The 108,016-nt window shown below is 34.8% G+C and overlaps 3 protein-coding genes across 6 annotated transcripts; 1 reads left to right on the forward strand and 2 right to left on the reverse strand.

Moving 5' to 3' along the window:
- Positions 1 to 16,743: 16,743 nt before the first annotated feature.
- LOC138702884 (uncharacterized) lies at positions 16,744 to 51,335 on the reverse strand. Of its 2 annotated transcripts, none has more exons than XM_069830258.1 (15): positions 51,214 to 51,335; positions 47,790 to 47,942; positions 43,470 to 43,609; positions 40,955 to 41,099; positions 40,087 to 40,155; positions 39,168 to 39,335; positions 37,033 to 37,088; positions 35,344 to 35,407; positions 32,317 to 32,801; positions 31,295 to 31,621; positions 27,372 to 27,913; positions 25,678 to 25,818; positions 22,724 to 23,778; positions 19,454 to 19,541; positions 16,744 to 17,156 (listed from the first exon to the last, which is right to left on the reverse strand). In XM_069830258.1, exons 2-15 carry the CDS (start codon positions 47,920 to 47,922, stop codon positions 17,141 to 17,143), a joined length of 3,429 nt encoding a protein of 1,142 aa, XP_069686359.1. In that variant the 5' UTR covers positions 47,923 to 47,942; positions 51,214 to 51,335; the 3' UTR covers positions 16,744 to 17,140. The 2 variants fall into 2 exon arrangements, with proteins under 2 accessions (XP_069686359.1, XP_069686360.1); XM_069830259.1 differs by lacking the exon at positions 51,214 to 51,335 and adding an exon at positions 50,995 to 51,132.
- A 104-nt stretch (positions 51,336 to 51,439) lies between these two features.
- Positions 51,440 to 70,993, forward strand: RPA1 (replication protein A 70). Of its 2 annotated transcripts, none has more exons than XM_069830262.1 (13): positions 51,440 to 52,038; positions 52,125 to 52,172; positions 53,443 to 53,645; positions 54,190 to 54,341; positions 55,843 to 55,954; positions 56,502 to 56,664; positions 62,418 to 62,622; positions 64,541 to 64,653; positions 64,775 to 65,018; positions 66,931 to 67,088; positions 67,177 to 67,260; positions 69,633 to 69,824; positions 70,830 to 70,993. In XM_069830262.1, exons 1-13 carry the CDS (start codon positions 52,006 to 52,008, stop codon positions 70,944 to 70,946), a joined length of 1,824 nt encoding a protein of 607 aa, XP_069686363.1. In that variant the 5' UTR covers positions 51,440 to 52,005; the 3' UTR covers positions 70,947 to 70,993. The 2 variants fall into 2 exon arrangements, with proteins under 2 accessions (XP_069686363.1, XP_069686364.1); XM_069830263.1 differs by having other exon boundaries at positions 51,882 to 52,038; positions 55,849 to 55,954.
- A 504-nt stretch (positions 70,994 to 71,497) lies between these two features.
- On the reverse strand, positions 71,498 to 107,284 carry LOC138702885 (CLK4-associating serine/arginine rich protein). Of its 2 annotated transcripts, none has more exons than XM_069830261.1 (17): positions 106,908 to 107,284; positions 104,808 to 104,905; positions 101,362 to 101,540; positions 96,981 to 97,214; positions 95,134 to 95,309; positions 93,594 to 93,667; positions 91,120 to 91,353; positions 87,906 to 88,046; positions 86,310 to 86,399; positions 84,714 to 84,839; positions 83,356 to 83,475; positions 82,670 to 82,712; positions 78,052 to 78,118; positions 77,800 to 77,905; positions 75,411 to 75,578; positions 74,255 to 74,377; positions 71,498 to 71,664 (listed from the first exon to the last, which is right to left on the reverse strand). In XM_069830261.1, the coding sequence occupies exons 1-17, from the start codon at positions 107,004 to 107,006 to the stop codon at positions 71,646 to 71,648; spliced, it is 2,097 nt and encodes a 698-aa protein (XP_069686362.1). In that variant the 5' UTR covers positions 107,007 to 107,284; the 3' UTR covers positions 71,498 to 71,645. The 2 variants fall into 2 exon arrangements, 1 of the variants encoding a protein (XP_069686362.1); XR_011332916.1 differs by having other exon boundaries at positions 71,538 to 71,664; positions 82,666 to 82,712.
- Between the last annotated feature and the right edge of the window lie 732 nt (positions 107,285 to 108,016).

Here is a 108,016-nt window from a genome sequence, read left to right on the forward strand (position 1 = left end):
TTCACCCCAACTTATTTTTACTATTTCAGAGGATACATGAAATGAGGAGGATGTGGAGATTGTTGATAGAAGGAGAGAGGGAGACGGGAGTGCCCAAAGAAAAACCCTTCTCTGAAACGTCTGCTTTGACAACAACTCATTCCTTTATAGTTTTCTGCTCACGAGCAGATCCTTCCCTGCAAATTGAGCATTCTACAATCTTCCATCTTTTCCGCCTTCCTATTCGTGTCCACATAAGAACCATACACCCAGATATGATCTCATAATTTCATAAAATATTCCACATTTTTATATTCCCCACTAAGCTCACAAGTTCCAATAACATTTGAACAATCAAAACACAATTCAGAGAATTTGGGTAGCTGAGATATAACCATATTCGACAAGCGTCGAGAAATGGAACAATTCGGTACGAAGAGATTAACAAAGATCTGGCCATCCGAATAGCTCAGACGTAAGGAACGGATCTCTTGATTCACGGCTGCGGTCACGCGTGTGTTCAATACCCGTTCTAGGTGATTAAATGCTTGGGATTTATCCGAGGGCATACCCAAAATTAAGGTGAATGTCAGGTAACCAATGGCAAATACTTTGTCTCATCTCGACATCAATTCCATCAAAGATACGTAACTAAGCAGATGATGCATCGTCATTAAATCACCAACTAAAAAAATTCAGATATGACGCGCAGACATTTCCAAAACCATAGGTACCCATATTTTTGGTTACTAGTAGCTATGCACTTTATAACTTTATAAGAAGAGGAAAATAGTGGAAGATTATAGCAGACTGTTATCCAGTGTAGTCTTGGAGGTTCATTCAGGAGTTAGGGCCTACTATCATACGCTTTACTTCTGGTTACCAGTACCTGTATATTATATATGAAAATACTGAAAGATCATAGCAGACTGTTATCCAGTGTAGTCTTGGAGGTTCATTCAGGAGTTAGGGCCTACTATCATACGCTTTACTTCTGGTTACCAGTACCTGTATCTTATATACGAAAATACTGCAAGATTATAGCAGACTGTTATTCAGTGTAGTCTTGGAGGTTCATTCAGGAGTTAGGGTCTACTATCATACGCTTTACTTCTGGTTACCAGTACCTGTATCTTATATATGAAAATACTGAAACATTACAGCAGACTGTTACCCATTGTAGTCTTGCAGGTTCATTCAGGAGTTAGGGTCTACTATCATACGCTTTACTTTTGGTTACTAGTAACTGTATTTTATACCGTCAAAAGACTAGGAAAAATACTGCAAGATTAAAACAGACTGTTTTTCACTCTAATTTTGGGGATTTCATATAGGAGCTATGATCTACAAAATACTTAAAGATTATAGTAGAATGTTTTTCAGGGAGTTTCAGTCGGGAGTTTGGCCTACTATCATACGCTTTATTTCTGGTTATCTGTACTTGTATTTTATATGGTCAAGACACTAGGAAATACACAGCAAGATTACCATAGAAGTATAAAAAATTATGGTTTATTTAACGACGCTCGCAAATGCCGAGGTTATATCAGCGTAGCTGGTGTGCCGGAATTTTGTCCCGCAGCAGTTCCTTTACATGCCACTAAATCTAGTGACATAAGCCTGTCGCATTTAAGCACACTTAAATGCCATCGACTTGGGCCGGGATCGAACCCGCGACTTCGGGCACAGAAGGCCAGCGTTATACCAACTGCGCCACTCAGAGCGATCATAGAAGTATATAACTGTAAATAATACGCACATATAATGTTATTAATACCTTTTTCTTCCCTTTAATGAAAAAGGGGGTCCAAAGTTTTGCACGGCAGCCTGAGGCTTATTGTGCTTGCCACTCTCTCCTGTTTTGTGGATGATGCTTGTCGCAGAATGGTCGTGCTCTTGTATGAATACTACAGTGAACTTAACCCAGTCTATGGTAATGGTCAGAAGCGATACCTATTATCCGATGGAAGAGAGGCAAGTGGTTTCAGGTTAACTGTGTTCGAGAGTCCCTCTACTGTGTACAATATAAAGCGGCGTGGGTCGTGGCCCGTTTAACTACTATGCCTTAATTGTTCACTATTTGTTTGCTTCAAATTTAGGAGGCAAAATTTGGGAACTATTACACTGGAATATGAAGTGTTAATTCAACACAACTTAATAAAAGATTAAAACAATTTATACTAAAATACAATACTAGTAGGAGTACATTTCAAAACATGAAACACTTATGCACCAGAAAATCAAGAGACCGTATTTGCTCGATTATAACGTGCTAACCACCGAATGTCAAAATACCCCAATTCTCTGAGTTGGAGGAGGAAAACGCTGAACTGTGCACAATGTCATCTTTGAGAAATGAAAGGTAAAATGCATAAAGTTTCCTTTGGAAAATAGATGGTAATTTTGAAAAATGTAGATGATAATTTCGTAAAAATAGATGCTAAAAATTCAGGTCCCTAGTTATTAATTTCTAAATGTGATGTAAAGATATTTGGAACGAAAAACCTATGACAACTTAATGATGAGATGAAACTGTTTTGGGACGAAATATTTTGGACGAAAGTGACTGGTATGAACCGTCTGGGATGAAAAGTCGTGCAATTATTTTCTATTTAGTTCTGAAATCCAATTTTGGTGGCGGTTGTATCTTATTTTAAAATTTTTAGTAAATAGTAACATCTATGTGCTGCAAGACGATGTTGTTCCACTTGGGGTAAGTTCTGTGTTATATAACAAGCCACTGAATATAACACGCACTTCCATTTTGAAGGTAGCGATTTCACCAAAACAGGTGCGTCTTATAATCGAGTAAATACAGTAATTATAAAAGACATGTAGCAATTATAGCATCTCTACACACGCTATAAAATTGATAATTGCATAGTCAAATGTTCCAGTTACGATCCATACCATTTCACATACTATGTCTACGTCACAACAATCTTAAGGTTCATTTGGCAAGATTTAATCATTCAGACGCAGCCCAGATTATGAAAAATCACTTAATTTCTGTACTATTATTTCATTTCCAAACGTTTCTTCTGAACAACTGGAAGCATTCCACTTCAATATAATCACAATTACGCACACAGTTGAAAAAGTATACATTATTTTTGGTAAAGAAATTAAAAACAAGACCAATATAGGAACAATTCATGGTAGTATGTCACAGTTTAACAAGTTTCTCATTAGACAACTTTGTCTCTCAAATGTTTCTGCATAATATCACTGCGATGAAAATAGTATTCACAGAAACCACTTTCTTAACACACACATGCACATCTCGTAATGTCTCCCGAACTTTTCTTCCAAATTCGTTACCATTAGGTTGACTGAGGATAGAGGAAATAATACAGAAATAAATAATGTTGCATACACTTCTGAACAAATAAATGCATAAATTACATCTATGTCTAAGTTCTTCTGAAACAAAGCATGAGATTTGGCACTTGTAATGACGTTTTATAACTTAAAACTGATGTTAATGTTTCTTATACCTAACAATTTATTGAAAATACATGTATCAAATCTGACACCATTTCACTGAATGGATGTGCGAGGAAATCTGGAAAATATTCAGTCATTCTGAACACCTCAGGAACCAATTGTGCAACCTTCATGTAACTTGGTAGCCAATTAGAAAAGATATCACTGCGCATGAGTGAATACTCATTCAGCAGTGAGGCACTGTTAAGTGAGTCTGTGTTATATCGATGGCTAAGAAGTGATACCTCATATCTGTAAATTTGCAGCTGCATCAACGACTATTTTAAAAATTAATTTTTCTCAAATTATACAAAAGTTTTATATATGTTTGTGCTTTGCAAGATCTTCTACTAGAGGACAAAATATTAGTCAACTGTCCAATTTTGTGAACATAATAATAATAATAATAATAATAATAATAATAATAATAATAATAATAACAATAACGCAGTTAATCTAAATCATTTTTGTAGATGAGGTACAGTCAGCTCTGGATATAGTGAACCTAAATTGTTGGTCCCGATCCACATACATTAAAAAGTACTTCAATATTTCCGTTTATAGTGAATCCTCACTTTGGTCATAGTGAACCTAACACTATAACTTTTCCAAGAAAATGTAATTTTAAAATCGTAAAAATTGTAATTTAGGAAACCCTTTCTCCTATAAACTTCAAAGAATATGTTCAGAACAAAATCTCAAACCTTCTACCCCTTAAGTGCATTGAATGATAAAAGGTTCATTCAGCTTCCTGGACAGCTTGAAACATGTTAAAGAGAATGGTGTATACAGTAAGGGAGAAAGGAAGGATTAGTTCTGACTCCTTTAAAAGAGATTATTAGAAGAATAGGAACGGACAGTGTTTTCTTTTCTTTTGTAAAAGGGAGCAGAGTGATGACCAAAGGGTAAATACAAGAAGGATTACAGTATAATGGTCCCCAACCCTTCCTCCCACATCTCTGTAAAAGTGAACCCTGGGAAATTCCAAGGCCGAGTACACAGCATACCTCTAGTGGGAAGAGGTGTGAAATCGGTAGTGCCTATTACCTATATGCCCAGATTAGATTCAAGTTTCGAACTGTGAACATCAGGATGTCAAAGTGTAAAGTGTTTAAGTTGGAAGATACAGCGAACATTAGTACTGATATTGAACGTGGTCTGACCCAAACTGACATTAATACTGTGTGTATAGCAAAGTTAGTAGTATAAAAACAGACACTTCAGTTTTAGTGAACCTTGGATATAGTGAACGAAATATGCAGGTCCGCAGAGGTTCACTATAACCGGAGTTGAATGTATTACTTCTTAGCCATCAATATGTGACCACATTCATAAGATTAGCAGACGTTCTGTTTACAGTTATTTTGTCAACAATTCATTTTGTCTGATTGTGAAATTCGTCATCAAGATACATTTGACAACTGAGAAGGTTAATCAGCAAATCTGGATCAGCTTTTACCAGTACCTTCCAACTTGGAATTTGTCTGCAGAAATTGATTAAGGTTTTTGGGGATGATTCAATGATTTAAATACAGATAAGACTGTGGTATTGATGCTTCAAACATGGCCTGACTCACACTCGAAAATGTTGTGGGATGTAATCAACGAAAATCGACGATTAACAGTGCGAGAATTAGAAGATTCGGGAATTCAACAGTCCGTTGTTTCGGAGACTTTGACATAGAATAGTCTTTGTTCACACTGCCTAAAGTGAGCCAAATTCATTCAGTGTGTCACGAAATATGATGAGCTTAGACACTCCTACTGTAAGAGTACTAATAGAGATATCCAAATAAACTAAATTGCACTTTAAGAGTGTAGGGAGAAACAGAAAAACATTTCTGATATGCACAGTCTGAGCAATGACTCATCACTATAGGAATGGTGGGAGTAGCAACAGTGTAAGGGAGAAAATATATCACGTGCAAGTAAATGGCCATAACTCAGAAATGACACATCATGCAGCGTTCATTTTGATGTCATTCAATTCAGAATTACAAGTTACACTAGAATAATACCGAATTCTAAAGTTTAGAGAAGTTTAAACGAAAATAATTTTGAAATAGCTGTACTCGAGAGCTAGTATCAGTAGAATGTCGAAGCATATGATCTTAGATCTATCTTAGCCAATGTAAAGCTTGTAAAAACGAATACTGTAGTCTCATTCCATTACCAGCAAACCCCTCAGACATATTCTTCATGGAAACATTATGGCTATGTCAACATACAAAGCCCTTGATGTTTTCCTTACAGAATCTTTTCATGAAATGTCATCACTCCACCATCATCATGTTCTTCACGTGTTAAACTGTAATGGATCCATTACGGTCTCATGCCAGCACTTTTGTGGTCATAACAAATTTCTCCTTTCTCTTGGTACATACGCAAGAATTTGTCCAGGCCATCTAGTATGATCCATCCTTTCGACATGTTTCTTTCATGGAAGTCTACATTGAATAAAATGAACTACAGGATCTAATTTTAGTTCTTTCAGTATGTCTTCATTTTTACGGTTCATGAAACGTGTGGTGGCAAAATTCTGTCTGTGGCTCCTTTACTACAGCAAGTCTCATGCAGAGTTCTATTTTGGGGGGAGTGGGGGAGGGGGCAAAACATCACATCATCCAAGTCTGTCAGTCGTCATTACAGTCTAGACTTGGCTCCATACGAATTCAGACTTTTCACAAAGCTAAAAATCTCTGCTGAAGAAAGGAGATAGACTGTAGAAGAGATTAAGACAATCCTAAAAGAGGTTCCTACAGCATGTTTTGAAACTGGAAGGCATGCTGGATTAAGTGTGTATGAGGTTCCAAAGGGAGTGTTTGAGTAGTCTGAAGGGACCTAAGGCACAATTGTTCTAAGAAGACTTCTTTTTAAAAATATTCAATGGCTGCATACTTTCCAGATATCTCAAATGTTATGTTCCATATCACAATTGGAAAATTCAACACGCTTCATTTCAAAAGTAAATAATTATTGTTATTATTACTCAAGCATAGAAAGAAATGCACATCAGAAAACAAAAATACAATGACTCGACATTATCTGTACACAAAGCTGATAAATATTTTATTAAATAAATGTTACCTAATACATTTAAAATATCATGTTATAATGTATGTGGAGAACATAAATACACGAATGTAGACGAATCTTGTATTGAAACTTGATAAGAAATCACAAAATAAAAACAGCTATGAGGGTCAGTCAAATGAAAACGAGAAATAAATCTTTTCTCTGCAGAGGAATTTTATTTCTCAAAATAATCTCCACCAGTGTTCAGGCACTTATCCCACCTGCTCTCCAGATTTTTGATACCTTGTTCATGAAAGTTTTTTGGCTGCTGGTGGCACCACTGCTCCACTGCCTCAATCACGTCAACGTCCATCGCAAATTGGCGCCCTCCCAGGTCACTTTTGAGCTTGCTGAAAATCTGGAAGTCGCAAGGTGACAAGTCCGGGCTGTAAGCGGGATGTTCGAGCACCTCTCAGCGCAGATCCCTAATGGTGTCCATGGTGTGTCGAGCTGCGTGTAGTCGCGCATTGTTGTGTAACAAAATGACACCTTCACGCAAAGGTCTAGGTCGCTTGTTTTTGATTCACAACGCAATTCAGTACGGAGGATTTCGGAGGTGACATATGTTTCTCCCTCCATGAAGTGGCAGAGTAATGGACCCTCTGAGTCAAAGAACAACATGAGCATCACCTTGTCTTCAGTTGTGAAATTTTTTAACTTTTTTGGGTGTAATGTGTCGTGCTTCCACTGCATGCTGTGTCGCTTGCTCTGCAGTTCATAGTGCTTGCACCATGTTTCATCCACTGTCACAATACGTTCCAAGAAAGCCTCCACCTCCTGTTCATAACGCATAAGATGTTGCAAACTCAGTCCCATTCAGTGCTGTTTCTGCTCACCTGTGAGATATTTTGGCACACACTTTGTGCATACTTTAAGTTACTTCAATCGGTCGTGGATTATTGAGTATGTAGATCCAAGACTGGTATTCAGGTTCTGAGCCACTTCGTCCACTGTACACCTCCAATCTGCCTACATGCAATTGTTCATGTACACTTTCTTCATACGGCAATGAATTTAAATTGGTGAAATGCCTTCGGAGGCTAGAAACTGCACCACACTACACTGCAAGAACTTGGATGCTCCCAGTATTGTGAACGTCATCTTCATCTTGCTGCTGCGCATCACTCCCTGCACACGCAGATTGGCCAACCTCAGACAATACAGCTCTCAATCTTTCCCCCATGGTGGCACGTAACCTAATTGTTGGCAGCCGATTTCTCATTTTCATTTGACTGACCCTTGTATAATGGTCACATGCCAGTTCACTATTACTTACAATTGGAAAGCATTTTGCAGAAAGGTACCAACACACATATACCTAAACTGAGAAGAATGCTATTTAAAGTTAAATTTTAATTAAATTAAATTAAAGTTTTAAATTCACTAGTAAATATAACTACATACTTATTGCTTTAACCAAAAACATACTATATGAAGTATCTTTGTTCAAAATATGGATTCTTCAAATTATTTAATTATTGAGACATTGAATTTGTATGTGGGTTGGTTCCTTTCTGCAGAATGTGGTCCAACTGAGGCGTTCTTTGGAACAAGAACTTAACTGCAAAATTTTCAATCTGAGATACAGAGCATCAAACACTTTAGATCTGGTATAAAAGCACTGCGCAGAACAATGTTCAAGTATTTATAGAAGGTGCTCTGCTTGTTGAAGTGAAATAATATTTTGTCTGGAGAGAGATGTGTTATTAGGATTCAATATACGCTGAAAACGGAAAAATGATGTAATGTACGTATGTTAAGTTGTTATTCCAAGGGAATGCCTCAATTTTAAGGCATTTTCACAAAACTCATTAACTACAACTTTTTAATTTTGAGGTTATTATGCATTCTTATGTTTTCGGGCCATCAAACTCAAATGGAGCTATCAAAACTAAATTATCCTTGCTAATTACAGCAGTGAACTCAAAGATATATGTTTTTTTTTATACAACATTTTGTATCTATAGAATATGGCGAGTTTTAGCATAACTTGTTATTTACAGCAGTATGAAGGAAAAATAATAGGTACTGAGTGAATATTTTTTCCTTGTTAGCCAGACTGTTAAGTTTTGGCATATTTTCGTTTTCTTCACATTTTGAATTATTGACGAAGCATTTACTTCAATATGCTATGGACTACTATTCATTAATTATTAACACAGTATTAAATAATTTACTAGAAAAAGTATGAGTGATTATGTAGCATCAGTGCAAGAGGTCTCAAGAGAACGTAAGAGGTGTAAAGATGAGATTTAAGTATGTAACATAAAATCGGATAAAAAAAATTAAAATGTGAACTCTAAATAGGAATAATAAAACTATTCTTTGTCTATTAGTATTGGATATATTCCACCAAAAATTTCCAGATATGCTGATTCTGGTAATTTACCTACTGTTAGTTGGCCTTGAGAAGGAAGGAGAAGGTAAATATAATCAACCAATCAATCAATTAGGCATTATAGAGCATGTTGGTGCCATGCTGATTTCACAAACTGCCTCCAATCTGTTCTGCCTGTGACCAGATCTTCCCAATTGTCAACCCTCAACTCCAGGCATTCTTTCGCGATTTCATCCCTCCATCTACTTCTTGGTTTTCTTGGAGGTCTTTTTCTATTGAAAATATTTGAATATACCTTCTTCACACTTCTGCCCTCACCCATGCGCACCACATCTCCTGTCTACTGTAGTCTTTGACAAACTAACAGAAATGTTAAAAGAACTTTTTTGTATCTCCATATCCTTCCCCAGAACTTGTGAAAAAAATCTGGAACCGGTATCCTTAAGCTATATGGAATTTGTGATGAACAAAGATGGTGTTAGGTCTTCGCAGTGTACTCTCACTTTCTCCATTGGTAAACACTCCCAAGGGGACTATTTTGAACATGATGGCAGTCAAATTTAAAAAAGGCTAAGCCTGTAATTTTTCTTAGCCTTAGTGTCAGAATTTCCCGATACTGCCTTGTACAGTGTGATCATTTCTGCTTTCTGCTGGATTGTTTTGCCTATGGGCAAGCGCACCGGTTGTTAGTCGGTTAGCCGGGTCTCGGTGATTAGTGGGAGAGTAAAACAATAAAGCAAACCAATCATACAACAATACACAAACAAATTTAAGACGCTTAAATTATCAAATGAGGTGTTGAAACTGCCCACCTTTACTCTCCACACATTTTTCGCATCTCTTTAGAAAATTATACATCACATTTTCCAGAATTCACTCACAAAATGTGCGCCTATTATGGGTTCACCAGGCTGAAGAGCATGTGTCACAGTTAATTTACATGGCTTGCAGTGCAATGATTTAGTAGCCTTTTGCACAGACCCGTATGAAAGTCCCACTTGTTGTGCAAGACAATGAAGAGATTTTCTAGGAGAATTTTCTGAATGATTATGAATGTCATGTAATCTTTCTTTGGTTAGAACCCTACACTGCTTTTTTGGTTTCTTAGGCTAGACACTTCCAGTTTCCTGAAATTTATGATGGAGATTATGGATTGTTTTACGATCTGGAGCATCTAAACCGACTTTGAACTCCACAAGCTGTGTTAACACATATGAATCGTAAATAAAGACACATTGTGCCGTTGTGAACTCGCGAGACATAATACACTTTATGTATACTGTCGAATTAAGGGGTTAGGTACAGCTTACAGCAGTAAAATTTTGGATATATTCTACATTTTTTTTCCTCCATTACTGTATCTTGTACAATAATGAAAATTAGTACTGTACGTGTAAAATACTGTCCTTCTGCTATATAAAAAAAAAATTTTTTTTACAGTGATTAAGCATTTTCCACATAACTCAAAAACTATCCAACATTCTGAGATGAAATTTTTTGTGTGTATTTATGCATGTCATATCTACAATATGATGCAAGATCACTTCCCTACCTTTGATAGATTGTCTGATAAAAAAGAATTCATTTTAAAAAATGGTCAAATATTAGTATTTTCTTGTGACACAAAATAAAAAAAAATATATAAAAAAAAATATTATTTATTAAGGAATGTAGTTGAAAGAGCATGATATTGTAAACATGAGTTTCAGCAATAAACTAAAAGAGAGAGAACATGAAAAAGTTAACAAGTTTATGAGTTATGAGGGAAACGCTTCATCACTGCACAGTAAACTGCCACCATTTTGAATTATAAAATAAATAAATATATATATATATATATATATATATATATATATATATATATATATATTTTTTTAAATCGTAAAAATATTTTTTTCATATAGCAGAAGGATTGTTTTACACATACCAATTTTCATTATTATACAAGATACAGTAATAGAGAAAAAAATGTTGAATATTTCCAAAACTTTTACTGCAGTAAGCTGTATCTAACCCTTTAAGAAATGAACAACACAACACACACCCTGGAACAGCTGCGATAAGACTGCGAAATTCAGCAAGGTCAACAAGTAAGCAAGCAGGCTTGCTGCTCCTTCAATGCGCAGCAAACGAGTGGGGGCTCGCTTATAGGAAAAACCAGGCACTGTGCGGGAAAACATAACTGATCACACTGTATAAAGAAGTTAATAGATGTTTTACATGCTCAACGACTGTGCAGATTACAATGACATTGGTGTAGACTAACAAGAAGCTCCGTACTAGCTCATGATGAACTTCGGTGTTTGGATTAGTTCTGAGAGAGAAAAAAATATCTATATGAATTTATGAATTATTTTTGGAAAGTCTATGTTCTGAATTATTGTAATCGTAATGTGTGTGTTACAATTAATTACATTTAACCTCACAAAAGGCAGTTAGCCTCTAACAGCAATGAGTATCTAAACGTTTTCCTGACATCGCTACTGCTACTAATTGTTTGCAAAGATGAGCCACCATGGGCTGTAATAAGGATAACATATAACGTGGTTGGCAGTTGGTTTCTACATTCTGACACTTATCTATGATGTCATTCGCTTACAGGATTTCCAATATTTTTCAGACATATCTGATCCATTTAATGCTGGGCAGATCTGAATATGATCTGCATTCATGTAGCAGTTGTTATCTTGACACAGCATGCGGTGTCAATAGTCTAAAAGGTTCAGTCTATGAGATCAGCTCCGAAGCAGTCATGGCTGTGATGGATGATTTTCTGGGATGGACTGGGACAGTCTGTGGAGAATTCCGACCATCTCTTTCCTGTTGATTTACATCTAACAAGAGTAAGAAGATAAAAAAAAGCCTTTTGTGAAAATTAATTTCATTGATTCTTTTACTATTATTGTACTATTCCAATTTAACATCTCAATTTACGATATTTTTAAGAGAACTGTTCCATCACGATATATGGGGTTATTAAAAAGAAGTCTCCCTGAAAAAGAAAAGTTTTTGTAGATAACGAGTTTTGTGAAAATCCACTTCAATTATTCATTCCAAAATTCCAAGCCTACAAAACTTTATTAAAGCAAATCTGTGTATTTCAACAAAATAAAACAAAGTTACACTGTTTCATTACAGGGAGAGGTTGGTAAAATTTGGTTTCTTTTCCTAGTTGTTGCACACTTCCTTTTTGGTATGTAGAAATATCATTGCTGCAACAACTTAAATTCGAGATTAGTTCTGAAAAAAAAAAAAGAGGGCGGCATCTCGAATTTTGGAGAAAAAGAAAACAGTACTTACAACAATGCATATATCGTAGCCATTTTTAAATACAACTTCAACATTTTTATGACATTTTATTCTTCAAAGCCAGTTCTTTAAAATGCCTGTAGCACAATCATTCTAATATTGGTTCTCAGAATTTTAAGATACACAATTACATTTTAAGAATAAAATTTAGAGGTACTTTCATAGAAATATTAAGGCATATTTTTCAAATGCGTCAAAATAACAAATTTCTATTACAGAGAAAAGTTTTCTAAAAGCCTAAAGAATATGTGTACCAAATATCATGCATGTATGCACTAATAGTTACGAAGATATGTAACTTCTTGTATGAAATAAAGCAACATTTAAAATTACGGAAAATTTCAATCAAGATTAGTTTCACTTAAAAATCTGTACACCAGAGCTTTAAAAATGGTGTCACAGAAAAAGTCATAAATGCCATTAAATTGTATGTAATGTATTTTTCACATATCAAAGTATATTACAAAAAATTCAAAATTCACCATATTTAACCATTCTCTTCCCTTAATATAGAAATATCATAAAAACGTCCAAAATGTCAATACTTTTATGTATCCTTTTATCTATCACAATAATGTTTATATATTACAAGTAGCCCTCATTTCAGGACGGTTAAATAAAAATAATGACATTTTCATGACAAGGTCAAAATTACACTAAAAATATACTGAAAATTAAAAGAAAAATAAAGAACAGTAACTGTAAATATCAGAGATAATAAAAGGAACAGTAACTTCAGACAAGACATTCCTACGCACCATCTGAACCAATCAGGGACTAGATATCAGAGAGAAATAAGCAGTTTATACACTACAATATTAATTTATGAGTTGAAATTACAAATGGTTGAAAAATCAATAAGTGTTGTCATGCAGAGAAAAAAAAAAAATAATGAAATCAAGTTCATTTAAAAATGAAGAACATATTAAAGAAAAATTATATATTTATAGAAAATTAAACTTAAGTTGTGTCATACTGCCTTCCATTTAAATTATTTCTACTTATAAATGCTGATTTTCAATTTATAACATTCGTTTCATGGCTTCAAATAAAACCGTTTTAAGCCAGTTTTCAAAAGGGCCTGAAGTGTTACTCATTGTGGTCCTTTTGACTTATAACATAATTGGTACTTCATTTATACCACTTTTGTATTTAGTGGAAGTTCCTTCAAAAAAGAAACTTGTCATACACCAAGGGTTATATACAGAGTGAAACCTAAGTATTGTCATTAATTTCAGGGGGTTATTCTTTGAGATATTTCAAACAAAAAAGTTTAATACAATTTCGTTTGTTTCTGCTTTCTTTTCGAGATAAAAATTGTTTTATATGAAATATTCTATACAATGTTAAGTCATTGAATTAATTCTCAATATACTCATTTTAAGACAGCAGTGAGTGTGTGCGATACTAAATGAATGAAAGAATTTTAATTTTGTGCTTTAAATGTGCAGAAATTTGATATGAACAAATGTAACATTTTTAAATTCCTTTGCAGAACGAAAGGTTTCATTTGTTCAGATCAAATTTCTGCACATTTAAAGGATAAAACGAAAATTCTTTCAATAATTTATTATCATAATACACTGCTCTTTTAAATTGACTGAGCATAATGGGAATTAAATCAATGGTTTTCCAAAAACATGCAATGAAAATATCATTATCATCATCATCCAAACAAGTATAAGGCCCAAGGCCCGTTACGGTCTCAGTAAGTCAAACTCATATATAAAACAATTTTTGTCTCGAAAAGGATGCCAAATCGAGCAAAACTGTATTAAACTTTTTGTTTGAAATATCTCAAAGAATAACTCCTTGAAATTAACGACATTATTTACGGTTCACCCTGTACACATATGTTACTTTCATTTAATCTAACCATTCAATCATAAACAAATTATGAACAATGCTCATACCTATCCCAGGAAACAGGCAATAAAGAAAGGACCTTGGCTCTCCATACGGCCATCTTCATTTCGGCAGTGGACAGCATGTAATATTAAAACTGCTTAGAGCACACTTAACCACCAAATGGCTGACACAAGCACTAATTTAAAAGAAATTCTCTAGCATAATGGTGGAATGTGTAAAAGAAGAGTTTCATAATACTTCCCAGAATTTAAACAAAATAAAAATTATTTTTCAAAATCAATACAAAAGAACTTGTACACATTTACCATGAGTATAAGAAAGAATAATAATAGAAGAACCAGTTGTCTCACTTTTTTTAAATAAATACAAATATTTAATAAAAAGCTGTTGTCACATTAAATTAGAATACTTCATTTTTCTATGAAATTACAGTCATTTGTTACTAACAGCACATTCATAGCATTATTTCAACTTTTGTAAATACAGTATTTAATACATGCATGCCACCATCTTGTTGGCAGTGTGACAGCTCATTCAAAGCCACAAAAGACCATCACCTCGTTTGATGAGCTGAGATTTATTATATCAAAATATCTTAGCAAGGCATCTCAATCTGTAAGTATATATTTTAGACATCGCTTCTGATAAATTCTGCATTAAAGATCTTGCGTACTTATTTTTTATAAAATTTTTTACAGCACACTGCACATTTATCTGCAAACTAGACATTAAATCCAAGTGAAAGTAATTTAAATATAAGTCAAATAGGTTAAGAAAATGTTGCTTTTCTATTACCTGTTCCCTAATTATAGTTTACTTGATACAATGGGAAGCATGAGTCATTAACAGGTAAAATAAAATGTGTCTACAGTAAACTTATAGAAATTTTTTTTTTAAATAATATACAGGATTTTGTCAGTTTACAAGAAAAACACATTAAGTCAAAAATATTACTTCTGAGAAAATAAAGTCCTCCAGAAAACAAACGAGTAAGAGAAATTCTTTCTACTCTTAAAATGCTACAAGGGCTTCGTAAAGAGGTAGTTTTTCAATGGTTACCCTCACACTGTGGAATAGTAGGTAATGAGAAGGCCGACTTCTTGTCCAAAAAAGGAACAAACATCAGACAAACTCAAAATAATACAATCTCCTTTCATGCCTCAAAAGTCTGGATTAAACACATAATCCAGTCTTTTGTAAACAGGAGTTCCTGAAGAAAAGTATAGGCAAACCTTGGAACATTCTGCTAGACAGTAACAACATCCTAGATTTACCACGAAAGCATGGATGTCGCTGTATTTCGCTTAACCACCGGACATGATTGTCTCGTCTCTCATCTACATCGGATTAATGTCTACCAGTATCCACAGCACACCCTCTGTAGAAATCAAAACCCCATCATGGACACAGAACATTTGCTACAATGCTGAGCAATAAAGAAAATAGATGCTGATTTACCATCGCAGCTCACCAAATACTATTGGGACGCCCACAGGAGAATGGAAGAAATCCAAGATCCTTAGCATTGGTCAACAACAAACAACACTTCTGAGAAAAAAGCGTATATAATATACGTAATTAATGTGTATAAACTTAGAATTTAAAAATGAAATACACATCAAGAGAAACAAGTTATTAAAAATAATATTTTGAGGAATCAATTTTGTTAGAATAAAAACGCCATTTTCTCAGAAGTAATATTTTTGACTTGATGTGTTTTGCTTGAAAACAGGCGATTTCGTTTTCAACAATATTTCAATTTTTAAATATCTTAAAACATTTACAAGAAGTAGCTGAAAAGCTTTGTGTTTGAGATCATAACTGTTCAAAGAAAGGACATAAATTATTCTGCACATGCTTTCTGCTACATGCATGTACAAGATGATGTTAAATATGGATGTTTGTAGTACTAATATTAACATATCAGTATGCTTAACTAAGTAAGCCATCACTGAATTTCTTACAGCTGAAAACTTGTCATTTATATTCTTCAGAATTAAAAAAATGTTTCCAGTAATGAAAGTGGATAATGACACACTGTAAATTGTTAGAAAAAATTAGAAACTCAGATCTCAGCATATTGAATATGAAAACCACATCTCATTCAGAAAGACATATAATGAAAAGCGTTTAAATTCATAAATAACTAATAAGCTAAGATTATATGTTAGTCATGTTTAGAGCCAATGTCACCAAACTGTGCTTCATCATAACAATATGACGACACTTACTCACTCTGATGAAGAATTAAATTTTATGTTCTCCCACACTTTCCTTACAATCTAGATCTCGTACCATCTGATTTTCCCATTTCCTTACACGAAAGTGTGACATTAAAGAAGAAGTTTTGATTTCAACAACAAAGTCAAGGTAGCTGTGAAGATTTGGCAATAAAACACAAATCTCTCCAAAGACAGAATGCTGAGTTCTTAAGTATATGTTGACAGAAATGTATTTAAAAGTGGTTAAGAACATATTAAAATATCAACCCATGCTTTGAAATGTAATTTTCTAACATATCTTTCTTTCTCCGTTGTCCATTCTCAACATAGTTAAGATTTCGTGTGAAAACCTGTCAGCAATTCCTCTTGTTAACATGTTTTGTTGCACTGTGGAATTTTGTTTATAATAAAAAACAACTCTAAGCAAATATTGTGTCAATTGTGATACCGTAATAACTGCTTACCACCAAACATTTTTTTATTCACAGACAATAATATGTAAAAAATAAATAGAGAAATATTGTAGAAATAACTATTCTCGTCCAAAGACACCTTACAAAATCATTGAACTTGAATAAAAATATACCTGAAGCATTGTTATAAAACAAAGAATTCTGTTCTTGCAGCTTTTGCTCACACAAGCTCGAGAATTATCAAGCTATGACTCACGACAACATAAATAAAAGTTTTCCCAGAACGATATAATGAATTCTTATATGATTGATTCATAAAATAAACAGATATAAGTAAAATTCGTGATATATATAATTACAAATACACATTGTCTGCTCTACATTTCTTCAATCAGCAGTTCCCAGATTCCTAACAGTACGCAAATTTCTTGTCATACGACTGTTGACGTTCATCGACGCATTTTTCTGGAACAAAATTATGCATTATCTTTCTGACATGTAACTTTTTAAAACTACAGTAGAACCCTGCTAGTCCGAACTAACTGAGACTGTTTGGATTATCGAAATTTCGGATTAAGTGGGAGGATGAAGCGCACTCTACTATACATCAAGCAGTACAGCAAAAGCACACCAACTGATTTTTTTTTTGTTTTTTTTTTTTTTGTCTATTTAAGACGCTGCATCAACTACTAGTTTATTTAGCGTCAATGGCATTGGTACTAATGAGATGGTATTTGGCGAGATGAGGCCGAGGATTCGCCATAGATTACCTACTATTTGCCTTATAGTTGAGGAAAACCTGGGGAAAAACCCAACAGGTAATCAACCCAAGCGGGAATCGAACCCATGCCCGAGCGAAACTCTGGATCGGCAAGCAAACACCTCAGCCGACTGAGCTACACCGGTGGCTCCAAATGATGTTATGAAGCAGGGTGGAACACTGTCTTTTGTCAGAAGAAGCTGACAGGTTATTATAATGGTACATATAAAAACAAGGATTAAATATTTCACTAGTGATAAAGTGAGTTGTACTGTACATTGCACATTTTGAATTTCTAAATACTTCAGCACTGAAATGATTGAGCTTCAGTTCCGGTCCTCTTTATTTTTCATGTTCAGATTATCCTGAATTTCGTATTAACAGGGTTCTACTATATATTGTTTAAATTTTAAAGACACTGTATCAACTACTAGGTTATTTAGCGTCAGTGGAATTGGTGATAGGGTGATGCTATTTGGCGAGAAAGCTGAGGACTTATCACGTGAATATCTGACATTTGCCTTACAGTTGAGGAAAATGCTGGATAAAAATTCAACCAGTTATTTGACTCAAGCAGGAATCAAACACATGCCAAAGTGCATGTCTGCAAATCTCTTTGTAATTCACCCAACATAACTTCAACTCTGTAAATTTTTTAAATAAAAGTTTTGAATATTGTTAAAAAATTTACTTTGCTGCCCCTCAATATCAAGAATACTAATGATGGGAATGAGAGAGAAGTTAGTTGAGACTGACAGGTTAAGGGCAATGAAGGCAGAGTACATCTACAAAGTGCCCCACAAAAAAAAAACAAGAAAATTTAAAGTTATCTGTATAAAACGTATTTTATACGTTTGTTTGTTTGTTTGTTTTTTTTATGTTTGACTGTGTAATTATCCTTTTTTCATTCCAAGATGGGTCAGTTAACAAATTTCCAACGCGAGGTGACTGTCCTCTTCAAAAAGAACATCCAACATGGGGATTAATAAGTGAAAGTCTCAGGAATCTTCTATGCCACATCAGTAAATTTAAAAATGCAGTTATATTGTCAGACTCCAAAGCAGCTATTCCATCAATAGTCTCTAAACACACACCTTCATCTCAAACACCAGAAATAACTAAAATACTCTCTCAATTAATATCACTCAATAAAAGAAGTGTATTCCAATGGATACCATCCCATTGTGGAATCCTGGGAAACGAGAATGCGGATGCTTTAGCAAAGAAGGGCAGCACTGCTACTTACAGACCTGTTACTAAATCTACGTATTCCTCTGTGAAAAGATTTATTAAATCTACATACTTAGACTTCAACAAACAAAATTTGATAACACAATCCCAAGGGAAAAAATGGAACTCTCTGCATCAAAATCCACAGTTAATTCCCGATTTACCACGAAAATCGTCTGTAGCTGCATTTAGATTGGCAACAGGCCATGATTGTTTAGCCAAACACCTGCATAGAATTGGAATATATCAGTCCCCTAACTGTCCATTGTGCAACTCAAACCAAGAAATGGATTCGGAACACCTCAAAATCTGTGCTTCAGCGGCTGGTCATGATAATATCTTTGAAAAATATTGGAGTGCAAGAGGTCAAATGACTTTGTCAAACGCATGGCATTAGAAAACAACAACAACAACATGGGGATTAACGAAATGCAAAGACATTTTGCCAGAGTTCTTTACTTCAATAAGTAAAAATCAATTTTCCGATGTTGTGGCTGTACTTAAAAATGGAGCATCACCTACTCCAAAGGTTTGTAAGTGTGGATCTGGCACGACCAAACAAATTCTTACACGTATTAAATGAGCTGCGTTGGAACAATATTCCACTTGAAACTATCCAGAATGCCACTGCAAGTTGGTTACACCATCTACGTCGTTGTGTAACAGCCCAAGGGAAATGTTTTGAACATTTGAATTGAATATGGCAAACAAATTTCCTGGTTTTTTGTGGGGCACCCTGTATTATCAAATAAACAAAATGTCGTTAACTTACTTCCTGAGGGATGCCTCTTTGTAAGACACTGTGGCATTTCTCCTTGATTGGCGCAGTGGTTTGTTTTCAACAATGCTGTCACGTAATTCTGTAATATGGGCATACAAATATATACTGCATATAAATTTATTTTTAGCAACTGCATATAAATTTATTTTTAGCAAACTATTTGGTCACATAAAGTATATAATACACATAAATTTTCTTCTAGGGAACTATTTAGTCACATAAAAATATATGCCTATAAATTTATTTTTAACGAACTATTTAGTCACATAAAAATATATGCCTATAAATTTATTTTCAACGAACTATTTAGTCACATAAAAATATATAATGCATATAAATTTATTTTAGCAAACTATTTAGTCACATAAAAATACATAATGTATATAAATTTATTTTAGCTAACTATTTAGTCACATAAAAATATATAATGTATATAAATTTATTTTAGCTAACTATTTAGTCACATGAAAATATGCAATACATATAAATTTATTTTTAGAGAATTATTTAGTCACATAAAAATATATAATGCACATAAATTTCTTTTTAGCGAACTATTTGGTCACATAAAACATATAAATTTATTTTCAGCAAACTATTCAGTCTCATAAAAATACATAATGCATATAAATTTACTTTTAGTGAACTATTTAGTCGCATAAAAATATATAATGCATATAAATTTACTTTTAGCAAACTATTTAGTCACATAAAAATATATAATGCATTTAAATTTACTTTTATCAAACTATTTAGTTGCATAAAAATATATAATGCATATAGTGGCGATACTGAATTTCTTAGGCATGCAGAAGTTGTAGATATTTCACATGGAAAAAATGTTTCATATTCATTTCTTGAATATTTTATTTAAAGATTCCCAAATTTGGTTAATTTATTTTATTGGGTTATTTTATGACGCTGTATCAACATCTAGGTTATTTAGCATCTGAATGATATGAAGGTGATAATGCCGGTGAAATGAGTCCGGGGTCCAACACCGAAAGTTACCCAGCATTTGCTCATATTGGGTTGAGGGAAAACCCCGGAAAAAACCTGAACCAGGGAACTTGCCCTGACCGGGATTCGAACCCAGGCCACCTGGTTTTGCAGCCAGACGCGCTGACCATTACTCCACAGGTGTGGACAATGTGGTTAATGAAAGTGAACATAACAGACTTGAAGTGGAATTTGCAGCATGCTTTGGCATGATACCTTTCCTCAATACATTATAAATGGATCTAGAATAGATGCAAACAGGGCCAAAATTGCATATTTCAGAAATGATAGCAATTATTACAAAACAAAAGTTGTGTTTGTGGTACGGAGAGTGCCTCACAATGACTCTCCTACAGAAAGAGTCTTCAGTGTTTGAGAAAAAATTAAACAGAATTTAGGCCTACATTAAGCACATCAACACTGGAATCACTTCTGATCCATAAGATCAAGATGACATCACAAGGAGAAGTTTGCTTCACGAAGAAATATGAAATTTGCAGAATGACAAATAAAATCTCAACATACATTGGCATAATTATAATATGAGAAGAAACATATTATTTCATTTTACAGAATTCAAAAGTTCAACAGCTGCTGGCATGAAACATGGCTTGAACTATGACTTAAAAATATACAAGAAATTAATTTCTCAGTACCCTGTTTTAGCTAACATAAGTATTGTGGGGCCATTCTGGAATGTTCTCGTTGCATCAGGGAGTTGTGCACGCATCTAGTAAGAAGGAGGTTCGGGGAAACACGAACCCCTGACGCTAGCCGCGGTATGGAGCAACAGGAGAGAAAAGCTACTGTGACTGGGTGGAAGTAAAGAAGCATCTGGAAGCGGATTGTTGTGGAGGTCCAGAAGCTTCGCGATGCATAACATTCTAGATGTTCGTGGTAAATTAATAACACCGTGAGTTGCCGACGAAAGTCAGTCAATCTCGAGTCTTCAAGTCTACAAGTGAGTCTTCAAGAGAGCAAGGAAGCCAGCCTTCAAGAGCAGTGACGTGCAGTGAACCGCATCTGGGAGATCGGGGTCGACGTGCAGTGAACCGCATCTGGGAGATCGGGGTCGACGTGCAGTGAACCACATCTGGGAGATCGGAGCCGACGTGCAGTGAACCACATCTGGGAGATCGGGGTCGACGTGCAGTGAACCGCATCTGGGAGATCGGGGCGACGTGCAATGAACCGCATCTGGGAGATCGGGGTCGACGTGCAGTGAACCGCATCTGGGAGATCGGGGTCGACGTGCAGTGAACCGCATCTGGGAGATCGGGGCGACGTACAGTGAACCGCATCTGGGAGATCATAGTCGACATGCAGTGAACCACATCTGGGAGACCTGGGTTCGACGTGCAGTGAACTGCATCTGGGAGACCGGGGTTCGACGTGCAGTGAACTTGAAAAGTGAGCTAGAAGAACTAGCCAAGGCAAATGAACTGTGAACTGAGAAATTACAGTTTTGTTCTGCACATAGTGCATTGTGAACATTAATTGAAATTAGGAGTACACTGTTGTTCTTTTCAATAATACACGTCGTGTATTGTCATTGTCGTCGTGTGGAGTGCAATAACGACTATTGTGTTGCTGTGCTAAGTGGAATACTCATTGCTGTTGGGTGAATTATTAAAAATAAAGTCACATTGTTATCGGGTGTGTGGTGGTTAAAGTAGAATAAAAGTTACAGTATAATTAAATTTAAACCAAAAATTAAAGAAATTATTTAAATAATTTAACATAGGGTTAGATAATTAACTGCTAAATATTAGTCTTATATACTTGTGAATATTGGTTATAAACATTTTCAGTTGTGATTGTTCTTTATCATACAGGCTCTTGTTTTTGTAATCTGTGCTATTTTATCGCTTAAATTAATTGTTTATTTTGTCTTCTTCTTTCTGCTTATCTACAGTGCAGGTTTGAACTCCTGACCACAAGCGTTTGCTCATGTGATTACCTTAGAGATCAAGTTTATCAAGATCGACCATGAACAAATAACAATCAGAAGACAAACATCAACATCGAAATCAATGGCACTGATCGGGATGTATTGCAGTGAACTACCAGAAACATGAAGCAACAGGTACAGATGTGTCTACAATTAGTAATTATCAACACCTGCTGTGAAGGTAGCAATTCTTCCAGAAATACTTTACACTTAGAAAGTAGCTGCATGTTCTTAACTTACATCAAACAGAAAAAAAACCATCCATTTTATATGAATCACTTTGCACTTTTAACTGTAGTTAGTATACATACCTGCAATTTTCTCAATATTGCTCAAGCTAATTACCAGCTGAGGTCCAGCACTTATTGTTTCACACAAACTTTGACGTTTTCTATTAGATATATTCAGTTGTTTCGCCTTATTTTGAGAAGTCCTTTTAGAGATTCCTCGACTCACATGACTGGAAGAAGTTCTCATCCTCTTTGATATACTTTGAGAATTGCTATGAACCTCAAATTGGGAGGAACTTCTTACACTATCAGGAATACTTAATGATTTCCTTTGAACCTCAGGCTGGGGTGAAGTTCTATTGCTCTCTGAAATATTTTGAGAACTTCTCTGAATTTCAGGCTGGGGAGAAGCTTTTCTGCTCTCTGAAATATTTTGAGAACTTCTTTGAACTCCAGGCTGGGGAGAAGCTTTTCTGCTCTCTGAAATATTTTGAGAACTTCTCTGAACTTCTGGCTGCTGTTGTTTCTTCTTCCCTTGAAATGTCCCTTTAGAGATTCCTCGACGTGCACGTTTGGCAGAAGTTCTTCTCCTCTTTGATATACTTCGAGAATTCTTGTGAACCTCAAATTGGGAGGAACTTCTTACACTCTCTAGAATACTTTGAACCTCAGGCTGGGGAGAGGACCTTCTGCAATTCGAAATATTTTGGGAATTCCTCTGAACTTCAGGCTGGGGTGAAATTCTATTGTTCTCTGAAATATTTTGAGAATTTCTTTGAACTTCAGGCTGGGGAGAGGCTTTTCTACTCTCTGAAATATTTTGAGAACTTCTCTGAGTCTCAGGCAGGGGAGAAACTCTTCTGCTCTCTGAAATATTTTGAGAACTTCTTTGAACCTCAGGCTCGGGGGAAGATCTTCTGCTCTCTGAAATATGCATGGAATTCCTTTGAACTTCAGGCTGAGGTGAAGCTGTTCTGCTCTGCGGTTCATTTTGGGAATTCTCCAACACTTCACGCTGCGGCGAATTCGTTCTGTTCTGTGAAATACTCTGAGACTCCTCTTGATCTATAATATGGGGTGTAGTGCACCTGCTCTGTGATGGAGTTCGAGAATTTGTTCCAACTTCAGTAGCCCTCCTGCACAAGATAAAAATAATATTAATAACAATTGATATAATTTGTTCATTTTTTTTAATTATACGAAATCTACAAAGAAATCTTTAAGGAAAATGCGGATTAAAAAATAAAGAGATTTGATGTCGTCTCAAACTCTGATTGTGACTACAAATTACAGATAGTTAATTATTTCTGCAGATGATCAGATCTCAGTACCAAACTACGAAGACGGTGGTCAAAACATAGCTTACAAACTACATTTGATTGTTGCAAAATTTAATGACAGTATCTAATTGCACCAAAATAACTGTCATTTCCCTGCAAGCAATCTAATTAAGATCCACTGCATTTGCAGCTGAAAATGCTAACATTTGAACCACATTAGAGATCGAAATTAATCACTCATATATAACATTATTTGCAATGGAGTATAATGAGTTCCATTGAGCATTCCTACTACCACTGTTGCCTGCATCTGCCAACTCCTCACAGTGCTTTGCAAGATTAAAAACAATAAGGCATCACTCATGAGTCAACTAAGCCAGAAGATAAGATAATAGAGTAGAGTAGCCAGTTCCTTTTCCCCTCCATTGCATACATCACAAACCAGTAACATATTACACTAATCAGACTAAGATGTACACAAATCATTTGTTCTTCCTCTGACACATATCGTCAAGTGAGATGTACTGCCTGATAATAGATGTACATATCAGTCAGAACCTCAATCAGAGGTATATAATATTAATAATATAAGTTTTCAAAATTGGATATCTCTTTTTTAAGGCTAACCACTAAAGACTCTGATTCGAATATTCCCTGAGTTCGTCTCCCCTTATCTGCGTGGCTGGTGAATCCCCTAATCCTTAGCTTATTTCATCACTCCTGACTGCTGTTTATGTTATCCTTCAAGTATCAGCTTTTTTTTTTTTGTATATGTGCCAGGAGACAGGGAATAAGGGAAAGAAAGAGAGAGAGATCACCACACGAAAGCTGCATGGTTGATGAATCCCCAGCCCTCGAAATTAGCTGTCAACCTGCAGTCTGTCCTTGACACGCATCAATAAAGGCACACAGTGACTCAGCTAAAAAAAAAGTGCAGTTCATTATGTTGTCTTTTGCAATGGTTACATATTCAGCGTATGAACGTGTACACATTTTGAAAATGTACATATGGAAAAAGAAATGATGTGGCAAATTAAGAGAAAACTTTAGAAGTAAATTTCCTGTAGTTCCGTGTAGAAAAACAATACTAAATTTAGAGAATAGGTTTAATGAAACAGGTTTTCTGAATGATGTGAATTATGTATCACACAAGACAGGCAACACTTTCAGCAGTTACTGTGTGGAGGGTGAGTACCAAATGTTATTAATATATATAGGACGTAAATTTTAATCTGGTGAAGCATAGTGTATTCACAGGTGAAAGAAGGACAGTAGTGGGGGGACCTGCTCTAGTCAACTGACAGAAACACTGGGAACATTCGCTGGGACTTCTTGTGGTTGAAAAATTCGAAACTCTTAGTCAAAATAAGCAATATCACACTACACTGAATGACAAGAATATTTGATGGTTGATAGTAGCAGCATCTTATTACAAAACATGCCTGTATAGTTCTCAGAAAGTTGAGTTTTGTAAAAATCTTTAATTTTTTTTACAATTTATTTTCTAAATGAAGGAAATTCATAATTAATAAGAGGATAATTTATAAACTCTTCATACATTTCATTACCTAAAAAGTAATTTTAATAGACATATTTAGGTGAAACTCTTTGGAACCAAGTTTCCATTATCAATTTTGTTAGAGTACCACAATTCTTGCTAGTGGGAAAATAAAAACTTATCAACTGACAATCAACCAAGAAAATGAATATAATTCTGTTTAATGTTACTCATAATCTCAACTGTCACAAACGTACCTTCTGGTTCTTGTCATCTTTTCAGGAATTCCATTCGAGGACTCAGTTTTCATACTTAATTTGCTGCTGCCACGTTTCTTTCCTCTTTTGGTTACTTTTTGATTCTCTTGGGATATACTCTCAGACTCCTGTTGCAGAGAGCTATGCAAACAAAAATTAAGTCTGTGTATTCAATTAAAAAATGTCTATCACAGTGAATAAAATGAAAACAACAGTCTACCATCGTGACAATACAGAAATGATTTTGAACATTTCTTAGTTTAGCAATGAATGGAAGCAAATGCTGAAACGAGAAATAGGAAACGAATTTATGTTGAAATTGAATAATTAACAGTCTGTTTACAATTATGAGAATTTCTCATAAAACATTAAAAGAAGAACCTAATATACATACACACAAACACAGACAATCTAGACAATGTCGGAAATTCTCTCCGATTCTGATATTGTTCCTTTACATTTTAGAGGGTCTGGCATTTGGTTCTGACGAATTTCTTGTAAAGTATTGAATTGAAAGAAAAATTTGATCTTGTACAAGCAGCTTAAGATTGGATGCTTTACCCCATTGTTGTCACTCATGGGGGATTATTACAGGACAAACACAACACAAAGACATGCATCAATCCTTAAAAAGGCAAATAAATTGTCTATTTCATGCCAGAAACTGAATCTTTGTCACCATATTTTTGGCTGCCTAAAGGCCCGCACCCGCTTAGCGGAATCAAATCAAATAAAAATGAAATGTCTGCAGCTGCTCACATCTAGTGGAATTGAACCGAATTGAAATGTGTACAGATTAAAATGGATCACATAATGGCTTTAGCACAGTTATGTTAAGACACGGAAAGAGAAGAAATAAACATCCAAAACAAGGAAAGGAAATACTGAATACATGGAAAATTTTCACTTTATATTCTGAGAGGTGAAGCAAAATTTCGTTCTTTAGCACTGCTTTGGACTTTAATTTTTACCTGAAGTTTCCATTAATTTACTTATTTCGCTTCAGGCATGATTACGGGAATAATTATTACAGTAGTGCTTTTGTGTTTTGTCATACAATAAGGGATAATTCTGAACCAAGTTTATTAAATTTTTTTCGTTCATATTGTTGAATTGTAATTTTCTGTATACATACTATTTCAGCATTAACTTTCAATAAAGACATTATGCTACTAAAAATGGATATGGATCATTTGTTTTTTCACGAAGGCTTCACGAGAACATACGATCATATCCAAAACAGCAGCGTAATAAATATTCTAGCTCATAAATTCTATTCGATTTGACGCACTGCTTCTGCTATCTTCCATTTAAATACATTGTGAAGAGAAATACTGTTCAACTCCAATAAGTGAGAGCAGGCCTTAAGACACCACAGATAGTATTTTTCTTTTTTATTTTAGTAGGTTATTTTACGATGCTGTATCAACATCTAGGTTATTTAGCGTCTGAATGAAATGAAGGTGATAATGTCGGTGAAATGATCCGGGGTCCAGCACCGAAAGTTACCCAGTACTTGCTCGTATTGGGTTGAGGGAAAACCCCAGAAAAAAACCTCAACCAGGTAACTTGCCCCGACCGGGATTCGAACCCGGGCCACCTGGTTTCGCGGCAGACGCGCTGACCGTTACTCCACAGGTGTGGACCAGATGGTATTAAATTATTAATTTATTTATTGAGCTATGCACTCTTACCTGTCAACTGGTTTTTCTGCAATTACATTTTTATTTGGCGGATTTTTCTTTCTGACCGTAATTTTCGCAATTCTTGAATCTTTGCTATCAAGCTTGCTTCTCCTTCTTCTCACTCCCTGACTCCGCTTTTTACTAGATGGTTTCCATTCACTATCAGTTTCTTCTGAGCTACTTGATGAAATGCAAAGAGCTGTATCATTAAAAAATCTCGCTGAAGAAGCACTATTCCTTTTAAGTGAACCATTAACTGTAGCTTTAGAGTTACAAACACTAGGCACATCTGGAGCGCGAACTACACATCCTGTCTTGCTTTTCTCAATGGCATCAGCTGCAGCCTTTATATTTTTCAAGGCAGTTAGAGGTAAGCATTCAGTGAATTCCATATCTACGACATTTGCTTCATCAATTACTTCTACGTCTGAAACTCCTCCACTGCAGTTTTCTGTTGCTGGCAGTTTTGACGTGTCTGATGAATTTTGCTTCTGTGTTGCACTATTGTAAGTGCTGGAACTTTTACGATTTAACTGATCTGAAGTTCTTTCCTGAAAAAAATACAAACTTTGTAAAGTGGATTGACATAAGAGAGACACAAAATTTTGTTTGTTCAATTTTCAAAAACTTTTAGAAAGAAGATATTCAAGACACCCCCTTCAAATTCAATGTAATGATTTAGACACTGGACTACTGAGAGACTAGATATATGATTGCGTTTCATAAAGTGTAGTATGTTTCCACGTATTCTTTATATTTGGATATTATAGCGATATTTACCTTATTAGCTTTCTTTTATCTTTTGTTACATCATTTTTCCTTATATCACCTATCATATGAGTACTCGCATTACTTATTATTATAATTTATTTATTTATTTTTTTGTGTGTATCTAAAATAGTGTTTATCATAATTATGCTCTATGGTCACTATATTATTATTATTATTTTCATTCACAGTTTTTAGCCCAAGGGCAGGTCTTTCACAGCAAATTCTTCATTCTCCAATCTATTTCTCATTATTATTATTATTATTATTATTATTAAGAAACCTCATCAGATTTTGAATCACTGTTGGGCAGTTTTCAGTACCTTGACACCCAAGAGTTACTACAAAATAATAGAACCTTTCAATGTTGTATAAAATAAAAATTATCTGATATCAACATGCATTTTGCACTGTTAGGTTGAGGAACTATAGAAGTATCGGTAAGACACACTGTTGGTACTATTGCACTGATTGTTGCATTGCTGCAAGCATAATAGTTAAGATGGCTGTGATATCGATATACATTTTGAGCTGTTAGATTGAGGAACTGTTGATGAGGGGAGGGGGGGGGGGGAACTTCATCTTCTAATCATTGACAGCTGCAGAAATGAGATATTTACGAAGAACTGTAGGCTACAGTCTTTTATATCACAAGAGGAACACTGACATTGCAGACAAATTAGAAATAACACCCATTGTACAATATTTACAATACAGATAAGATTGGCTTCAACATGTGCAAAGACTGGAGCATACCAGACTATCTAGACAGATGCTTCACTACACACCACAAGGGAAAAGACTTATTGGAAGACCTCACAAGAGACGGTTGAAGACTGTAACAGGCGACTAGGCCTACTACTTGAAAGGACAATGATAAGCACGAAAATTAAGATATATGGATCGTATGCGGAAAATAAGAGGAAGGCAGAAAATAGGGGAGACTGGAGAATGCTGAATTGCAGTGAAATATCTGCCCTTGGGTAGAAAACTATGAATGAAGAGGCAAAACACTTCCACAGTGCTGGATTGTCGTGCAACAGACAACAAATGTGTTCTCGCATGATGTCCACTAAGGAACATCAGTCATATTTACAAGCCCTAGTCCAATAGTTAAAATATCTGCATTGCAAGAGGAAGAACATTTTTTCCCTAGTGAAGTTGCCAGATAAGAATAGAGATGAAACAGCCCCCCTCATTCTCCTAATACTTCTCCAAGGAATGACGCATATCTTGGAGAAGGTAAGTTTGTATGGTACAGCCCATCCCAACGAAAAACCAAAGAAACACCTTCTCACAATATTATTCGAGGTCAACCTGGTATTAACCACATCCGCTAAAGGCTTCCGTAGCGCAGCTGCTCCTATAGACATCTGTAATCTGTTTCTGGTTAATTGAAAAAATAAATTATCTTGAATTAAATATTTTTAATTATATTTATTGTAAAATATGTGTTTAATGATAAAAATATATAATCTTAAATTAAATGTGTATAAATTACTCATGGCTAAAGAAAACATTTTAAGCAGAGACAACCCTCTAACCTTCGAACCAATTAACATTCAACTACATTTAGAAGAACCAGTTACAAAATCTGAAACTTCCAAACCTGTACTAAAAGTGCTAGCATTAGAAGCCGTGAACAATAGATACCCACCAGAAGAATGGTTACATATCTACACAGATGGGTCTACTATCGATAACAACTCAGGATCAGGAATTATGTGTGCGTTATTCTCATTTTATCAACCAGCAGGATATCATACAACAATTTTGATGCGGAAATAATGGCTATTCATATCTCACTCCAACACCTACTATACAGAATAGATAAATTTCAAAATGCTGTCATTCTCTCTGATTCTAAAGCAGCATTATATGCAATAAATTCATATAAAATGATGTCAATCCAAATTAAAGAATGTCATAAAATGATCCAACAACTTCAAAAACTACAGAAAAGAATTCAATTGCAATGGATACCTGCACATTACGGAATTGCTGGAAATGAAACTGCTGACTTTCTTGCCAAAAAAGGATCCAATTTAATTCAGAATACAAATACAAGCCTACCTTTTACATCCATCAAAAGACTAATTAAAAATAAATATAAAATCAAGCAAAACCAAGCACTATGTACCAAAGCCAAAGATAAAAAATGGAGCATTTTAATAAAAAAAAACAGAAATTATTCCAGAAATCCCACGTAAATCTGCAGTAGCAAAATTCAGACTGCTTACAGAACACGATTATTTGGCCAAACACTTGAATAAAATAGGAATTTACACAAATCCAAATTGCCCTCTATGCAACAAAGAAGAAGAAATGACTGAAGATCATCTACAAACCTGTGAAGTTCTACGATGAAAGAGTAATGGAACGGAGAAAAATTCTCTCCGGCGCCGGGATTTGAACCCGGGTTTTCAGCTCTACGTGCTGATGCTTTATCCACTAAGCCACACCGGATACAACTCCGACGCCGGTTAGAATCGTCTCAGAGAATTTTTCTCCGTTCCATTACTCTTTCATCGTATGATGACGCAGAATATCTGCATGGAAATATCATATGTACTTCGGTACATTAAAATAATATCTGTGAAGTTCTACCTGATGGATCCACTACAGAGAAATATTGGAGAGCAAGAACGCTAATGGCTTCATTGCCAAAGCCCGGCATTAGATAATAATAATAATAATAATAACAACAACAACAACATTAATTACTCATGGGAACGATAATGAAATATGCCCATTTCCAAGACCGATCTTTCTGTAAGTGTGATTTTAGTGTATTTTTTGGGTTAAGATTTAAATTTTTAAGAAATTTTTCAATGATTTTTTTTTCTGTTAAAAATAGGTTAAAGACTGCATTACAGTTTCTTGATATTACTAAGAAAAGGGCCATGCAAAATTTCACACATTTATACAGTTTTATAGATACCTTAAAATGTATTTCACAGATATAACGCTAAAAGTTCATATTAAATTACTATATGAAAAATTAAAGATCAATTTTTTTTACCCTTGAAGGTATATGCATGAGAAAACATTTTAGTGCACAACTTGGTCAATTTTATAGATATCTGAAGTTTATTTTACACGAATAAAGCAAAGAGTTCATAATAAATAAAGCTATAAGATCTCACTGTTACTGTCTGTATTACCTTTTTGTTCAATTGAGAAGGTTTTGGTTTGCTTCTTCTTCTGCTCCCAGACTCATAGCGCCAACTAGGTCCTTCCAGAGGGTCTTCATTCTGAATTCTGTACAAGAAATCATCTCTGGGTGATGAAAGACTCAAATTCAAACTGGATATTGATGAAACAGTACTGTAATCCATAACTCCAATTTCAGCTGCCAAATTTATATGGGTCTGGTCCTCCACTGGAGGACTGGATGCATTATATTCAATTCCTTGGTTCGCACTCTTATTACCGCAGTCCTTCAACTCAGGATGGGCACTTGCACCAGTCTTTACTTTCCCTTCCTCCAGCTACAACACAGAAATACGTCAATGTTACTAGTGATCACAAATACAGAGTTTGGGCTGTTAAATTAATCAATATTCTAAAATCTAAACGATTATAATTGAAGAAATTAATCTGGAAAATAGCTACTGAAAACGATTTTGTACACTGACAAATATGTAATAATATCAAGAACTAGACACTAACAATAAAGAAATACTTTTAAGGGAAGAGGGTACTGAAAATTTGAAATTCCTCGTTTTTTTACTGAAACTTACAATTTTTTGTGTGCTGAAAAACCGTATGTATAAAATCTAAAATTGGGTATTAGGTTTACAAAAAAAAAAAAAGCAAAAGGGGGTCTAAATTTGTCAATTAGCCCCACATTTGTAACTATTTACAAAAATTGATATAACTTAGTTTTTTTAATATTTGAGACGTTCTTTTGCCATTACATTCACAAGGATATACTGTACACTCCCAGATAATGAATATGAAGAAAACGCAGTAGTTCAGAAGAAATCACTGTATGACAGATAGAAAGTCAGGCAGACAATAAAACAATAAAAAATCAGAGATGCTGAAACTTGTTTTTCAAGGAGAAGTCTCAAATCCGATTCTTTATAGTTTCACAATTTATACTTCTGGTACTGAAGATGTAAAGAAAGAAGACCAGCATTATTAATGGTTGAAATCATTCACACCTCACATTCAAACTTACCTCTTCAAGACTTCCAAGTGTTCCATTGTGGAGGTAACTGCCAACATCCTTCAAAGTAACAACTGGCAACAACCATTTTTCACCATTCAACTGGTTCTTCCTGAGCTCTCCTGAGGTTGGGGTTCTAGCACGCAAAGATGGAGGATACTTCTTCACACCAGTGCTACCGGATCGCCGAGTGAATGCAGATGATGATGAACGAAATGGTGAAGTATTTACATTTGAAGGTTTCTTTGTTTGAGTTGACTGTCTACTAACAACATGTGACATATTTTGTACAGTGTCTGTAGTGCATGCAGTTTCAACAGGCAGTGAAGGCACAGGTGTTTGAGGAGCAGTAACATTTTGGTCTGCTGTACTTAAGCTATCATTTACTAATACTGAATCGTTTCTTTGTACAGTCCCTTCTGAAGAACTGTTACTTCTACTCAATAAGTTGTTTGAAATTCTATCCAAGGACAGACGTTCCAATGGTACTTCAGCCACTGAAACAGGAATTATAAGATAAATTCTACTTCTCTCCATCAACACTGACAATATATCGTCGTTGTTCCTGCAATAATTCGTATGTGCAAAATATAAAATTTTTCAGTAGCAAGAAAAAACACATTTATTCATCCTATGGCAGCAGTACATAGGAGACTGTGAATTCTTACATTTTTCGAAACAAAGAAATATAATTACATATAGGAGATTTTATTATTTGATGTGTCACTATTTAAGTTATTTAATAGAGCAAAAATCTGAAAATCGATAAATATGTCACATAGGAGTTATTGTAGGAACGACGACGATATTTATCAATACAAGAGGTCCATCTGGGAAGTATCGAGCCATTTAATAATTAAAGGTGAACACTGGCAATATGTCTATCAATGTAGGAGGTCTCTCTGGGAAGTGTCCAGTCATTTAATAATTTAGAAATGTAACAATTAGGGCAATGACAACTTCAGTCCCCTTAAAAGTAATCCCATTGGGACCTCATTCACTTATTCCAGCATCTCTTACACTTTCGAAAAGAGTGTGCAAAGACCATTTTGGAATTTTCTTCAATTGCGTCATTGCATTTTTCTTAATTGCTTCCCTCTCAAGAATGTATTATCAACCAAGTATAAGACAGGCTGCTGTTTATTCCCGGTGATCTTGAACATTTATATGGATGATATATTAATATATTTGAAAAAGAAAACACATTCTGGTATCAATAATAATAATAATAATAATAATAATAATAATAATAATAATAATAATAATAATACAAGCGTCAATACCCTGTTCTTTGCTCATGATATGCTCATTATACAAGAAAGAGAAGATTTCCTCCACAAAAAGTATGTTTCAGCTTCAAAAATTAGTGACAGTTATGGATTCAAAAGTTCTATGTCTAAAACTTAAGTCACAGATTTGATAGGAAAATGTCAAATATGGTGAAAAATTATATTAGATGATAGAACAATTTTAGAATAAGTTTCTGATTGTAGTTATTTAGGTTATTGTATTACATAGAAACATGATGAAGACTTAAAAAAAATAAAATAACAAAATTCTATAAAGTTATGGCACTCCCAGTATTGCTATACAAGACTGAAACTTGGACATTACGAAAAGGAGATTGGAATAAAATCTAGACAGCAGAGGTGAAATTTCTGAGAACCATTAAGGTAGGTTGATCAGACATCCCGTTTTTAACAGGATTGTCCCTTTTTTTCAGCCTCTTGTCCCCTGTCCCAAGAAAAGTATGCTTGGGACGCCAAATGTTCCATTTTTTAAAAATGGCGTCCCATTTCCCTAAATTATTTTAAAATATTTATTTTTATTTTATTTTATTCAATAATTACGTAAAACATTGACTAATTCTATACTGTTTCCATGTCATCATAATGAATTCAATTCGAGAATCGATACCTCAGAGCTTAGATCGATAATCAAAAGGTTTTGATAATTCTACCACCAGGCGGTAATGAAATTATCCTCTGCTTTCGCATTGTTTGCTTCTTTCTATTTGTAAGTTGTTGTCGATTGTAAAAGGTTTTTTTTTTTTTTTTTGTAAGCTTAAGTGTTGTGTTCGTGATATTTGTATGAGGTTACCGAGTTTCATTTCATTTCCATATATTCTACAGTAAAGTTATTCACTAAAAGTCACATTGAACATGTCAAATATTATAATTACAGTAATACAGCATACATAAAACTAGATACGAGTTTAATGTGTTAAGACCACATGTTGGTAACAATGTATTGGCTAAGATGCCGAAGCAAAAGTGTAGTTTTACAGATGCATATAAAAATTGTCAACAATGACTTAAGCCAAGTAGCCATTCTACTCTATTACGTACTTGTATCATTATTATAGTCTAGTTATTGTAAACAGTGTAGTATTTATTACTTTAAAATAAATAAAACTGGATCTTATTGCTCACTATTATATAAACACAAGTAATAATGAAAGTTTAGATAAAATGTTGATTCATGTCAACTTTAAAAAGTGTCCCGTTTTTTTATTTTCAAAATCTGGTCATTCTACATTAAGGGAAGTTTTAAATTAGGTAAAATTAGAAATGCCCCATTACATTCTGTACTGAATGAAAGAAAATTTCAAATGACAGGGTGTATGTGAGCACACTGAAAACACTTACCCCAACACCAATCATTCCAACATCTTGAATGTGTTGGGATTTTAACCAGGTAACCAGCTGATTCATTAGCCAATTATTGGTAAACAGTGCATGACCAGCCTCTTGGTCTAGTGGCTAGCAAATGCTTTCTCCTAACCAAAAGGTTCTGGGTTCGATTCCCGACTCTGCCAAGAGTTTTTTCCTTGGTCAGGAATTGTTCCTTATAACTATGGCCTGGGTGTTTGTGTTATCCTTACGTTTAAGTTACATTTAAGTGTTAGGAGGGGACTGGTGCATCGTATCGTAAATATCCCCTTAAAGCTTCACAAGGGAATTAGATCCATCCAAACAGTGTAACCAAGATTCAATGCATACTGCAATTAACCTACAGAAGAAATTATATTTTTATTACCACGAAGAAGCATATTCTGATGCAGAGTAGATGTTCTTCTATGTACAGGAAGCTCCACAATGTCCTGAAAAAAGAGGGAAAAAATGACTTGGTACAATGCGCACAGTAACTGATACAGTTTCACCACAGTATAGAGACCATATAGTAAAGACACCTAAGCCATTTCGTGGGAACAAATTCTGAGTGCGCATATCACGAAACCGGGTGTATTATCTGGAACCTCCACCAGATGGATCTCCATCTACGACAGGCTGCATAATTTAATATTAACTGAAAACATTCATTACTCATCTTTTAACAATTTTAAAGACATGAGGCAAAGAAATGGCAATATAACCATAATAATAATTACTTCCGTATGCAATCATCATGAAAATATTCACTAACTGACACTAACGTTCAAGTCACTGTTTGAGGCTCATGCTGGTAAAATCGATCCAAGTACAACATAATACATCATGGCGTCTGTTGCGGTGAAGTGCGAACATGAATGTCAACAATGGATATAAGTATTTTGACTTCCTAGCGACATAATACTAATGACAGATAATATACATACAAGATTATGCTTATTGCTGACCAATAAAATAAATAAATAAATATTTTACTAATATTTTGATAGTGGTTTGATACTAGCGACATAGTTGGATTCATTGAGAACCAGACCTTACTGAGCTCGAATTTAGTACCAACAACATCAAAGGTGCCGGCAAGAGTTGTCCCTACTGATTCTTCTTATAATGTGGTTTCACTTCAATTATCTGTTCTAATGGAAGCCACACAGTGAATGGTTAATAAAAAAAAAAGGATTAATACATATTATCGATTTTAATAGACTTGAATCTCTCTGGTGCCATTTAAGATTCTTTAAAAAAGTCTATTACCTATTACATATTTTCTTACAACTAACTTTCTTTGTTATGTACACTTGTAAGTGTATTAATTACCAATATACAGACTGAACAATAAGTAATGTCATTCATTTCAGGGTGTTATTCTTTTGATATTTCAAACAAAAAAGTTCACTATAAGTTTGCTCGTTTTTGCTTCCTTTCGAGATAAAAATTGTTTTATAAGAAACATTTCATAGCTGTTTTGGGAAAGTCAATGACTGAATCCTCAGTATGTTCAGTCAATTTAAGAGAGTAGCATATTATGATAATAAATTACTGAAAGAATTTTAGTATTACCCTTTAAGTGTGCAGAAATTTAATCCAAACAAATGTAGCATTGTAAAATTCCTTTGCAGAACGAAAAGTTACTTATTTGCCTGTTGATCTGTGCTCAGGCTCAGATTAGATGCCACCTTTGGCTGATTATCTGGTTGGGTTTTTTACTAATATTTTCCCAACCATAGTAAGGAAAATGTCACACAATTTATGGCGAATCCTCAGCCTCACTTCATCACGCCAAAAAATTGCATAACATTCGACTTGTTCCACATGTTAATCTTTAATGCTAATGTAAGATCTATGCAACACAAGAAATGAAACGAAACGAAACGAAAACATCTCAAAAAGATGAAGAATGAAGAGAAACAGAAAGAATGGTAATAAGGAAAACAAGAACAAAAGTTAAGAAGCAGGAAGACTGAGAGAAAACATCCGACACAATCTTTTGCAAGTAACAAAAATTAAAAAGGTTCTGATCATAAAGCTGGTATCTTCATGTAAATATTGAATAACATACCTCGTCTGATGAGCTTTCTGGTATAGTTGTAAGGTCCATTTCTTCAACTACCTCATCTAAAAACAAAATTGTATTATAAAATTTTATTCATAGAAAATTAAAAAACACACTCTTTACAGTCAAATTAGGAGAATAACACTTTCTCAAAATTGTCTGTCTTTCTCTAACTTAAGAGTAAGTGTAAAAAAAAAAAAAAAACAGAAATACATTTTGTCGTGAAGTAAGTAATATCTGAAATGTTTATTACTGAATTATCTACTACAGGTAGCATCAGGGGTTAAAAAAAAAAAATATATATATATATATATATAACGCACGCACGCAAAAAAAAAAAAACTTTTCCTGCAAATGCATCCCCCCTATCAGTCGGCTAATATTATGACGCCAAATAACCTTGTAATTGATACCACGTCGTTAAATAGCCAAGTAAAAAAAAAAAAGATTGTAACAATGGCTAAGGTACATTACAGTACTGTACAGCTCATGCATTTTGTCAAGACACTCGTGATGTGCAGTACGGGAACAACATTTCTGTGGCGGGGGTAGGAATAGAAGAGAAGGTCGGGCATGCGTCTACAGAGTTCAAGGCAAATACAAACGCATTCCCCTATAATTCGTAAGTAGACTCATCCGATCTCGTGCGCAGCTCTGTAAAAAGAGTGGGGGAGTGTCTGGACGTAATGCATGCGCTGTATTTCCAATATGTACTTAGGGACGAAATTCATAAATTAGCAAAAAGTGATAACTTAAACAAATGTTGCAGTTTCTGTGTTTATGGGATTTCATAAAAGTGAAATACGGGACTGTCCCAAAACATTCGGGATGGGTGGTCTTCCCAGGGGCGGAACACAATGTAATGGCATCTGCCCCCTCCCTCCAACACCCTAGAATACTTGACCTGAGTTACAGTAACTCTTTCTTTTTAAAACTGTATGCTAACAGTAAAACCAAACAAACAAATAGTTTAGTTTCAGCCTTTGATTGTTGTGCTGCAGTGAAGCTATGCAAGTGTGTAAAATAAACAAAGACTAAAACATTAAAAATAAACTTTCAATTACTGAACGCTATGACAAATAACCGAAAAATTATTCAACGCCATACAGTAGTACAGTTACAAATTTTACAGCCCCTTTTGTGCAAGCTGTTAAGAAACGGAGACAGTATCCTGAGAGTGACAAAGGAAAATATAAATGGAATTGTGGTGGAAAAGACAATCAGATGGAGTCAGCTTTCGAACTATGGTTTAACAATGTTCGTGAACAAGATCTTGTGTTGATGGCTCCTTCATGTGACAACACACAAACTTGCTAAGCATACGAGAAAAGACGATTTTGTAGCAATTATATGTACAAAGTAATATATGGTGAGCAGAAAGAGGATGCGGACTTCTCTGTGGCAGAAAGATAGAAGAGTGACGAAAATTATTTCAGAATTCCCTCGTGTTTACAGTGCAAACTAGATTGAACTATATTATCATGCTTTGACTGAGTAGATTTATCTTTTCAAGACAGAAAGTTGTAAACTGCAAAATGTAGTGGGGAAAAAAAAAAAAAAAAAAAAAAAAAAAAAAAAAAAAAAAAAAGGGCAACACAACAATAGATGATTTTTGAAGCACTGATAGCACAATGCTGTCTTGCAGTTTTATATTGAAAATAGGAAACTGTTTTCGGTCATTGTTATCAATCAGTTAATGTTATCAGAACAGCAGCATTCAAAAGTGATCATAATAAGTAACATGCACTATATTTTTCTAATCTCCTATCGGCGTCCTATAAATACACAGAATAATAAAATTTGATATTTGACTTCCAACGTGAATCCCACTACATTGGTGGATTAGTGAAAGAGTCCTTGTATTTTCATGAAATCTATGATTTATTTTTTTACAAGCCTATTCCACAGCAGTTATTCATTACTAAATTATAACTCCAAACAGTCTACAGTTTGATAATTTCTCAATGCAACATTTTCTCCTATAGTAATATTCATGTGTTCCATTATTGAATAATCCCCTAACTCCAATTCACAGCCTGATAATCAATACTTTATGTTCTGAAGTAATATTTGTGCCTTTATTAATAACTAATCCCTCTAGTTCCACACAATCCAGAGAAGAATATCGTTATATAAATTACCTTCATTCAAATTTTCCAATGCTGGTTGTCTTTGCTGCACTGGCGAATTCTGTGGAACATTTTGTAACTTCAGACGCTGAAGTGTTATGGTAGGTTTCACAATTGGATGCCCACTAACCATTGGATTTACGTGATTTATCAACTGTATTTTAGAGGAGAGTTGTGGTACTGTTGTCATGTTACATGAAAAAAAAGAAGCAGAAAAATATGGATACATTATTTACAGCAGTACGCAGTTTTTCTTCAAACAGTGCATATCGACAGTGAAACAGAGTATGTTAGCGTAAATTAGTTGGAAAAAAAAAAAAAAAAAGACAGACATTTATTCCCATCAGCGGAAGAAGATTACTTCATCCTGTGTGATAGGCTGTCACACATTAGGAAGATATAGTTCTTCGACTTTCCTTGAAATGCAGGATGGTTAGATCTGTAGAACAGAAATACTTTGCCACTTCACTTTGTGACCAGCCTTGAAACCGTATTGGGCTATTCTCGATTTGTGAATGTGGCAATATTTTATACTGTACTTACATTTGGGTGACCAGACATCCCATTAAAAAATAAGACTATCCCTTTTTCAGCCTCTGGTCTGGTGTCCTGAGTAATTTATGAATGGGATGCTATATGTCCCATCTTTTAAAATGTCGCCTCTTTTTCCCCTTCGAAATGGGCAAGTTCAAGTGTTAAATTAAAAGGTATCGTCTCTGCGCATTGTTTGCAAGATTCAAGTGACAAGTTATGATACTGGTGGTGATGGTGATGGTGATGGTGATGGTGGTGGTGGTGGTGGTGGTGGTGGTGGTGGTGGTGGTGATGAAGGCAGCAGCGGCAGTGGTGGTGGTGGTGATCATCGTATTCGTGATTATGGTGGTGGCGGCAGTAGTAAAAATTTGTCTCAAACTACATTTAAATAATTTACCATTGCTTGATCCATTCAGTCTTCTTATGGCCATCGTTGGCACACTATGTCTGTAACAAGATGCTATGCCTGAAACAAAGACAATACTGTATAAGTATATAATATATTCTTCCAAATGGAAGAAAAGCTTCTCAAATTGCAATATCCACTGAAAAACTATCCTTTTGTTAAGCTTCATCAGACAGTGTATAATTTTCCAACAATAAGTTATTTATTTTTTTATTATTATTATTATTATTATTATTATTATTATTATTATTTATTTTTTTTTTTTTTTACTTTTAGGTGACAGATTGGTTGATGTAACAGAAATAGCTGTTCTGGTATCACTAAATATAGCAATCTGTTGAATAGATGGTTTCAACTTCTCCATCGAATTTGTAGCTCCATAACCTAAAGATTTATAAAATGATAAAAGTGCACATGTAGCACCACCACCTGTTTCATTTTGGTTGAACAGTAGGAATCCATCAGTGAAAATATGCAGCCATAATTTCTCAGGGAATCTATTATCAATAGTTTCCAATGCTAGTAATTTCAGGACATCCCAACAGAAATGTCGACCAAGGCCAACCTAACTTTTCACTGGAGTTTCACTGCGCTCATATTTCAAAGACAATCTGCTCACTCAGTATATGATCAACTATCACCAAGTAGATAAAGTAACATTTTGAAAATGGATCTCTTTCGTATGAAGAAATATCAATGTAGTGACTTCTGGGAACAGCAGCAGTTGAATGCTGGTATTCAATATGTTAACTAAAGTAAGTATTACTTTGAAAAGAAGTGATCCAGGAGCATTACTCCATAAAGAAGTGTCACACATTTAAACTTAATTCTTTAAATACCAAATATTGAGGAATTTTACCTGAAGTATTTGCAGCTCCAGGACCATCAATTGACATTGCCAGTTCCTCTTCACATACTGCCCGTAATTCTGCTATAGAATCAACAAGCTTCATTGTCTGATTTTCTAGCACACGAGATAACACGTGAAGTCTTGCAAGTGTTTCCTGTCATAAAATTACATATCTGAATTATAACTCATGCTCTTACAATAAAAAAAAAAATCAATTTAAAAATTATCTACACATAATAATCTTCATGCCAATTGATCCTTTTAATCTCTATTAAATCTAAAAACATCTTACATTACCCTAACTAGTCATTAATACAACACGAAAACAAAACTCCTAACATTTTATTTATAACCTAGAGCAATCAAAATTTTATAACTTAGTAAGAGAAATTCTTTCTGCTCTTAAAATGCTACAAGGGTTTCGTAAAGAGGTAGTTTTTCAATGGTTACCCTCACACTGTGGAATAGTAGGTAATGAGAAGGCGGACTTCTTGGCCAAAAAAGGAACAAACATCAAATAAACTCAAAATAATACAATCTCCTTTCATGTCTCAAAAGTCAGAATCAAACACACAGTCCAGTCCTTTTGTAAACAGGAATTCCTGAAAAAAGCGGAGACAAACCTTGGAACATTCTGCTGTCACTATATTTCGCTTAATCACCAGACATGATTGTCTCACCTCTCATCTACATCGGATTAATATCTACCAGCATCCACAGTGCACCCTCTGTAGAAATCAGAACTCCACCATGGATAAACAACATTTGCTACAATGCCGAGCAATAAAGAAAATAGATGCTGATTTACCACTGCAGCTCACCAAATACTATTGGGAAGCCCACAGGAGAATGGAAGAAATCCAAGATCCTTAACACTGGTCAACAACAACAATAACAACAGATTTTTCTTCCCAGTTCACCAAAAGAATTGTAAATAGAAATTTACTTTTTTCATTGGAAATGTATGACAACACAATTCAAGTGCTTCTGTGTTTCTTTTGGAAAAAAAAGGCATGAGTGCAAAATCAGCAGCTGAAAGATATAAGTGGAAAGTGAAGGTGCGGTCAGTAGTAGGACGGCATCAAAGTAATTCAATGACAGAGATCTAGGGTTTGAAGATAAACTCCCTCAGGAAGACCACCTTGATCTTGGTGTTTCTAAGGCCACAGTCTGTTGCCACTGCCACCAATTTGGGACTGTGTCTAAACAGCAATGGTTAGATCCGTGCAAGCACAGTTAGAGGGGTAAACTTTTGATATATTACGATGTACCGAAGTACATGTGATATTTCCGTGCAGAAATAATATATATGCGAAAATAATCACTTTGTGATTTAAGACAGCGCTTATTTTGTTGGATCCCGGTCAGTTAGTCACTCATAACGAGTGCACCTCTGCACATGTATGGACATTGTGCCATTGTGTGGAGTGCATGAGGGTAGGCCACTAGAGGGAACCCATGAGGTAGTACTTAAACTGATAGGATTCAATCCGACATCAGGATGAGAATCCAGTGTGGCTTAGTGGATAGAGCGTCAGCAAGTAGAACTGAAAACCCGGGTTCAAATCCCAGTGCCGGAGAGAATTTTTTTCTGTGTTCCACTCATCTTTCATCATAAACTTTTGAGACAATCTAATAGGAACGAACGACAGCTACTGTTAAATTTAGTTCGTTTAATAACTTTCCAAGATTTTTTTTTTTTTTTCATTCTGTTTTCATACTTCTTAAATTCATGATTTCTGTACAAGGGACAGTATCTTGGATGTTTGAATCTTATTGTTAATGCTCTGTTTAAAAATTAGTATTGATATATATAGTCCCGTCGCTCTAATTTCCGGCAGCCAATCACGTTGCAGGTCGGCTACATTTAAACGTGTGCGTCTTGTGATTCGCTGATTCATTTCTTGAGGCTTTATAAATACTTAATATAATCGCCCGCCATTTTAGCTCTTTCGTTGGCGTCCACAGAAAGCACACGAAGACATTATTTGCCGCACAATTATTTGCTGAATTACATTGCGTTTGATTTATTATCATAGGAGCTACGACATGATAATGTTTAATGGTGTGGCAAATAGATTCCTCGTATGGTAGCTCGGCAACGTAAGAACAAAAATGGCTAACGATACTATCTACCTAGACTTTATAGAGCCTTCACTTTCTAAGACGTAAGCAAAGAGGAGGAGTCACGCCGGGAATAACAGCGTCGGGACTATAAGAGAGGTGCAATAACATAATAAAGAAACTTTATTTTCATTCAAACTTGTATGTTGTTGTTGTTTTCTAATGCCAGGCGTTTGACAATAAAGTCATTTGACTTCTTGCACTCCAATATTTTTCAAAGATATTGTCATGGTCAGCCACTGAAGCACAGATTTTGAGGCGTTCCGAATCCATTTCTTGGTTTAGTTTGAGCCCAGCCCAATAAAAATACTTTTACTGGAATGACCATAAGACTTTTTTAATTTAATAATGAACAATAAATTACGTTTTCAAATAAAAACACTTCTTTTTTTTTACTTACCCCACGACGTCTCCATGATAATTCTAAATTAGCACATCTAACAGCATTCTCTGTTGTAAGTTGCATCAATCTTCGCACATCCTTCTTCAGTTTGACATTGTCTCTTGCCAGACGAGAGTTGTTTACCCTCCATTTTGAAGCTGTTTATAATAAACAAATTCATATGTAAAGTTTCAAAAATTAAAATAAAGCAAAGCTAATACAGTGCGACCATTTCCTTGAAGTCCTGCCAACAGCTCCTCTGTAGCCTGGCAGCACTGTAGTTCCAGCAAACATAGAATGCAACATCAACGCTTGCCACCAGTGCACTGTGGGTTGGAATGCCACTTGGAGAGATTACCTGGTTGGGATTTTTCGAAACTTCCTCACCCCAACTCAGCGTGTTTGTAGCTTGGCCGGACCGTTTCGCGGCAGCCTTGGACTGGGTGAAGATTGGTGCACCTGCCGCCAGAGTAGCACTGTAGCTACCGCTGACGCGCCAGTCAGTCGAGTTGGATCTGTCGTGAAGGAAAGACGTCTGTGTGCGTGTTGTGAGTAAAATTGTGTTGTCTCGTGGTGATAAAGTGTCTATTAATAATGGTTGAGTACACTTTAGAACAACATATTTTTCTCTATGATGCGTATGGAAAATACTCTTCTGCAAGAAGGTTTTTATTTTTTATTTTAGTAGGTTATTTTACGACGCTTTATCAACATCTTAGGTTATTTAGCATCTAAATGAGATGAAAGTGATAATGCCGGTGAAATGAGTCCGGGGTCCAACACTGAAAGTTACCCAGCATTTGCTCATATTGGGTTGAGGGAAAACCCTGGAAAAAACGTCAACCAGGTAACTTGCCCTGACCGGGAATCGAACCCGGGCCACCTGGTTTCGCGGCCAGACGTGCTAACCATTACTCCACAGGTGTGGACTGCAAGAAGGTGTTGAAGAGAATTTGAACATCAGTTTCCAGGGGTTCGAATTCCTAGCAGGTCAACTATTCATGACCTTGTCAATAAAGCCAGACGTACAGGATCTTTTTTGAATAAGAAACGTGTTCAATAAGCCCATGTACCGACAGAAGAGAAGCTTGATGAAGTAGGGCCCGGTTAGAGCACTCACCCCGCAAATCACTGCAACGTTTAGCACAAGAGATTAACATTTCCAAGACGTCAGCTTTTGTGGCAACAAAACTTCTGAAACTTAAGCCGTACAGAGTAACTGTAGTTCAAGCTTTACAACCATAAGATCCTGTAAGACGGGTTATTTATTACAATTGGTTTGTGCAGTCCGTTCATAATGGCGACATGGACCCACTTTTAACGGTCTTCACTGATGAAGTGTGGTTTCATATTCATGATCACGTTTCTACTCAGAACAATAGATACTGGACTACCGAAAATCACCATATTATTCATGAAGTTCCTCACCACGCTGCAAAGGTTGGGGTTTGGTGTGCAGTGAGTGCAAGTAGAATTATCGGTCCCATATTTTCGACACAACAGTTGATTCGCAAGTTTATGTACCTTCAATTTTAAATAATTTTTTTCCGCATTTAACAAGAAATGAACGATTGAGTGGCTGGTTTCAGTAGGACTCAGCTACAAAGCACACCACTGCGAATTCTATACATGAATTGCGAAGTGTGTTTGGTGACAGAATAAATTAGTCGAGGATTGTGACCACCTCGTTCCCCTGACCTATCTCCATGCGATTTTTATTTATGGGGAACGTTAAAGAATAAAGTGTACACATCAAATCCGCACACGTTCCAAGAATTGAACGACAACATCATGAGAGAAATACAGGCAATCAGTCAACATGAACTTTTGCGAGTGAACCAGAATTATTTTCGGAGATACAGGGAATGTCTTCGAGTTGAAGGTCATCACTTTCAACATCTGTTGTGATGCAGGTAAGCCTATTGTTAGTAGAGTAGTTCATGTTCTGTACCCATGACTTGCTAGTCGTTTACGTGTAACTCTGGCGGTAGGCGCACCCATCTTCACCCAGTCCAAGGCAGCCGCAGAACAGACCGGCCAAGTTACAAATGCACTGTATAAGGCAAAATGTCGGGTAAGCCCATGGCAAATCCTTGCATTCAGTGTAGAGGAAAAAGACATACAGTATCTGGCTAACCTCTCACCTCATGAACTTACTCTTGATTTCAGAAGAAAAGGATCTTTGACGAGTGTTGGGTTCAATAAGTCATTAACCTATATAACTGACACTGCTGCAGCTTCTAGTTCATCAGAAAAAATTAAGCGAATTCGTGCAGCAAAATATGATGTGAAATCTGAGGTTCTTCAAGGTTTTAACAATATGAGGGCAATATAAGTGAGTTAGAAGTGATTTAAATTAAATTCATTGTGATAAAAAAGTGATAATTTTCATAAACTAAATAATCCTTATATCTGGAAGAGGAACTTATACCAACCAAGGAAAAAATGGAAAGAGGCCAGATATGGAGACTTCTCCAAACCGTAAATATTGATACATTTTTCTAATACACTACTGAGAAAGGTTCAGAGATTTGTAATTCAAAATTCATTATTACTAACTACAAACTGAAAAAGTGTTTTGAACTGAAAGAGTGATAGTAGACTCTGTGCAACAAAAATCGATCAGAATTCGGATAAGATGAACTTCGTTAATACAAACAGGCGATTTTTCAGTCCCCTAAGGTTCATCTTAACGAGGGTTTACTATATAACGAAAAAAAACACAAATATAGAAAATAATGGTTATATACATTTACACAGATGAATCTCTGCTGGACAAGTATTTATTTTGATCTTTTTTGCCTTTCTCTTCAGCCCAGTTCAGACGGTGCTTGTTTTCTTGCGTATTTCCTTGCTGACTAGCAAGCTGGGTGCCGTGGTGGGTATGATGCTGGCTTCCGTGTTGGCTACGGTGATGGTTGTTGTTTTCACGAAGCTGGCTCTTTTCACAGTTCAAATTGGAAAATAATCTGCTGTTTCATCTGTTACCAACACTCGTGGTCAAAAATAAACTAAACCGTGAGTAGAAAACAACTAAAGTCCTACAATAACAATAGTAAATGTCGTAATAAGGTAATTAAGTCATAAGTGCAAAACAGCCAAAGTCCGATATTTAATTGCTGATTCTTAGAAACTAGAGAATATAGAAAAAAACCAGTTTAGTTGGAAAACAACGAACATGGCGACATGGTTTCAGTGGTGATACTATATCATCAGCATTTTTGGTTCCAGCCTGCAAACCAACACGAAAAATAGAAAGGAACCTACCCTTGAAATCCAGCAAGCTAGTCACCAAAGCAGCCACCAGAGGGCATTACTTCCAGCAAGTGAGCATGCAGGGTAGCCATTAGCGCAGCCACCTTGGAATCCATCACGGAAACAAGCACCGAATGAACCGGGCTTTACACTAGGAGAACACTCTACTGAATTAGAAGCTATTAATACTAATTTACAATATTTAATTTACAGAATAAATTCATTTACCAAAGCAGCCATATTTTGTGATTCAAAATGTGCAATTCAAGCTACTGTTTCATTAACATCAGAAAAAAAGAGAGTGAGACAAATCTATACCAAAACTGAGTTTCTACAGCAACAAACAAAAATAGCTGCTTTGCAATGAATACCTTCTTACTGCAGATTGGAGGGAAATGAAAATATAGACTTATTGGTAAAGAAAGGAACCACAATCCAACAGAGATTCCATCTTAACCAGCAAAATTATTAATAAAGAAAAATGATAAACGCACAACATTAACTAATAAAAAAAATTAGTGAAAATAAATCTTGGTGCAAAATTTTAAATACTGGTAATAAAAATTTGATTCTTAATTATTCAAGAAGAATAGCAGTGGCTATCTTCAGACTAGTAACTGCACATGACTGTTTGGCAGCCCATCTCTTCAGAATTGTAATTTATACATCATCAAAATGTGTTTTCTGCAGAGAAGAAAAGTCAACTATGAACTTGCAGCATATAATGGAACTGCAAAGCTATCAACATTTGAGATAGAAGTACTAATAACATCACAGACGTTTACTGGTATATTAGGAAACAAATGGAGAAAATCCAATGTTCTGAGCATTTCATTAATTAATTAATTAATTAATTAATTAATATGAAAATACAATACTTGAAGACACCAAAGTTTAGTGGGATCTCAAGATGGGTTATAATTCACAACTAATCACTCAATGCACTCTAATAATCATGCCTACTGAAGCAGCTTTTCAGGAGTATCGTTCTGCCTGCCTGGCACTTGGGACCTGATGTCAGTGGGCCATCAAGGCAGTAGGCCTAATCTTATCAATATTGATATTATTAACAAGGAAACTTACCAATTCTGGACGCATATGAAAAATTTGAATTCCTCTTTAATTTTGTCTTGCTGGTATCATTCTCCGTCGTTTTACATAATTTCTTTAAATTGAGGGTATCGGTTACATTGGCTTGAGGTGAACAAGCCGACATTTCTTGTCCGAAAATAAAACCTGTTAACAAATTGATACATTTACATTTTCTGGAAGATTATTCACTCATCTTTCATTTATTCGTTACGTTGTTTAGTTATCAACTCTTTGTTCGTTCTATATTCAATTAAAACACTTCAACTCTGATAGATTAAAAATACTTCAGGATTGACAGTCCTTGTGAGAGGGATATGTGACTAATTGCAGAAATTGGACATAAAGTCGGATTTTTCATTTTTTTTTTTTTTTTTTGTGGTTTCAAAAAGAGGATGAAATCCTGAGCATTTTTTTTTTTTTTTTTAATTTATGGTTCTAGGTGCTATAGTTTTTAATATATTGCTTACTGAATATTGGTATTACATTATGTACTTCTCGAGAAAAATGCAAATCAAAGTTTTCATTTGTTTTCTTAGCAACTATAAGAAAGATTTAGGTATTTAAGAAGCACTGTGTAAAACAACGTCCTAGTTTAGTATGTAAAATAAAGCCTACAGGTAGCGCAAGATGTCAAAATATAGAAATGCAGTTTTTACACTGCAAATTCGTTATTTTGTCCTCCTGTAAAATTTCCTTTCACAACTTTAGGTCCCTTTCCACGCAACGGGTCACATATAGAAAATGAAGTGGACTTATCTGAGCAGTTGCATTAGCGAATAGGGGTTATATAGAATGGACAATGAGCGAATTTTCCTGTTTTGTTTTTCTGTGTGCATGCGCTCCATCAACGTATAGTTCCACTTTCAAGCACTAGAGCAGCGGTCGGCAATTCATGTTGCGAGAGGCAGCTTACATCATACTTTTGTAGGGACAGTTCCAGAAGGAGTACGTAGACAAGAAATTCTTTTGTTGTGTATAGGAAGAAAATGTAATAGGATTTGTTTTGTTCTAAACTACTTACAGGGTTTCATATTACCACCATAAAGAGGCACTATACAAAAGCTCCACTGTCACATATACTTTGCCATAAAATAACACTGATTTAGAAAAAAAAAAGCATTGCCAAATGGAAGTCGCAGGTTTGATTCCCGCTCGAGGTTGTGAAATTTTTCTTTCATACCATGGCATGATTGTGACTATAACAGTATTTAAATTCATTAATATGTCACATCAACGGACGTGTATACGTCACCAAACATCGTATGATGGAGATTACATTTGTATAATTTTTTTATATAAAATTGTGAAACTTTGCAAAGACGCCTAAATAAGGGAAAATTTCTCAGATTTAAAAATTTCCCGAAAATTCACTACAATTCAAATTATCTACTCCTTTAGTCATTTTAAGCTGTTCAGCTCAACATATATATGTGAGAAATTAAAAAAAAAAAAAAAAGGAACACGTTAAATGTAAAGCGTGCTCCCAATTGATGGACTAACATTTATTTGAGCAATTACAAATTCCAATTTATGATGGAAAACGAGATTTCACTTCACTAATTAGAACATCAGGATAGGCTGATGAGTAATTTCAAACCCATCGGAAAGATGCAAAGATATCATAGGCTCATCAGAAAGATGCAAAGACTATGATGTCCTAATTATTTCCAGACTATACAGGCGAGATTCAGTCCTTTCCTCTCCCCAGCCTACTGCTTTTACCACCCCTCGTCTTGCAACGTGGGCTGCATTTCATATATCGTCACCTACATTGATGTTCTGCCGATGATGTCACCTACATTAATGTTCTCCCGACGACTGCACTAGAGGTTAGTGTAATCGAGCACATGCTAGAGTTCTTCGATAATACTGAATGTAAGAGTTGAGACACAGGATTCAAACATCACCTACCTTGTTGCATAATCCAGTAATTTTTGCTTTCAATAAATTCAAGTTAACAGCTTTTCCTTATTTCTAGTGATAAACTAGCTGTAATAATAATTATGTTTTATATACAATAAATTATATTATAAAACAATTTTCAGGTTCTTTTCAATTATTAAATTAAGTTTCTGGATTGTAAATAATTATGACGATTTTTCTCCCATGTGTGGTGCATAACAGGATCAAAGATTCGCCAAAAAGTTGTGTCCCCTTCGGTGTAGCTCTTCTGAATAATTACCGCTACTTACACCAATTACAGTAGTAGTTTCATATTGCTATCACAGCCCTGATGATTGGGAATTGGTGTAGAGTGGTGTAGTGCAACTTAATAAGCTCATTTAATTCAGGAAATATTACACAGTCGAATTTCGGATAAATTTCAGAACATGGATACCTTCCTTTCCCCTTTTACTGAGTTTATTATTAATTATCATTATTGAGTGTAATTAATTACCACTGCCACCCATTTGAAGTGTGAATAAATACACACACATACTCCAAAATTCCAACCTTGTGCACACAAAATAAATTACTGGCACTGAAAAGTCCCTTTTCGTAAGCGTGATGATGCCCATTCGACAAACACACAAATCTGCTCTTTTTATTATTTTAAGATAATTGTCAGTGTGGTATTCGTACACTCTGAATTTAATAGCATAAAAAATATAGCGTCGAGTTAGAGTGCAAACCTGCTAACTACCAAAAAGGAAATTTTACATGGGAAGTAAAAAACTGAGTTTAAATTAACACTAAAACTTAGGACCAAATCCAAAGTACAGGTGGTATTTGTACCTGTACTTTGGATTTGGTCCTAAGGTTTCAGAGTTAATTTAAACTCAGTTTTTTGCTTCCCTTGTAAAATATCCTTTTTGGTAGTTAGTAGGTTTACACTCTAAGCTGACGATAGGTGAAACTTCGGTATCTCCCCACACCACAATTCCTCGTTCTAGTATCACTTAAATAATCCCCTCAGCTAACCCACCAACTTGTTGTGTGGAGCGATATCGAAGATTGGCCAAATACATATATATTTAAAATAAGAATTGTGAGCTAACTCGCCAAACGTACTTAAAATTCAACTTAGCACGTACAGTAGCTTGACAGGGGAATATTTTAACTACAAAACATTATATAAGGCCCCTTCAATGCTAATATTAATGATATTTTCATACAGAGAATAAAAATTTACTGTGTCAGAGCAATTCCTTCTTCGTAGCTTGAATATATTCAGATCTATTACTTTTTCACTTACCTCAGCAAAATTTCAACAGTGTTTTGACGTATGACTTGGCAAACCTAGTCCTCGATTCTACAACAGTTACATAGGAGCAAGGCAAAACTGATACCTGTCAGTGTTCATTCGTCATATAATTATGCTAACAATAAGTCCTTCACTCAAAACAATAAATTCTTCACCACATTTATCTCATATACACACTCTATCATTCACTTCCATTACATTTTTACCTACCTAACAATTGAACAATGAAATTTTAACTTTCTTTTGTTTCACATCTATGATCCACATCCGCCAACAACTACATTGCCATCGCCATAGATCATACCGACCGAAGGACCAAAGGAACCACAGACGTATATATAGATTAATTGATATAATATGAAGTTTCACGCGCTAATCACATTGTTATATAAAATATGGGACATACACCTTTCATTAGCTAATTTTATCCTCTAATGTTTTGCTATCGAACATGAATATATATCTTCTAAATTCCGTTTGTTTATAACGGGAAATTTTACTAATTTTTGTGCGCATAATTTTTATATGTATATCGTTCACATCTCTTGATTGACTTTGGCGTCAATTACTGTGATAATAATTGCAATGTATGTAAAATAACTATAATAGCTTAAACAGAATAAATTATTTAAAAGTCACATTACCTGTTTAAGACTTGTACACGAGATATTTATTTCCCTCTTCAAGAACGTACTTCCCTTATTGTATCATAATTTACGCTACTTATGTATGTCCTGGAAAATAGTTTCATAAATATGAAGATGTCTCCATATAATTATTACAGTATTTAATAGTCACAATATTTAAAAAAAAATTGAAATTGATTGTATATTATTGCCACTTTCCACAGTTACGATCATGCTGGTTTTGTCGCTAATGTTGGCCTTTCTGTACCCGCCAATTTTATTGCCAATGTCTTGTTTGATCCTGTTTCTTTCCGAGTAGGAGTGCAATTAGGGAATGTTTACAGATTTCTAGTTTTTCACAGCTTGGTTGTTGAAAATGTCATACCAGTTGTCAGAAGGATCTCTTGCAGTAAGATTTACTATGCATATTAATAACATTGGTTTATTTTCTTAATATTTCAATGCTTCATAATATTGTACATTGTTTACTCTCAGGTCATATTGGCTGGTGGCAACGTAGAAGACCCAGTAATGCAAATTCTGGTAAGGAGATTAACAGTATATATTTTTTTCACCTTCATCTCATTCAGACGCTAAATAACCTAAGATGTTGATAAAGCATCATAAAATAACCTACTAAAATAAAAAAAACTTGTCTACAAGGCACTAGGAGCATTCGATGTAATAAGTATGAACGAAGATTGCACTATTTAAGAAAATAATAACGGTTAAAATTCAATATCTACCGCGCCTTTTCCCATGCGTTGAAAGAAAGTACCTGATAACTCCGTAGCACTTCCTATTTTCCACACTTTTCGCTCACTCTCTGCATCCAGATTTTAAGCAGTAAATGGAAAGTCAAGCAGTTTATCCTCAGACCAGTATGCATACTGTATTCCCTTATTTTAGGTTGTCATGCATATGAGAGTTGCCGGCTCTTATAAATACCACATGGGCTCACTTAGTAAAGTGAATATGATTTTATTTTCAGCACACGTGTTCAACGTCAAGAATTTCTTTTGTTTCTTTCTTATTATTCATTACTTACTGTTTACATATATGTGTGTGTGTATATATATATATATATATATATATATATATATATATATATATATATATATATATATTTAATACCGAGTCCGTAAGGGCTACCCTCGATGGGGGGCAGTTAAACATTAACTTGATCAGTGGGCCATGTTTAGGAATTAGCAGGCTTTAACAGTTTGTAATACAAGAGAACATCATTTTTGGTTCAAGCAAATCAAGCTTTCAGGTATAACTTCTGTAAAGTTGATTTGAATAATTTTGAGGGAAAAATTGTCCCGGGGCCGGCATCGAACCCGGGACCTTTGGTTAAACGTACCAATGCTCTACCAACTGAGCTACCCGGGAACTATACCCGACACCGATCCAACTTTTCCCTCTATATCCACAGACCTCAAAGTGGGCTGACAACCGTCAAGCAACCAACATTGAGTGCACACTAACTCTGTGTGACTTTAATTGTGGTTTTCTGATAACGAACAGTGACATTTTTGGTTGCTAGTCATTGTAGCTTAAGGTGCAAATACTCATAACCCTCAAAATGTTCGAAATTGAGTTTATGGCACTGTTGAATTCGTCTAAGTGATGCGCATCTACCAAAATTTCAGTACCATGTAAGCCAGTAATTAATGACATTTTTTTTGCTCTTCTGTAAAATTACGATTTTGTGGGATAGGAATATTTGCACCTTAAGCGACGATATGCCAGTTTTAAAGTATTTGCCAATAATCTAAGGAGGAACTTTGAAGTTATTATCATTTTTCCACAGGGCCACAAGAAGATTGCTGGTACCAGTGCTTCATCAGACCGATTTCGTCTGCTGGTTTCAGATGGAAAACATCTTAACAGCTTTGCAATGTTGGCAACGCAGTTGAATGATAAAGTAACATCAGGAGAACTTTGTGATTTCACAGTGATCCAGATCACACGGTACATCACAAGTATGGTGTCAAATGCAGATAGAGGAGATAAGTACGTGTCACCATGAAATCAACAATTGCATGTAGATACCTATGTTACAAGAGGAAAAATGAAAGCACAGATCTTCGTGAGCTATAAAAATGCTGTTTTTTCGATTAACCATTCACTATGCCCAAACCATTAAAAGTGATATTGAGGTTGTACTTTATGTGCTGTACCATGGTCTTCTTTGTTATCCATGGATATTTTCATTGTCACAATCAATCACTGTGTGCGTGCGTGTGGGTTTTTTTTGGTGTGTGTGTTTTTCTCTCCCTCTCCCTCCGCCTCCGCCTCCCCCCCTCTCTCTCTCTCCCTCCCCCTCCCTCACTCCCCCCCTCTCTCTCAAAAGTTGATATCGATTTTGATTGTTAATACTATTGCATGCTTCGATATTATATTTGCCTCATCAAAGAGACTAGAGTTTTACCTCTGGCTTATTGTGTGAGGTTTAAACTGGACAAAGCATCTCTTCCAAACCGTATAGGTTCTGTGAATGTATGACAGGAATAAGAAGCAATATGTACAATAATTTATTTTGTTTATTTGTTTCTAGACGTGTGATGGTTATACTAGGTGTAAAAGTACTGGCTATGGGAACTGAAGTGGGTTTCAAAATTGGCGATCCTAAACCCTTGAGTGAAAGTGGAGAAGCAGATAAAAATGCTGTTAAACAGCAGCAAACTATCAGACCAATTCAACACAAGCGTAAGTCTTCACAAGTTTCTGTTGTGCCACACTAATCCTCATTCCATACAAGAAGACTCCGCAAATCAACAAACATACCACAATACCATTCCACACCCCAACCACTGATTGGTCCTTTTTCATGTCAGAAAAATGAGGCATACGGAGCAATGATAGATGATGTGACATAACATATAATTATTTTAAACTAACAACCTAACATAAAGCATCGAATGAATGCGGGATTTTTACAAGAATATATTATGGTTCTTACATTATGAAACCTCTACATCAGATAACGAACTGTTTATAAAGGATTTCCCCTTATGATCTCATGATGTTTAGGCCTGAAATACCGGCAACTAGCTAGCCATTATAGCTTGCACTATTACTTTACATATGTCGCAGGAAGTTAACAACACACAATTTAACACAGCACGACACAATATTTTAATACAGCACAAGGAGAAAACAGTAACAGAAACTGATTGATTACCGTTTCCATCTCTTTGTTTGGGTTAGTGTTTTGAGTTCTGATGCACCATTACACAACCTCCTTGATATGTTATCACGCCACATTGCAACTGTAAGCTGTTGATCCTGCCTACAAATCAGATTCAATCTTGACTGTCTTAATTAGTTTTCCAGCTGCTTCAAATATCATATTTCCAGTTTGCCATTAATACTTTGAAAACATATAACAGGCATGCTTCCAGCCAGGGAACTAATTAATGTTGGTGTTCTAGGCACTATAAAGAGGTTCTTAGCCAAAAGAAAGGGCTTCAGACATGTGCATTTGTTTACATGCGGAGTCTTCTTGTGTGGAATGAAGGGTAATTCTGTCTTGCTGAATTGGTGATAATAAAGATTTTCTTCCAGGTTTTGCTTCACTATATTACTCCTACTTTTTTTTTTTATTTTTTTTTTTTTTATTCGTGAAAATACATTTCTTGAATATATCGCACCCTTAAAATAATACTGTTCTAACTACCATAAGTTAGTTTTGAGTAAATGCAAGATTAACATTTCAAAGCTGTATGAAAACTCAGGATTATCAAGTATCAGTATGAGCCCTGCAGACTTTGCACTTGATCTTAGTGGTACGACAGTTCTATTGTTTAATAGAAGATTTAATAAAGATTACAAAACTGCATGTAACTCAAAATTCAATTTTTGGGAGTTACAACAGTATACTAGGGGTGCGATATACTGATCTTTATTTGAAATTTTTCGCTGCCTTCTATTCTATTTATTGTAAACTACGTAGGTAATAATTATTGAAAAAAGATTTTCATACTTTCTGAATTCATATGGTTAGCAATACAAATTTAATTTATTTATTTTTGCAGTGTTAAATGTTAAAACAATGTTGTTGTTCATTGTTTATTAAATAAATTGATGGATATTAGCTTGTAGTCTTCAGGAACTGAAAATAATCCTAAGACAAATGTTCTGAATTCTTTTGTTACACTTCCCCAATTTATTACTGTATAGATTTATGTTTGACTTAAATTCTTCTTAGCAACAGTAAACCAACCGATGAACAATGTGAACAATGCATCATCAGTGCTGGCTTCCCCTGGTGGTAGTGTGCACACTCATCCAATATCCAGTCTCAGTCCTTACCAGAACAAGTGAGTAGCAGAATATTTCTTTTTATAATATCATTGAGCATAATTACATGCATGCAAATATTCAGCAAAGATTAATAAGAAGGTACAAAACTTTACTTCTGTTCTTCAGCCTAATTTCAATACTGGATGATACTGTTGTTGTGCAATCCTATCATTCTTTTGAAACTATAAGGTTTGAACATGCAATTTTCCAACAAAAATTAAAGAGTCAGAAATTAAATTTATTTACTGTTTTTGAGGTTGCTTTTAATACGGGTGATAATATTCTACTTGTTGCACAATCTAATGTTATTTTCAAAACTGCAAAATTATTCAGAGAATGAGTTGTTAATATGCCTGTAATATAACGAAATTAATGACAATATAGGAAAACCAAAGCGTAGCTGTTTTATTCATAGCTTATAATATTACATATAAATATTAATAGTAGACAGTATTACATAATAATTATGAAGAAGATCCCTTTATTGCTTTTATTGCTTGCCTCCCTCTCTTTCCTCTGAAATTTGTTTGTAAAATAACTTACGTATTTTGTGAATATTTTTAGGTGGGTCATCAAAGCTCGTGTTACAAGCAAGTCTCCTGTAAGAACTTGGGCTAATGCCCGAGGAGAAGGAAAGCTCTTTTCAATGGATCTGGTGGACGAAAGTGGAGAAATCCGGGCAACGGCATTCAAAGAGCAATGTGACAAATTTTACGATATTATAGAGGTAGCATATTATACACCTTTCTAAATTGACATATTATTATTTCAGAAAGTTAGCAGTCAGTATACTACTGTGCATAGGGCCCAGATTTTAATGGACTAAAAATCGCATGCAGAGAAAAGAAACTAACCATTACACTACCAGGACTACAGTATCATAATAACAAATAGCATCAATTTAAGGGGACATATACACTTTTGGAAGCCAGAAAAAAAAATTCTTTTTGTTGCATGGACTTTTCCTCAGTATGGTAAAAAAATGTTTAAATATCTCTAATACTTTTCGAGTTACGACATAAAGCTACATCTCCACTGATAAACATTTAACAACAGCATGTTAAATATGACATGTTGAATTTGACAAGTATAGGACATTTCAACTCTGAGTTGACTTAACTTGTTGACTGAGGATGTTGAAGTTAACACTTTTTTTAACGTGTTGGCGTGTTTTCCACCAGCAATGGAAAACTTGTTAAGTCAGTTCATTTGCTCGTGCAGCATCGGTACAGCTCAACAAAGTTCGTATAGTTTCCATGGCAACAACTAACTTCCGATTTCCGGGGCGCATAACTAGGAACAACTCGGTGCTAGCTGTAAGTTGTTTGAAGTAATGGAGTGGACGAAAGAAAAGACGTTAGAATTGTTTAATGCTCTATTGAAAAGGCCTTGTTTGTGGGATGTCTCTGAAAAAATATACAGAGACGAAACAAAAAAGGTGAACAGTTTTAGAGAATTATTATTTAACTGTTTTCGAGAAAACACTGAAAGAAACCTCATTCCTCCGTTCGCGGTATAGTTGGGAACTGCAAAAAATGAAAAAAGCAGGAAGTCTGGGAGCAGCGTGGACGACATATACATGTCGAAATGGTTTGATTTTGAGGCGATGAGTTTCATTAGGGGAGGAAATAACACGAATAAAACAAGAACCAGCCTTCCTTCTCAAGTGGTAAGTTTAATCATATTAAGTAATACAAAATCTAGAAATATTTTGTCAGTTACAAACATTTGCATGGTATCTGAGTGACTTTGAACGAGTGCACATTACAGGTAACTGAACTTTACCAGCATTACTAGGCTAATAAATTGCATTATGTCTTGCAAGATTAAATCATGGCCTTCTATGATTTCACCCTATTCATTTAGCTAAATTAACATTATGACTGATAACTTAATACAAACTAGATATTAAAAAGTTGTATGCTAAAACTCAATATCTTTTACTGCTACAAGTAAGAAAAAACCGCATAGAATACAAGAAGACAAATAGAAAAATTCTTCAAACTAGTGGAGATTAAATCCATTAATCTTAGTACATATCATGAAAAACTACAAACTTTTCAAATAAATTACAGTAGATAAATGGAAACACAATAGAATGAACATTCTTTCAATATTAAAGTTCTTCAACAATCCATAGTGTACACAGTGTATTTCAATAACAGAAGTATAGACAGGTTTTTCCAAGTTACCTGTAATTTGCAGCCAAGCACCTCACTTAACCTAACTGACATTTATTTTAGCAATAGCGTACTTGTCTCTTGTTTATGGAAGTAATTGAACATGTAGTGAATGATGTAATGCAGTATGTAGACGTTATTAACGGTCAGTGAAAGTAAATAAAAACCGTTTTGTTTTTTAATGCGGCAAATTGGTTATTTTACGACGGTTTTTCATCTGTTATGGTTATATAGTGTTTGAATGAGATGAAGGTGATAATGCCAGCGAAATGAGTCCAGGGTCCAGCACCAAAAGTTACCCAGTATTTGCTCTTAATGGGTTGAGGGAAAACCCTGGAAAAAACCTCAACTAGGATTTGAACCCAGACCTGCTTGTTCACGGTCAGGCATGCTAACCATTACTTCACAACTGTGGACCGGAAATATTATACACTGCTAAAAAGCAAGTCGAAGTGTGGTTGCAAAACCTCATGACGAACATAACCTAAACTCACCTAACCTAACTTCTGGAGAGTGAGGGATACCGGTAGTCTAAAGAGGCCTATAGCTGGATGGAAATCACACAGGAAGAAGAAGAGAAATAGTGGATACAAATGGTATCGCTAAAGTAAATAATTATAACCTAACTTTTATTGATCTGCCAAGGTACCATCCCCTGTTCACTTTTGAAGAACTCTTCTCGCACTTTCTTTGTGGAAAGAGTGTTTTTCCTTGGAACCCTCTGTAAAGAACGAAGATCCTCCACTTCTCCTTCATTTCTCCAAGTTCCAGGAACACTGATACCAGTGTCTGTATTTTCAAAGTTAAATAACTCTGGTGGAGAATATATTGCCCTTGATTTACTGTTTCGTCTGTTATGTACTTTCATTACTCCAGAAATTGCAGTATCCACTGAAACTCCCATGGGTTTTCTGAAAACCATGAAAACTGAAGAGAAAATGCCAAAGCATGTTCCCTGTTAGGGGAAATACTTCGTCTCCAATTATAACATTCGGAACAGAATACTGTCTGCCAATTAACAATTAAGGGTGGCAGGTTTACCTGTTGCTTTGGAATAAGTCCTAAAACGATGTATTCCTGAATCCTCTAGCATCTGACATTCTACCTTGGAAGCCAATGTCCACAAAAGTGGAACTGTAGAAAGCATCTATATTAATGCTGGGAGAAAAATACTAGAACTGTGTTCATAATTGAAATACAAACTTCCACAAATGACCTTTAGACATCTACTGACAATAAGAACAAAAATTGTAATACAGAAGAGAATTATTGAGCAAGTTAACTGCTTTAATTATTTCATATGCCAGATATCGTATAATAAAAATAAAGCCATCAACATAAAAATAAATAGATTTAGGCAATTTCGTGGAACATTGAAACGAACTTTAGTTAAGAAAGTAAGAAGAGAAACAATTCTGAAATTTTATAAAGTGATGGCCATTCCACTGAATATGACTGAAAGTTGGACACCCAGGAAAGACCAAATAAGACAAATAAACACTTGAAATGTGGTTGCTGAGGACAGGAGCAGGATACATCCTATCGGACAAAAACTGCAATAATAGCATTCAAACAGAACGAGGAGTAAATAATATGATACAATGAAAAACTACAGAATTAAATGTAAAGAACATTTATTACATATGGAAGAGAACAGATTGTCAGAGGCTATACTACAGTATACTTCACAATGGAAATGTGGAACGGAGATGGAGTGACCAACAATAATAACTACAACCTGGAGGCAGAATGGACCAAAATGGCTCAACTCCTGAAGTCGAGGATGATGATCATCTTGATCTTCCACTCTTGAATGGTGCTTGCAGAACCTCGTTTCTCGTCCATTTCTCCATCATAATGACAAAATTTCATTTATCAGAAAATGCTTGTTCCTTTTCTGTCCGATATTGATCACAAAATGTTTCATGAAACCAAAAACGTAAATATAGACCCGATATATACTATTTATTTGTATTAAATGTAATGTTTGATATTAAGTTATGTTTCTTTTCTTCATACAGGAAGGCGACTCACAGACCACACAATCTGAGGATGGAGAGAGTGATGTTGAATATGATCATCATGATGAGACGAGGGTTAACGAAAATGAGGCTACTGCAAACACGTCATCCTCCACCATTCCATCTACCCCTAGACGCACTGCAAAGAAAAGAAAATTTGATGAGTTCGTCTCTACTGTTATAGAGACAATGAAGGCAATAGCAGCATCAAAGCAGAAACGCCTTTTGCAGTGTGGAAATAGGGATGGGTTTGATGTTTTTGGAGAACTTATAGCTATAGAGCTGCGCCAGATTCAAGATCCAGTGGTCTGTGAAACTCTGAAATTAAATATCCAAAAACTGATACATGATGCGAAGATTGCTCAACTAATGCCTATAACTTCCTTATGTGATAACTGATGAGAGTTGAGATTGAAGATGTGATTGATTTTTAACTAATATACAGGGTGATCCGTAAGTAATGTCATTAATTTCAGGGGGTATTATGTGAGATACTTAAAACAAAAAATTAAATACAATTTTGCTCGTTTTTGCCTCCTTTTATACACTTTCTTTGCAGAACAAAAAGTTACATTTGTTCCGCTCAAATTTCTGCACATTTAAAGGACAAAACTAAAATTCTTTCAATTGCTTATTATCATAGTACACTGCTCTCTTAAATTGACTGAGCATATTAGGAATTAAATCAGTGGCTTTCCCAAAACACATTATGAAATGTTTCATTTAAAACAATTTTTATCTCGAAAAGGAAGCAAAAACCAGCAACGTTGTATTACACTTTTTGCTTGAAATATCTCAAAGAATAACCCACTGAAATTAATTAATTATACTTCATCCTGTATATGCTATACTTATACCAGTTTCCGTGTATTTACTTGTTCACTTAATTGTTATTAACCTTTTCAATTGTCTATCCAATTTCTTAGTCTAAATAAAATAATTATAAAATTATTTATTCCAGTTATTTCTGTAAACATATGTGTCCTTCCAACAAAGATGACATAATTGCTTCACATACTTCAGGAATAATTTTTGAGATCTGTTGCCTGTATACCTTCACTAAGTACATGATACTTGTATAAGAATCTTCCAGAAGACAAGAAATGCAGAGTTATTCCATGGTGCAGGTGAAGTGAAATGGTTGCTTTTGTGTGTCTTTCTTTGATATAACAGGAAGTATTTATGCAGCACTATGTTAAAATCGTGTTCTGACATTCTCAGAAAGTTTTTAAATCCAAATCGATCTTCAACTTTAAGCTCATTTAGAATGTCTTATGCATTGCATCTTTTGCCGCATTCACATTCTCCTTTTCGAGCAAAAGAGGCAATTACAAAAGCAAAGTCCTCTTCATCTTAGTACATTGTTCAAGGTTTGAAAATAAGACACTACAGTATGGGCAAAGAAACTCATGTTTAACAGTGTGGACAAAGTGTAAAATGAAATTAGCATTAACATGTTCAATCAAGTTGGGATGTTAACAGTAAACAGTTTACATTTAACGTGTTGTTAAATGTTTATCAGTGGAGATGCAGCTTAAAATGTGAGACTTTGTCAGTTGATTTGGCCATTTAAATGTGGACAAAACTTATTGTCTTTGGTAAGTTTGTCATTGCCCATAACTTACGTTTTCCAAATCAATTTTCCTCATAACTTCATTTTTTTTTTAGCTAAATTCTTGAAATTTTGCATGCAAATGTATTTCATACTGGAAAACAAAACCTGCCTTTAGCACTTCTATAATTTCAGATTCTTTTTTCATTAATAATTATGTATGTAAAAATAATTAAATTTTACAATTAATGGCAAAAAATATTATTTACATATTTAACTGATAATGGCACGATTTATTAACACACATGAATAAAAGAGAGAAGAAAGTGTTTTAAAATATTCAAAATTGTACATGGATATCAGTGAAAGTAATTTTTCCTGCACAAATTGCACTCTCAATTTAAAAATATAATTACCCTTAACAGAAAAGTTTCTTGGGTTCTGAAATTGTTGATTAACCTAGTGTCTAATCGCTATACCAAATTCTAGTGCAAAATTAATTCACAATATATTAAAAATTAAATTTTGAATTTTACTAAATTTATACTAGCAAAAAGTGTATATACCCCCTTGATAGGAATTAATTTCCAGTTTTTATTTTAATACAGTTTGCTTGTATGCAGGCTTGCTAATCAATTTTCATATAAATAATTATTCCTTTCATTATCTTAAAATGAATGCATGTACCTTAATGTGTTTCTGGAAACTTCTTTTGTATTTATTTTAGGTAAACAGTGTATACCTAATTTCACGATGTATACTGAAAACTGCAAACAAGAAGTTTACCAATATTAAAAATGATTATGAGATGACTTTCACAAATGATACTCAAGTGATCCCCTGTAATGAAGACACGTCTGACATTCCAACCCTCACATTCGACTTCACACCAATCAATAAGTTGTCTGAGATGGACACGAACTCAATAGTTGGTAAGTCAACAAACTCAGTGCATACCACAATAGTCAGTATAATCTGCTGTGTAATCCATGCCCATTTTTAAAAGTCTTCTGTTTTGTGTATCTTGCATTTTCAGATTCCTAATGTCTTTCCAACATTTTTTTTTTTGTCCCCCTGATGATTTCCATTTGTATAATTTTTGCTCCAGCATTTTCAAAAGGTGTTCACGCCAATTTAACTGCTTTCTTTCAATTCTACTTATCTTCATTTTCTGACATGTTCCAGTGTAGAAATTCTTGCATTTCTTTGCAAGTATGTAACCCATTTCTACTACCATGATTTTCCTTTTTAAATTTCTATTTAATACCCAAATTTCACTTTCATATCCCAAAACAGATTCCATCACTACTTTTCCAATATACTGTATATTTTTGTTTCTTTATATGCTTGTACCACCAAATTGAATTTAAACAAGGTATAACTTTTTTTCTTTGTTTCACTGAGTGTTTTAATTTCCCTTTTCCCAAACCTTCAGTTTTATTTGTCATTGCTCCTAAGTATTTAGAATACTCAACTTGCTTTCTTTCTGTTCCTGCATTCAATTTGATACTTTGCAATACTATTAATTGCCAAATATTTTGATTTTTGTAATTTGACCATAACTCCTATACATGTTCACTGTCTTTACTTTTAATTATAAATCGAAGTGATTTTGTGCAATTATCACTTGGTCATCTGTGACATTAAGGGTGAACAGATTTTGATTTCCTAATTTACAGAAAAAAAAAACTAGTTAAAAATGTCATTTTATTCTGTGAGTAAGCTTTTATGAGATTGTAGGTTACCGTAATTTTGTACTATTAAAGTAATTCCCTCACTTTACATCACTTTTCCCCATGTCCCTTGAAAAGTGTAAAAAAAAACTTACTGATGTTCCTAAAAACTTCTTATTAGGATTTTTCTACAATATAGTAATTATCCTTCACCCAAAGAAATTTTCCTTCTCCACAAATCTCTATCCTCAGCACCTTCTTCTCCTTCCCTCTTCCCTCCGCACTCCACTTCAGCATCATCTTCGGTTCATTTTATTCATTTATTGTTCTGCCCAAGGGCAGGTCTTTCACTGCAAACCTATCTTTCTCCAGTCTTTCCAATTTTCTGCCTTCGTTTTTGTCTCCGTATATGAGCCATATATCTTAATGTCGTCCATCATCTGATATCTTCTTCTACCCCGAACTCTTCTCCCGTTCACCATTTCTTCCAGTGCATCATTCAGTAGGCAGTTTCTTCTCAGCCAGTGACCCAACCAGTTCCTTTTTCTCTTCCTGATCAGTTTCAGCATCATTCTTTCTTCACACATTCCATTCTTCTCCATATCCACATTTCAAATGCTTCTATTCGCTTCTCTTCACTTCGTAGTAACGTCCATGTTTCTGCCCCATACAAAGCACTTCACTAGTCTCTTCCTTAGTTATTTTTCTAGAGGTCCACAGAAGATGCTCCTTTTTCTGTTAAAAGCTTCCTTGACTATCATCTTCGGTATTCTTCCATTTTTCATCCTCTTCAAGTGTCCAAACCAGTTTTAATCTTCTTTCTTCAGTTACTTAATAACATTCTTTTCTGCCAAATTAATTTCTCTAATTTTATTCTTCAATTTCTAATGTTTCCTCTTCTTGATTTTCTTGCTGCTCTCTGCCAGAAGTTCATTTCAGGAGCCAATAATTTGTCTTCATGTATTGTCTGATGTTCGAGATTCTGCCCCATATAAATAACACTTTGTACCAATGACTTATAAATTCGGGGTTTTTGTTTAATTTAAAATGTTTCTACTCCAAAGAACGGAGTTCAACATGCCAATTATACTTCTTCCTTCACTTATTCTTTTTTCAACTTCAGCTGACTAAAAACTATTAGATCTGTATTACGTTAATCTTACTCAAATTGTTTCAGATGTCATTGGAGTTTGCAAAAGTAGCAGTGATGTGCAGACTTTGATTTCCAGAAACACGAACAGGGAACTGAGGAAGCGGGATATAACTGTTGTTGACCAGACGAACACAGGTGTGAGTAACTAATGTGACAGACAATGAAAAAGAAGCCAGTTAAGCAATCTATAGCCTCTCTCTCTAAATTGGTATGAAGTACATGCGTGCTCAGTTTATGCAGTATTATATCTTTCTGTAGGTTGTTTTGTCACTCTGGGGATCTCAAGCAGAAGAATTTGATGGAAGTCTTCAGCCAGTTATTGCTGTGAAGAATGGGCGCATAAATGAATTTGGTGGTGGAAGAAGCGTTTCTTTGATGCAGTCCAGTGTACTCCAAATTAATCCAGATATCACAGAAGCCCACAAACTTCGTGGCTGGTTTGATAATGTGGGTTCAACACAAGAACAAGAAAGTATTTCAACCCGCACAGGAGGTGTAGGTGGTAAGTCTTGCGTTTTTTGTATCAATTCCATAATAATACTCAGTTTATCCACAGTCCCTTTAATGTTAGACAATAGATGAAATGTCTTCACTTGTCAAATGATTTGATACGATATATAATATGACATATTTCGTGTCAACAATTACATCCATCTAATGTGGACCTCACAATTTTGTATTCGGTGCCACAATTACATTCATTACAGATATACTTTTTGTAGACTCTCTTATAATTTAGATTCATGCCTCTTACTTACATTCCCTCATTATTGTATCCTACTCTTTCCCTTACATTCATTCACTATTTAATATAATCTCTCACTTCTGCGTCCATCTAACTTCTTCTACTCTCCCTCCTTTAAAGTCTAATGGCTTAATAAATTGAAAATTGACATTTTTATAATTAATTTATTGATCTCCAATTCACTTATTCTAATAATACTTGTTACTATACCATTGATATGCACATCTAGTATCAGGCAGTACATCTCACTTGATGATATGTGTCAGAGAAAGAACAATTGTTTGTATGCATCTGAAGTCTGACTAGTGTAATATGTAGCTAGTCGGCGATGTATGCAATGGAGGGGGAAGGGAACTGGCCACCCTATCACATTATTTCCTGGCCTAGTTGCCTCATAAGTGGTGTGTTATTGGTCTCATTTGTGAGGTTCAGACCTGTGTTCGAACAGTTGACTAAACATCAACCCTAATTTGTCGTCTCTCATTGCTCAAACATTTAAAAAAGATTTACTACACATTTCCAGCATAAGTTTCATTTCTGCTGTGGATAGAGGCTACAGACGTTTTAAAAAAGAGGAGATATAAAGAGTCAAATATAGTTGTGCCAAATAGTGTTTGAAAAGTGGCATGTTTTATGTCTAAAATTGTTAAATTTGTTAAAAATTAAAACAGATGGAAAATTTATAATACCGTATTTGATGTTGTATAAAGTGCATCCCCTTTTTGCTGGTTCTTAGGGAAGAAACTTTATCATTGAATATTATAATAAATTTACAGTATTTCAAGCACAAAGTAATATGTAAGTATACTTTCAACTTTAATATGTAAGTATATTTTCAACTTTAATATGTAAGTATACTTTCGATTTAATCTTCTTTGTCAATACCCAGAAATTCATCTCCAGAGCTAAATGAAAAGTCGCTTGAAACTTCTAATGAGAATCTGAGTCCTCATACAACAAATTGTCCTCTGTACCATTCATTGCATTACTAATGCCATATTTCTTAAATGTTTTAATCTCCACCTCAGTTTTCACAGCATCTCACGAAGCTCTGACCCATTCAACATAAAAGATGCACCCTGTTTTTCAAACCCAATTTTATTTAACGTCCACCTCAGTTTTCACAGCATCTCATTAAGCTTTAACCCATTCAACATATAAGATGCACCCTGTTTTTCAAACCCAATTTTGTTTAACGTCCACCTCAGTTTTCACAGCATCTCATGAAGCTTTGACCCATTCAACATATTAGATGCACCCTGTTTTTCAAACCCAATTTTGTTTAATGTTCACCTCAGTTTTCACAGCATCTCATGAAGCTTTGACCCATTCAACATGTAAGATGCACCCTGTTTTTCAAACTCGATTTTCTTTAATGTCCACCTCAGTTTTCACAGCATCTCATGAAGCTTTGACCCATTCAATATATAAGATGCACCCAGTTTTTGAAACCAAATTTTCTTTAATATCCACTTCAGTTTTCACAGCATCCCATGAAGCTTTGACCCATTCAACATATAAGATGCACCCTGTTTTTCAAACCCAATTTTCAAACAAAAAAATTGTGTCTTATATGCTCGCAAATACAGTATTTAAAATTTACTGGTAATACCTCTGAAAATGAGGGAATTGTTATTTATTACTGTTATTATCATTATTAATATTGTAGGTGGAACTTCTAACTGGATGACACTGAAGGAGGCACAAGAAAATCAGCTTGGTTGTGGAGATAAACCAGATTACTTTTCATGTACAGGAACTCTGCTTATAGTGCGATCAGAGAATTCACTCTACAAGGCCTGTCCCACTCCCGAATGCAACAAAAAGGTTAGCTTACATCATTCATTTACATGCGACTAAATTTGCCTTTGAGAAAATAAGGGTACGTAACTGATATACTGTGCTATTATTCCAGGTTATTGATCAGAACAACGGAATGTACAGATGTGAAAAGTGCAACCGAGAATACCCCAATTTCAAATTCCGGCTTCTCCTTTCTGTAAGTAATGTAATACAAATTGTATTTTTACTTCAAAGACTTGATGCTTAGGTGGTTATCATGCTCGCTATTTCAGTCAGTTCGTGGGTTCGATTCCTGCTGAAAGCATTGGATTTAAAGCTACTAAAAGTCCTATAGTTTGGCTTTATTCAGAAGGTACTAAAGTAGTGTTCTACGTCATACAGTTGCATGGTGGAACACTACTGGGTGTTCATTTCAAAGTGTGTCATGACGTCACTGTTGTTGAGTCACCGATTTGAAGCGAGTTTCAGCTTATATGTCAGAGAAGTTGCCTATTATTCAAGGCATTCTTCAATCTGAACTTGAGAACGTGTATGGTATAACTTGAACGTCGTAGCAACAGATGGCGGTCTGTACTGTCTGTGTGCTACCATAACCTCTTTCGAACTGTGTTTTGCGCCGGCAAGTCGTACGCAGGGTATTTGTTATCATCAGTTGCGTACGGTAACATTCCACAACACAAATCAAATGCTCCGTGTCCATTTTGACCGTCGAAGTTAATGTCAACAAATACGTAAGTAATCGTCTTAACCCTCTCCCCATATCCCGACAGTACATATTTCCAAACAGTTCACATTCCTGCCACTACCGGCGTTACCGTACGTATCAGTACATACTCTTCAGAATGAACGCCGTACTTGCTAGGCAACTTCTCTCGCATTTAGGTAATACGCCTCTGCGGAAGTGTAGGAAGATTGAATTCTCTAGGCTCATCGGCTAGCCACATGACGGCATACAGCAAGCAATGACACACTTTGAACTGAACACCCAGTATTTGTTATGCAAACATAAATAATCGTTGCAACAGAGAGTGTTTCCAAAAAACTTGATTAAACCAGATGTAAAACTGAAATGTTCTGATCAAATGTCATATTTCTTAAAAATCAACCTCTACACAAAGTGACTAATAGAAATACCCAAAATTTGGTAACAAAAACATTACTTACCTTAGTTATATATTGACCTAGTGCTGTTTCCACCATTTTTCTTTTGAGTTCTTGTCATATTTCTGTGGCTTCTCATGAGATTCGACTTGAATTTGTAAATTTCTTCAGAATTTCTCTCTTGTCACCGAATTTTCAGTTTGTGGACTAGGAAGAAAGTGGATCTGGACAGGAAACAGGACAGTACTTTTGTGACAGGCTGAAATGTAGGAAAATCAAAATGTTGATTTCTGCATTGTTGTCAGTCTCATTTAAATATGTTTCATCTGGTGGATGTCATCTACAGCGTTTGTTGAACAGCTGTATATAATTTGACAGATTATAACTCTATCCAACTACGACTGATGATGATGAAACTAAAAGTGAACACAGTCACAGGCGAGCGACCATTATCACTTTGAGACTTCGAGAGCAGTAGGTGCAGTATACACAATGGTTGCATCATCACTATTTGAGTTCTGTCTGAAGTGAAGTACTGTGACATGGAAACTTCAAAATTCAAACTGCTCTGTTATACAAGAGTACCACAGATGGAAAAGAAATAACATAGTGCAAATCTGCTAGGAGAAAAGGGCCTATACCCAGACCTTTATAAACTTGCACCTGACAGCATAGAGTTATGTTGGTAGTGAGAGATGCGACGTTACCACAATGACCAATTACTACAGAACAGCTGACTTAACTTACGTGGAGTTTGGTATTCTGCTTCGTTAATTCAAATAGTAATTCTTATGTAACTGTTCTTTACTGCTGTCGTCTTAGAAGGGCCTGAAGTTTTTGATGTCCGCTGTATTACATTATCTGCAAGAATGGACGGACGCCCTTATAAACAGACAAATTCCTTCTCCTACTCATAAAATTGAAAAGTCATTTGCACCATTCTGATGCCTGACTATTTACGCAAGGATTCTCTCTAGGTGAGTTACCTTTTTCCACAGGGGAAGTGGAGTACCCAGAGAAAACAGTGTGTTGCCTGTACCACGGGCTTATTCAACACAAGTTATACAGTGTTGCTAAAAAGTTTAGGGATACCCATATATTATTTCAGACTTTTCTACTGTCCCTCTACTTCCTTTTTGAACACGCAAAAATGAGCCTATTTTTCGGAAAGCAAAACACTATAATTATCTTACACAAAAATATTGTTACATCATTGCTAGTAGATAACAGATTTCAAATGACATGTATTTAAAGGCTCTTAAACATCATCTTACAGCATTAAGGACATTCTTTGTTCAATACAAATTCCACTTGGACCCACCAGGATTCGAACCAGTGCTAGTGTAGAAAGCCGATACTTCAGTCATTCAGCTAATGCTGCACCAAATGTTAAAAGCTTTAGTACTTTATTGATTACTAAGGAATTTCCCGCACAAACACTTTACTTACATGTGTATGTGTGTACAGGTGAGTTTGGGAGACTTCACAGGCAACCAGTGGATCACATGTTTCCAAGATGTGGCTGAAACTCTCTTGGGAATATCTGCTCAAGAACTAGGAGACCTGCTCAATGATGCAAGGGAATTTCAGCAGGTGTTCGTCAATGCAGTATTTAAAACCTATGTCTTCAGGCTACGCGCCAAGATGGAGAATTATAATGTAAGTAATACTAAATGTAATAGATTGTTGTGGCAGAGGAAATGGTAGTATCCAACGAAAATTGCTAGGACACTTTCTTTTGTTCAGCACACATTCAACTTAAGCAGGGATAGGCATTTACTGGTTCGCGAACTGAAAGTGCTTCGAAACTTCCCGCCAATGCCGAGAGATGGGGCTGTGAATTACAGTGGTCCCTTCGTATGAGTCATTCTGTATCGTACAAATCAAAACAATTGAGGGGGTCAGAAGCAAATGGGTATAAGTGCGCTTTTGTGAAAATGTGATTGAAAATGTTTAAGCTTTCACGGAATTTACGAAATGGAAATATAAAAATTGGAAATTTATCTTTTGAAGAGGAAGAAAAATTCAAATACCTTTGAGCAACAGTAACAAATATAAATGATACTCGGGAGGAAATTAAACACAGAATAAATATGGGAAATGCCTGTTATTATTCGGTTGAGAAGCTTTTATCATCCAGTCTGTCAAGAAATCTGAAAGTTAGAATTTATAAAACAGTTATATTACCGGTTGTTCTGTATGGTTGTGAAACTTGGACTCTCACTTTGAGAGAGGAAAATAGGTTAAGGGTGTTTGAGAATAAGGTGCTTAGGAAAATATTTGGGGCTAAGAGGGATGAAGTTACAGGAGAATGGAGAAAGTTACACAACGTAGAACTGCAAGCATTGTATTTTTCACCCGGCATAATTAGGAACATTAAATACAGATGTTTGAGATGGGCAGGGCATGTAGCACGTATGGGCGAATCCAGAAATGCATATAGAGTATTAGTTGGGAGGCCGGAGGGAAAAAGACCTTTGGGACGGCAGAGACGTAGATGGGAAGATAATATTAAAATGGATTTGAGGAAGGCGGGATATGATGATAGAGACTGGATTAATCTTGCTCAGGATAGGGACCAATGGTGGGCTTATGTGAGGGTGGCAATGAACCTCTGGGTTCTTTAAAAGCCAGTAATTAATGCAATACATTGTATCATTTCAGGATGAGAATCGGCTGAAAGTTACAGCAGTAGAAGCAAAACCACTGAATCTGAAGGAACACAACAGAAGATTAATAACTGAGATTAAAGAAATGGCTGGTGTTGGTAGTTCCGCGTAGAATGTAAATCTGTGTTTAAAAAAAAAAAAAAAAAAAAAAAACATAAACCACACTTTTGAAAAATGTATGTACAAGCATAAGATCTTTACTTTAAAAATCACTTATTTCTTATACATTTAGGTTTTGAAGTTTTTATTTATTTTTTTTTTTAGTGGTAAAATTGGTTGTATTAGTTGGATCATATATATGTATTCCTTCAACCACTCAAAAATAAAGTTGTGTTAATAACGTTTATTCAGTAACTTGCTGTTGTACATTTCTTTCAAGAATACCATAGTTTCCTTTGCAATCCTTTACAAGCTATTACATTTGTGCAGCATAGTTCAATTCAGCCGGATTTAAAACGAAACTTGTGCAAAGTTTAACCCACACATGTTTGGTTATTACAAAACAGAATATTCTAGAAACTTAGAATACAATATATTAAAGTTGAAATAAAAAAAAGTATGATAGGAACTTCTAAAGAAACTAGGCATCTTACTTAACATCATATTAAAAATAAGTTGCACATAATAGAAAAGCAGAAAAAAAAAGAGTAACTAGCAAATCTGAACATTGTTACAAAAATGTTCAGACAAAGAAGAAACAAAAATACAGAACATACTAAAGTGGAGCTTCTCTATTGTACACATACGTTCCTTATATTCAAACCTCAACTCCCAAGTTCAATAATTCAAATCTGGAGTGCTGAATTGCCCTTCAGTAGTCAACGAGAGGTCTGAAAAACAAAAGCATAATTTCTTCTGCATCACAAACTGTTAGGTGACCACCAATAGAAATATGCACGGCTTAGGGATAGACTGCAGCAGTTTCAAAACTTTTTGAAGGTGCGATCCACTTTTAAGCGAGCCTTCCGTTTGTGATCCCCACTACTATATTGGTACTTAACCCTACTCGAGAATTAAAAGTTCCCTAAAAAACAATGATAATTTTACTTAAAACCAGTGGATACCACACAAAGAACGACCAAAACAGAAAAAAAAATATATATATATATATATATATATATATATATATTGCATAAACACTTTCTAGTACTGTACTTCAAATTACTACCACCATGGAACTGAGGTAATAGCACAGTCTAGTATATACAGTCATGAAGCTTGTGTTGTGAGGGTGCTAGGAACAATAGACTGTGCCGGTACTATTTCACATTGTCTGTAATGATGCGATATTAGCGATCCTAGTGGTTAGCAACTATCTATGGATGCATATTTACTACGTATTGAGCTTCATGACTGTATATACTAGATTGTGATAATAGTGCACTACAAATTGAAAATGTTGCTTGAGCCTCATGTTACCCAATTGATTTACAAAGAAATTTCGTTTCTGATCAGTATCACTTGGGAACAAGAAATTTGTTTCATTCCAGTGTATTAAAGAACTGGAAAATTCAGCTACCTACTATATATTATATGACAGATATTGAGTTTCCTTTTGCAGATGTGGGATTAAATTTGCATAATTTTAAAAAACAGCTTTTTAAGTATATTTTCTAGAAGAAACAAAAACCTATTACGACAGTCACAGATGAATATTAAATCAGTTTCCAGACAGTTGCGTACAATTGGCTAAAATGAATATTATAGAACAAATTATTTATTTAGTGATGGAAAATTGAAACTAGATTTTTTTTTTTTTTTTTTTTTTTTCGCAGAGCATAGACCAGATTTGGATTGTAAGAATGCTTCGAGCTTGGAGCACTTTAAATTTGTTATATTTACAACCTCGTTTTATACAAAATAAACTTGTCATGAAAATAAAAACGAGAAATCTCTCCAAACTTGAAAATGATATCACTCTGTGTGCATCAAATAAACTTCAGATTTGCGGATCTACTTTCTGAAAAACAGGTACATTTATCACAATTATTTTTTACTTTATAAATGCTCAAGCATTCTTTGATATTTATGTTTAATGTTGTTTATGTCTCTAATCTATACTAATAATAAATCTGTAGCCAAAATTTTTCTGGTAATTTTCGATTTTCCAAAAATAACTGGTGTTAACATGTATAATTAACCATCCTGAAACCGAAAATCGCTTTTTGAAATTTTTGTTTGTATGTCTGTCTGTCTGTCTGTCTGTCTGTCTGTCTGTCTATCTGTCTGTATGTTTGTTATCTTTTCACGCAATAATGGCTGAACCGATTTATATGAAAATTGGAATATAAATTAAGTTTGTTGTAACTTAGATTTTAGGCTATATGGCATTCAAAATACTTTATTTAAAAGGGGGGTTATAAGGGGGCCTGAATTAAATAAATCGAAATATCTCGCTTATTATTGATTTTTGTGAAAAATGTTACATAACAAAAGTTTCTTTGAAAATGATTTCTGATAAGTTTTATTCTTTACAAAATTTTGATAGGACTGACATTTAATGAGATAAATGAGTTTTAAAATTAAAATAATGCCATCTCAGACGGTGCAATGAATTAAGAACAAATGACTTCGTCTATAAGGGGCCTTGGACAGCAACAATCGAAAGCTATGAAAGATTGCCTACAGAGAATGTTTCTGTGTCTGTGTGAAGTAATATCAGAAGCTAAATTAATCGATTTGTATAATTGATTATTATTTCACCATTGGAAAGTGTAGTTTCTCTAGATGGACATAATGCTATAATGTTATTACAGTAACGTCTGAGTAAATCGAGGACAGGTAAGATCAAAATAGCTTCTTATGCACAGAAAATTTGATAGGCTATTTTGTACATTCATTTTCTGTATGTCTTAAAATAATATTTATGTACACTCATTTTAATCTCAGAGAATTAACGAACAACAAGAGTGTATTGATTTAGTATGCAGTAATAGTATGTTAGCTTAGCAATCCATTATTTTATAATTTAAATTTTAACTATGCTCAATTGAATCGTGTTAAAATACATAAAATATATATGCAATAAACGCAATGCAAAAGAAATTGGGTAATGAGCGAAGCAGATTATCTTGCGCTGTTGTAAAAGTTGTTCCCTGGATCAAACGTCCTATTTTAATTATGTAATTACTTTATATTTATTTCTAACAGGTGCAGCGGAGCGCACGAGTACGGCTAGTAGAAAATAAATGTATGTTAATAACGTGTTTCTGTTTTATTTTGTAAATCTAACAAAGACTGATCCATAGGCTGTGACATCACAGGATGCAATGCTGCCATGTATCATAATGCATGTCACTCATTGTATAAGTACATTTTCTATAAGTGTTCTTTATGAAACAGAAATAGATATGAGTGATTTACTTACCACTTATACCTTAAGCATACAATTGCGAACTTAAGCTTATGATGATTTCATACCTTTGTTGTCTTGGTCTCTGTGGAGGACTTCGACTCCTACTTCTGTTATGGTCTTGTCTGTCTGAGCTACGAACTCGACGACTTCTATGATCACTTCGATTTTCGTCCTCAACTACTCTATCCCTGCACAGAGAACACAAACACGATTGAAGAACAGCATGTCTGACTGTAAAACAAGAGGGCTCTTGCTGTGAAACAAGTTCAAAACCTGATTGGTTTTTTTTTCCGAGGTTTCCCCCTCAACCAAATGAAGCAGAATTACTGGCTAACTTTCGGCATTTAACCTCGGACTCATTTCACCTTCATTACTTACGTTTCACTTCTTAATACGCTTAGGGTCAAAGTTAGCTAATATATTACAGTTCAAACCCCAATCCAGTAATTAATTTTAAAAATTAAGACACTACAATCATCACAAATTTCCCTAATATTTTTCACAAATTTTGAATTTTAAACAATTTTTATTTTAAAATCTTTGTAGTAATTGTATGAACAACATAACTAAAACACTAAAACCTTTTACTCTTCGAAAAACATTTTTTTCTTTAATTTATATACAATGGATTATTATTTTAATAATTTTATCACCAGCATTATTAAAAAAAAAAAAAAAATGGTACAGCTAAAATTTTAGTCTATGTTGTTGATTGTTTAGTCAACTGTCCAAAGACAGAGCTGAACCTCACGAGTGACGCCAACAAGATACCACTTATGAGGCAAGTATGCTAGAAGATAATGGGGTAGGTAACATATTCCTTTGTCCCTTCTATGTTGTTAAGATCTCAAAAACATACAAGCATGCAAAGTTTCATTAAAATATCTCAAAATCATTTTGAGTTATCATGGAAAGCAAATGTAAAATTTATTGTTGTTTTCTAATGCCAAGCGTTTGACAATAAAATCACTTGACCTCTTGCACTCCAATATTTTTCAAAGACATTATCATGAAATGTAAAATTTAAAGTCTTGGAAACTAAAGAGAAAAGATTAATTTGAAGGGACAGGTAAAGTGATATGTGCGAATATTAAAGGGCATTTATCTCAGACACTATTAGAGATACCAAACAAATTCTTTCACCACAAGAAAGAGGAAAGTGTATTCTATAAATAAACAACCCATGAAGGTGTACCTCCTTTCTTAAAAATTCACACTCACCAGCGATTTCTTCTATGTCCAGAAGTTCCTGACCTACTGGGGGCAGGAGCTGGAGGTGGTGATGGACTGGGAGAACGGCTGTATGACTGAGATGAAGGAGAACTTCCTCTCTCTTCATCATCATATTCCTCATCATCATCTTGCATTCGATGCCGACGTTCTCGTTCTCTACATAACAAAATGAACACACATGAAGTATCCCTAAATTTTTGTATATATTAAGTATAATTCTGTGGCTGTGGTGCATAGTGTTGTTACAAGGATTTAAAATCTGTCATTCTTTGTTTCGTCATAAACCCTGGAAATGGGTATCATACTCAGTGTGGGGAAAAGAGGTATTCTATGTGAAAAGGTGCTCCACTGGTATCAAAATCAGACAGCACACTCAACAAAAAACTAAATACAGTGAAACCTGTTCAAATCGGAACCTGAATAATCCGGAATCCTGTCTATTTCGGAACAATTTATTGGTCCCGGCGAAATTTTTCCTGAATAAAACGGAAACTGTCCAACGCGGAAACGGAAACTGTCTGCTACTGTTCAAAACGGAAACAATATTTTGTAACTATATTTTGAAACAGCGTGTAATTTCAAGGAATATACGAAATATGTAGGTCACTAAGATAAAAACAAGTTTTCTTTGCAAAATTTTAGAGGGTACGAGGGTGTGTTGGCCTGTCAGTCATAAATTTTATTACCCTGTTGACTAGGCAGACGGGTCCCTTCAAAGATTTTCAATGCTTCACACCCGTATACCGTTGTAGCTAAACAGAGCGCAAGTGTAGTGATTTCCAGGTAAAAAAAAAAAAAAAAAGTTGCATAAAATGTGGCATTAACATTAAGTGATGAAGTAAAAGTTATCGAGATAAAGGGAAATTAGAAACAAAGTCTATGTGAAATAATATTGAAGTTCAGTTGTGGAAAACTCAGGTGTGACACTTTCAAAAATAAAGATCATAATGAGTGAGTGGCGTGCGGCCAATACTGGTGACAAAAGGAACCAGAAAGCAACTGTTTATGTGAAAATAAATTAACTGTTGTGGGAGTGGGTTCTTCATGACCTTTCAAAGAACAAGCCAATTTCTGGATTTGTTCTACAAAGCAAGCTATTGAACTGGGAAAGAAATGAAATAAACCAGAATTCAAGACTTCTAATAGATGGCTCCTAGTATAATTAATTAATAATGTGCAGTAATATGCAGTACAGAATTAGAGTATAGTGTTAGATATTAAATATGAGATTAGTAAACTTTAGTAATGTTTAATGACTAATGAGTGAGTTACGATAATATTTATACAGAAAATGAGGTTTTAATCAAGATGATTCACCAACGGAATAAGCGAGAGATAGCTGATTTAATGTGATGAGTGTTAAATGGAATATTTTGTACTTCTCGCAGTTTGGGACATGCCATTTTGTTTTTCATGTATATGAATGACAAAATATTCCATTTTAATGTCACACCTGAATAATACAGAAACCTGTCCACAACGGAAAAAAAATTAGGACCATGTCACTTCCGTCTTGAACAGGTTTCTTTATTTTAGTAGGTTATTTTACGACGCTTTATCAACATCTGAGGTTATTTAGCGTCTGAATGAGATGAAGGTGATAATGCCGGTGAAATGAGTCCGGGGTCCAACACCGAAAGTTACCCAGCATTTGCTCATATTGGGTTGAGGGAAAACCCCGGAAAAAACCTCAACCAGGTAACTTGCCCCGACCGGGAATCGAACCCGGGCCACCTGGTTTCGCGGCCAGACATGCTGACCGTTACTCCACAGGTGTGGACTTGAACAGGTTTCACTGTACCATTAAAGTCAATATAGAACAGAAACTGGAATACTATGAATAAAGAAATACAGAACTAAAGCTACTCAAATATAAGGAAAAGAGTTAAAATCCACAACAAAATTCAAGGAAGGAGGTGTGGTTCACTTTACACTAGGCACGACACAGGACTACCTAGAAAAGCATCTGCAAAGATAAGGATTTGTAGAAGACTCTTATGTAGATTATTCCACTAGCAAAATATCAAACAGTATGGGATGTTCAGAGCTGAACAAGTGTGTTCTGCATAATACATAAACTATATTCCCTGGCTAGGAAAAAAATGTATATAATCAAAATTCCTCACACAAGATCAACAACATAAGAATCACAATAGCCACCCATTCTATTTGGACAATCATCTCATATATACGACGCACAATGGTCCAGTAAGTGCCTATGTACAGGAATCTGTCCTGTATCTAGCCTTCAAGAAAGCCAAGCAAGTACATTTGTTTGAAATTAATGACAGTAAATTTTTAAAAATATCCTTATAAATTTTAGAATAATGTGTATAATTTATGCTACATTAATATCATCCATAAAAACAAACTTTACCTTCTCCGCAGCTTGATGGCCATTTCCCTCAATTCGTCTTCTCTATCTTGTCTCTCCTGTTCTTGTTTTTCGTGACGCATTCTCTCTGCTCTTTTATCCGCCTTGTCTGAAAGTAAATAAAAGTTCATATTATAGTTGAGCTCTAAATTTACGCACCATACAAATACAAATTCAATTATTATATTTGAAATAAAACTGGGTGTAAATTTCTTCAATTAAACTTATAAATATACATATAAAAAACGCTCTTACATTGTCTGTTTAGCAGTGCTTGCATTTTTTTCTTCAACCGTTCTTGTGGTGTAAGTTTCACTTGAGACTGGAACATACATCTTATATCAATAAAAGCGTTAAGTGCAACAGAATGGAAATCAATATTAGTCAGTCAAAATTTTTAAATGTAAAGAATCCATACTCAAAATCACAAGAGCTGATCATAGATTCGAAACAGACAAATGAAAATATCTGCTACAAACCAGAATGACTGGCTATCACTGGAGAAAAACGGTATTTTACAGAGGCTCAATATAATTATAATAAAGACACATTATAAAATATTTTCAATACCATACCAATGCAATAATTTGAAATTAAACACCAATTCTGTGTCAAAATTGCAAAGGAAGTTGTATGAAAAACTTCGATATAAAAATTTATACATTCATTAAAATAGACATGATTTCCAAGCACTTCACCACAATATCTTCAGATGACTAACAACTTTACAACTACAGTATATTACTATAAATACAGTGTGAACAAAACTTTGCTAAACCACTTTACAGTAATTTTTCTATCAGCAGTGCACCAATACAAGATTTGTACAACCACATATTATGTACATTCTGAACACTTTATACACTACCACATGTCTTGGTTGTAGCAGCACCTCCATTTACGATCATGCTAATGGACAGCAACATATTACACATGGTACAAACAAAGTTTTGTTCACATTTGAATATGTATCTAAACAATCTAAAAATGCTAAAATACTATACTCCATAGTAGTGTATTTTCTTTACAGAAAATTATATCAATGGTGTTGAACAGCAACCTCATATGTCAAAATAATCGATTTTACAGGAGAGCATAAAACATTTTAATATTTTGATAACAAATGTTTGACGTAAGAGGCTTTTTTTTTTTTTGTGAAGTATGTATCCATACCTTCACATAAGATGTGTTTTCGAAGATTCGGAAAGACTTTTTTGACAGAAATAAAGTGAAATCTCATTTTGTTCATTTTTTTTACATACAATGCTACTGTTCAACACCATCGATATAAATAGTGTATTCTCTACTGTAGTACCATATTATGGTACACTATGTAGCAAGACTGATATTCTTTCACGTCACCATTTCTAATATTTTCCATATGCATCAATATGTTAAATTATTCTGAAAATATACTGTTCTGCAGGAAGGTAAATGGCTTGACTGACCAACAGCTGACCTTTGGGTAACAATATATTAAAAAACTTTTATAGACATTTTAATAAGGTGCAAAAACTTACACCCTATGAACCGTAAGTAATCAAGAAGTTATTATTTTTGTAAAACATGCGTGATATAAGAGTCACATATCATCGGCAAATTCCAGTCAGTTTTAATCAGAGATAAGCCATCCCTAACATATTGTGGAACAGCTTCGTGGTATCCTGTACTGTTTTTAAAAGAACTGATCTTTAGATGTGAACTATTTTTTGTTGTTCATCTAGCTGACCTATATACATATGGAGTCCCTTGGCTGTGGTTCTCAGTGCATTGGTGTAAGTATGTTGTTTTTAGGTTCCACATTCACAAGACGAAAGTCATCAGAAGAAAAATAAAGAAGGTAAATGTGCGAATTCGAAATGAAGCAGTGGAACAACTAGACAGCTTCAAATATTTGAGGTGTACTATAAGCAGTAACATGAACTGCTGCCAACAATCAAAAAGAGGATAAGAATAACAAAGGAAGCATTTAATTGAAAAATCTTCTGCGGACCTTTGGAAAAAAAAAGAAAGGGACTAGTGAAGTATTTTGTGTGGAGTGTGGCATTATATGGGGCAGAAACATGGGCGTTACTGGAGGAAGTTATAAAGTAGGAAAGACTGGAGAATGCTGGGTTTGCAGTGAAAGACCTGCCCTTGGGCAGAAGACTATGAATAAATGAATGAAATTAATTCATAAATTCTTACATAGTCAACTGTCAAACAGGTACGGGGGGGGGGGGGGTGTCACAGCTAAAACAAAATCATAGATAATAAAATGTGTTAAATGGATGGGTTGAAATTAATAATCATTACTCTCCAATTCTTCTAATCATCAGATTTAATGGACTCTGTATCAGAATCTGCACCTCTGAAAAATTTCTTGGGTATAGCCAGGAATCGAACTTGGGACTTCCTGGTCCATAATCAAGAAAAGTAAGCACTACACCAAGGAGGAAGTCGAAGTTTATATTATATTACGCTAACAGGTGAAAACTATGCTATATAAATGTGCTTGAAAAGCATCTCTTTCCAAAGATTAATGGAAATGACCATGATTCTCTTGTGATTTTAGTCATTTCATATGCACAATGATGTACAAAAGCAGTTTCAAAGCAGACACTCTTTCATTCACTACTCAACTGTAGGCCCAACGACTAGCTTCTGTAGTCATTGAGCCTAAATATGATGTTCATGTTAATTTTTTATAATTATCTGAGTAAAATCTTTTTAAATAAGATATTTCATATCATTTTAAATTCGAAGTTCAGACACAGTCGTCAGTATCAATAGAACTATATAGGCTACACATGTCATGCATGTTTATACACTCACACACCCTTACACACATATGCTCATGAAAACATTACAGATATTTGTCTTCCAGATATAATCTGAAGTACTGTATTCTAAATTATTTCTAAAACTAAACGAAGTATCACAAACAATCGATAACAATGAAACAGCAGCATGCAATCCACAGTAGATGGTCATTTGACTATTACAGTAGAGTCCCAATTATTCGGCCATATTACCATATGTGCTGGCGTAATTTTCGCACTTTTTTTGGCCACTGAAAAATTGAGTGCATAAAATACAAGGATTTCTTTTTTTCAGTGGAGGGTCTGATCTAGGTTTTATGCCAATATGACTGAGAATACAGTCACTTCTGTCAATATTTTATTTCAATTTTGTAACAGAAAGGTTTCATAATATTCATTTAGCAATTATTACATTTATTATAATCATAACAATTATAATTAAATAAAAAGGTAAAAAAACAAATGCAATTCAGATAAATAATATATATTCAAACCTGATCATTTATGCAGACAACAATGTACTTTTAGCACATTCTGAAGATAATTGATAAATACTACTACATAAGTTTAAACAAACACCAAGCGAATATAACATGAAAATTTCAGCAAACAAAACAAAAGCATTAGCAGTATCAAAAGAACGTAACAGAGCAAAATCAGAAATAGATGGTAAACTAATAGAGCAAGTAATGAAAATTAAATATCTAGGAAAATATAAATGAGACATGGAAGGAAATTAAACACAGAATAAATATGAGAAATGCCTGTTATTATTCCGTTGAGAAGCTTTTGTCATCTAGTCAAAAAATCTTAGTTCGAATTTATAAAACAGTTATATTGCAAGTTGTTCTGTATGGTTGTGAAACTTGGACTCTCTCTTTGAGAGAGGAACAGAGATTAAGGGTGTTTGAGAATAAGGTTCTTAGGAAAATATTTGGAGCTAATTGTAAGAAGGATGAAGTTACAGGAGAATGGGGAAAGTTACACAACACAGAACTGCACGCATCGTGTTCTTCACCTGACATAATTAGGAACATTAAATACAGACGTTTGAGATGGGCAGGGCATGTAGCACATATGGGCGAATCCAGAAATGCATTCAGAGTGTTAGTTGGGAGGCTGGAGGGAATAAGACCTTTGGGGAGTAGATGGGAAGATAATATTAAAATGGATTTGAAGGAGGTGGGATATGATGATATAGAGTGGATTCATCTTGCACAGGATAGGGACTGATGGTGGGCTTATGTGAGGGCGGCAATGAATCTGTGGGTTCCTTAAAAGCCATTTGTAAGTAAGCACAAAGTATTATATAACAGGATCCCATTATGTACTGCAACAAAGAAAGAGATTTTACTTCCTTGCAAAAAAGTGTAGAGCGACTGGTTTACATATGTGACACACTAACACAATGACTTAAACATAATCATATGCTACAAGCTTTGTTTTTATTCTATAAGCTTACAAAATTCTAAGAAAGATTTTAAAAATCTATTGGAACTTAAAAAACAACACACCATGAAAAGTCCCAACTTAAGTTCTTCTCAGCTGCCAGGCAGTGCTGTGACACATAATCTAGACTGCCAGGTAACTTAAGGCGAATAATTAAGGCTCTACTGTACTTATTTTTAAAAATTGTCATTTATCAATATGACACGAAACAAAGCAGAATAAATAGAAATGCATTGCAGATTAAAACTAAGTGAAAATTCAATTGCAAAGACGTTTATTATTCATAACTGAGATATTATGCATGCATTAGCACTTCTGTGAAAACCCATTTGCTTCCTATGACCTGTTATTTCAGAATTTATTTTGAACTTTAATCCTTCTCAATTGAGTCATCTCTGGTTATAAATATGTTAAATAGGGATTTCACAGCATGTAGCCTACTGTATAATGCGCGCAATTCTCTCTTTTAGGTATTCTAAGATATATACATGAGACTGTAGTTTAAGATGAATATAGAGAAGCTGATCCAAGTCTGTTTGCATTTTTTGCACAGAGTTTAATTTTTTTAAGAACGAACTTAATAATAAAAGACTTATATTGAAAGAGTAGTGATTCTTACTGACTTTGGTTCCGGCACCAGAATTACCAAACCCTGAACTCAAACTCCTGCAAAATAAAGACAAATATTAAAATTAATACAGTTCAACAGAAAAAAAAGTTTTAAGATAAAATACGGGAATCCAGAGTAAATTTCTGACGTTTCCTGAGCACATGGTTGTAAAATATGTAAAGGGACAAATTTCACAAATTATGAAGTAATAATTCACAAATGGATTTATTTGTATTTTTATAAAACTCAAGAAATCTCAGTCCTATGTCAAAGTGAATGTGAAAGTCTCAATGAGTGTAATAGAATATTCTACAATGCCATTTCATTAGTAACTATCACATTCCCGAGTTCACCCCCAAGATTTGTTTCAGATGAAAATTTGACCAGCCAAAATCTGCTTGTCTGTGTCCAGTAAGTACTCTGCAGTCTAATGAGATGAAATGTGTTAAAATTATTATTTATAAAAAAATATAATGTAAAATAGTTTGCGTCTAATATATTCCCTTGCATCTTAGAGATTAGGAAATGCAGTACATAGGCTAATTCTGGAAGTATAAGAACACTCTTTGAGGGTGTATTGATTATTGTATTATTTTCTAATTCTAGGGTGAGTCTAATTTCTTTTAGCATGCTTAGAATAACACCATTTATTTACAAAGCTTAATACCTAGTGAAGAGGGGAACCAAAAGTTAACTTACTTGTGTGGTGGAGGCTTAGAGTTGCGTGGCAGTGGCGATGGGGACTGTTTGGTGGCACTATCAGAATCCGAGTCTCCAAGCTCGGAAGAAGATGAGGCCCCTCTCCTGCTCCCATAATACCTGCACGAAAATAAGCAGTTTACATACTGACGTCCAAATAAGATTAATTTTATTTATAGTAAGCAACATAAAACACAAACTGAACAGATCAAGATTGTCAAAATTAATAATGACATATACTTCAAATGGAAAAACAGAGTGGGACCAAACTACAGAGAACCTGACAGATGAATTCTAAGACCGGAACAGGTCAACAGTGGTCTAATTCTTTAAAGTTTCTTGATGATGATGATGATGATGATGATTGACAATGACGACTATTATTATTAGTATTATTATTATTATTATTATTATTTATTATCATTATTAATATATCACTTATTATTATTATTATTATTATTATTATTATTATTATTATTATTATTACAGTAGAACCCTGATATTGCGCGACCTCCATTTAAGATTTTTCCGCATTTAACCTTAAATTTTTTTACGATTTAAATAATTGTTTCATATGATTAACGCATTTTTATATTCTCTTTGCTGTGAAACCACATTTTACGTTAAAAATTGTTCTTAAATGATTTTTTTTAAATTTCATCTGATACAAAAATAAATGAATTTCGAGTCAACGCATAAAATACACATTTTTTGAAGAGTCAATGACTTGGCAATACTACTGTCTTGCCGAAATTGAAATTCTACTATTCACTACTCCATGGTATAACATGTTATGTGGAATTTTGTTGTCACAAGTGTGCATTTCAGAGTTGTTACTCTGACAAAACTGTTTGATTATATTATGTTAATATGAATATGTCTAATGTAATACATAGACTAACAGGTTTTTTTTTTTTTTAAGTTTCATTTGAAAACGTGCCAAAAAGGATGCCTTCTAGAAATTATTTTGCAAAAAAAAATTACCCTGCTAAACTCATCACCTTAACAAACCAGTTTGTTACGAAACCCCAAAATAAGCCTCGGAATGGGAATGATTCCCTGACACAACCACAGCAAAGGCTTTAGGGAGGCCGAGACGTAGATAAGAAGATAATATTAAAATGGATTTGAGGAAGGTGGGATATGATTGTAGAGACTGAATTAATTTTGCTCAAAATTAGGACTGATGACGAGCTTATATGAGGGTGGCAATGAACCTTCGGGTTCCTTACAAGCTATAAGTAAGTATTAATCATATCACAATAGCACTATACTTGTCTACAGTTTATGAAACAATCATACAAGTTTATATTTATGTATCAAGAAGAACACTTACAGGAACTCTAATTCTAACATACCTGCGAACAGGAGGAGGGGGAGGTTGGGTGTGGGGAGTCTTGGATCGGCTTCTTGCTCTATTTCTAGTTGCTGGGGATCTGGATCTTGATGACGAATGGCTGCTATTGCTTCTTCTACGTCGTGATCTGCAAACAAAGGATTCTTCATATAGCTGGTATCTACAAAGTTAAGTAATAGGTGAGCACAGATCCAGAAATTTTATTAGAGACATATCCAAAATAAAATAGAGGGATCTCCTTAACAGTCGTACACTTTTATAGAAAAGAAAACTATTTCTTAATTTAAAATTTGCCTTTAGTGTTGTGCAATACATAAGAATAAGAAATACTTGAAAAACTAGGATGCTATGACATAAAATAGTATAAACACTATCTGTCGTATCACTGAAAAGAAACATTCAGAAGTTTTAATTTACTTTATACTTAGAGATTAAATTAATTCCATACGTCATATTAGAAGTACTTTTTGGAGTTACCTCATGAGGGGTGACTCACATTTGTGAAGCAAAGTATTTTAAATATGCTGAATGAGTACATGATTGTCATCGAATGCAGAAAAGTATGTACAGTAGAACCTCTTTTAACGAATCTCTGAGGCATTACTTTCTTTTTTTTTTTTTTTTCCATAATAGGGGTTTCCCTTAAAAAGGGGTTTACATAAAATGGGAAGGAAAGGCTAAAATAACTAGTACTAACTTCTGTGTTATATACCAAACATTATAATAATTATATAATTCGGCCTACAATTATTATTTACAATGCATTTCATTATAATAATTTCCAATTCTTCAAATGGTGAGGCACGAATATTTTTCTGTTTGGTTGAACCTGAACCGCACACTGAAACTCGGCATTGAACATTTCTTCTTTTTTCTTCATTATTCCCCATAACATCCATGTTTTTTTTTGCCATATGTTGTCGTTGTTGTTATCTAATGCCGGGCTTTGGCAACGAAGCCATTAGCGTTCTTGCTCTCCAATATTTCTCTGTGGTGGATCCATCAGGTAGAACTTCATAGGTTATGAGATGATCTTCAGTTATTTCTTCTTCTTTGTTGCATAGAGGGCAATTTGGATTTGTGTAAATTCCTATTTTATTCAAGTGTTTGGCCAAATAATCGTGTTCTGTAAGCAGTCTGAATTTTGCTACTGCAGATTTACGAGGGATTTCTGGAATAATTTCTGGTTTTTTATTAAAATGCTCCATTTTTTATCTCTGGCTTTGGTACATAGTGCTTGGTTTTGCTTGATTTTATATTTATTTTTAATTAGTCTTTTGATGGATGTAAAAGGTAGGCTTGTATTTGTATTCTGAATTAAATTGGATCCATATGTGATAGAGTTATTTGAGGATTAGCCTCTACATCCCTTATTATTTTCACTTTTCGTCTGATAGTTAATTTCTTCTGTTTAGTCACCACTATAACAATGCATAAACAGCCCTCATATCAAACGTAGATACACTCTTGTAACAGAGCAAACTGCTTTCTTCAGAAGAATAATTTCCTGAGATATTGCTCTTTTTTCATATTACCAATTTATCTTACATGGACAAATTCTAAGTGTCACCATTTGCAATCCTACTAACAGACTCACCTTGTACGGGAGCTTGATCTGTTTCCCGTGTGGTGTGGGGATTTGCTTCTTGCTTTCCGACTGCTTGAACCATGGTCCCCTGATCTGGACCTAATAAGAAACAACAATAGAGGAAAATACATACATAGAACTAATAAAAAATTTGTAGTGTTTTATTAAGACAAATTGTTTTTCCTTCAGAATGTCAGGTACACTGATATCAACATTAAAGACACATGCATCTCCTGTGGGTGTCATGTGTCAAAGTTGTAGCTCCAAGATTGCTCGTGGTATATCAAATGGTAGTGAATTTACTTTGCAACAGGATAATTATGGAAAAGAAGGGTTCATGGTTAGCCAAATGGCTAGACCATCAATTTTGCATGCCAAAGAGCAGTGGCAGCTCATCTAATAAAAATCTCAATTCGCTCATGAGTAGGAATTATGAAATTTTGTGGAAGGGAAAACATTGCTGGCTGGAGCCTATTTCACAATTTTTACAAGTGTTTTGTTTCACAATGGCCAGCCCTGCAGTATATATTGACTACACCCCAACTCTGGCTATTAGCAACAAGCATCTATAATGAACACTGATCAAAATACCCCTCATTTCTCATGAAAAAAAGAACTGAATAGACTACAGTGGACTATAGTAGACTTTATGTTGTCAGCAAACAGCTGGATACATTAAGAAGATTGACTGATTGTTTCACAATGGAGTAATTTGACAAATGTGTAAATTTTACTTGTAAAGGTAGAACATTTTCTAAAATTATTGTTCTTAGGGGAGCAAAGTTTGAAAATGCTATAAATTATGCATAATGGGAATAAATAATTACCATATTAAATTAATTCCATGCGTAACCGGCCACCATTAAGAGTTACACGAAAGTAATTGTAATGTTATTTAGCAGCTGTTATAGTGACTCAGATGAAGATATTCAAATTAATCAAAGATGACATAATATGAGAGGTTTGAAATGAATCCCAATGTAATGGGAGCACTGTTGCAAGATTTATTTTTTTTGCTAATGGTGGATACTTGACTGTTCGTGATTCACCCATATGAAATCAGTTGTGTAGATCAATTTACCGACAGAGTTATTGTTCAAGGTGTGCCAAAGGAGGTTGGTCTACGCTACACCTGTGATGAGGAGATGATGGAGATTTGTTGGGATATCACAGGGGAACCGCAGCTCCCAGAGAAAACCCGTGTTACTTGGACCACGGGCTTGCCAAACATAAGTTATAAATCGGGGGTACACCAGTGATTGAACCCAGGTCCACAGGATTAAAAGTCCAGGGCTCTAGCCACTAGACCACTGTGGCAGCTAATGATGCAAAATATAGATCATCATATCCAGGATGAAAAAGTGGACTCTAACTTCAAAACAATAGCTCTATATTGCTTTTCATTGGATGGGTAGTAAGGGATAGTGGTAAAAACACAGCAACTTTAGTTCTGCTCCTTAGCGATTTTTCATAAACTTCCATTGACGACATTGCATAATATATTCGTTATCACGTTTGTAAATTTCCTTAGCTGATTTTGTAAAAGTTTGTCAAACATTGCATTTTAAATAAATAACATGTCATCTATCATACGAAATAACATACCTGCGGGATGAGTTGTCTGGCGACCATCGCTGGGAGCCACTTCTACTACTACCATGCGATCTGTGGGGAGAGGAAGTAGAATTATCCCATCCTCTACTCGATCTACTTCTGCCTGATGACCTGCCACCTGGTGATCCAGAACTGTATAATGAACAGAAGAATCAGTGTATCAGTTAAGGGAATTTTGTGTGTTAGACCTAACATTCTTACACTAACAGTTAATATTGTGCAGTTTGAAATGTAACTTCCATTTCATTTTTCATTCTATTTAGCAATTAAATTGCATGAACTAAATTCATACACGAGGGTAGTTTAGAAAGTAAGGGCCAATCTACCATTGAACAGAAACAAAAAATAAAAAAAGTGTTTATTAGACGTAAGTCTTTCAATGATTATTTAGTTCTATATGTGATTATCATAACTGAGACAATGTTGTAGCATGGTACGACTTCCTGATTGCCTTCATCAAAGGAATGTAATACACAATGAAAATTGTCAACTCTTCACTACTGCTTTGAAGTCCATATCGCTCACAAAAAACTTTGAGTTTGTGAAAATAGTCCGAGGTGCAAAATGAGGTGGTAATCACTTGGAAACAATGAGCTATACAATGGTGGTCGAACAAGTCCCTCTAGAAGCAATGAAATAGTTAAAACTGAGCTGTGCTGTGTGAGTCCTATGTTATTATGAGAACAACATTTAAAGACACAAAAACGTCATTTTTTTTCCAACTCCCTGTGAATCACAGCATGGACTTCAAAGTGGGGAGATTCTCGATTGTATTGCTATTCCCAATCAGTATTTCTCAACGGCAAGTAATTCACGAGTTCATATATCACTTTAACAGACAGCCAATGCTCAAATACGTTCAAAAGACTCTTTAGTAATATTCCATCAAATCCTTACTTTCTAAATGCCCCTCAAATATATTTTTCTCTAAAAACACCAACTTCAGATTTTGTGTCTATTTGCACTTATATATGTAGAGAATGTAACTTTAACATCAATTCATTTTTGTTTTTCCTGTACATCCAAAATGGTGTATTCATACACAGAATATGATTTGTGTATCGGAATAATGACTTTTTTTTTTTTTTTAACGTTTCCACTTTTATCCATAATCACTTTTACAAAGAATAATTCAAATATTAATAACAGTACTTTGTAATATACAGTGCACCAAGAGAGATTTTAAAAGAACTTCCCAATTTTTCAACTAGGCATTCAGAGCACAAATTATTTTTCAATAAATGAAGCCAGTCCTAACAGCTGTCACACATCTCGCATTTCTATACAGACTAATAAAAGAATGCAGTGTACTTAAAAAAACAAATACATCCTGAAGACACCTAACAATAAATTGCAGTTTACTAGTCTTCTGAATAATGTTTGATTCTACTAAATACATAATTAGCTTTTATTTTGATATTATCATCATTATTATTATTATCATCAATATTTTCATTAGTACGTACAGAAGTATTTTTTTAGACCTGACATAGATACTATGTTTCCCACCCTCCAACCTGCAGTCCAGTCCATAACATACCGTGGTAGTGGTGACAACAATAATAATGATGATAAAAAAAAAAAAACAAATACCATATTTACTCTCAAGTAAGACTCTGCCCTCCAATTTTTTAAGATTGAAAAAAAAATTTGCTTTGTATATAGAATGAAATATTACCGTAACTCCATAGGCAGTAATGAAACAATTTTATGCTACCAAAACTGCGTTTCTTATAATATCTGCTGAATGGCTGGATGCTAGCCAGTAAAGGTAGCTCACCTTCCCTTCTTTCTGAGTTCCATTCTAGCCAGTGACTAACTCTTCACTATTTGTGTTCGTTATGGTCTATAATTGTTTTTTTACTATGATATTGAATTAACTGAGGTGTTCCCTGGAATAACACTTAACATACCTTTTGTCGTTTTTCCATTTCTAGCATACAGAGCTTTCATTTCAAAACTTCCTAGTCTAAGTAACTAATTATTTAAATTGAATTCAATTTAAACAAAAAAAAAAAAAAAAGTCAATTTAGATATTGAGGGAGAAGTCTGAAACCAGGCTTCATTGCATTTTAGGTTTCACCCTCCACACCCCAGCCACCCCTACTTTGAAATTTCAAATGGCACCCCCATATTTTTATACTTAAATATGCACAATACTGTTACATGAGATCTAAAATGTTTGATGCTCTGTATCTCAAATTCAAGATTTTGTAGTGAAGTTCTTGTTCCAGAGAATGCCTCAATTGTCTTGCAATATATTTTCAAGAATGTTGTATGTTTATTGGTTATTGATTCTCTACCATTTTAGATATCCGCATATAGGATCCCCCTGAATTTTTTTTGGTACCGGAAAAAAAAAAAAAAAAAAAAAGAAGGGAAGAGGTCTTATATGCGAGTAAATATGATAATACAAACCCATGGTGCACTGTACATCCATCTCCATAAAGCTCACCACAGGCAATATTTAAGACAGCAAAGTGATCTACAGCTTAGGAACTTAGGTATGATACTCTTAGAGAGGGGTGCTTGAATATAACAATGTACTGGCCATTGGAGGGGAAAGGAGGTTATTATTTTGCCTGTAATTAAAATGTTATGAACGTGTGCACAAAAATGTAATATTTTAAGAGCATATTTTAAAGCTGAAATTTAAAATAAGAGTTTGGATTGAATTTTTTTTATTCCTAATAAAATACGGAAAACACTGTTTCTCAAAATGAATCTACCTTATCTCCAAGTGAAGGCTGGGATGAAGCAAAAAAAATCCTATTCGTTGATGCCAACACAATGGCTAACCCAACTTGACTGGTGAACGAATATGTTTACTTTTGCGCCTTCCCCTTTTCACTTGAAGATGAAGATAGATATAACTTTTAAAGTCACATTTTTCCATATTTCAAGAGCAATGGAAAAAGTCCAATCCTTGAATAAGCCACTATAGCTTCCTCGACTATTTAAAACACCTGAAATTTAAAAGTTTATTCATATCTAACCAACTCTCTATTTTCATATAGTCTTTTAGCTAGATGAACTTGAAATTAATAAACGATAACAAAGAAGCTAAGCCCATTAATTCAAAAATGGCTGCAGTAATTTCCTTACGGAACTGAATTCTCCATCCTCTCGCTCCATACTAAAAATGTATGGAACTAGCACGAATGAGGTTTGGCCACTGATATCTTGGTGCAGATTATATACCGACCGGCTTGCTTTTGTCTGTGGGGCAACAACAACGTTGGCAGAATGTGATGACGAAAGGAACTTGGATGCAGCGCCCCCACGTCCCCCTTCATCTGTGGACTCCTCCTCACCCCCGAAGCTTGTGATGTATGTGATCTGGCCAGAGTTGACTGGAGAATGTGAGCGTGAACGAGACCTGGACTTGGAGGCTGATTTGCGGTATGGATCGTATGTTGGACTTGTACGAGCAGCATAGCTGGAAAATAGAAACAACAATAATAATTTAATAAGCAGTACCACCTCAGATGGGGTACTTAATTAGAAAAATTCAAGTAAGAATTTTGTATCTTAATATATTACGCCTGGGAGTAAATGAAAAAGAAAGGCTGACCTACTATATTTACTCATGTAATTACACAACACAGAACTGCACGCATTGTATTCTTCACCTGACATAATTAGGAACATTAAATCCAGACGTTTGAGATGGGCAGGGCATGTAGCACGTATGGGCGAATCCAGAAATGCATATAGAGTGTTAGTTGGGAGACCGGAGGGAAAAAGACCTTTGGGGAGGCCGAGACGTAGATGGGAGGATAATATTAAAATGGATTTGAGGGAGGTGGGGTATGATGACAGAGACTGGATTAATCTTGCACAGGATAGGGACCGCTGGCGGGCTTATGTGAGGGCGGCAATGAACCTTCGGGTTCCTTAAAAGCCATTTGTAAGTAAGTAAGTAAGTAATTCCCCCTTTTGCTAAAAGTTCAGAGTCGAAAAATCCAGGTGGGTGAAATTACGCAAGGACTACAAAACATCGAAAACAATCATGAATAACATAAAAAAATTCATGTACAGTGAGGTCACAAAATGGGCGTACCCCTCATGTACTATGACACTATGATGGGTATGGTGGATTGATTGATATGGACATTTTTCTGAATATAGTTTAACAATCCAATACATTGGTATGAAGACCTTCATTCTCTGAATTCTGCGCCATGTCCTGGCAGATGTTTTGCAGAGATAATCAAGGGTCACTTCGTTAAAGGCATCTTCCACAGCTGCTCGTAATTGTGTCATTGTGTTAAAGCGGTGATTTTGTACTTTATCCTTGATTTTTTTTATTAACCGTTCAGTCCACCTCCTTCAATACCTTGGATAATAGAGGTACATATATATACTTTACACTTTACACTTTACAGACAACAAATTCAGATCATCTTCGATGCCATCAGTGGTAACATAGATGCTTTTCTTATAGAAAGGAAATGTTGGGGGGAAATTGACGTGAGTAAATATGGTATATGTTCTCACTGCCTAGAAAATGGAGAAACTGTTCAAAGTAAGTTATTTCTCATTCAAAATATGATTTTTAAGTAGTATTATCTCAAATGACAAATGTCTCTAGGAATCTGCTTTTTGGTAACAACAATATGTGCAAGAACATTTGAAATATCATTTTAGCAGTATTCCACATTTTAGACAATTACATGTATCATAATTAGGAGAACTAAAGTTGCGAAATATGAAGAAAATCTGTTGGTTTGAGCAAAATAAGATTCCTTTTATCACTATTATTATGAAATACAACTCGAAAAACGTGATTCAGTGTGATTACAATCTTTTATTTCTCTTTTTTTCGCCTCTCTCTAGGTGCTTTGTTTAAAAACTCCCATTCAGAAATGCTTGTATGTTGTGGACTCCTATGATAGTTCATTTTTCTGCCGCTTGGTAGCATTCATATTTCTTGGGTTTCTCTGTGCTTGGCATTCTCATTTCACAACCTGCATACACCAAAATACTGATCGACTGTCACACAACCCTTCGTGCAGAAGATGATGAAACTATTCTAGGTGTGTGTTTTGGAGATGCATTTGAATGTTGAGAACACTTCAAATCAGCACATTCCAAGACAGCTATTTTTGCTGCATATGGGTGTCCAAGTCTCATCTCATATTTTCACGACATACAGTTCCCCAGAAAATTGTATAACAAAGTCAAATTTGAATTATATTTCACAATCTTTAGAACTTAAATATTTCAGTTATCATAAGACCACAGTTGTGAAATTGTAATTGATTCCACGTTAACTATTATTAAACATATTCTGAAAATCAACACTTTAATTAATTGACAATTAATATTTGAGGAGAAAAATTTGCTCCGGTGCCGGGGATCGAACCCGGGTCCTTGGTTCTACGTACCAAGCACTCTGACCACTGAGCTACGCCGAATTCAATCCACAGCACCGGATCGAACTTTCCTCCTTCATTGTTTCTCTTTTGGCCTGACTCCAAGTTACGCATACATGTTGACGTTTTATGTTCAAGTCAACTGCCATTATACAAGGGGCGCACTCAACTGAGTGACTTATTTGGCCGGGATACCGCAGATAAGTGCACAGTAATCTGTATGGAATATGCACTGCTAGCTATAACTAATATACTTTAATTAATGTTAAAGATCAAAGTATGAAACAAAATTCAATCCTACCTTGGAGGACTAATTTTCCGACCTTGCAGTCTCTTTTCTCTGAATGCTCGTCTTTCTCTTCGAGATTTTCTACCCTGGAGAAAAAGAAGACGTATTTCTAATAAAGTAACCCAACAACTGTTACCATGCATCTTTCACTATTCTTCAGTTTATGATTTACTACTATTTTTGTCTTACGTTTTCCATACTGTATTGTTTGATCTCTGAGTTTAATGTTAAATCTGTTAAGTTTAAGATCACAAACACAGACGTGTAGAGCAATAGCACAGAAATTATTCTCTTCAGAGGAGTTGACAGAATTAAATGTTTAAAACAAAAATTATTGTCATATTATTGCTGAGCACTATAACATCTTTGTCATCATAACAATGGCTAATTTTTTTCTAAAATCTGCTTTGCTTGTGTTCTTAAGAGAGAAAGAGAGAGAGCGTGCGCGTGTGTGTGTGTGTATATGCATACACACATGCACGCTTGTGTACTCACTACACTAAGCCATACAGATTTATTAGTCAAGACTGAAGAATTATTTGTAATGTGGCAGTTTTCAATATGAAATTCTGTGCTTTCCCCTCCCTTCAATTCAGGCAAGAAATTTGTTATGCATATGCCTGGGCTATTGGAGAATTGAGTGAAAGTTTATAATTCATTATTGAATAGTTTAATCATAGTTATCAGTGAACTTCGTTCAGTATTTGCAGCTGTATTTTTTCTAGAGAGCTAGAGCAAGTGAGTGTTTTTCTGTTTTCTTTTTATCCCTTGCATTGATAAATAACTACAGAAGTCTTGGAATGTAGGCTTTCACGGCCGGTGTTGATAGGATGCGTATTTTCCGGGCTAGAGGGCCGTGGTCTGACCACGGCCCTCTAGCCCGGAAAAATATGCATCGTACCTAACTACAGAAGTGTCACTTACTCTTTCAGTGTTTTGTATGTGACCAAAGGAATGTGCCATTAGTTATGCTGTATGTTAACTTTCTTAGCATGGATCTTACAGACTTTAAGACAGGTTCTCCCTACCCCTTCTCTGCAGATAATTCGAAATTGCACAATTGAAAATGTGTTTTTTTTTCTGATCATTTCTAATTAATGAGTTTTTATTGTAATAATTAGAACAACTGCAACTTCTTACTTTTACGTTCTAAATTTCATTTTTCAATGCCTGATATTCAAAAACTTCAATGACTTCAATCTTTTGCAACTTAGTTGTGAAAAGAACAGTCACATATATAATGTATGTTTTCTCATTGGACTTGTAAATTAAGTTTATCCTGGAAAAGTTGTATGATTAACGTCTGCATTAAAGTGTTATAATTACTGTTACATTATTGCATTAAACAAGTTTACTTCTAAATGATATCAATTTTTCTGAAGTTTTAACAGATATCAAACACTATGTCATGTCAAATATTAAAATCATAAGAGACAGTAGACATGGAGTTCTGTCAGTGATCTGTGAGTGTATCATCATTACATAGGCTGTGGAACAAGAGTTACAGAACTCATAAAAAGTATATTTCAGCTGGTTTGAACATTCTACTCACAGAGTACATGGCTTTCTCCTCCTCTTGTTCACGAGCTTGTCTAAGTGATTCCTTCTCTTCAATGTCTCGGGTGAGAAAGCTGTAGAAATCATTGCCACTCATCCCATATGCTGCACCACACATGTTCATCTCATGTGCTTGCTGTGGTCCAATCTGACTCACATCCACGCACAGATCTGAACAGAAAACATTCATGTTTACTATGAGTTCATTAATACCCGAAGCAAAGCAACAATCACTGCATCACATTTATTATTTTAATGTGGTTGCACAAAAGATAAAAGCACACATACATACTTCTCTCTCTCTTTCATAATGAGAGGCATACTATTAGTGCATATTTGCATAGCTACGGATATCAGTACAGGCTGGATATGGTATGCTATTTATTTGTCTATGGACGTGATTGTTGTGGTTTGAATTTATATTTAAATGAAACGGTTTAATAAAATCGAACTTTCAAAGGCAGTTTGTTTCTAAACGTTGTTGAGGGAAGATGTAAAGAAGAAGGTATGGCAGAAAAAAAAGACAAGAAAGCAGTTTTCGCTACACGAGAAGAGAAAAATCATTGAAGAAGTAGACAGAGGAGAGAAGAAAAGCGAAGACGAAAGAAAATTTGGCATAAGTGCATCGACACTTTCGACATTTCTCAAAGTCAGAGTAAAAATTGAGAAAAGTATTGAATCTGATGCCATTGGACCTCAAAGAAAGAAGATAAGAAGTGCCGCCAATGAAGAAATGGACAGTGCTGTGTATAAATGGTTTATTCTTTACTACATAGGCTAAGTTAAACTGTTAAAATAGTACTTGGTACTGTATCAAGTAATCGATTCAGAACCCAAATTTCTGGTCCTAACATGGCTATGATGAATGAAAAACATTGTAAAATACGCAAGAATAATTATTCACTTGTCGAATATGCCTAATTATCATTAAGCCTATGGTACAGATTCTTATTGAAGTTGCAATATAATAAGAATATACAGTATAACCTTACCCCAGTACAGTATCTGTTATTCCATATTATAAGACACAATTTGTAGGTAAATGTGATCAATTTCCGGTTTAACGAAATTTCACTATAACGAAAATAATTACAGCAACCCCTCGAGTTCGTTATACTGGCATTTCACTGTACAGAGATATTGGTATGGATATGAGTGTAGATATGGACAGGAATATGGATATGGGCATGAGTAGGAATGTAGTTATAGATGTGGGTTGTTGTTTAATTCACTATCTGAAGACAGGTCTGAACCTCCACTTATGAGGCAACTAGGCTAGGAGATAATGGGGTAGGACGACCAGTTCCTTTCTCCCTCCATTGCATACATCACCGATTAGCTACATATTCCATTAATCAGATTTCAGATGCATCTGTTCTTCCTCTGAAACATATCGTCAAGTGAGATGTACTGCCTGATAATATACTGTATTTACATTATCAGCCAGAATCTCAATCAGAGGTAAGATGTGGGTATGTGTATCAATATGGAAATAAATGTAGATATGTTTATGAATACGAATACAAACAAATGTAAAGATATAAGAACGTGCCTGAATATAAAAAATGGTGTGATTTGGATAGATGTTTGCAACTTTTAAACCAATCATCAATCTCATGATTGTAATGAAGCCATGCAGCACACCTTAAAGCAATATTTTACAATATCATAAGCAAACCAATCTAACATCATACTACACTTCTAAGGGATGTAACACTAAACTAACAAGAGATTCTTTTATGTTGAAACACCTTTCAATTATGAAAAACTTTTACATCAGACAATTTGAAGGATTAAAATTGAAATCAGTAAGCACCTTACCAATTCTGAAACAATGCTTACCAAAATCAATGTCACTATCATCCTCATCTTCGTCGTCTTCTTTATCTTCCTCTCCCTCAGCCTCTTCTTCTTCTGTTGGTCCCTGACTTGGTGTATTGTCGTCATATGAGTATGGAATAGCTGCACCAGATGACGCTCCTTTCTCTCGTTTTCTCTTATCTGTCTCATTTGTACGACTTACAGGTCCAAACTGTTCTTCTAAATACAGCTGATGCAAGAATTTCTCCTCTCCAACTATAAAAATAAAGTAACAAATACCGTACCATCAGACGACAGCAATATTCCACTTCATGGATCAAAATTAAAATATCAACTTCAAAATGTAAAAACTGATTGGTTACTGGCTGCAATGTTTGCAGATATGGTTAACTACTGCCCTGGGAATTCTACTAACCCGAGGCAGAATTCAACAGAATGAGTAAGGAGGATGATTAGATGAGCAGAGGAGTTTTCATATTGCTTCTATTTTTAAAGATAGAGACAGACTAGTAGAACCATATACTACAAAGGCTACATTCACAATGTATATTTATATGTAAACATTATAGTCAGACATAAACAGAAATCTAAACATTCTGAATAAGACATATATACACGGTGTTCTGAAAAAAAGTTCCCAATATTTAGAGAGGAGGTAGTATGCGTCAAAACAAGAAATAAAAGTCCTACAAACATGAGGACCTAAAATTAATATCTTCTAAGAAATGAGCAAATGTTTACCATCACTGTAAGAGCAGCATATCTTCCACTTTGAGCTCTTTGGCAAGAAACAAATGAGAAAAGAGAATGCAATCATTTGTCACTATGTATTACATAGCATACCTTTGTTTGTGTTTGTATCAAGAGGATGCTTAAGCAGATAACAGTATGTTAGAGTTCGTAATCGTACTACTGTATCAGTCACGTAAGTTAGTTTTGTATCTGTAATACATAGTGACAAACGGTTGCATGCTGTTTCATTTGTTTCTTGTCAAAGAGCTCACAGTGAAAGATGGTAAGCTGGTAAACATTTGCTCATTTCTTAGAAGATATTAATTTTAGGACCCAAGTTTGTAGGGCTTTTATTTCATGTTTTGACGCATACTTTCTCCTCTCTAAATATTGGAACCTTTTTCTTTTCAGAACACCCTGTACACAATAACTGCATTTAATGGCACAGCTTTCATGTCAATACTGTGTTTACATTTAAGGTATTGCAAATTAGGTCTAATGATATGTAGGCTACATACTGTATACGATATGCGATACAAAGAGTGATTTATGCAAGGTAAGTCATATGCGACACAAGGCACTGTAAACATACTGTGATCTCGATTGCTACTTTCAGCTATAGTCAATTAGGGACGAAGTCACTTTCAAGAAAAATGTAACAATTGAAACTTTCCAGTCAATTAACTGAAAAATAAAATCTTTTTTCAGTTCATAACTTCAGGAAAATAGAAACCATATATGGCAAGTTCTGTAACTTGCATTGTAAACTGCTTATTTGTTGATTTTTTTTATTATTGTCTTCCAATCAGGAAGGAAATATTTCATATTATCTTGTCTATCATATTTATGGAGAGGACGAAAAATGTAATAAATTTTACATGCCGAAATGTAGTAATTATACACCTGATAGCAGTCCTTTAATGCGTGTCATTAAAGTATACCTTCTCATTAAAGTACAGGTCTTCAGCTAATCACAAGTCAGCTTTGTACCATTATATCGATTATTCTCGGATGTGCAATCGACAGACAATTAGCGAAAAGTCACAGAGGCTGGAAATCCAATACTGTCGCAGAAGGTTATGTTCTGTTACTATAATAATTAGCGTTAATTGTAAATAATATTCAAATAAATTCAATTTGTCATCTCGTTTTTCAATTCTAAATCAATTTCCAGGTTATATCAGACTAATGTTCATTCTTATTCTTATGCCAAGGTCAATGACATTTGGCCTCGGAAAAAATCAATACTTTTGCATCTGTGCACATCTCACAATTCAGGTCAGTTTGCACATAACCATAAAAAGACCTAATTTTCAATACTTTCAAGTTAGAAATAAGGTCGAGCATAAAAAGTCGTATGAAACTTGCCTATAATGGTAATTAAGACGCTCGTATGAAAATTATGAAACTCGCTTGCGCTCGTTTCATAAACAATCATACTTGCATCTTAATTACTACCATTATAGGCTTGTTGCATAATGTACTATTAAGAAACTCTTTACCACTGAACGAAGATTGGTAATCACGTTATATTTCACTTCAACAATAAATTACATTCCTTCCAATATCCTTTCAACTCACCTACACTCTTACACAAGAGATCAATAGGAATTCACAATTTTTTCTTAAAAAAAAAACTGCTGTCTTTATTTACTCACTAAACTTTAAATCTGTTTGCTCAATGCTCATTGCTTGAAGGAATTAGTTGAAATACATGGTGGGGAAAGAACACAATAACACAGGAAATTATTAATTCCACTGGTAGATACAGTCATACAGATAATATAATATTTGTATGAGTTTTTAGGCTTTCACAGTGACTGTGATCAGAGTTAGGCTCTTGGGTATTCCTCTGTGTCCTGGAACTTAACTTTTCCAACATTTCACAATTACATACAGACTGACCAGAGGGGTTGCGTGTTGGGTTCTCTTATGCCAGGCTCATCCAGATGAGTGACCCTATCTGCCTTGATGATGAACCTGTATGTAGTTTCAAAATGTTGGAAATGTTCAGTTCCAGGACACAGAAGACTATACAAATTTTCATTATAATGCTTGTTGATTCCACTCTTTATTGTTGGCATTTCACATTGTATCCAGTATGTGTATACTTTAAGACCTGCAGACAAACTATACAAAAGTTGAGAATTTTGCTTACAATATTAAATTGCCGACTGTCATAACATTATTTTTTGTTTCACAAACTTCATATGTACGAGGCCTGTCTAAAATGTATCCGACCTTAAATTTTCCCGCGCAAAGTAGTGATTCTAAGGCGGCGCCACTGTGCACAGTGGAAGGAGGAACCGTAATGCGCATGCTTGAATTTTTTCACCGCATTCGCTTGTGCCAGTCACTGGCTGGTGGTCGCCAAGTAAGGTGCTGTTCTAAGTGTTTGTCGGATTTAGTTTTCTCGCAAGATGACTGAACGAATTGAGCAAAGATACTGCATCAAATTTTGTCAAAAGCTTGGTGATTCTCAAAGTCAAACAATTCGTAAGATTCAGCAGGTGTTTGGGGAAGATGCGATGGGTGTAACACAAATTAAGGAGTGGTTCAACCGATTCAAAGATGGCCGCACATCAGCTGAGAGTGAGCAGCGTTGTGGCAGGCCCCAAACTGCTCAGAGTGCAGCTGTTGTTGAGAGGGTGCGAAATTTGGTGATGGCAGATCTTCGTTTGACCGTGCGGGAGATTGCCGAACAGGTTGGAGTGAGTAGAGATTCTGCACATGCAATTTTGCATGATGATTTGAACATGAACTGAGTGGCTGCGAAATTCGTGTCCAAGTTGTTGTCCCCGGAACAAAAAGACCTCCGTCGTGACGTTGCACAGGACCTTCTGGACACTGCCAACACTGATCCTGGGTTTCTGAACACCGTGATAACTGGAGATGAGTCATGGGTGTACGGGTACGACCCAGAAACAAAAAGACAGTCGTCGCAATGGAAGCATCCCGAGTCTCCAAGGCCAAAGAAAGCGTGGCAGGTGCGAAGCAAAATCAAGGTGATGCTGACTGTTTTCTTTGATGTCCGTGGAATTGTGCATCACGAATACGCACTGGAAGGACAAACGGTGACAAAGGAGTATTATCACGATGTTCTCCGGCGACTCCGTGATGCAGTTCGGCGCAAAAGACCAGACATGTGGACGGCGAACAACTGGCACTTGCATCACGACAACACCCCCGCACATTCATCCCAATTGATCCACACTTTCTTGGCCAAACATGGAATTACAACCGTTCGCCAACCTCGCTACTCTCCAGACCTGGCTCCTTGCGACTTCTGGTTGTTTCCAAAATTGAAGACACCACTGAAAGGATCCCGTTTTGAGAGTAGAGAAGAGATAATGCGGAACGCGACGACAGAGCTGAACACCATTCCAAAAGAAGACTTCCAGAGGTGTTTCTGGCAGTGGAAGGATCGGTGGGCTAAGTGTGTGCAAGCACAAGGGGCCTACTTTGAAGGGGATTAGGGTCCCAACCCCGTCAAGTATTTGAAATATTTTTTCTGGCTAAAGGTCGGATACTTTTTAGACAGGTCTCGTATGTCTCCTGTGTAACAAAACATGCTGCACCAATTCTTAAAAACCACTGCAGTAATCATTATGATATCAATGCATCATGGTATATTCTCTCCTCTACTTAAAGAACTACATACAACACTTACTCCCCAAGAAATCATTCTGTACTATAATCCTATATCTCTCATAATTAGCCAATCTATCTTCTCTTGATAGTTCTTCACTTCCTGGATCTGTCTGAGAAGAATTTTCAGGTATGTAGTCCAAATGTGCTCGTACATCAAATCTGTCAATTAACACATCTGGACGGCCTTGCCATGGCATCCTGAAAAAGAAAAATACACATCCTGTATATGGTAGGCCTATATCTGTCCACCATGTATAGATTATTGGTAGCATCCAATTTTCTATGATTTTACCGACCTGATAATGAGAACTCTGTATTTTTACTCTATTTACATGGCGTAGGTCTGTAGTGCGACAGTATTGTGATACTGCAATAAATCTATTTTGATAATTTGCGAAAATACTCACTTTCAGCATCCCTTGCAATGACATTGTGGTTTTGGGGACTCCATCTGTCTACGTACAGCAATTTCTTCTATGCTATTGAACCGACCTTATTCATATTCATTATCTACTTAATCAAGAATGATATCATGAAATGTAATAATTTTGATACATAAATAACAAGTACAGTGAAACCTGTTTTAAACGACCACTGATCAGATAGTCTGATGTAAAATTGGCCTTTCAGAGGAGTGTTTTTTTTTACACAAATAATGAGTTTAACTACTGTACATATATAAAACAAAATAACTTGGACTGTATTCTTAATTACAAGTTGTGTACAGAATTTTATCCTCTTAAGTCATTACTTCTGCATCAGAAAATCATAAATTTAATTCTGCATCATTTCATTACATCTTCTCTAAACTATCTTCAAAAATATTAATAAGACCATTTATATGTTCTCCAGTCATACAGTCTTTCAATGAAATTCCATTTGGTTATAATTTTTTACTTTGATTTTAAAACTGAATTAATGTATTGTCACATTTACATTTTTCCACTAATTTTCTTTCAGATAAACTACTTTCACTTCCACGAATCACTTTGACTCAATCCCTCAATGATAATACACTTCTCAGTTTACTGACATGTTTTTACTCATAACATCGTAACAACTTTACACAATGCCAGCAGAAATGAAACTGTTAAACAAGGGAGCAAGATTAAAGGATCATTCAGCATGAATAGTTAACAATGCTATCAAATTTCATTTTAACTTTGGAAAATAAAGTACAGTACCCTTATCAAGTTCTCAGAATTTATTTAATATATTAAACTACTGCATTGTAAAATTAAAATACTGTAGGCCTACATTAATTTTGAAATCTGGTCTCTTATAAGGAGTAAAATTAACCCTTTCCACTTGAATGAGTCCATTTTGAATCACTAATATTTCTGTAATCTGACTCATATGATTTGCCTGATGATTTCATTTGGTATCTTCAGAAGTGGTTTCGTTCTTTACATGCAGCACCCGCAAGTTCCTTGGCCAGCTGTTATTAGGATGAGGATTGCTTTATTTTTTTTGTTTCTCCATGATGTCTCTATGACCTTGTGTACTCATAAATTCAGGTCAGAAAGGGTTAAGAAAATGGCTATTCAGTTACTAGTCATTTGTTTTATGGGTTTTACACAAGCTCTAAGAAAAATCGGTCTCTAAGAGGGGTGGTCTCTTAATAGGAGTGGTCTTTCACAGAGGTTTCACTGTATTTGTATTCATCTAGAATCAAAAACACAAAATGGAGTAAAATTCGAAATCAATCTACCTATTCTTTTGTGTAATGAAATGAGCTGACCCTAATATTCGGGAAAATTTTATTATTTCTTGCAGAACTATTTCCACTTTTCATTGCGAATTTTGTTACAGTCCATGACGTTCCCACACCAATCTAAATCAGGTAAAATAATATGCTTACTGAACAAGTATGTGATTGTTATCAGTTACACATGAAAGAACTACTCTTGAAAGTAGAGTTCCATAATTAGAAAAGTTATATTAGAAGAAATATATTACATTATACGTACAACTTTTTAATGCAAATTTGATCAAAATTAATAAATTACAAGTTTTATACTAAAACAGTAGGTCTTACAATATATAATCGAAGTCAAATATCTTACCTCCAGAACTATAAATAATGCTTTCTTTAAACAATGCCATTATTGCCAAATCTATTAAACAGATGTTCGTGGTATTTACTTGGATTTTACTTTAGCTCGATTATTGTTGGATTCATTAACAGTGCAAGTATTTTTTTAACCTAATTACCTTATATCGTTATATTTCCTTTGTTTGGAATGGTTGAGCTCTGTGATATATGATTACCTACATTTTTAGTTAGAAGTTTATTTTGATTTTTATTATTTAAGTATGTTGCAAGCTAACGTTAAAAACAAAAGGGGACAACCAAGAGTTCATCCTCGCCCCTTCAAGAAACTGGAAAATACAGAAATAGATGTCATTCACAGTAAAGCCTATAAAATTGTGTGTGCATTAAGAAGTTCAATTTATACGTTTTACGTTTCTACTGATGAGATTTATTTCAAATAAAGATCTATTAATTTATTATTAAAAATTATATTTCACGTGCATTGATACTTGATAAATTGACTTGTACATGTCAGATATGAACATAATCTGCCCAAGAGTTTAGGAGAAATTATGTACACAGACGTGCAGTATGTCCAAAAGTTTTTCGGTGGCTAAGGAAGCTGATAAGATGAATTCCAAGAAAATAAAGCAATCGACTTCTCGTAACATCATAACAATTTTCCTTCATACTACGTAGAAAGATAAATTAAAATCAATCAAACTGTTACAGCTAATTTTAAGTAAAATGCCATTTTGTCAAAGGACTTAAAATATGCTAAAATAAACAAAAAATTTTACATTTCACATCATACTGAATATTAATGAATTTCATCTAGTACTTTGAAAGAAACGACTGTACACTGGCACAAACAAGGGTAAAAGCCAAGAGAGCATGTCAAAGTAATGTAACTATCTGTGCCAGAAAACATGGCAACCAATTTCATAAGTAATATATCTGTGCCAGAGAACAAGACAATCAATTTCACAAAATATATCTATAAAAAAAATTAATAAATAAAACCCTCGCCAAAACTAGAAATTTATTTGTCTAAAAGCTGTCATCTGATTGAGCTACAAATGGAAATCTATAAGAAGTTACAAGAGGCCATATGTTTAAATTTATATGGAAGTACCGTAAAATGGGGTGAATAGGGGTGCAGGGAGTGAATAGGGACGAAGTTTTATTGTTTTTTTTTTTGTCAAAGATTAAATATAATGAGTCTTTATGTTTTCATTCATAATGAGTGAACAAATGAACACTCTTTTCATTTTTTTATTACTGGTAAATTAGTTACTCTTTGACACAAAGAAATAAAAAATAATAAAACTTCGTTCCTATTCACCCCCTGCGTCCCTATAGAAGTCACTGAGTTGCATATGAAGAAGTTGTAAGAACTATAAACTTTTCCATAAATGCCAAATACTCACATATTTGCTGGACTGTCTCCTGCAAGAGCTACAGCTGGATCCAAGTGAATTTTCACGGGTCGTCCATGCAGTTGTAGGAATTGAGTAGGATCTGCTTTCTAAAAATAAATAATAATAGGCTACAATAATAGTAACAAAAAAAATAACAATAATCATAATAAAACAATTATGGTTTATTTAACGATACTCGCAACTGTCAAGGTTATATCACCAGTGTGCCGGAACTTTGTCCTGTAGGAGTTCTTTTACATGCCAGTAAATCTACCGATATGAGCCTGTCATATTTAAGCACACTTAAATGCCATCGACCTGGGCCGGGATCGAACCGTAACCTCGAGCACTGAAGGCCAGCGCTATACCAACTACGCTACCAAGGCCGACAATAATCATAATACAGCAGTAATAGTAGTAATAGCAATAACGAGGAAGGTAGCGGCGGTGGGGGTGGAGTGGTGGTGGTGGTGGTGGTACTGGTTAGGGTAGGGGTACAGGATAGCCGTAGTTATAAGCAATAGCAGCTGTAGAGTAACAGCAGTGGTAGTTATGTAGCAGCAGCAGAAGTAGTTATCAGAGTCAGGGGTAGACAAATCCTGAGTGCCAAGTCACCGTGGCACAGATCTAAGAATTTTTATGTATTATAATTATCTTCTTCAGTTTTTTTTTTTGTGTACTGTATTTTGTAAATTTGTAGTGTTTTTGTAATGCTGTTTTCTTATTATTATTATTATTATTATTATTATTATTCATGCACTGTTTCTGTAATTCCTTGTTCAATGTAAATCTTGTGCTAACTTTTATCTTGTGCTGAACTGTTATTGGCCCCAGGCTGTTGCACAGCACAATAAATATTAGTAAATAAATAAATTATTATTATTATTACTATTAATATAGGTTTGGTAGAAATGTATCTTTATCTTGGCTCGAATGGTTTTCTCGTTGCATGTGTGGATACAATGTGGCAGCTCCTGAAAAAAAAAAGGACTCGCACCTGAAAATGCTGGACTTTCGTTTATCCCTGATCATACCAGCAATAACAACAGTATGCCTACAATAGCAGCAGCATTAGTACTAGTATACGGTCCTCTGTATATGACGCTATGGGATGTACAGAATCGTTGCCTCTCATAGTGCACTTGTCATACACGCACAAGTTCAAGAGCATTTGTCAGATGTTACATACGTGCACTTCTTCTCAGTCTATAGTGAGGTGAGCTACTGAAGGGATTACTTTTCCGCGCATAAATGCAAGCTGTTGCATTTGTTCTAATTGTTTGAGGATACTGAAGGGATTACCGTACCTATATTCATTTGTGCACAATGTAGTACAAGCCATTGTGTTCTTTCCCAATATTGTTTGAAAATGGTGTATAGTACATTGCAGCGAGTTTTTGTAGTTTCACGTTAAGCAAATGAGTAAGAAAATATCTGTATGATAATGACATATTATGAGAGAGTCAGTCAGTATTACCGGTCATAAATCTTTAAATATTCTGTAACAGTAGATATCTTAAGCACAAATTGTATTTCGTTGTAGGCCATATTAGTTACGCAGTCAACTAAAACTGACACTTCAGTAAATAATAATAATAATAATAATAATAATAATATATAATAAAATAATTAATCGGACTTAAGGCTATTGTGAAGGACGTGTCACCCAAATACTTGCGGCTTTTGGTGGGCCTTGCATTTACGAATGTGACGTGTTAGGTTAGTCTAGGCTTTTGGTATGCCTTACATATATTATATTAGGTGAAGTGAAATGTGCATTCCGCGTTCATTTCTAAGTGTTCTACCTTTTCATTTCACGTGCTAAATAATCACTTCGCGAGTTTTTAGATTATCTGCATCACCAGATTTAATGCACTATTTCAACATTTTCTGGCAAGTTTATCTACCGGTATAACTTATAGGCTAATTTTCCCATTATTTTTACAATCCTCGTTCTTCAAACTTCTATTCATGAAAAAACCAGCACTTTTTGGCAATTTTTTTCTCTCTCAAAATCGCGATTTACACGTCCTGTACAATCCCCTGGCTTAATATGCATACAATACAGTAACTAAATAGGATAGACCAGAGGTAAGACTAGAAACTTACTATTTTTTCATAGAAGTCTCTTCGGCGTTCCGCCCTTTTCTTGTAATCCACCATTATACCGCGAATTTTCCGCTCTTGTTTTCTGGCTTCGTGCCACATTTTTTTAGTTACAGTCTACTTAAGGACATGAAATTTAATGTGAACCAGTATCACTAGTAACAAGGGCTGAACTGCCCAAATCGCGAGTGAAGTTATATCACAGATAATGGTCGGAATTATAAACAGAATGTCACAAACAAGTCACTAATATACTTATAAGGAATCCCTCTCAATGAGCAATGATCTCAGAACGAAAACATGAAAACATAACTAAAGTGCAAATAAATATGAACATTTTACTAACACAAGCCGCCATTCGGCAATTACTTCTGACTACCAAGGTCAAATACATACTGTTATTTGTCTATGCTTTCGAACATATAATGGGAACTTTTAAGTCATACTAAAAACCTCTAGAAAATTAGATATTTATTACAACTTCAGGTCACTCATCATAAGTGAGGAAAATATTACGTTTCCATGCATAACAATTCTCAATCGCGAAATTAGAGTGAAAACATTATTTTGACATTTTAACTCTGCTGTCAACCATGATTCAATGAAGTGTGGATGGCGTGCTATTTATTTTAGTTTACATTTTACGTCACAGATGGTGATAGTTTCGCCAAAAAAAAAAAAAGAGAGGCACAATTGATTTTTCAGCGGAAGCAATAAAATTCAATAGTAAGCTGGCCTAAATGATCGAAAGAGAGCTATTGCAGAACAATTTTATCATTGACAATAATATTTTAATTATTTTCTTGGTCACATCTCACAATCGGCGCTATACAACATGATCTTACCATTCATTCATGTCATAAACAGAAAAAGTAAAGTTCCCAAAACAAAGGGAGAGGGCTTATATTTTTCTGACATCTAATTCATTTATTGTAGGGTGCCCAGATGTCCTTTTTTTCAGCCTCTTGTCCCCTGTCTCGAGAAAAGTACGCTCGGGACGCCAAATGTCCCGTTTTTTAAAATGACATCCCGTTTCCCTAAATTATTGGTAATATATTTATTTTTCTTTTATTCTATTTAATAATCTCACAAAACATTAATTCTATATTCTT

This window comes from Periplaneta americana, chromosome 7 (assembly GCF_040183065.1).
Source record: "Periplaneta americana isolate PAMFEO1 chromosome 7, P.americana_PAMFEO1_priV1, whole genome shotgun sequence".
Taxonomy (NCBI): Eukaryota; Metazoa; Arthropoda; class Insecta; order Blattodea; family Blattidae; genus Periplaneta; species Periplaneta americana.

Coding starts and splice junctions, on each gene's coding strand:
- LOC138702884 (XM_069830258.1), bottom strand. CDS start 47,922: ATGTCGGCTTGTTCACCTCAAGCCAATGTAACCGATACCCTCAATTTA. Junction 31,622..32,316: donor CACTTGGAAGTCTTGAAGAG/GTAAGTTTGAAT, acceptor TCTGTGTTGTAG/CTGGAGGAAGGGAAAGTAAA. Junction 23,779..25,677: donor AAGATGACAAGAACCAGAAG/GTACGTTTGTGA, acceptor TATCTTGTGCAG/GAGGGCTACTGAAGTTGGAA.
- RPA1 (XM_069830262.1), top strand. CDS start 52,006: ATGTCATACCAGTTGTCAGAAGGATCTCTTGCA. Junction 54,342..55,842: donor CAGACCAATTCAACACAAGC/GTAAGTCTTCAC, acceptor AATTCTTCTTAG/CAACAGTAAACCAACCGATG. Junction 65,019..66,930: donor CCGCACAGGAGGTGTAGGTG/GTAAGTCTTGCG, acceptor TTAATATTGTAG/GTGGAACTTCTAACTGGATG.
- LOC138702885 (XM_069830261.1), bottom strand. CDS start 107,006: ATGTGGCACGAAGCCAGAAAACAAGAGCGGAAAATTCGCGGTATAATG. Junction 93,668..95,133: donor AGGAGAAAGCCATGTACTCT/GTGAGTAGAATG, acceptor CTTTTTCTCCAG/GGTAGAAAATCTCGAAGAGA. Junction 82,713..83,355: donor TCTAAGCCTCCACCACACAA/GTAAGTTAACTT, acceptor TTTATTTTGCAG/GAGTTTGAGTTCAGGGTTTG.